Genomic DNA, 122,222 nt, shown 5'->3' on the forward strand with positions numbered 1-122,222 from the left:
TATGTCTATGTGTGGACCCCAGGAAGAATAGTCTTCCCATGGTGAAGACTAATGGGGATCCTTTTTAAATAAATAAAAAAATAAATAAATTCTGCTGCAACAGTCCTGGAAGAGGACGGTCTGAAACCACATTGCTTGTCGAGGTTTGTCATATTCATGGGCAAATGTGCAAGTGGGGGCAAAGTGTTGGAAAGAACAATGTTTGGCTTTAGTTATGAATCTGCTTTGAGCTCTATTGTCCCAATACTGGAACTTATGTAAAACTTTTTAAAGTACAATATAGAAAGCCTTCCTCAAGGACACATGCTTATCAAAGAATAAGGTCAGTATAAAATGTATGAATAACGTATTATGACCAATGATGGACCATAAAACTGAAGCAGCTGCTATTAATAGCAAATGTAACAACTTTTGCCCTACTGCTATAAATAGTGCATCTGCATTTAGCACCTTGCTGGAAAATAAGCATCTGTTTTTGTTAGATATCACGATAATGGACTGTATTTTACTACCTAGACAACATATCACATGGACTTATCTGAAGGTTAAAGACAGCTCACCGATGGTGTTACACACCTGGTTGGAACCGGTGTCACTGAGGACCACGTTGCAAATTTGTTTTACATAGACATTAGCTTGGCCTATTTTCAAAGGATGAAACAACTTCCTTAAGTATTGTCGACATGTCCGGGATGTTCTTTTGTCAAAATACTGCAAGGATGCAGAATAAAAGCTCCCTTTTCCACCATGTCTCCACACCCCAGTTCACAGCAGCCGGTTTATTAGCTGGAGAGCGACACTTTACTCCGAACTGTGTTGCAGTTTTGTGCTACCCATTTCAGCATTGTAACGCACATCTCATGATGCAAAATAAAAGGAATAAACGGTGGGGAGGCTGGATAAACCTCCTCACATCTGTGTCTCTGATCATGTCACTAACGTGAAATTTGAACGGCTAATTCTACCAAAGTGGTAGGATTGTGTCACATTAGGGCTGGGCGATATATCGAGATTTTAATATATATCGATATATTTTCAAACGCGATATTGTACCAGACAGTATCGTTTATATCGATTTAAAAAAAAATATATATTCTTTTTTTATGATTTTGATATAGCTTATGTTGTGACAAATTGAGTTGAATGTTTTATTTGAGATTTGCACAAATGTTTTATTTGCACAACTGTCAACCTCAGTGGAAAAGTCTGCCTGTTACTGTCTACATTGTATTAATTGCACAATGTATTTTAATTTAATTGTCATGCAGGAAAGGGATATTTGTTTTATTTTATTCAAGAAGCATTTTTATTCTAAATATGCAGGCAGTTTATTTTTATTTCATTTGTTTTATACATTTTGATATTGTGCAGACCTCTGTTAATAAATGTACCTGTGTGACATTTGGCACGAGGCTTTGTATTAAAACTGACTGTTTTTTTAAGGGTTTGCCTCAGAAAAAAATGAATCTAACAGAGATGCTATGCTATAATGCTTTGGGGGAAACCCCAATTATGGCACAGAAAAATTATCGAGATATATATCGAGTATCGCCATTTAGCTAGAAAATATCGAGATATGACTTTTGGTCCATATTGCCCAGCCCTATGTCACATCCAAGTTTTTTTGTTGTTTATCTCTTCTGACACCCAAATACATGCTCTCAAGAACTCATTTCATTTTTTTAAATCCATATAATAGCCCAGGATAAAAGCAGGTAATTCTGATGTTATGAGTGACAGGTCTTTTGAGCACATTGAGTCCATGCTCATAATGTGAAATGTGCTTTATAAATAAATTTGACTTGACTTGACTTTTGATCTGATCAGCTTTTCAACTTCAGCATCAACAGACTGATTTCACTTATTTTGTTAAAAAAGACCCACTTCTAATATTTGTGTGGTGATTAAAATCTATCACTGTAATGTCAGCATCCAATTCTGCCTTTGAATTAAAAATATTTTCAACACTGTGGCCATTTAGCGCCAAGGAATCAAATCAATCAAGTCATAAAATAAGTCACAACAAATTCAACAGACTGAGACCATGAAATGACAACATCAAGAGCACTGTCTTTTTGTTTATTGCACAAATCATACATATTTCCAACTGAACTGATAGAATGCAGTATTAGGTGGTGCTGGGGAAAAAAACTTCCTCAAAAGCCTTATTATGTATACAAGATGCAAATAGCCAAAAATAGCCATTGGGAAAATCTTGACAGAACTGCCCCAAATTATGGATCGAGGTCTTCAAATGAAACATTTTTCTTTTGTGAAAAAGAAAAAGAATCAAAACTTCAGTACTTGAAATTAACAGCAGTTTCTAATCATCACAGAGGGATGGCAAGAAAAGGAGAGAAAAAAAAGAAAGAAATTGACATGTCAATTTTTTCTTCATTGGATTTTAAAAGTACTTTGTCCTCTTACAGTATAGAATATAAACCTCTGCATCAATACCAATCAAATGTAATAAGTCTTTTTTTGAAGTTGAACAGCATTTGCTAATTTTTTTTCATTTTTTTTTTTTACTGTTTTAATAGATATTTATATATGTACATACAAATTCAACTAACTACAGTTCTCATAGAAAATGAGAAAAGCTGGACTTTATCGCTCTCACACAACAAATCACTGGCAAGCATACTGACCCCGCCACTCCCTCATCCTCGTCTCCGGGCCAACGTTAAAGCGCACGCAGCGCTGCTGCGGCAGCTGCGCCGCGGCAGCTGCGCCGCAGCAGCTGCGCCGCTGCCAACACCTGACCTGGCTCAAGTGTTTGAACAATGTTATTCATTAAAGATCTGTTTGCTTTGTTGTCAAGAGTTGGATGGGCACGCCGCCAGCAGGCGGGTCAGCACAAAAATGTGCAAGAAAAAGAGGGCAGTTAAACTTCCTTAAGTTTACAGCCGGTTGCTGTGAAATGGCTTGGGTTTGTAGGGATTAGACATGACTTGGTGTCGAATCGTTCTGCAGGTGCTGCCGGGGAAACCACGAGAGTCATTTCTCCTCGTCTCCAGACTCGCAACAAGAAAACAAGTGAATATTCAAAAATGTACTTCCTTAAAAAAGGAAGCACATCAACAAGTGCAACCTGACATGACCCCAGTCTTGTTGGACTCAGCGTTTCAGCTGGGATTGATCCAGATACAGCATCTACCTCAATCTTCAGGTTCATTGAGTATTTCTTGTGGAAGAAAAGAGAAAAAAAAAAAGGTTTCTGAATAGAAAGATGGTGAGAATGAGAAAAGAAGGATAGGAAACTACCTCCCAACAGTCAAGAAATGCTCAAGTACAAAATATTTCCTCCCCAACTCAAAAAAAGAGAGAAAACACTGTCCATTTTTCTACAAAACCTCAGCTCTCCTCCCCAAACATCACAAAGGGTACACATTTTTGTCTGTGTCTCAAACTTAAGCATCCCTGAATCAAAGTGCACTCAGCAGTGATGGGGAGGGTTGGGAGCATGTGGAGCAAGTGTAATCCGTTCAGAAGTCCTCTTGGATCGATCAAATGTGCGAAGGAAATTAGAAAAAAAACGGTAGAGTGACACCGAGCCAAAGCGGTGAGGGACACTGACCAAATCTTAAAGGGACTCACATTTACGGGAAGGTTCGGGGGTATGAGCCTACGCCCCGGTTCTGCCTGCCGAACCACCGCTTCATCTGCAGAGAGCTTGAGAGCGAGAGGGCTGGATTCTGTGCTGGTGAAGTAAAGCTTTCTACAGGCTGCCATACACACAGTGCATCTTCCTGGGTCTATGCAGAGCATAGCAACAACGTATGGACAACCAGGCACCTCCAAGTGTGTTACAGGGATGTAAACTCTCACTAAATCTCTGTATACTATTCTCACAAAAAAAATAAGTCAGGATACTGGAAGTGTCACGGTCTGCAGTTGCCATTTGCGCACTCATAACTGCTGGGAAAACCAGGTGTTAAGCATCTCTGTCACTGTCAACACAGTATGTTTAAGTAAATGTGTGTGCTGATCTGTATGTGTCTGTGTGTGTACAAAAATAGTATGTGGATCGTCAGTATTTGAGTGTTGCCAGTGTGTCAATAGTGCTTGCCTATGTGCATCAATTCAAGGGCAATAAAGAGTGTATAGATGTCTATGAATGCGTGTAAGTATGTATGTGTGGCTCAAGATGACATGCATTGGACGTGGTCCGGACCTCCTTCCTCTTCATCTGAGGAATCTGGAGAGCTCCAGGACTCATCTGTGTCTGCATCTGCCGCCTCGCGGCGAGACTGGAAGGAAATGGAGCAAAATGTAAGAACGACATCATTGTGGGACGTTTTTGAGATGTATTTTTAGATCTTACTCTCATTAATTTATTTTTAAGTATTACACCTTCACATGTCCATATGCAAACAGTTTGACTGCATCACAGCTAACAGTTGTGTTTCTGTATTTCCTGACACATCTACAAAAGTATAACAATTAATTTAGGGCTGTGTGATTAATCGATTTTAAATCTAAATAGGATTTATTAATCAAGACGATGTTAAAAAAAGGAAAATCGGAAAATCGATTTTCCTTTTTTGCAGCTGGCTGCATTACAGACAGAGCTCGTCTAGTCATCTTTGTTTGGTCAAGAAAATTGTAAATGTTGTCACTTTACTAAACTCAAGGAGGATTTACAGTATCTTTCAATTGCACTTCATTCCCAATAGGGAAATTTGTTTGCTATTTTTCTTTAAAAATGAAGATAAAATATTTGAAAAAATTTATTCCATTGTCTTTTGTAGTTTTACCAAAAAAAATCGAAAATCGGGTTTTCAGAGAGAAAAAAAAAAAATCAGGTTTTTATTTTTGTCCAAAATCGCCCAGCCCTAAATGAATTATAATTGTACACATAATCATAAAAGGGGTGCGTGTATGTTACAAGAGAATATCTAAATGCAATCCAAAAGAAACTGGATTTGCAAAGTCTCTGTAAAGAGAACTGAGTGAGATTGTTAGCTCTTACGGAAGATAAACAACTTCCTTAATATGACATTTCCTCATAAGCACATGGTCTTCAGGTAGAGTGGGCTGCTAGAGGAATTGCAACAATCGGAAGATACTTTAAGACATTTATTTGAGCTAACACTTAATAAGCCCCACCTGTAGCACAATCCTCTCGTTTTCTGGACGTGTCTCCTTATAACTGTCAGTCAGTACTTTTATAGAATAGAATAGAAGACTTTATTGATCTCCCAGAGGAGAAATTCAATCGTGCAGCAGCCAAACACACACACGCTCAACGGTTTATACAAAAACAATTAAAATAGAAATAACCAATAAATAGCTAAATAATAATAAAAAGAGCAATATAAAATGTAGAAAAATGAGCAATGTACAAGAGAAAAAAAAATAGTAAACACAAAAAAACGGATAATATTTACATGTGCAAAAATAGGTGAGGTATTTAGCGGGCAAAGGTTATTGCACTTTCAAAGAGACAGGTTATTGCACTCGGGTGGCTACAGTTGCTTATTATAGAGTCTGATGGCTGTGGGGATGAAGGACCTGCGGTTCCTTCTTTCCTTCTTCCTTCTTATTTTAGTTCTCCTGGGTGCAGAGCTACTCCAGAGGTGCCAAAGATTTCCACCCAGAACACTGGTGCAAATTAGTATAATATGGTCAATTTATTGTTGGAGCTTAAATCTAAATGCCCTTCTGACCAATGAAAAAAGAATAGAAAAAAACATTTTAAGAAACGGCTCCTTTGACCTTTCAAACTCAAATCATCTAAGTACTCACTCTTGGGGATCTTCTGTTCCTCATGTGTCTCATCAGGAACCAGAGCAGCTGGGTGTCGTACTGGTCACCATGGCGAACGCTGTCCTCATCCCGCTCTCGCTTGTTTTTCTTCATCACCTTGAGAAAAACAACAAATGGTTTGTTCCAGGTATAAAAGTGGAAAAAAATTGAAAAAAAAAATAAAAAAATTCCGAACAACAGTGTGATCTTTAAAGCCCCAAATCACCTCCAGTTCAGTTTTAGTGCTAAGATGATGATAAAAATTGTCTTTTATCAACAAGAGAAATTGGGGCCAAGTTTATCTTTTGGAGGATTCACTCATGGCAGTCGGTCCTCCTTTATCTGTGAATTACTGCTGGCCTCTCCTGCTCTCCTGGTTTTTCAGAGGCGTTCAGCAGTAGTGCTGGTCGACAGCTCTCCCGAGTCACGTAAATCTGAAAACACTTCACTTTACCATGCGGAGACTGACCGTTGCCCTTGCAGGCAAGTCTTTGCAGTCAAAAACATGAGCAGCTCGGGGGTCATGTTCATGTTCTGGGTCTCTGGAAAGCGCCTAGAGACAACTTCTGTTGTAATAGACGCTATATAGATAAAATTGAATTGAAATTGAAGCAGGTCTGAGCGTGGCTGAAGCCCCGACTGCCCCAATATGAGTCAAAAATGGCAACTAAAACAACACCTTTATATGCTAATGGTAACCAGTAGTCGTCGACTTTGTCTAAGTGCGCATGTGTATAAAATGACCATAAAATGTTTGTTTGCACACGCCGTTGACAGCAAGGCTGCTGTAGGTCATGCAGAAGTGAAAGAGGAAAAGTCAGGCTGCTCTAATGACACTGAAATTTAGTCACGACTGTTGAACTAACGGCAGCTGTACTGCGTTGTTTAAGAAGAATCAGGAAAACTGGAGGATGTATCTGCAGCTCACTGATATGCAAACAAACGGTGGGGTTGATGCGACGCGTGGGGGTGAAGAGGAATAATATATGATTAAAAGAAGCTTGCATAGTTGTTTCAGATATCCAATACAATATTTAAACTTCAGTTCAGACAAAGAAGTCAGAACAAAAACACCTACGCTCATGCTGCAATATCATATGGATTACCGGTATGTTGTCTGTAAGATTAAAGGCGACCTATTATGGCATCTAATACCTATTTTAAACAGGCCTTGAATGTCTTAAAAACAAGCTTTTGATTATTTTTGCTAAATAAATTAGAAATTCAGCCTCTAAACCATGTCTTTATCTTCCCATTCTCTAACCTCATTATCTATGCAGGATTCTGAGTGGGCGGGGCTATGATAATGAGGCACTGTGCTGATTGGCTGCCTGAATGACGCAATACACCGCTACGAAAAAATGGCGGAAAATGGCAGAATTTGGTTGCTTTCCTCCTTCTCTGACTTGGCAGGCTGAGGGGAGACCACTTTATATATGTTAAAGCAAGAGAAAACGTGTTTTTCATAATAGGGCCCCTTTAAATTTATTTATTTAAAAAAAAAAAAGGAGAAATACCTCTTTCAGGCCCTTGAGTCCTGTGGGGGTTTCGGCGGTGGGGGCCCACAGTTTGATATCGTGGTCCAGCCCACTAGTGGCCATGCCTGGCAGGTGAGGGTGTGGCTCCAGACAGTTCACCTGAGGTGGTCATGGGCAATAAAAGAAGGCATCTTTATGAAAATGAACAGCACACCAAAGTTTATCAACATAAATACAATACACAACATTTAATTATTAATGTAAATTTCAATAATGTACATAAGACTGAAAGGGGAAAAAAAATTATTCAAACTGTTACCTCATTTAAAGTAAAATATACTTTGCATTTAACCAATCTGACTCACCACTCCTCCTCTGTCTCCCTCCATGAACTGGACGATGCGAGCGGAGTACTTGTCCCACAGGTAGATGTGTCCACAGTCGCTGCCGCTGACCACAAACTCACTGCTCGGCCCGTAAAAGTTCACCCCCTTTACTGTGAAACCAAGGTGAGGAAGGGGAAGGAGTGAGTGTGAGAGCTCGCCATAAACTCAAGTTCAAAGCGAGGACAGTTAGTCAGTTAAATGTTTGTAAAATTGTTTTTTTTTTCTTTCTGAAAGAAACAAGCAGTCTCTTAAATGAACACTTGCTGCTGTAACGTGGGACTGAATTCAGGACCTGTGGCATTATTGCGGTGTCCCTTATATCTCCGGCGATAGTCGGCCCCGTCGCTGTGGTTGGAGTCAAACAGGTAGATGTCTTCATCGTTGTAAGTGGCCAGGAGCTCTGGATGGGCAGAAAAAGGTTACGCTGGTGTTAACTTTTCCTTCAGTAGCATTAAAGCGAAAATATTTAAAGAGTTTGCAAAAAGGAACTTTACTAGTGGACCCAAATACTCGGATACCTGGATATTCGTTCATAACGTGTGGATTTCAAATTGGATAACTGTTTTTTTTTTGTTTTTTTTTAAGCCTGATTGTTGCCGGTGGCCGTGAACATGTTTTAATTTTAGCTAAACATGATAGTTTCCAGCATGCCAACCCAGAAACCTCAGCTGTGTTGTGCACTTTAAACTGAGCAATGACAAGTTGGTTAACTATAATTTAAAATTTCGATTTATGCTCGATGCATCGTGCTTCTGTTACGCACAAATCAGTTGGTGTCACACACATTAACACCTCGCTTACTTGCATGTTGCTCTTGGTCTCAGATGTAAGGAGTGCTGTGCGTGTGCTCCCTCTTGCTCACTCCGGTGCACGTGGACCTCACACCTGTTCAGTGTGAACCACACTCACTCACTCACCTGTGCGAGGGCTGTGCTGGTTCGGCACGAGGCTCAGAATATTAATCTACAACTGAAGCTCCAGAGCCCATATATTGGTATTTGGTAGGGGTGTAACGATACACTAATCTCACGATACGATACACGATATTGAGGTCACGATAACGATACGATATTATAGCAGTATTTTTTTTAACAACCTTGCATGAGGAACATATGACTAGAAAAATTGTCTTTTATTTGAAAGACACAAAATACAAAACAATGCTGTGCATTTGTCCTATTGTTACAGTTTGTAATGCTTTATAACTATTTAAGTTTTAAAGAGAAAGCCAGGCCAACCATTTTCCACAAACTGAACTAAAAGTAAATGTCAGGTTTGCATTATGCATCTTCAGTTTCATACAAGTAAACATATTTTGCCACAAACTGAATAGTTTCTCTCATGTATGATTTGACTTTTTTCTTTTCCAGAAATTTAACAACTAAAATTAAATAAATAAATAAAAGTAAATAAATACATACAATTTTACATCATAAAACAGATTGATTCATGCTCACCTTATAAGTGTAAGAGGAGATTTATTTTTGTTAAGAAGGTTATTTTGGTAATTCAGGGTTCATTATTTTATAAATATATTCTTTATATTCTGTAAATCAGGGACTATAATTATACTAGCCAGTTTATCTGTAGCGCTTAGTATGTTTTAGATTGGGCGGAGTGATACAGCACTAGATGCTGTGCTGATGTTCTAAAATCCTACACTGTTGAGGGACATTAAAGTACACTGGAGCTCAGAAGAAGTTGTCCCTGTGTTTATCCTACTCACGACCCGAAAAAGGTTTAATTTAATAAGGTAAGGCTTCACTCTACACCAGACTTAAAAGTTCAGAGCTCAAAACCCTAAAAGAGTCCCGTGATCGGGACCGCAAAACGGTACTAGTTTCTTCTGAGCGGAGTAAGATTTTGGTCCGCGCGGTCGCGGTCGGATGCGCGTTACTAGTCAACACCCCTAGTATTTGGGCCAGCCCTAAACCCTACAGAGATGTCATATTCTTAACAAAGATAAATAAACAGTTTTCATGGTTAGTTACTTCACCTGTGCCATCGTGACTGTACACAAGGCAGGTTATGTTGGTTTTAGACTCGCTGGATACCAGATGTGAAGGACAAAACTTTTTCAGTACGCCATTGTTGTCGTTTTCATTAATCTTCCTCTGGTCATAGATCCTGAAGAAAGTTAGAAATCAAAAGAAAAAGTCATGCAAACATCGAACTGCTCATCATCATCATCATATGTATTATGTTCATGGCAATCCATCTACGTGTTTCAGGGGTTAAACAGAAGTCAAGCCACAATTGGGGTCGTACCTTACGTATTGATCTCTCCCGCCAACAGCAAAGTGGTGTGTTTTTGCAGGATTCACAAAAATAGTGTACAGCCCCACTTTTTTATCCCCCTCCTTAATAACTGCAAGTTTGCTGCCGGACACACGTACGGAAACACATAAAAACAAGTATAAGATAGAGAACACAGTCTAAAATGATGACAATGCATGGCAACGAAAGGGAAACCTCACTGGTATAAAGGAACATTGCTAAAGAGGAACTTCATAATATTCCAAATGAGGACCTACATGATGCAATACCAACACCTCTGGCACTGCACACAAAAGCCCAACACGATGAGCCTCAGAAATATTTAGATCAGGGGTGTCAAATGTGCGGCCCGTGGGCCGCATGTGCGGCCCTAGAGAGATTTTCATGCGGCCCGCGAGAAGTTTCCAACGCAAAAAAACGAAATGTTAATTTACTAAAAAGGAAGGCATAAATAATTGCCATGAATCGCAGCATATCCAATAATATATTTCTTCTACAAATCCATCGTTATTCCACAAAGAGAGCAGTTTTCGACATTTTGTTAGTTTTCTAGAATGCATTTGCCGATTTTATTTCTTTGTAGACGGTCGTTTATTTTTATTAACTGACTACTATTATATATTTTCGCAGGAAAAATATCACTGCTAAAAAAGATGATAGAAGATATTTATTCAGATAATTTCAGTTTTGAATACGAGGATAGTGACAAAGTAAAACAGTTAAAAGAGAAGTGCTGACTTTTTTGGCACACTGGCGTAAATATCCGCGCCAATATTTTAAAATAAATACACTTAATTGTACTAGAAAAATCTCTAAATCAAAAAGAAACACTCTTGGATGTAATAAGAAAAATTAGCTTTTAATTAAATTTCCTATTAAAAAGCGAAATATAAAAAAAAACACTTGTTTCTGTTTATCTTTGTAAAATGATATTAAAAGTATCTTACATAATTTGAAAAGAAAAAGAGAAATTTCAAGAAAAGATCCTGAAGAAATATATTTTACATAATTAGAGTGTAAACAAAGTGCATATTTCCTTTAAAATTAACTAAACTGATATTGGATTAGATAACAATAGCAAAAAAAAAAAAGAATTAGAAAAAAAAATGTTCGCACCGTTTTTGTTATTTTGAGCGTGCGGCCCGCGAGAAAAAAAATTGGTCAAATCCGGCCCGCCAAGCAAACTGAGTTTGACACCCCTGATTTAGATAGAGTTTGATTGTTTCTTTTGCTCAGGTGTTGCATATGTCAGTTTTCAAATCGGGATCAATTTATGTGCCACAATTCAAGCTGTACTGCTGACATGCAGTCACTTACTTGGCAGGACGGTCTAAACGCAAGTCAATACCAAACACCACGGCATCTTCTCCAGCTGACAGAAATGAACAAGGTGAATCTGGCTCCAAGGCCAGCTGAAATACAAAGGAACAAACTCTGATAAGAAACTGTACTGTAGTATATCATCATCATCATAAACAGTGTTCCAGTTTGTGGGGGAAATCTGTTCCCCCAACTCTCACCTTGTGTGCTGCTCCCTTATGCTGCGCTACCCGCTTTGTGTTCTTACAGCGCTGCGTGGCGGAGAGCTCGGCCACTCTGATCTGACCGTCCCGAGCACACATGGCCAAGGTGGAGTCCCCGCTGTGGGGCAAGAACTTTGCCTATGTGGACGAAGGGCAGGAAGAAGTTTATGACCATAATTCACTTTGATAAGTTGCTCATTAACATCCATCTCTGCTCATTCTACAGCAACTGTCCAAGTTTTAACATGAAGATGTGATCAATATAAAACAATCACACAAGTAGGCCTGTGTTGAAAAAAATCGATTTTCCGATTCTAAATCGATTCTTATGTCTAAAGATCTTTTTTTTTTCCCCCATCATTTTCGCCAGGTGAACTTTAATCCCAGTATTCGGACACACAGTTTGTCATGACACTTCTGAAAAAGGCCAGGTGCTTCATGGCAATATGTGTGCGTGGTGACAGAATAAATTAGATAAGCTAAAATGATTTTTTAACTGCATGAACTGTTGTAATTTCTTTCTTTTTTGCACTTTAAATGGATATTGAAAGACCTGTTTGAGTTATTTATTTCTTAGTTATTTCACAATAATTATTGTGAAATAATTATTTCACTAGTTATTTTACAGTCATATAATTCAGGCAACAGCTCAAAAAAACATTTTAAATAACACTAAGCCAAATCAATATCGAATCGGATCGAATCGAATCTTGATAAATCGATTCTGAATCTTAAGAATCGGAATCGAATCGATTCTTGACATTTGAATCGATACCCAGCCCTACACACAAGATCGTTAAATTATGGAGTTTTCTTTACTTTCTGTTTATTTCCTTTTATCTTTAAACATTTGGTAATTGTATACATGCGTTTCTTTAGTAAATGCTTTACAAAACTAAAACTTAAAAAAAATAAATAAATAAATGTATGACTTAGAAAATTTTGAAAAACTAATCATGAAGTAACTGATTTATAAAAAGAGTGATGAGTTGCAGCTAGGGCTGGGCGATATATTGAGATTTTAATATATATCGATATATTTTCAAACGCGATATGGTACGAGACAATATCGTTTATATCGATTTAAAAAAAAAAAAAAAAATTTTTTAATGATTTTGATATAGTTTATTTTGTGACAAATTGACTTGAATGTTTTATTTGAGATTTGCACAACTGTCAGCCTCAGTGGAAAAGTCTGCCTTTTACTGTCTACATTGTATTAATTGCACAGTGTATTTTAATTTAATTGTTGCAGGAAAGGGATATTTGTTTTATTTTATTCAAGAAGCAGGCAGTTTATTTTTATCTAATTTGTTTTATACATTTTGATATTGTGCAGATCTCTGTTAATAAAGGAACCTGTGTGACATTTGGCACGACGTTGTATTAAAACTGACTGTTTTTTTAAGGGTTTGCCTCAGAAAAAAATGAAGCTAACAGAGAAGCTATGCTATAATGCTTTGGGGGAAACCCCAATTATGGCACAGAAAAAATATCGATATATATCGAGTATCGCCATTCAGCTAGAAAATATCGAGATATGACTTATGGTCCATATCGCCCAGCCCTAAGTTGCAGCGTTCTCAACGTCCCTCACCTGAAACACGTTGCTCTTGTGTCCGCTGTCGAACTCCAGCTCGGCGCGGCGGATAGCCCAGTTCCAGATCACCACCCGGAGATCGTCGCTGCCCGACGCCAGGCGTGTGCCAGAGGGGTTGAAGTGCAACGTGTTGACGCAGCCTGTGTGTCTCTCCAAGCGGCCCTGGAGCTCCAGCCTCTGCACGAGGCCGCGCGCTCCGCAAACGCGCCTCACAAACTGGATAGACTCCTTGCCGATCTCCCTGGACCGCAGCGAAGGCACGGCCTGCCACACGGGCCCGCGCAGGTCGCGAACCTCGGCCTTTAGCCAGGCCTCCATGGCCTCGTCGTCATCGTCGTCGTCATCGTCGTCGTCGTCATCCTCCTTGTGCCCATCGCCGTCATCTTCCTTGTCGTCATCATCATCATCTGAGCTGGAGGAGTGGTTGCTGCCGCCCAGTCTGTTTCTCTTTCTGGCCGCCCTTTTCCCACCAACTTTCTCCCCGGCCTTCTCTTGCCGTCCTGCCTCTCTCTCCCATTCACCGTCTTCATTCAAATAGTATAGTCCGCTGCCCTCCATGCTGTCTGTGTCTTCGTCCTCCTCTCCCTCTCTGTTTGCCCCGGGCTCTCCTTCCGCGTCGGCCGTCGTTTTGTCTCCAGATGCATCTAAAGTTTCTTTGGGAGCTACAGAAATGGGGATGAGCAGGATATTACGGCACCGCTGTCACATCAGGAATCCAAGAAATGGTGGACCACTGGAATAACAAACTCAGTCAAATGGAAAATACACAAATATTAAAGCTATTATTAACTTTTAACCCAGGTTAGGGTGGAAGAATATTATCGCAATTTAAAAAAAAAAAAAAAAAATGGTAGCATGTTAAACTTTCTTGGATTACAAGCGAAGGTTTACCATCTTGAGAGGAAGACTGTGTCGGCCCTTCTTTGCTTCCAGAGGCATCCCCGTCTTTATGTTGATCTTCTCCAGGCTCCTTTTCATCCGAGCCCCCTGAAAACAAAAACAGATCCATCAGATCCAAGGAGCAAGTCATCTTAAATATTAGGTTATTTCAGAATCAGGTTTATTGGCCAAGTCAGGGAATTTGACTTTGGTTATTTCGCCAACTGTACAGTAAATAGACAAATGACAGCTCTTATTAACATATATACAATTTAAAAAAAAAAAGTGAAAGGTGCAGCAGCATGAGGTAGACAAGGTTATGGAAAGGTGTATTGTTACAGCATATGATTTTGGTTATTATTATTATTATTATTGCACAGTGATTGATCACTCTGAGACTCTATTATTTCCCCAGGATAAAACTTTACCGTTCAGCACCGGGGATTTCCCAGCAGCCTCGGCCATGCCAGCTCCTCAGTCCTGCGTCTCCAGGTACAACCTTTGAGTGTCACACAAAAGAGACAGTGACAGTTTCAACATAAAGTGAGTAAAGGTTATATATAAGCTTAAACCCAGTACTGGAGTTGAGGGGGGATGAGGGGGGATGGCATCCCCCCTGAAATAAAAACGGTCAAAATTATCCCCCGTGTAAAACTGCCATCCCCCCTTTCCATCCCTTATGTCATTTCATCAATGAATGTGGTTTTACTGCTATTTCAACATTTAGAGTCATCACAAGAAAAATAACTTATTTGACAATTTTCACCTGTTTCAAGTAAATTTTCACTTGAAATAAGTAGAAAAATCTACCAGAGTGGGACAAGATTTATCTTCTCATTACAAGCAAAAAAAATCTTGTTCCACTGGCAGATTTTTCTACTTATTTTAAGTGAAAATCTACTTGAAACAGGTGAAAATTGTTGTTTTTTCCAGTGATGAGTCTTGTTTTAAAAGGTGACCTATTATGAAAAACACGTTTTTTCTTGTTTTAACATATATAAAGTGGTCTCCCCTCACCCTGCCAGCACAGGGGAGACAAAATACCATGAAATTCTGCAGGGTCTGCTCCCCCCCCTGACAGAGTCCCTCAGTGTCACGTGACCTTTTTTTGAGCCATTCTGAATCTGCGCCTATGGTGACGTCACCATAGGCGCTCATTTCCATAGGTTCAGCCTCCGCTGCTGAAACCACGCCCACAACCAGCTCTCTCCGCTGCTGGAGCGGTCCTTCCTTCAGCCAGTCGGACGCGGCGCCGCAGCGCCGCGGATCCAGGTTAAATCATCCAGGTTCCCGGGTGATTTGGGAGCTGGGTCCTCGGGGGTCTATCCCAGGCTGGACCAGCTTCACCCTACGAGATTTTCAGGCAAATCTGTCGGTTTGATCCCCGGTAACGGGCGATGCGCCGCGGATGCGCTCCGGAGCGGATCTGTGCGCCCGCCGTGGAGTTGCGGCGCCCGTCGCGCAGAATCCGCCGGGCAGATCCGGCTGAAATTCCGCTGGTCGGTCCCCGGGAGTCCCTGCTACCAGTCCAGGCCGGTTCCTGCGGTCCCGGCCGGTGGGAACCGGTCATATTTCCCGGTTAAAGCCGCGGTGATGCGCGCTGATCCAGCAGCGCTGATCCAGCAGCGCTGCTCCCGGGCGCCTGGCTTGGCTCCGGGGCCAGCATTCAGACTCCGCCGGGCAGATCTGGCTTAAATAGTGCATAAATGTTATTTATATACAACTCATATTTTGTTTTTTTTTTAACAATAAAGTTGCCATTTGTGAAAATTCAGTATTGTATTTATTTACAGGCTCGGGCTGCTCTGGCGGAGCGAGGTTTATTCTCCTCCCCTGCTACACGTCATTCAGGGAGCCAATCAGCACAGAGCCTCATTATCATACCCCCCCCTTCCCTAAAAATGAGGCGCAGAAAAAGAGGTTAGAAGCGGTAAAACTAGTGACAGGGCCCACAGGCTGGATTTATGATTTATGTAGAAAAAACAAGCTTTAGATTGTTTTTAAGACATTCAAGGCCTGTTTAAAATATACATTAAATGCCATAATAGGTCTCCTTTAAGTGTAATAAGACTTTTGTACTAAAATGAGACATTTTAACTAGAAATAGGACAAATATTCTTATTTTGAGTTTTTGCAGTGATCCATTTTACTTATCCTGTGAAGGACAGAGTCATATTGATAAGTTCAGAAAACTGTTTTTTATTGTTGTGTTTTGATGAATTTGATGTAAGCCCAGTGGATATTTAAAGCCTACAGAAGGCTGCATTTAACTGCTGCTATGTCATTCCTGCAGTATTTCTGCAGGTGTTTTGGTCAGTGCTATTATTTGTAATATATTATATTATTTGTAATCAGCACAAATGATCTGTCCCCATATGATAAAATCCACCATCCCCCCTGTTTTCTTTTTACAACTCGAGTACTGCTTATACCCTTGAACAGGTGTTCTGCCAATTTCTGCTACCTGCCGAGAAATGCTACTTTGTGGTTCTGCGCATGCGCACAGTGGATTTTCAAAGTTTGATTGCCACGCCAATCATTTCTTCCACGATGTAAAATTTATAATATGGGATGTTGAGTATTTGATCCTTCAAAATACACGACCCATGACATGAATTGCATTGCATAAAAAGATAAAGAGGAAAAAAGGAGAAAAAAAACTACAATTCTATCGCTTAATTTGATATTCATTCTGATATTCATTCTGTCATTCGCCTTTATTTAAACAGGCAGGTCATAAATAACACATTCTTATTTACAATGACGACCTGGCAAGATACAAGGATCACTTGGAGGGGAAAAGGAAGTGGGGTAGGGAGTAAAACACAGTAAAATTGTAGCTCTACAAAGGTAGAAAACCATTAGGGAGCATTTTTTGGCAAAGGAGCAGAAATTGGCAGAACGCCGGCCGACATCCCGGCACCAGGTCCATCAGCTGTAGAGCTGGGGATCGATTCAAATGTCAAGAATCGATTCGATTCCGATTCTTAAGATTCAGAATCGATTATCACCATTTGATTCAATCCAATTCGATTCGATTCAACATTGATTTGGGTTAGTGTTTCCTGGATTATATGACTGTAAAATAACTATTGAAATAATAATTTCACAATAAATATTCTGAAATAACTAAGAAATAAATAACTCAAATAGGCATTTCAATATCCATTTAAAGTGCAAAAAAAGAAAGAAATTGCAACAGCTCAAGCAGTAAACAAGTTATTTTAGCTTGTCTGATTTATTCTGTCACCAGACACACAGCTGGACATGAAGCACACGACATTTTTCAGGTATTTCATGACAAACCGTGTCCAATAACAGAGAAACCAAACAAGCTATAGTAAATATAGATAATATGAACTTCATTGAACTAATATAACATTTAGAAATTTAAGATGAAATGTCCAGCATTTTCTCTAAAGAAAAGTTAATTTACTTCAGGAGTTTTCAAAACTACTGGGATTAAAGTTCACCAGGCAAAAATGTAATGATGAAAAAAAAAATAATGATAATAATTTTAATAATAAAAAAAAAAAAATCGATCTTTAGACATACAAATCGATTTTTAGGAATTAATATGAGAATCGATTTAGAATCAGAAAATCGATTTTTTCAACACAGGCCTAATCAGCTTATTTGGAGGTGGTAAACTTGAGCAGAGCAGAGCTCTTGTTGATTATTACAGCTGATCAACCTGGTGCCGTCATGTCGGCCGGTGTTCTGCCAATTTCTGCTGCTTTGCCAAAAAAAACGCGGTTGAATTGGTTTGATATTGGATATTGGATATTCAACATTCAAATTCAACACCCATAAAACTTGTGACACATACCACTGATTTTGGTCATGTTGCTTGTGATGTGTTCATGGTCATCTATATATCACAAAACAGTGATTATTAAAAAATCATATTATGGGCCAATTTAATGAGGTTTAATGAATTCAACACCCATACAACTTGTGATACATAACACTGATTGTTTTCAAACCACTTGTGATGTGTTCATGGTCATCTAGACTATATATCACAAGAGAATGATTATTATAAAATCATACTATGGGTTGATTTAATGAGGTTTAATGAATTCAACACCCATAAAACTTTATATATATATGATACATAACACCAATTGTTTTATGGGTGTTGAATTCATTTGGTGTTGAATTCATTAAACCTCATTAAATCATCATTAAACCTCATTAAATCATCATTAAACCTCATTAAATCAGCCCATAATATGATTTTATAATAATTACTATCTTGTGATATATAGTCTAGATGACCATGAACACATCACAAGCAATATGACCAAAATCAGTGGTATGTATCACAAGTTTTATGGGTGTTGAATTCATAATATCCAATATCAAACCAATTCAACCGCGTTTTTTTTGGCAAAGCAGCAGAAATTGTCAGAACACCGGCCGACATCACGGCACCAGGTCGATCAGCTGTTTTATGGGTGTGGAATTCATTAAACCACATTAAATCAGCCCATATATATGATTTTTTAATAAGATTTTTTAATAGTTACTGTTTTTGTGATATACAGTCTAGATGACCATAAACACATCACAAGTGGTTTGACCAAAATCAGTGGTATGTATCACAAGTTTTATGGGTGTTGAATTCATTAAACCACATTAAATCAGCCCATATGATTTTTAAATCAGCCCATATATATGATTTTTTAATAATTACTGTTTTGTGATATATAGTCTAGATGACCATGAACACATCACAAGCAATATGACCAAAATCAGTGGTATGTATCACAAGTTTTATGGGTGTTGAATTCATAATATCCAATATCCAATATCAAACCAATTCAACCGCGGTAGAAAACCATTAGGGAGCATTTTTTGGCAAAGGAGCAGAAATTGTCAGAACACTGGCCGACATCACGGCCCCAGGTCGATCAGCTGTAATAATCAACAAGAGGCTCTGCTTTGCTCTGCTCGAGTTTACCCACCTCCAATTAAGCTTAAACCCCCAGCATGCAATATCATAAACAAGTCCGAGGCCCGAGCACTATCCTGCTTTCTCTGTTGTCTAGTGTTTCCCTTTGCTTTAAAACTACGATCACACATAGAGCTGCAGCTACCTAGCTCACTAAACTAAACTACCAGTGAAACTGGAAGCAGTTTCGTCATGTTTTATGAGCAGGTCGTGGAGCTGCAGGGCTAGCGTTACCTCTCCTCGAAGGCCCGGCGAGGCTTCTCAGTTTAAAGTCCTAATCTTTCCTGCAGACTTGTTTTTGCTGCACCTCCCGGGAGCTAAGTGGCTCCGGTCCGAGTCCTGCGGCGGGAAACGCACGGCATGGGGACGGAGAGCATAAAGACTTTCAGGGAAATAACGGAGTTTAGAGACGGCAGAGCTGCTCACACACGGCTGTCTAGCTCTGTTTATGTTTTGACGCTTCAGCTTCTTTTTGTTGCGGATTCCGTTTCCGGCAGCCGTGCTGGTGTTGTTTTATCAACCGGAAGTGAGAAAATAAAATACATAATGATATTAATGATAATCATTCGACATGGACTTTTTTTTTAACATGTTTTCTTATGCAATGGATGGCTGCAATTGAAATAATGTATATATTAGAATATGTTATTTTATATATAAGTGTAATAATATAATAATAATAATAATAATAATAATAATAATAATAATAATAATAATAATAATAATAATGGAAGTTCGAAAATAATATAAATAATGATATTAATAATAATAATTCGACATTGACTTTTTTTGCAATGGATGGCTGCAACTGAAATATTTTATGTTTTAAAATATTGTATTTTATATATTAGTGCAGTAGTATTATTATTGATACTAATAATAATAACAACAACAACAACAACAATAATAATAATAATAATAATAATAATAATACTAGAATTTCGACAAAAAAATCAATAATGATATTAATAATAATAATTCGACATTGACTATGGATGGCTGCAACTGAAAAATGTGATGTATTAAAATATATTATTTTATATATTAGTGTAATAATAACAACAACAACAACAACAACAACAACAACAACAACAATAATAATAATAATAATAATAATATTACCGGAACTAAAATATTTTATGTATTAAAATATTTTCCATCCATCCATCCATTATCTATACCCGCTTTATCCTTTGCAGGGTCACGGGGTCTGCTGGAGCCTATCCCAGCTATTTTCAGGTGAGAGGCAGGGGTTACACCCTGGACAGGTCACCAGTCCATCGCAGGGCCACATATACACAAACAACCATGCACACTCACACTCACACCTACGGGCAATTTAGAATCATCAATTAACCTAATATGCATGTTTTTGTTATATTTTATAAAATATTTTATTTTATATATTAGTGCAATAATAATAATATTTACATGTTTTCTCATGCAATGTATGGCTGCAACTGAAATATTGTATATATTAAAATATTTTATTTTATATATTAGTGCATAATGATGATGATGATGATGACTTGGATTTATATAGCGCCCTTCAAGGCACCCAGAGCGCTTTACAGAGATCATTATTCATTCATACACATTCTCTCCGGTGGTGGTAAACTACATTTGTAGCCACAGTTGCCCTGGGGCAGACTGACGGAAGCGTGGCTGCCATATCGCGCCTAACGGCCCCTCCGACCACCACCAACATTCATACACATTCATACACATTCACACGGGGCAAGGTGGGTAAGGTGTCTTGCCCAAGGACACTACGACAGCAAACTGGGACAGAGCGGGATAATAATAATAATTAAAGCTGCAAGCAGCGATGAAGGGGCCCTCGCACCCTTGTGTACGTTCAGGCGTGCTGCAGTGGAAGCGCTTGTATGACTTGTATGTAGATGTCTTCAGGCCTGGACACTTAGCGGATGACACCACCCACGACGACTCTCTATATCAAACCATTCAAAAGTTATGGCAGAAAATAGGGATTCTAAAATATCGAGGGGGGCGGGGCTTATTCATGCCAATGAAGGTCAAGTACTTAATACCGAGTCCGATGACACCAACCACGACTGTGTATGTCAAACCATTCAAAAGTTATGGCAGAAAATAGGAACAATCACATATCAACCAATCAGAAGAAGGGGCGGGGGTAATTCATGCCAATGAAGGTGAAGTACTCAATACTGAGTCAGATGACACCACCCACATGTCTTTATCACAACCCGTTCAAAAGTTATGTCAGAAAGTAGGAACAATCAAATATGGACCAATAAGATGAAGGGGGGAGCACACTTTTTGGCATCTATCGTCACTACAGTAATGCTTTTGACTGATAAAAGTAATGCACGTCGTCGCAGGATCGAGACACACATTTTGATGTATAACACACCTGGGTGCACGTTACGGTTCGGGCGAAGAAGCGGCCGAAGAAATGGCATAAATTGCGCCAAAATTACACGATTAATTCAAAATGGCCAACTTCCTGTTCGGTTTCGGCCATGGCGCCATGAGACTTTTCTTTAAGTTGCGACATGATACAGGTGTGTACCGATTTTGGTGCATGTACGTCAAACCGTATTGTGGGGCTTGAGGTACAAAGTTCTCTAGGGGGCGCTGTTGAACCATTAGGCCACGGCCTGGCTTGCGTGCAAAATTTGGTGACTTTTGGGGCACGTTTAGGGGGGCAAAAAGGCCCTCATTTCGTCGGAAAAATAAAAACGAGGAAAAAAAAAAAAAATAATTCCTACAGATACAATATATACAATAGATACTATAATACATTCTGTTATCCTGAATGTTATTGTCGCAAAGTGTTAGTCGTGTTCAATGTGTCCCTTCTTAAATTTCAGCACCTGCCCCTCCAAAGGTCTCTGCACGTCCCTGGTGTCTATCTACAGAAACATGAGTCCCTTACTGAGAAGGAGGCAGGATGGGATCCTAGGACTTCCTTCCTGTGTTTATGTCACAGGCTTAATAGCAGTGTAAGTCTCATACCAGAATGATGTCTCTCCCTCCGCCACTGTTAGATCCCTTCATTCCTCTCCATCTTCTTACTGCTGAAACACAGGCCGCAGCTTCCTAACATACACATCATGTAGATTAGTCACCTTCATATAATCCACATGGAATGCTAGTTTTGAGTGCGGGAAGGAGAGATTAAGCTGTGACACATCCCAATTTTCATGGGACGAAGGGTGAACTCCAGGCAGTGATGAAATATGTGGTTGATCTTACCGACAAGTTTAATAAATCACCGATAGCTGAAGAAAGCAGATCATTTTTAGACCATTTGACTATTTGACCTGAATACTTATGTTTAATTACTTGGATATGAAACTGCCTTGAACTCTGGAAATTCAATTCAATTCAATAATACTTTATTAATCCCTGAAGGGAAATTATATAATGCAGTAACTGTCAGCGACTCTTCAAAGAGTCACTAGGTCCTTATACTGTAGCTGTGGGCAGGAAGGCTTTCATGTAGCGGCCTTTGCTGCAGGGGATCTGAAGAAGCCTCTGACTGAAGACACTCAACTTAACAACAATACGTGACGAGGATGATCAGTGTCGCCCATTATGCTTCTCATTTTATGGTGAATCCTTTGACTTTTTTTCCTCCCTTTTCTGCACAATCTAGAGCCTCCAGAGCAGACCTTAGAACAGAGCCAGATCAGTTTTGTTTTACGTTTCTTAAATCATTGATTCTGCAACCCCAACAGACTCATAGAAGTCATAGAACAACAGAAAATTGAAGTTTCCTCAAGACGTATGGCGCACTCGGTCCCATTTTGGAGACAGCGTGAGTGTTGCATCTGGAGCGGAGTTTGTTGGATCTGGGCAACGATCTGGGTTCTTTGCATGATTTTAAACATAATTTGAACATTCTGCATCCACTTCTGACATTTGACAGTACTTGCTTTTTCATAAATCTTATATATCATTGATATACTTTTATATATAAGGCAATGCTTGGTCTGCTGCCTTCTTACATCTGCTCCTTGATTGTACAGAGAAGTGGTTCTTACTCGTTCCGTTCACAAGACTACCTGTTGCTTTCTGTTCCTTTTGCCCGTACTTAACTGGGTAAAAGAGCCTTTGTTTATTCTGCTCCTTCAGCCTGGAACACATTACAAAATCACTGGAGGCTTTTAAATCTAAATTGAAAATACTTGAGGCCGACTCCATTACATGTACCTATTTTTTTGTGATTTGCTTGCTTTTTTAATTTAATTTTAATTGTATTTTATCTGTTGGTGTTTTATCTGTCATTTGTAACTCTGTGTAACTATGTGTTGTAATTGCTGCTGCCTATTTTGGCCAGGTCTCCCTTGGAAAAGAGGATTTTAATCTCAATGGGATCTTCCTGGTTAAATAAAGATTAAATAAAAAAAAAAGTTAATATTTATTGTTTAATCGTGTCATGCTGCTTTTAATGTTGATGTAAAGCACTTTGCATTGCCTTGTGTTGAATTGTGCTATACAATTAACCCTTTATAGGGCACTCATTGAAATACTTGGAAATGTACAATTTCAACCCTAGAGTGTTATTGGGGGCTACCAGAGTATTTTTCATTATTTCTTTTTTCATTTTTTTTTTAATTCTTGATGCAAATCAAGGTCAAAGAAGTTACCATATATGGTTCCTTGCCCATCGCGAGTAACATTGTATCTAACACTGAAGTTACCATGTCTGGTTACTTGCCCATTGAGGGTGAAATTGTACCCATAAATTGGATATGTATAAAAATACAAAAAACACATACAACATAATATTTATGATACTCTCTTCATAGAGATATTAGAACTTTTCTCCATAAACGGTATAACTTGACTTATAGGGCCTCTCTTTTTCTACATCCATATATTTCGTCCAATCAGTCCAATCACCTCCTTACCCTCTCTCTCCACCAGCAGCCGGCAGGTTGGCCATGCCATTGACCATGCCACAGAACAAGAAGTGAAGAATAGCATTAGAATTAATGGTGGTACTGATATTATGCTATACAAATCTGTGGCAACATCCAATACAACATCCTATATTATCTTACCTTATAATGCGCTATTTGTAAAACGAAAACACCCAAAGTATGACTTACTACATGCACCGGGCATATGTCTACAAAAGGACACTGTCACTTGAACTAGTTTGACCATAAGGGGGTGTATTTGTAAAAAAATACACAAAGTATGGCTTACTAGAGTATCTGGCATATGTCTATAAAAGGTTCCTTAGTCACTTGCACTAGTTTTACCACACAGGGGCGTATGATCATATATGGGGTCACCATTATTCATGTTAACTATTTCATTGATTTCACTAATTCTGCACAAACAACACTTATCTCATCAGTTAGCACCATCATTAAAACACATACTCTGTGAGTGTCATCAACTTAGCATGGTTAGTTTCAGCTTTATGAACTTTTGTGTGGAAGAAGGTAGGAGCAAAAATGTGAAAGTTCCCGCTTCTCCAGGGCACTGCTGATTGGTCAGATGCCATGATGACACTGTCAGTGACAAAGCATGATCTGTGCTGATTGGCAGGATTAACTCACATGACTTCAAGACCTCACTGAGAAGTGTGGGGAAAGTAGTTTTTCATGTCCACGGAAATTACCGTATATGGTAACTCGCCCTATAAAGGGATAAACTTGCCTTGCCTTGCCTTTAATGAAAAAACAAAAGGAGAATAGAAGAATATTAGGGCCATGCAGGAGAAAAAAAATTTGAGAGTGGAAGATTTTTTTTATTGTGCACTTCGAGAAAAAAGTCGAAATGTCGAGATTAATGTTGAAATACAATTTCGAGAAAAAAGTTGAAATTTTGTGAATAAAGTCGAAATTTCGCCTTTTACTTTTTACCGTAGTTTACAAAGATTTGCTGAGCGGATCTACATCGACCTCTGTAGATAGAAATGTCACAGAGGCAGGAAGGGAAAGTTCAGCCAGAGAAGGGGGTTTCTCACCAACCCGCCGCCACCCATGCGAGGGTCTCTGAAAGCTGATTTATGGTCCCGCGTTACACCAACGCAGAGCGTACGCCGTAGGGTACGCGTCGATTTAACGCAGAACCAAAAACCATAATTCAGCCTTTAAGCCGCAGCGGCGCCGCCTCCTCCAGACGAGATGCAGTAGTTCGTGCAGGTGACACGCGGACGGCTCCGGCTCCGGCAGCGCCTGTCAATGCCGCGCTCCACACTTCAAATGAGGACCAACTTTTGATATCTTTCTCCGGGACTGCTGTTTTTACGCGCCGGCATGGAGTACTGGAGGCAGTGCGCGATGTGGCTGATCAGCTGCAACGTTTTACCTGCGACGCACCGCGTGACGGCGGTGGCGGCGCAGGTGTTCGAAATGTTCGAAAAGTCGAAATGTCGAGATTAATGTTGAAATACAATTTCGAGAAAAAAGTCGAAATTTCGTGAATAAAGTCGAAATTTCGCTTTTTACTTTATTCGCAAAAATTTTGACTTTTTTCTCAACATTTTGACTTTTTTCCTCCAAATTACACTTCAACAATATTCTCGACATTTCGAATTTTTTCTCAAAATTGTACTTCAACATTAATCTCGACATTTCGACTTTTTTCTCAACATTTCGACTTTTTCCTCGACATTTCGCCATTTTTCTCGACATTTCGACTTTTTTCTCGAAATTGTAGCCTACTTCAACATTAATCTCGACTTTTCAACTTTTTTCTCGAGATTTCGACTTTTTTCTCGAAATGTCGACTTTTTTCTCGACATTTCGACTTTTTTCTCAAAGTGCACAATAAAAAAAAAAATCTTCCACTCTCAAATATTTTTTCTAGTGCATCATGGCTCTAATACTCTTCCGTAGTTTACAAAGATTTGCTGAGCGGATCTACATCGACCTCTGCAGAAATGTCACAGAGGCAGGAAGGGAAAGTTCAGCCAGAGAAGGGGGTTTCTCACCAACCCGCCGCCACCCATGCGAGGGTCTCTGAAAGCTGATTTATGGTTCCGCGTTACACCAACGCAGAGCGTACGCCGTAGGGTACGCGTCGATTTAACGCGGAACCAAAAACCATAACTCAGCCTTTAAGCCGCAGCGGCGCCTCCTCCTGCAGACGAGATGCAGGAGTTCGTGCAGGCGACACGCGGACGGCTCCGGCTCCGGCAGCGCCTGTCAATGCCGCGCTCCGGTCCACACTTCAAATGAGGACCAACTTTTGATATCTTCCTCCGGGACAGCTGATTTTACGCGCCGGCATGGAGTACTGGAGGCAGTGCGCGATGTGGCTGATCAGCTGCAACGTTTTACCTGCGACGCACCGCGTGACGGCGGCGGCGGCGCAGGTGTTCGACCTGGCGCAGACGCTGCGGGACGGGGTGCTGCTCTGCCAGCTGCTCAACAACCTGAGAGCAGACACCATCAACCTGAAGGAGATCAACCTCCGGCCGCAGATGTCCCAGGTACGACCGGACCATCAGCTGACAGGGCGCTGCTTGGCAGGGAAACTTGTTGGGCTTGGCACTTCTGCAGAGAAATAGTTATCTGAAATTAAAAATGTATGCTGCAAATGCAAAACTGGAGTGATATAGGTCAGGGGCGTCAATTGGGTATGGCAAAGTATGGCAGCCGCCACACCTTTGCTTCAAGGGTTAAATGTAAATGTTTGTTTTTTTAAATACATTTATGGAATAACTACAAATGCAAATAAGAACAACACGATCGATTTCACTAGTTATTATACACTGCAAAAATTCAAAATCTTAACAAGAATATTTGTCTTATTTCTAGTTAAAATGTCTAATTTGTAGTCTCTTTTTTTTTAAAATCTCATTACATTTAAGACAAGACTCAAAAACAACCATTTTCACCTGTTTCAAGTAGATTTTCACTTAAAATAAGTAGAAAAATCTGCCAATGGAACAAGATTGTTTTGCTTGTAATGAGAAGATAAATCTTGTCCCACTGGCAGATTTTTCTACTTATTTCAAGTGAAAATGTACTTGAAACAGGTGAAAATGGTCAAATAACAAGTTATTTTTCTGGTAATGACTCTTGTTTTAAGTGTAATGAGATTTTTTGACTAAAAATTAGACATTTTAACTAGAAATAAGACAAATATTCCTGCAGATTTTGAGTTTTTGCAGTGAGCGAGACTGCATTTGAAAAAGTTCAAATTTTCTTGACCACACCGATAAGCTACATAGCAGACTTCTGTGATGAGTATTTGCTGGACGTGTTGATTGATACTGTAGTTAAGTTCTGTGACTCGTAACCTTGCCATACCTTAGCTTCCACTGAATTGACGCCACTGATATAGGTTAACTATGGCTCAGTCTCAGGCCAATAAACTCAATAATCATATGTTCTGGGGGACTTGGAAGATGACCATCTAATCCAGAAAGCATGTGGGACTGAGCTTGAGCTGCTGTAGTTGGAACACATGAGGCTTTTCTTTTTATTTTACAGTTTTAGTATGTTCTATTTCAGAAAAATTTGTCAAAACATGTTTACGTATAAAAACAATCTTGGATCCACTGTAAAATTCAAACATGCTTTAGGTTTCCAGCTTTTGACAATCTTATGATGACCTTTTCATCTGTCTCACAATAATGTATGTGTGAACCCGAGATTTGAGCGCGTTTTATTGGTTTATACATCGTTCAATCTTCAATTCCACAGTTTGATCTCCTGTATGAGACTCTTGGATGAGTTCCTTAGCCTGCAGACCTCAGTAGCTCTTCTCACTGCCACAGGAGAGCTCTGATAAAATCCCTTCTTTGATCCACCCGTCAGTTAGGATAGGAAACCCGTACAATTTGTGGAGCAGCAGCCTGCAGCCGAGTTGGAAGTCATAAAACACATGTAGTTAGCCTAAAACAACAGAAGAATTGTATTTTCTCTCGCAGTACAGGTCAGTACTTGCCAGGATACTCTTGACAAGTAGGAATGATATGTATATACTGTATTATTAAAACCTGAGTGGTTAATTTCAGGTTAAATGAAATAAAACATTTTTAAAAAGTCATAACATTGATCTTACTGAGACAGATGTATGGCTGGATAAGCTGTTGTGGTTTTTAAAATCAGTCACCTTAAATTTCTTCTATCTCCATCAGAGCAAGACTTCCTGTGCGTCTGTACTACGCTCAGGCTGCATCACCACAGATAACATCTTCTCGTGCTTTCTAAAATGTATGAAAACATTCAGTCAAAGAATCAAGTCATTAGAAATCATGAAAAAAGAGATGTTATGCAAGGAACTCTAATAAATAATTGGGCTACACATGGTTCGTGAAAGAGAAAGGAAGTATTGCCAGAGAAACAAGACAATAAAAATGATCTTGATTTCACAACAAATTAACTATAACCAACAAAACAAGACTCATTTTGTCATGATTTCTTTTTGTGGTTAATAAAAACAGTATATAATGATTATCCTATATGCATACTGTGGTTTCATGGTATTAGATTCTACACTTCCTCATGAAAAGCAGTGGTCTGTATATGTTCTGTCAGTGTTTGGCTTCTGGTCCTTTATCCTTCTGCTAGACAGTAAAAGCCAATCCAGACTGCAACGGGCCAAACAATGGCGTCTGGCCTGCAGCTGTAGGCCATATGACTACGGTCGGGAACGGCATGTGTATCCGTGGGTTCCAGATTTTTAAATGGCATTTTCATTGTTCCCTGCTAACCTATGATGTTGGTAATGGAAGCGAGGGCTTGCAGGGAATGTTCCAGGGCAAGAGTGCAGTGAGCTGTGATGAACACGCACCATGTTGAGTTGAGTTGGGTCTTGGTGCAAATTCAGATCACTGGTGTTGATATTCATAAGTGTGGATCAGTATAACATGTACTACATTTTTTTTTCATCTACTGTTGTTCTCCCATATAACTTTTACCTCATGTCTTTTAACCTCTAAAAACTTGGTTTCATATTTGATATATACCTGTGCACAATCTTCATAATCAAAAAATGTAGAAAAGTTTTATACAATAAATAGAAAAATAAATAAATAAATAAAATAAATAATAAATAAATAAAATGACCATAAAATGTACAATAAAATATGAATTAAAATGTTAAAAATAAATTGGGGGTATTTTTAGTTTTGATATATAATAATACTTTCAAATAAAAAAGTAGGATTTTCTGCATATTATTTCATATGTCAGACTTTAAAGGTATAAAATAATAGTGAGTTCATTTTGAGAGAATCCATACAAATGTTGCTACAGGACTGTCTCAGAAAATTAGAATATTGTGATAAAGTCCTTTATTTTCTGTAATGCAAAAATGTCATACATTCTGGATTCATTACAAATCAACTGAAATATTGCAAGCCTTTTATTATTTTAATATTTCTGATCATGGCTTACAGCTTAAGAAAACTCAAATATCCTATCTCAAAAAATTTGAATATTCTGGGAATCTTAATCTTAAACTGTAAGCCATAATCAGCAATATTAAAATAATAAAAGGCTTGCAATATTTCAGTTGATTTGTAATGAATCCAGAATGTATGACATTTTTGTTTTTTTAATTGCATTACAGAAAATAAAAAACTTTATCACAAAATTCTAATTTTCTGAGACAGTCCTGTACATTATCTCGAGCTCAGACAAGATACTGATTTGTGTCAAAAGTTACAACTTTAAGCTTATAAATGCACAACCTGAAACTGAAAGGAATATGGAAACTGGCGAAACAAACAAAAACAAATCTCTGATAATCCTCTCCAGCTTTTAAAAAGAACGTCACTTGTTAGTCCAGAGGTGATCTGTTTTGTTCTGTCAGGGATGTGAGTAAGAGAGCGTGTAGTCTGAAGTCTGAAGCTGCTGCCGGTGCAAAGCCATCATGCTCATGCACTTCCTCTGCAGACCAAGAGGCCCCCGGGGGCGGTGGAGTGATTGCAGGCGTCTCCACGATGAGCTGCTGTGATAAAAAGTCATTTATTTGTTCACAAGAATCTTCCTTCAGCTCTGTTGTCACATAAACACTGCAGAATTTAGTCACTCCTTAATATGTGCTTCATTAGTGAAGTCAGTTTCAGCTGAATACCATTGAGGGTCTTTTTGTGCAGCACGAGTGAGTGACCTCTTCTTCAAGTCCTAAACCAAAACCAAATGATCACTGTCCATTTCTCAGTTCCCAAAAACGCAAGTCCGGCCGTGTGATCTTGGAAACGGCCTTGGTCGTACTCAGACTTGCGGACTCTCGGACTGCGGTCCTTCCACTGATGTGTGTGGGTTAACAGGAAGTGACACCAACAAAGGATGTAGTTTGGCGGTTTCATTACACATGACTAAACTTTCAGTTTTCACTTTCACTTTGAAGGGATTATAGCTCACGATCACTTTTATATGAGAAACTTCAATTTATCTGTGTTTTCTAGTATAAATGTAGTATAAACTAGAAAATTTCAGGAAATTTTGATATGGGCATGCCCTACTGCCCATTCGTCCCCTCTCGCTGTTTTGGTTTGGGCTGTAGTGTTTGTGTTCGGGGTGGTTTTATGTCAGTTTGAGGTGTTTACGGTTGTATTGCATTCATTCCTGTGCTCCCAATAGTTATTAATGGGACGCGCTTTTTGGCGTCTAGCGTCCCCACGGTAACGCTTTTGACTGAGAAAAGTAATGCCCATCGAGGCACGATGGAAAAAGCCCCATGCGAATGAATGGGGTCATTTGGCATGGATTTTGACATAAAATTTCCTTAAATCACAGCTTCATGAAATTTGAATATGTTAAAGTACACAGCGTGCCGAGTCGGGGAACATTTGTTTGATGTCTCTACGATAATTTGTTGCCTAGCAACAAGCGTCCAAATTCAAATGGAATTTTTTTTTAAATTGAAAGTTAAATATCGCAAAAACCGTAATGATTAGCATGATGAGGTTGTACGGTCCTTTAGGGCCAATCGGGCCGAGTATTTGTAAATTTGAACGATGTCTCTACGATAAAGTTCGGCCGAGCAATAAGCGTCTGAATTTTCGTTTTTTTTTGTTGCTTTTTGGCATCTAGCGTTGCCACGGTAACACTTTTGACTGAGAAAAATAATACCCATCGAGGCATGATGGAGACGCATCCAACGATGTATGCCATGCATGGGTGCACGTTGCGGTTCAGGCCATATTAACGGACGAAAAAAGTGTGCAGAATAATAATAAGAAAAGGGAAACCTTTTCTGGATACTAATATATCGCCTTCATTTTTCAGGTTTTTCCGGCCGTGTTTTATTTTTTGGGTTTTTTTTCTTCCACATCAGAGCGGGGTCATGCTGTACACCCGCTGGTACGCAGTGGGACTTTTGCGACTTTGGCTTGTTAGCAAAATGCTAGCAACATTGCCCTTTGGGCCATTCTGGACGATTGCAATATGGTCATGCCACTACTTGGCATGCCCATAATAAATAAATCAGTGGTTTTGTTGTGCACTCTGCGTTGAGACGCTGTGGACTGTTGCTTACAGCACAAGTTAACCCCAGCGAGGACAGCGGTACCTCAGACCAGGCTTCTTATATTTTCTTAGCTGAGTGCAGCTGGTGCATCATTTTGCCTCAGAGCACCATGACTTGTCTGCAGGTTTAAGGGCAGTCAACCAGCAAATTTCAAAATATATAAAAAAAAAAAAATAGATTACTGGAGTGGTACCAAGTGTATTAATTTTATAATTGATAATAATTGACTTAATCACAGGTTTAAGTACAACCCAAGGGTCTACTCTTATAGGTGATATTTAAGTACATTTGAAGGTTTTTTGGTTTTCTTTTGCCGTGTAATATCCTGCTCGAGTATTATCCAGCTTCTGATCATATTCCTGACATGTGGAGTACATGGGACATGAAGATCCAGTCATTTCCCTGTGGATTGTGTGTCCAGTTTCAGATAAAAGTTCACCGTGGCAGCTCATACTAACCCTAACCTGCTCTGGGACATGATGTGGAAATAAGGAGTCAACACATGTAAAATCGGCATCTCCAGACCAATTCATTATCTCAGTAAAATAAAAGCATCATAGACACTGGGGCATGAGCAAGAAGTTTCTTCTCTTCCATTATCCGTTTGTCCTGGAGGTTTTGCTCTCATTGGGAAGCATCTTTTTGAGACAAATCTCAGCAGACGAGTGCTTTTGGAGCCTAAAGCAGAGAATGATTCATCTAAAGCTCATTCATGTCAGCTTTTAACCCTTTAAAGCCTGACATATAAAATAATGCAGAAAAAGGTCCTATTTGTTTATATTTGAAGTGTGTGACATACAGAAATTGAAAACTCCCAAGATATTGTCTTTAATAGTTTTCTATGTTTTTCAATTTGATCTTTTTGTATTATAAATTATACATTGGGTATTTATTCATTTATTTTTTTATTGAATAAAGCCTTTTTCATTGTTGATTATGGAGGTGGTGCAGAGGTTACAGAAATGCATGTATTAGATATGATACATCCAACATAATAAGATTAAAGTGGAAGTAATATTTAATATATTTTCTGTATTAAAATCACTTGACTTTATGAGTGAAATTGCAAAAGATCCATCCATCTTATAAGATGTTTTAATTAATTAACATTTAGTATGTTTTTGAATGACTTCAGTGTCTTTCTGTTATTTGTTGTGAATAGTTGAGGATTATAGTTTCTTCTTTTTTTGGAAATGTGCAGCTCCAGATCAATAATGATAATTGGTCATCTGATATTGTTTCCTTTCAAGGTTTATTTAAGCCAGATCTTTTAAAGATACAATGCATGTATTGAACCTACAGTAACATTTCAAATGTACTACTTAATGACTGTAACAAAATGCTTTTCATCATTGCTGAATATATGACCTTTATATCCAGAATTGGATTGGAAAAAAAAAAACCACACATAAATGACTCATCTCAAATTTTCCCCTTTGCAGTTCCTGTGTTTGAAGAATATTCGGACATTCCTGAATTGCTGCTGCGATGTGTTTGGAATAAAAAAAAGTGACCTATTTGATGCCTTCGATCTCTTTGATGTTCGAGACTTTGGGAAGGTAATTCACACTCACATGTTCGTGATTTTCTTTTGTCGCAACACCATGAAACCAGTCTGATATCATGTATGCGATAGGATTCTCTTCTTTTTCCACTTATCTGACCTCTCAAGACACAGAAATATATGAAAGTCTGTGGGATGTTGCAGCTTTGCAAATTAATCCTGACAATGTGGCATAACTCTGTCAGAGCCAGACGGTGATGGTGCTTTTGTAGGTTGTCCCTTAAATCACTAGTGCATTTTTGCCCTTATTCTGGATTTTAGTTCCAGTGCTGTGAACTTACACATGAACAGTACTCTGTTTGTGTACTCATGTATGTATCCTCATTGATGCAACTTCTCAGCTCGATACGCAGTTTCAAAATTGAGGTGCATTTGAACTGATGATGATGCGGTGAACACCTGATGATCTGACGTCGGTGTCTGCAACACAAACAGCACTGAGAATCTATTTTTTGCAATCCTGCCTCACCCTGCTCCCAAAGTCTGATCCCAGTTGTTGTTTTTTTAATTAGCAGATTTCCATAAACTTGGGTCAATGTTGTTTTCTGCTCTTAAACGGTGCCCCATGTGTCCTGGACTGGGATCTCTTTTGATCCTTTAATACATTGTTCGGATGCTGAAAAATAGGTCAAACTTGATGATGGAAAACAAGCTTTTCGGTTAATGTTTATCATGGAGAATTGTGCGCAGAATTACATTTTTTTTTATGAATAAAATAATTCCCAGTTCTTAAGGGACTGTTCAAAAACTAATTTATGAAAGTCAAAATAACTTCTGTCCTCACTGAAAATCTGAGGCTTTCATCTCAAAATGTTTACTCATACTAGGGCTGGGCGATATGGACCAAAAGTCATATCTCGATATTTTCTAGCTGAATGGCGATACTCGATATATATCGATATTTTTCCGTGACATAATTGGGGTTTCCCCCAAAGCATTATAGCATAGCATCTCTGTTAGCTTCATTTTTTTTCTGAGGCAAACCCTTAAAAAAACAGTCAGTTTTAATACAAAGCCACGTGCCAAATGTCACACAGGTTCCTTTTATTAACAGAGGTCTGCACAATATCAAAATGTATAAAACAAATGAAATAAAAATAAACTGCCTGCATATATAGAATAAAAATGATTCTTGAATAAAATAAAACAAATATCCCTTTCCTGCATAACAATTAAATTAAAATACACTGTGCAATTAATACAATGTAGACAGTAACAGGCAGACTTTTCCACTGAGGTTGACAGTTGTGCAAATAACAAAACATTTTTGCAAATCTCAAATAAAACATGTAAACAGATATTGCATCTCTTTGAGCAAATCTCAAATAATTACAACAAGTCGACTACTGTACATTTTACAGATTTTGTGCCAGACAAACTAACCTGTCAACACTGTCAGGTTTCAGCAAACAAAGGTACTTTTTTGCCAGCGCGAGGGGTCAGCGTTGATGTACAGTCAATTTGTCACAAAATAAACTATATCGATACGATATTGTCTCGTACCATATCGCGTTAAATGCATAAAAATATATCGATATATATTAAAATCTCGATATATCGCCCAGCCCTGACTCATACATTCAAGTTTATCCCCTTTATTTGTCCGATACGGGAGCAACCTTTGACCCCTGACTCCCACCGGGTGCTGATGCAATCGTGAAGAAGCTGCTCTACACCAGCACCAGTAATTTATGACCATGAGATGGGTCCCGCCAGATTATCATGTGATCTCAAAACCTTCAGGTAAAGCTGTAATCTCACAAATCCAGCTGAACTGGCAGCAATTGCAGGCCCTCCGCTTACCCTGAGGCCATGCTGCAGTGCTTCCTCTTGGTGGGACCCAGGGATTAAGGTCTTTCTGCTGCAGTAAGACCTTACCTTACAAAAAAAAAGGGAAGAAAACATCAGCAAACTGCGTCTGCTATTATTGGACTGGCAAGGATTCTCCAACATCTCAATGCAAGGGATTCCTCTATGAAGACATTAAATCTTAAAGGGGACATATCATGAAAATAATCACTTTGTACAATAGAAAGTGTATCATTGATTGTCTGAAGTAACTACCAAGTCAGAAAAGCAGAGAAATCAAAAATGTCAACCTCATCACTTTGGTTGGGGTCACTTTGGTGTTATAATACATCAAGAAGTGAGCTGTTCATATTTGCTGGGAACTTGTTTCCTTTGTAACCTTTATCTCTACCCAACTTCAACTTCAAATCATTGCTGTGTTTACTCTTTCTTGGAATTTGCGATTGTTTTTTTTCTGCTTGGCTGTCAGCAATGCTAACCAATGACATGGGATGCAACGATTAGTTGACGTCGACAAGATACGATGATAAAAATAGTCGCCAATTAACTCATCGACTCATCGTCGGCAAAAAAAAAGAAGAAAAAAAAAACAGAGTGAGGCATCTGTTGCTGAGAATTGGACATGCGCAATAGCGGTTCAGCCATTTTTGTCGCTGCATGTGTTTTTCAACAGAGTGAGGCGTTTTCTACCTTCCTATCTCTGCTGAGAGTCACACATGTGCAATATAGTACAGCACCTGCTAAACAATATGGCAGCGGCCGATGCAACACCAGGCGACTGGCAGCAAAGTTCATCAAAAGATGTATTTTTGAATGAAGGATCCATCTTTCTTGTCTTTCATTGTTAATTAACACGCTATTTAAACAACCTCATGCAAAATGTAAAAGTTGAGAGCAAAATAAAAGCAATTTAATAATTACGAGATTCATAATCCAATTAGTCGACTAATCTTTTTAATAGTTGATAGTCGTTAGTTGTACCTCACTTCATATAGGCCTTTATCACTCAATGAACCATATCTGGGGACTGTAGTGAACAAACAAAACAATGCTTTGAGCAGCTCTCTCCCTATTTTGAGAGACGCGGCTGCAAGCACTTTTACTGATGTCAGTTATTTTGTGTGCATCTTATCATACAGGTACATCTTAAACAACATACTTTTTGCAAGGTTGTGCATTCTAGGTGACATGATAGTGTGAAAAGTTTGTCGAGAATGTAAAGCCAACAGTTCAGTGAGCTGTGGTCACTCTGTCTCTGCATGTATGAGTGTAAAAGGCATTTGACATTTGGAAACCACGTAAAAGGTTTGACTCTTTTAAGCTTCTGACATCAGGGATGTTGGGCTACCCAGCCACGAGGTGGGAGAGATATTACAGCTTTTGTTCCTGTGGAGGGATATGTTGCAGTTGTGCATCAGTCATCCATATTGCCTGGTCTTACATTTGAATGTTCTCATTTTACTTGGCCTCCTTTCCTTGCTGTGTTGTTGATGGTTTCAGTGTGTAGAATGCAGTGTTACCAGGTCAGTGGTTTTGTTGTGCACTCTGCGTTGAGACGCTGTGGACTGTTGCTTACAGCACAAGTTAACCCCAGCGAGGACAGCGGTACCTCAGACCAGACTTCTTATGTTTCCTTAGCTGAGTGCAGCTGGTGCATCATTTTGCCTCAGAGCACCATGACTTGTCTGCAGGTTTAAGGGCAGTCAAGCAGCAAATTTCAAAATTAGAATATTGTGATAAAGTTCTTTATTTTCTGTAATGCAATTAAAAAAAAACAAAAATATCATACATTCTGGATTCATTACAAATCAACTGAAATATTGCAAGCCTTTTATTATTCTAATATACCTGATTATGGTTTACAGTTTAAGATTAAGATTCCCGGAATATTCAAATTTTTTGAGATAGGATATTTGAGTTTTCTTAAGCTGTAAGCCATAATCAGCAATATTAAAATAATAAAAGGCTTGCAATATTTCAGTTGATTTGATTCTAATTTTCTGAGACAGTCCTGTGTATATATAAAAAAAATTATTGTAATTACTGGAGTGATACCAAGTGTATTAATTTTATAATTGATAATAATTGACTTAAATGTTATTATCATGATTGGATTGTTTGAGTACATACCAAATCTGCTATAAATAATCAATTAATTATCTCTTGAGTTTAGATGTCAGGAGAGACTGTCTCCATGCTATTCAGGAAACAGTTTATCATTAAAGTAAATTCTACCCGATTACAATGTTGAATTCACTTAACTCCAGGGAACAGATCATGGACATGGACACAAGAGTCGGAGAATAACGCAGCGTGCATATTGATCTGTGCACGCATTTCTTCTGCAGACTCCCTTTTCTTTCAGTTCAGTGTTGTGTTCTTAAGAAGCTTCCAGTTAATCTGAGTGCTGATAATCCCACAGGGGAGGTGCCGCCTACAAATATGTACAGTACATCCAAGCTGGGCTGCATAATCTCAGTCATGTTCAGGGTCTGTCCATCAAACAAACAAGCTTCTGGAGGGGGAAAGATTGGTCCGCCTCCTTACTTCCTTCACCATTAGTCATCATAGCAATATGGAAGTCTGCAGGTTCAGCAACTGCGTTGGATGGGTCCCAAGAGCGGCTGTACGGCCGAACAAGAAATGCTCAATCTCTTCTCTGTTTTGCACAAACATCCATGAGGGGACATCTCCAATCTCAGCCAGTCTAATCCACTCGGGGTCAGTTTGTGCCAACTCTGCCCGTAGACTGAGCATTAGTCCACTGAATATCTAATGAGAGCTCTCTAACCTACATTCCTCTGCTGAGTAACTTCAGGCTTTACCGCGGGCAGCCTCTCTCACATCGTGCAGCAGCCTGAAGCTCGGGGAGGTGAAAGAGGCAAAAAGATGTGTTTAGTTTACTTTCTTCAACAGCAGATAAATCAGCCCAAAAAGAAAATATATTTCATGTTTGCTTGTATTTATGAGAGTACTTTTTGTCTTAAATGTCCATCCATCCATCCATCCATCCATCCATCCATCCATCCATCCATCCATCCATCCATCCATCCATCCATCCATCCATCCATCCATCCATCCATCCATCCATCCATCCATCCATCCATCCATCCATCCATCCATCCATCCATCCATCCATCGAGAGTAGAATGGGGGCCTGTGTGTCTGCCAAGATTGAACTGACGAAAAGTAGCTCAAGAGCAGCTAATTAACACAATTTATCTTGCTCATTTGTGTTCCTGCTATCTGTTGGGGTTAAACCATCCAGAACTAATGTCCTCTTTGGTTTTCATATAAAGGCGGTGGTAGTTAGAGTGAGGCTACCCTAACCCTAAACTTTTCCTGCTTCCCAGTTCTGTGCCAAGCAGAGCTAAATGGCTTCTATTGTTGTCTTTTTTTCAAGTGAAATTAAAGCTCCGATAGTTTAGGGGGACTTTGGATATCATTTTTACATAGAAATAGTATTTGATTTTGAAGAAAATGTTGCCAACAGATAAGAATATATATTATTGTTATTCAACACATATTTTATGGTTCTATGTAGCAACTACATACGTAGTGTGGATTGATTTCTTTGTTTTGTGTGATTTTTTTTTTTTTATATATATATATATATATATTTTTTTTCTTTTTTACCTTGTCTGCACACATATTAATGATTGATACCATGACGGTAGAAACCAAAGGCATATATATGTGCATTATTACTATATTTAATATATATACATATATATACGCATACATATGCATACACATACATAAATATACACATACAAACCCAGTGATTTTTTTTTTTTTTTTTTGGGGGGGGGGGCTGGATGGGAGTGGGTGACGACATCCACTGCCAATCCAGGAAGCAGGAACACACGGAGACAGACGTCAAGCACTGGAAATCTGCAACAAAAAAACACAAACAAAACACATATTATTTAATATATATAATAATATATAATATTCTTTTATTTTAAGATACCTCAATTCACTGGGATTCAAGTGAACTCCAATTCAAAAATAAAACAGGTTAATAGTTCAAGGCTTTCTGGAAAATTAAGCAATATTGAACAATAGTTTTAGCCAGAAGTAGGAAAAAAAAGAAAAAAAAAGCCCTATCATGATGTCCATGATCTGTTTCAGTTGAAGATAATGAAAATAAAAATTCATAGGGTATAAATGAAGCTCAATTTTAGCCCCATTATGCTGTATTTGAGTTGTTTATACAAATAAATAAGTAAATGAAAAATAGAAAATAATAATAATATGGAGATAATGAAGTTAAGTGTATGCAGTAAACTTTGCATTAGTTACTGTGTTGATTATGGTTCACAAAGAATTGGAAGCATCCATCCATTTTATATACTTCAAACAAACTTCAAAAGGATCTAAAAATATCAGAATTTACTCCACTGAGTGATTTTAAGTCTAGAGTGAGTGCACTTGAGACAGCATCTCGATTGATTTGTAACTGTTTTAAATGATTTCCATTTTTTGTTTCATTTGATTTTATTTGATTTTAATATTTTAGATCACACCTCCTGTAAATTTTAATATCTGAAATCTTGTGCTGCCTCTTGGCCAGCAGACCCTTGCAAAAGAGATTTTTAATCTCAATGGGTTTCTTTTCCTGGTTAAATAAAGGTTAAAAAAAACAAAACTTTATTAATCCCATGCAGGGTCCCGGGGGTCTACCGGAGCCCACCCAGCCCATCACAGGCGAAAGGCACGGTCCACCCTGGACAGGTCACTCCATCACTGAGCCACATACACTAACAACCATACACACGCTAACTGTGCTTGTACTTAACGTGCAGCTACTGAGGGGAAAGACATCTCCACTTTGACCTGTGATCAGACACATTAAATCATTATGGGTTGTAATGATCTGTCCTTGCTGAGATCCCATCACATACATGCAGTCACATCAGTGAAGCACCTCACCCTCGCAAAACAAAAGACTGTGACTCATTTAAGACTTTCCGTCCTTTTATTTATTTTTTATTCTACCCTGGAATTTAACGTACACTCTGTAAAGAGGCCACAGTAGGCAAGGAGGTTGGACTTAGCTTGTGGCTTCGCATTTTAAGTGGCATGTGGCTTAAAGCAGGTTTCATCAGAGATGCTGGTGTGAGAACAGGACTTTTCAATGTGACCTTGCAGCACTGACACTCATGTGAGTTACATTGCAATCTTGTCACTTTTTTCCATTCTTTCCTCAAAACTGTAAGATTTCACTGCTCCTCAAAACATTTCTGTGCATCGGACTTTGACAGATTCTTTTTTTGGCGTCTACTTCTCATAAAACACAAAGCAGTTAAATATTTGGACTGTTTGAGCATCTCATGCATTACGTAAGAGGCCTTTTGCTTTATAAATGCAAAAATAAAAACTTTTGCAGAAGTTATGCAAAAATGTTTCTGCACTTATAAAACTTCTCTGACATGTAAAAAGACAAGTTTCTCACGAGCACACCTGTGTTCAGCCAAAGCCACAGCACGCATTCACACAGGAAGGTGAGAAAGATCGCAGACTGTCACATAAAACTGAACCGACTGTTTTTTTCAAACCTGTAAGTTTTAATGACGTTCAGAGATAGTCCTCCCCAGAGTAGGTCATAAAATGCTGTTGTCTGCCTGAACGAGCGCCCAGAGCTCTCGGCTTCGTCATCAATCTTCAGAGAAAGTAATATTACTTTCATTAATACTTTCTGCCGAGAGTCATTTCTGTCACTCGTATTGCTTTCTGTTGCATTGCATGAAACTGTTAATCGTGTCAATTCTGTGCAACATTCAGACCTGTTTGTGCATGCACAACTAAAGCCTGGTTCACGTTGGATCAGAACAGCCTGGAAAACCCTGGTGAAACTCGTCTTGAGGGAATAGGGTTCTAAGGTGGACAACTACTCAGTTTTTTTTACTGACGTAGGTAAACCAAATCTGTAGGTGTGAGAAAAAGGTTCATGTGGAAGTTCCGCACATGTCACATCCTTATCCTCGTCCTCACTGTGGCTTCATCCTTCTCGTGATCCCAATCCGGAGGATGGCACATTTCAAATGTCCCTCGTCAGTAACACTGGCTGCCGTTTGGTTGGGAAGTTAATTTGTGGACCCCAGTGGCTGATAACATCTTACGTGTTTCCTGTGAGGCCTTTGGACTTCACAGCAGCTTTCTCACAGCACAAAATTTGTTAAGCCAAAGTAATGTCATCACAAGGAGGTTAGCGGTGGAAATATCAGCAGTTTAGCAGTTTCTACATGTTCATTTGACTGTAAGATTCCTGTCATCTTTTCTCCCGACTGAATCACAGTAATGGCTGTATTTCCAACTGAGTGCTTTTATGCACCTGCACACACTCACGGCACACCACAGCTCCTTTTGCGATGATGTAGCAATATATATTTCATTTTTTATGATTACTTAGATCTTGTTAATGTGCTACTACTGCACATCAACAAAACAGAGTCCTAAGCTTTGTAGTCAGTTTAGTCAACTGGTATTGAAATGATGGACACTGTGTATCACATGTAGCACGTGCATGCATAGGGATGGGCGGTATGGACTAAAAAATGTATCACAATAATTTCTGGCATTGATCCCGATAACGATAAAAATTACAATTAAAAAAAAATACCAATTCAACTCCACCTTTGTAACTATAAATCTATCACCACATTCAGTCTTTGGAGCCCCCAAAACACTGCTCTTAAAGAATAGTAAATGCTACTAAACGTCATCAATTACACAAACACATCATCAACAAGAATCTTTTTCTTCTTTCTTTCTTTCTTTCTTTCTTTCTTTCTTTCTTTCTTTCTTTCTTTCTTTCTTTCTTTCTTTCTTTCTTTCTTTCTTTCTTTCTTTCTTTCTTTCTTTCTTTCTTCTTTCTTTCTTTCTTTCTTTCTTTCTTTCTTTCTTTCTTTCTTTCTTTCTTTCTTTCTTTCTTTCTTTCTTTCTTTCTTTCTTTCTTTCTTTCTTTCTTTCTTTCTTTCTTTCTTTCTTTCTTTCTTTCTTTCTTTCTTTCTTTCTTTCTTTCTTTCTTTCTTTCTTTCTTTCTTTCTTTCTTTCTTTCTTTCTTTCTTTCTTTCTTTCTTTCTTTCTTTCTTTCTTTCTTTCTTTCTTTCTTTCTTTCTTTCTTTCTTTCTTTCTTTCTTTCTTTCACGCACCGTACTCTGCGTGGATTTAATGCAGAAACATAAATCCGGCTTTCCACAAAAAAACGTCATCAACAGGAATTTATCATTTTTATCGTGAGATGACAAATTCTTACCGTGGGGAATTTTTTTGACGGTTTATCGTGGAACGGTAAAAATATCGCCCATTCCTAATGTCCGGTAGTCACAACCTGTGCATGTTGGTCAGTTATTCTTTCAGAAACCTGGACACCTTCTACCTTGTGTTCTCTCTTGTGATAATAAAGTTTCACTGTTGCAGTAATTCCATGTGAAGAGAAAACGTTTCCATCAATGCAGACGAGGTGTCGTCCATCAAAACAGAAATATGGTTTTATCAGTGTAGAACAAAGACAACAAAAGTTAATACTTCCTTTCCTGCTAGTTTTAAATTAATTTAATATAATTGTCTTGCACATTATAATGACAAGCCCCCCCCCCCCCCAAAAAAAAGGGATTTTTTTTTACTAAAGCTGTGGTGGATTGTGTTGACCACTTTTCTCACACATTGTTTTTTTCTTTTTTTCATCTCAAAAGCCCCTTTCACACATGCACCTCTTTATGTTCCTGTCACAACATATCTAACACACACACACACACACACACACACACACACACACACACACACACACCACACACTGAGACAACTAGGCTTAAAGGTAGCATGACCATTTCCTGAAAGCCACTCTTGTTTTTGTTACCGTCTTGTATTTTCTACTTGCATTCAGGATTTTAGTTTGATCTGACGGCACAATGAATCGTAAAAGGAACAAAAGTTTACCAAACAAAAGTTTATGCAGGAAAGAAAAATACCAACAAACACCGCAACAGAAATACAATTATATAATCTCACCAAGGTTTAATTACACAGTGTCGAAAATAACAACAGAAATGTGTAGACGCCCTCCAGTTTAAGTTCACGGCTGCTCCTGCAACCATGAGCCACGCTAGGAGGAGGAAGAAAGGCGTTGTTTTCTTGACCTCCATGCCACGGACTACAGGAGTAAAACCTGTCCTACTAGTTTAAATCCACTTGTGAATGGCTCAGGTCAGAGGTTACCATATACTTACAAGTTTACATACAATAATGTATTTAATAGGTTAGCAGTGTCAGTAGAGTCGTGGCTGTATCCACATTCATAAATTTTTAAGGTGAAACAAGTTACGTTTACACCTGGCATTGACAGTACTCCCTTAAAAATAGAAAACTATTTAACCAACATCCTTTTCCGTTTTGTACACGTATCTGGTCCTAATATATTTAGATGAAAAATGTAAACATTTGAAATTGACGTACGGGCCGACTAATTTCCCATGACTATATCAGGTGACCTCGCCGAAAGATAGTCCTCAGATACGCCCTAATGACGTTCAGAAAATCGTGAAATATGTCTATACATGAAGCGGAAATATGCTTCATGATTTGCTCCTCAGGATCATGCACAACCTTCCCTGAATATCTATTCCTATATTCACAGAGGATAACTCAAAGATGGGGCTTGATGAATTTGGAGACAGGAACAGGGATTGGAATGATTATTGAATAGTTTAGACATATAACTGTTGACGGCCTTCAGTCTCGCTTTATTCATGTTCCACTGTTGGATCCAGTGGCGTCAATTCAGTGGAAGCTAAGGTATGGCAAGGTTACGAGTCACAGAACTTAACTAGAGTATCAATCAACACGTCCAGCAAATACTCATCACAGAAGTCTGCTATGTAGCTTATCTGTGTGGTCAAGAAAATTGGAACTTTTTCAAATGCAGTCTCGCTAACTGCAAAAACTCAAAATCTTACCAGGAATATTTGTCTTATTTCTAGTTAAAATGTCTCATTTTTAGTCAAAAAATCTCATTACACTTAAAACAAGAGTCATCACCAGAAAAATAACTTGTTATTTGACCATTTTCACCTGTTTCAAATAAATTTTCACGTGAAATAAGTAGAAAAATCTGCCAGTGGGACAAGATTTATCTTCTTATTACAAGCAAAAAAATCTTATTCCACTGGCAGATTTTTCCACTTATTTTAAGTGAAAATCTACTTGAAACAGGTGAAAATGGTTGTTTTTGAGTCTTGTCTTAAATCAGCACAATGTAACTTTCAGCTTTTGTTGAGTTTGGCGTCTCCTTTGGACAAAAGCGGTAGTGCTTTACCAGTAGTGTGGAAGGGTTCCTACCATCCACCTCGAAGTTACATAGTGCCAGTGAAGGCGATACAGACCCCTCAGACCATGACAGAGGTGTCATTAAACCTGTTGGAAGTTGATGTACCATCACAATGACTCTGGAAATATTATATTATGGTGGAAAGTTACATAGTGCTGCTTTAACTAGAAATAAGACAAATATTCTTGTTAAGATTGAATTTTTGCAGTGTATAATAACTAGTGAAATCGATCATGTTGTTCTGATTTGCATTTGTAGTTATTCTATATGTATTAAGTAATAGAATAATCAATACAAATAGACACAGACTAATTCCATAAATGTATTTAAAAAACAAACATTTACATTTTCCCTTGAAGCCAAGGTGTGGCGGCTGCCATACCTTTCCATACCCATTTGACGCCCCTGGTTGGAGCAGAGATCTTTCCCTCCTGCTTCTACCAGTTTAGATGTGTGTGAGGGTTTACATGGTTGATTGGCTCTGCTGGTCCGGAGGAACATTCAGGGACAACGGAGTTGAGCCCAAGGTTTGACACGTCTGTTGCAAGTCAATGCATGAAAAATCGACATGCCGTTGTGTTTCTAATCGGTATGTACACATCAACTCAGGAGCACCTTGGAAAACCAACAAGATCCTCCGAGAGGAAGAATCAGATCTCTGGGCCTGAGTCAGTCTGAGCGAAAGCAAGAATGTGTTTCGTGGTTGGATGACGGCATGTTTCAGGCGTTTTTCAGGGAAAAACTAACGTTGGGTTTTACCCGCCAACGATGAGAAAGAAAAGGTCATCTAGGCTGGTATAAAAGGAGTGACTTTCATATGTGTGAAGTATACTGGAATTTTGCAGAAAGATGTGCTCCTATCAAGACAACAGCTATTCCTGGGAGGCCAGTCGTTTATCGCAGCATGGCTTCATAGAGACAGTCAGTGTGCTTGATGATCCTGTAGATTTGCGTCCTGAAGAGGAAGACCGGACGAGGAAGAGCATGAGCTGCTGAAACCTTGCTTTCATCAACAACGGATATAGTTTTCATTTAGAAAACAGCAACAGTTAGTATTCTCAGTCTGAAACCCCCAAAAAAAGAAGTTTAATCACGACAAATGAACAAATTACAGAGAAATGTTTTATGGTATTGTAAGTTTAATAGAGACAGAAGGAATTGAGTTGCTGAGGAAATAAAAACCTCCTTTTGTGATGCAACGCAGTGTTAGTGCGTCCCTGTGAAAACCTCTTTGAACCTCAAAATGAGCAACAGCCCAAAACAGCATTGTGGGATTAAAAAAACAACCCCAGCAACTTTTAAAGTCTCTATTGTAATTACGTTGCCTTTGTATAATTTTGATTAAAAAAAAAGGGGTTTGAATTATTTGCAAATTGTTGCATTTTTTTTCCTCAGCATCTTTTAGTTTTTTTTGGAAACAGAGTTTGCAATTTAATAACTCAAATAAGCCCCCGTGCATTGTCATGAGTTGTTCCATCTATCTTACCCGTTTCTGAGGGGAACTTTGACTGACGTGGGTGTGTTTGTGATTCATTTGGATTCTGTATTGTAATCCATTACATTAGAATTTTTTTTAAATTTATTTTACAGACTTTCAGTCTCTGAGCCACTAATCAAAATAATTTTTGCACATCTTTATTTCCTCACCAGGTCATGGACACCCTCTCCAAGCTCTCCTACACAGCAGTTGCTCAGCAAGCGGGATTCAAGTAAGAATGATACACACACACACACACACACACACACACACACACACACACACACACACACACACACACCCCTCCCTCCCGTCTTCCTGACACTGCACCCACAGCTTCAACCACAAACCACCAACATATTTCCAGTCTTAGGCAGACTTTGACTCAAATACCAGAAATGACAAAAACTGTTTTCTCCAACTTTGAAATGCTTATCTTAAACAATTTGTTTATTCAAAGGATGCAAACAAAGCCTGCTCATCTTGGTTGTGGCATCAGCAGTTATTTATTTAGGTTGCACATTTAATTCTAAAGTTATAATCCCATGATAAACATTATTTGTTTTTGTCTCGGTTAATTCTTGTGTTTTGAAGCCTAACCAGTTAGGGGTATTTTATAGTTTTATTCAGTTTTTTGTTTTATTTTTCAATTTCCTTCCCTGCGTACAGCACTTTGCTTCAGCTATGGTTGTATGAAAGTGCTTTACAAATTAAGTTTGAATGATATGGTTTAAAAAAAAAAAGTATATGTATATACAGGACTGTCTCAGAAAATTAGAATATTGAAAATAAAGTCCTTTATTTTCTGTAATGCAAAAATGTCATACATTCTGGATTCATTACAAATCAACTGAAATATTGCAAGCCTTTTATTATTTTAATATTGCTGATCATGGCTTACAGCTTAAGAAAACTCAAATATCCTATCTAAATTTTTTTTAATATTCTGGGTATCTTAATCTTAAATTGTAAGCCATAATCAGCAATATTAAAATAATAAAAGGCTTGCAATATTTCGGTTGATTTGTAATGAATCCAGAATGTATGACATTTTAGTTTTTTTAATTGCATTACAGAAAATAAAGAACTTTATCTCAATATTCTAATTTTCTGAGACAGTCCTGTATATAAATATGAGAACCACTACAGATGTGATGTTTTCAAATTAACTTCCTTTCTCACTGAATTATAAAACGTTACACACGAAGAGGGTTCATGTTAAAAAGAAACTGAATAAAATGAACTACTAAGTAACTAAAATGGTCATTCAAATAGTTTTGTATAAAATAAATTAATATTGTAAAGGCAAACATCTGATTGAAAAAAAAAACAAAAAAAAAAACGATTCAAATGCACCTTAACCTTTTTTATATTTTTTATATTACTTATATTTCTCATATTTCTTATTGCTTTATATTTCTTATTGTTTGCACAACTGCTATTTGTCTTGCACTGGAGAGGTGATGCTGCTTCAAATCTCACAGTACCCAGGTACACTGACAATAAAGTATTCTGATTCTGATTCTGATTCTGATTCCAAAGTGTGTAGACGTCAAATTTTGAACTTACTCGCCACGCTCCTGTTGTTTACCACTGATGTAAATACGTAAAGAAAAACACAAAAAAGGGATGCCAAACATAATGAAGTAAACTAACAGTTTACTTTAAGCTTAAATACTCTTCAGTACTCTTACAATATTAGAGTGATAAAGGATGTGAAAGAACACAAGAATAACGAACAGACAAGTACTTTTGCTTCAATTTGATATTTGGTTGTTTCTGATACCTGGCTGATGACTTTTACCCCATTTTCATGCTAATAAAGTTCCCTAAAAGGAGTTTTAAACCTTTTGACTTGCTAACATGCTGCCGCCCAGCAGATGGCACACCACACCACCTCCTGATCATTCCCATCATGCAACAGCTTTCCATGGATCCCATTATACATGGGGCCCATGGATGTTCAGACCCAAATGTTTGTCTTGAAGTCTTGAACCTTTTTCCCTCCATTTTCCCTGATTTTTAAGATCAATTAAGCTTGATATTCTCAATACATGTACACACAACAAAACATTTAGTTTCTGTTGAGTGTTTTTAGTCACGGTGCTTTTGCTGTCACTTCCAGGCCATTTCCGACAGAGGAGAGCCTGAAGGACGAGGACATTTACAACAATCTGGAAGACTTGATCGAGTACGTATAAGACCCGTCACTGATGCTGACTAGACATGATTATGGCAGTGAGACGCAGCGCCCGCTCTCTGCTCGTCCTCCATCCTCTCCAGGGGTCTGAACGCCCACGTGTTTGGTAAAAAGGCTCGGCCCCGTTCCACTTTTACCGTCAGAGGACATGAATGAGTAACACTGCAGAGTTCTGGATGTCTGTTATTGATGGTGTGATCGATATAGAGAATAAAATAAACCACAGATTATGATTTCTTTGAATGTGTTATAGTGAGAATGTTCCTGAGGACGAGGATGAGTTGTACGCAGCAGTCTACGGGTTGGAAGACGATTACACGGGGGGAGAGATCTATGAAGACCTCATGAGGAACGAGCAGCATCCCCCACTGGTACCTCAATGAGTCAGAGACACACACACACACACACACACACACACACACACACACACACACACACACACACACACAGGATGGGGCTATCTCTGTTTGGAGGTTGCAGGTCCCCCCCATGCTTGTGTGGGGTTTCCTCTGGGTATTCCGACTTCTTCCCACGCCAGAACCAAAATGCATGTTAGGCTGAGGTTATTCCAAATTGTGAGCTTGCATCCCTGCACACTTTGCCGCCCACAAACACACAAACCAGGTTTCTTTGTCAGAGGGTGACGCTGACACACTGACATCAGTTTTATTTTGCTGCATTTTTCTTTCCAGAAGCAGGCCGAGGTGGACGTCCGGAGCTGCTGCCTCATAGAAATCAAACAGACGGAGGAGAGATACACAGAGACCCTGGAGTCCATTGAGAAGGTACTGAACTTCAACCGCTCTGCAATAGTCACATGCATACAGTCAGTGCTCGAGTTGTAAAAAAAAAATCAGGGGGCATGGTGGATTTTATCATATGGGGACAGATAATTTGTGCTGATTACAAATAATATAATATATTACAAATAATAGCACTGACCAAATCACCTGCAGAAATACTGCAGGAATGACATAGCAGCAGTTAAATGCAGCCTTCTGTAAGCTTTAAATACATCAAATACATCAAAACACAACAATAAAAAACAGTTTTCTGAACTTATCAATATGACTCTGTCCTTCACAGGATAAGTAAAATGGATCACTGCAAAAACTCAAAATAAAAATATTTGTCCTATTTCTAGTTAAAATGTCTCATTTTAGTAAAAAAGTCTTATTACACTTAAAACAAGAGTCATCACTGGAAAAAACAACAATTTTCACCTGTTTCAAGTACATTTTCACTTAAAATAAGTAAAAAAAATCTGCCAGTGGAACAAGATTTTTTTGCTTGTAATGAGAAGATAAATCTTGTCCCACTGGCAGATTTTTCTACTTATTTCAAGTGAAAATTTACTTTACTTTAAATAGGTGAAAATTGTCAAATAAGTTATTTTTCTGGTGTTATTTTTCTGGTGATGACTCTAAATGTTGAAATAGCAGTAAAACCACATTCATTGATGAAATGACATAAGGGATGGAAAGGGGGGATAGAAGTTTTACAGGGGGGATGATTTTGACCGTTTTTATTTCAGGGGGGGATGCCATCCCCCCTCATCCCCCCTCAACTCCAGTACTGCATACAGTATATCTTAGGGGGATTTGAGGGAACTTCCCAATCAGATAATTTGCCACACTGTTATCAAGTAAAGTTTCAGATTGAGTGTCACTGCTTATGCCTCTGACGGCTGATTTTCTTTTCTTCATATCCAAACAATAGATCTTGCTAAAATATTTTGGGTTTTAATTTGATTCTTCCTCCAGTATTTCCTGAATCCACTGAAGAAGTTCTTCTCTGCAGCTGAAATAGACAAAGTTTTCATCAACATTACAGTAAGTCAGTAGTTTTTTTCCTTTAGCCACTTACAACTGAACTGCATCTGTTAGGACAGTGATGGCTTCCTTCTCCCATCGCAGGACCTGGTTAAAGTTCACAAGAGCCTGATGGTTGAGGTGCAGGATTCCATCGCCAACAAAAATGCTCTCAATCTTTACCAGATCTTCATCAACTACAAAGAGAGGTACCACCGAGGTTACTGACACAGTACAATAGAAGCGCTGGTGCCTTTTTTATTTATCAAACTTTCATACTTTAACTTCACATTGAGCAACAACTTTTCAGCTTCACTGATTTATATGATAAGCACCTGTGAGTTCTGATCGAATAAAACTCAGACCGAAACCTTTGCTTGTGTTTCCTGCTCATCGCAGACGTGTCTTATTTAGTTTTTGCAAGATGTTACATCAGTTCTGTAGTGGTATCTCTGACATCTTCCTGGTGATCTCACTTCCTGTCCCTTTAACTTGTAGGCTGCTCATCTATGGCATTTACTGCAGCCGGGTGGAGATAGCCATTGCTGGTTTGGACCGCATCTGCAAAGAGAAAGAGGATGTTCGCCTGAAGCTGGAGGTGACCCTTCTGAAGACACAGTCTTTTTGTAACACCATCGTCCCCTATCCTAAGTTTTTTTTTTTTTTTTTTTTTTTTTTTTTTTAGTTTAGTTTAGTTTATTTCAGTCATAACATCACAAAAAAAAGAATAAAAATGACAACAAGAAAACAAATACACTGTTCAAAGAAAACATTACAAAAAAGTTTCCAATATACAAATAAACAAATAACATCTATACCGAAAAATGTGTAGGCTGAAGCAAAGCTTATTATTTGCCTACCCTCAAAAAGATTAATTAAATTAATGAAATAAAAGCAAGAAGTAAGAGAAAGACTGCCAGTTAAACAAATTGCCTCCATGGGGATAACAAAAATTCCTCAAGAAATAAATAAAAAAAAATTAAAAATAAAGGTGCAGTCTACATGTTACCTTCATCCTTAAAAAATCTAATCAATTCACTAATTAAATAAATACCCAAATCAACATAGCAAGCATCACCACTCATTAATTTGATATAAGGAAATCTTCCTTCTTTTCAATGTTTTTTTAAATAAGGTTAAGGTTCTACATAATTTCAAATCCCTATCCAACTTATTCCATACATCCGCCCAAGTTTTGTTAAAGCCAGTCTACGTAACAGTATTACTTCTGACCACATGGGGGCAGCATGTCACAGGAAAGCTTGTGTATCAGCTACAGGCGTAAGACACAACAAGGTGCATCTCTACTGGGACGAGGTGGTATTAAAAGATGGGCCAGCCCATCCCTACTCTCTCGCTCAGTAGTATCAGTATCAGTCTTCTTTCAATACAGCAGATCTTCATGCCCCATTTGGTCTGACGGGGTGTTGCTACACAGGTGACACACAGCTGTCTTACATATAGGGCAACTCACAGTTAACAACAGTAGTTAAAATTACCATGAAACAAACATGAGAAGTTTCTTTAATTATACAAAGTAGCTAATTTTGATCTAATTGTACTTATTTTCATTTTAGGAGTGCTCCAAAAGGGCCAACAATGGGAAGTTCACATTGAGGGACCTGCTGGTTGTCCCGATGCAGAGAGTCCTGAAGTACCACCTTCTTCTACAGGTAAGGAGCTTTGACCAGAGGTGGGTAGAGGAGCCAAAAATTGTACTCAAGTAAAAGTACTGTTACTTCAGAATAATATGACTCAAGTAGAAGTAAAAAGTAGTCATCCAAATAATTACTTGAGTAAAAGTAAAAAAGTACTAGAAAAAACTACTCAAGTACTGAGTAACTGTTGAATAACGTCTGATTTATTTTTTTTAACACAACCATTCAAACAGGCAAAAGTACAAAATAATCATCTTCAGACAAATTAAATCAATAAAATAAATTAAAATGAATAAAAAATAGCTTAAATTAAAATAATCTTAAAGTAAATTCAAGTACTTTCATACATAATAAAATAAATAAAATAATAACAGAATAAAAAAAAAAATTAAGCACAAGTAGCACAAAATTTCAAGCCTTTGTACTTTTCTTTTTTTAACCAGGCTCCGCAGGCAGAACTAGAACAAACCCATGAACTCATCAACTCTGTGTGTGTGTGTGTGTGTGTGTGTGTGTGTGTTTGAGTCTGTATATGTGACAAAACATGCAAAAACAAACATTTTTCCCAAAGAATCACCCAGTGATGTCATGAGATTGAGGCGTACGCGGATAAAAGGGATAAAAGAAAAGTAACGAGCTCAACGTAGCCTAATGTAGTGGAGTAAGAGTAACAGTTTCTCCTTCACAAATCTACTCAAGTAAAAGTAAAAAGTATAGTGATTCAAAACTACTCCTAAAAGTACAGAATTTCCCAAAAATGACTCAAGTAAATGTAACGGAGTAAATGTAACTCATTACTACCCACCTCTGGGTTTGACTGATGCAAAACACAACACAACATAACACAAGTGTGTCAAGCCTGTTGAATTAGACACTTAAGTGAGTACAAAAATGATTCTTGGTTGCTGCCACACTCCTTGCATCACCTTAACAGCTTCTGTGCACTTATTCTTGTGGAATGTAAACATCAAGTTTCAAACTTGGAAGTTTTGTAAACTTTTTTCAGTTGATTCATCTTTTTGTTTAAGTACGTGGGTGGCCACTAGAGGGCGACATGCTCCAGATATTGGCTCAGCTTTTCCCTCCGTTCCATTGTTTCAACCATCTGCACCGCAACAAATACTGTTTTAATAAGGCGTTGAGAGCAATGACAGCAAATTCTATAACTATTTACTTTATGTCAAATATTCCAAAAGGGGATCTCACTGAAAGATTGAATAATTCAATACTGTCACCTGATTAAATGTACAAGATTTAATGAATCATTGTCGGTCACAAATGTAAACATGTTTTGCAGATTGTTTCTGTGTAATATCATCATCCGTCCTCCAACTCCCTGTAGAAACCCGGCATCACTGCCTACTGATAAACTGTTTGAGTGTCTGGCTTGTATCAATCAGAGGCTGGATTGCAGCTGGCAGGGAAGAAAAAGGCTACGCTTGTGGGTTGTTTCATATATTTTAGTATGTAAAGGTAACGGGGTCCATGATAAATGGTCTCCATCTTGGGAGGTCTTAGCTGCTCCCCGAGGAGAGAGCGTGCGAGGGGGCAAAAGGGGAAGAAAGGGATGAGGAGGATATGAGCTGGATGTGGCTCAGTGGGGAAATACCACTCCACTCGCACACTCACTCAAGGAATAGTTCATACTTTTTATTTTGTAATATAATTTGACAAGTAATCACCTTTTAAGTGGCTCTATTTGCTTTTGAAATTGAACCCATACAGACTGTTGATGTTGCTGTAATGATGATGATGTCATTTTTAGATATAATAAGCAAACACAGCAAATATAATATTGGCAGCCTGTGTGACTAACAAGCAGCATCTGTCTAGACTCTAGATTCAGAACTCACAGGAAAAAAGGGAATCACGGGTTTGTGATATGCCGCATAAGTTCCCTGCATTAATGTGCAACGATATCTGCAGTGAAAGAAGATCTTACATCCATTTTTATTTTATAAAGATTAATTTATTCATTTCTTTTCATTTTTTCATAGTATTGAGTTCAACTCACTGTCTTATTTAACTCTCCTTTTTATACAGTATGCTTAAAAATGTAAAATGACACAAAATTGCAGACCATAAATATACATTTAACAGTATGGGGGCGGGGGGCATTTTCTTTGATCGCTTAAGCAGATCTGTCCACACTATGCATTGCATTTTGAAAAAGAAAAAAATGAAAAAAATAAGATTAATCACAGTTAATCAAAAGCACGGTTCCATAGTGGTCACAATGACACGGCTGCCTGCACTGCAGATATGTCTGCAGACTTTTGCTGACCTTGTGGAAGAATTGGAGCCAGAAATAATCAGTTACTGCTGATTATTTAAAAAAAATAAAAAAAACCTCCCGGCATAAAACTGGTCAACCAATGAATCAGTGCATTACTCGGGTATTGAACTAAACTGTCTTGCTCTAAAACGCCATGTGCTTTAGTGGGGGAAGACATAATTAGATTGTTTAGTTAAAGCAGCGTTGTTACACTGTGAAATTGCTCCATTACAAGTTTGAAACATTTCTCAAGTGATTTTTTTTATTTCTTGTTCATTTAGTTTTATATGATGTAGATTGATTTAACATGAACTGGAAACCCAAAGTTAGTTCTCTTGAATCAGAATAAATGAAGAAGATTATTGTATCTTAAATAAAAAATAGCTTTTTAACATCAGATATTATGCTAAAGGTCCATGTAAAGTGTATTCATTGTCATTTATTTGGCATCCCTCTCTCTGATAGGAACTAGTCAAACACACTCACGATGCTGCGGATAAGAACAACCTGAAGATTGCCCTTGATGCCATGAAAGTGAGTGCATTTCTTATTTAAAGTGTTGTGTAATTCGGTTGTGTCTGTCATTCTGCTATAAACTTTTATTTAATTAAAAAGAAAAAAATCAAACCCATTATGCTTTACTGTTTTACACGATGGACAACAGATTCAAAATACAGAAAATAACCTACAGTAAGAGGAGACTTTTTATTATTTGTGATCAGAGCCTGAATGCTTAGCGCTACCGCTGCTGCTACTAGCATGAATATTAATGTAGATAAAGAGAGATGGGAAAACCGGCTAGCTTGGGTTGATTAAAAGTTAAACCTGTTAAGGGCTTTAATTGGTACCAAGACGATTGTTTTCACCCCTATCAACCCTGAAAATGATACATTTTGCTCTGTCCTCGGGCTACGCCCGTATATGAGCCTAAATGGCTCGTTCTCTCACAACCACTCACAGTAAAAGAAAGAGTGTATTTTTTTGTGGAGTTTTGATCTTGGCTTGGTGACTGTTTTAACTCTTGTGTTGTTACTGCTCAGACTTTCTTGGTTCTCACCATTCTCCCTGGTACCACCTGTACGGCATTCCAAACCGTGTTTGTCATTGTGTGTATAGTTTTGTTTTGGAGACGGCGTACTTTGTACTGCACTTACAATGTTGTATAAAGTATGTCCTACGTATGGGTGTTGCAGTCTTTGTTAGTACGGTAAGTGGTTTGCCTTCGTAAAAACAACTACGCTGTGGCATACCTGTCAAGTCTATCGTTTAGGCCGGGAAACTACCGTATTTTACCCCTTTTTCCTGCCGTCCTCCCGTATTAGTATTTTGCCCACAAATTTCCCATTTTATAATATAATAATTTTTAAACTGCAAACTGAATTGTCACTAACCTCGCGAGAACTGCCACCTGCTGTAGCCTGGGTTGAAATTCTCGCGAGGTTAGTGGCAACAACCGGAGCAAACTCGGAAAAACAAATCAGAGATGGATGGATGTAACGAGAGAGAAGGCATTTCTGCCAAAAAAAGCAAAGACTTTGTGTAAATATCTCTAAAAATGGAAAACCAAATTTACTTTCCTAAAGAGGAGCAGGATGGGGCTCAGTTACCCGTTCTGAAAGATGTGTAACTAAGATTTTAGTGTCTCTCACGGGGGAAGGAGCGATGTCCGTCAGCAGCAACAGAGCTGTGTAATAACCAGTCTTTGAATGACAGAGAGCCACATGTGTGAAAATGACAAATTAAAAGAAAATGTAAATGTTTCACTTGAAAACAATCAATGTTTCTCGTAATTTCTCGTAAATCTGTCTTTAAAATGTAAGATACTGGTCCTCGGTTGGGCTGGTGGGACAGCGGTTGGTTGGTTTTAAATCCAAAACTTGACAAGTATACGCTGTGGAGCACTGGCATAGACTAAAATAACCGGACAAACAGTCTGTGCCGTCACCAGCAGGATTTCTGAGGTGTGGTTTTTTGAAGCGCTTGTTTTCCTTGTACTGTGTGGCGTCATGTAGCGTTTGGGCGTAAAAAACTGGCCTGGGAAGGCGACTGGAACCCCCCCGTGTCAATCAAAGTTACAGTAGCAGTTACCACCGCTGCCACGCCAGAGGAGCTGCGGTGTTGGTAGCGGACATTTATACACCCGAAGTACACCTTGAAATAAATACACCTGACATGGTAAAAAAAAACTAAAAAACCCCAACACCCTCCTCACAATTGCCGTGTACATGAACTTTAGCTATGAAGACCAAAACAATTTTTTGAACCATGTAAATATGTTTATTTTAGTTGGAGCTTTCAGCTCAGTGGATATCGACTCACTTTTGGAGCCAGCCTCCAGAGGCCAGTCAGGGAACTGCAGTTTTTGTTACTTCCTGCTTGGTTTTAAACCCAGACGTGTGATGGTTGGCCGTACGGCTCGAACCTAAGCCGGTCTCATGACACTAGCCCCCACTGGAGTAGTTAGACCGGTCAGTTTCACACTAGAAATGTAGTCTTTACGCTTTCGAAAGTGGCTTCAGGCTTGTATCTTCTTCCTGTATTGCAAGTGCATTTGTCAGGTTACCTGTCATGCCTCCCAGTTGTGCTCTCCTGTCCAACGCCTGCTTATTATTTAGTTTTTTTTTCTTATCCCTGAAAATAAACAATTTATGCCTGTCTGGTTTGCTCCACTTGGGTACACACGCTTCCCTGAAGTGTCCAGCACAAGTTTCATCTTCATAAACTGAATTATTCTGTATAATTTCACTCTGTCCAGATGGACATAACTCAGCAGAATATGTGTTTTTTTATACGTCTGTGTGTTTCCCAGGACCTTGCTCAGTATGTGAACGAAGTGAAGCGAGATAACGAGACTCTGAGGGAGATGGACCAGTACCAGAGGTCCATTGAAAACCTGGTAAACCAAAACATCTTTTTCATCAGGCATCAGCAGCTATTAATGTGAAGAATCTAAGAGTGCAAACTGGCAGGGAGATTTATTATTCCTTTACTTGACCCAGTTTTTCCTACAAATCTTGTAAAGTCTGAGAGACTCGTAAAGTGACGCGCACAAAAATACCCCAAAAACTAGTGGAATACCTCTGGCACTAATGTACCAGGTACATTATTCTGCCTGCTTTAGGAGGACTCGGCACAGATTAACATGAACTAACTTGAATAACTTAATTATGATTTATGTTTTTAGTTATAAAGGTCCCCAAAAAAACACAACATCAGACTTTAGCACTTCACTGCAGGGATTTATCGAGCAGCGTATCGACAGAAAACCAAACAAAGCTGAGAAAATGAAAAGAACAGTAAAGTAAAAATTTGAGTTTACATAGCGTTTATTGAATTTCATGTCATTTTAGATTGTAGTAAGTTAGATTTCTTCTTAATATTTGTTTGATGCTTGCTTCAAATTATTTAGTATATAATACTATATATGTATACGTATTTTATATATAAAAAATAACGTTTTAGTGCCAAACCCCTGTATATTGTACTCCACATTTTAGCAGCAGTATAATTGTGCATTTTAAACCTTGTTGCAACAATCTTCTGCGTGTCTTTGACAGTTATGTAAGAAAGATGCAGGAAGTTTTACCTAAAATACTGAGTAAATTTTTTAAAGCCAAACCAGAGCAATTACTGATGTTAAGATGTAAAATATAAAAGTATCTAAAAGCCGTTTTTGCAGTGATACAGAACTAATCACATCCAAGAACTTACATTTCTTCCTCCGTCAGTTTAGAGGAGAGATAAAAATCGATGTTATTATCTGGAGATCTGATGGATGTGGTTTGCTTGAATAACTGTTTTGTGTTAGGAGAGCCTAAGGGGGATAATAAACGGGTAGGGTTAACATTATTGACAATTCTGGTGGAGTCTTGCATAACATTAACTGTATACTTGAAAGAAACAATCAAGAGAGCAAAGGGATTTCTCCAGACTGCAGAATTCCCAAAGATGCATTTAAAATCCGTGTCAGGTGGTCAGATATCAGTTTTCAAAATGATTCACTGATGGATGATCTCTCATTCCCTTTTCGGGTTATCTTTGCCTTCTTTTACCTGTTAAAATAACCTGTAATTGGACAAGGTTCTAAAAGACTTTTGCTCTTTTATGTTACATTTGCAGAATCAGCCACTTATCAGTTTTGGTCGGCCGAAGGGCGACGGAGAGGTGCGCTTAGTCTCTACGGTGGACAAGAGGAAACAAGACAGGTAGTTCTACTTCACTGATGTTGCCCTATTAATAAAGAAAATAGGGGTTAGATTGTAAAAGCATGTGATAACACATGAAGGTTTACTTAAAACGCATAGATTTTGGTCAGTTAAATCACTTCCTAAATTATTCTGTTCATTTTTGGATTTTATTTGCCTCTTGATTTTGATCATTTTGTCGTTTAATCTGAAGTTGCGTTTCCGGTTTTAATATTTTTCTTATGTGTGTGAAGCACGTTGTAACCCATGTCCCGCATAAAGGTCTATGTCATATTTTTAATAAATCAATTCTCTACTGCATAATGTAATAAAAAGGCTAATAAAACGCTGTCTTATTGCTTTACAGACACATATTTTTATTTGATGTGGCAGCTATTGTCTGCAAGCGAAGAGGAGACAACTATGAGATGAAGGAAATCCTGGATCTGAATTACTTCAAGGTCACCAACAACCCCACGTCTGACAGAGAGGGCAAGAAGGTCAGTTGGACGGGAGAAAAAGATTTCACCTAACATTTTCAAAATTGGCCTCGTATTAGGAATAATACGCAGATCCACCAATTACACAGCAGAAAAAGAAATGGCAGTTGATGACCTGTCAGGGATGCGTTCCCTTTTCTGGAAAAGCCCCGATTTACAAAGCTGTTGAGCTCGTCTCTCCCCAAGCGGTTTATACACGCATCTATCTTTGGTGTGCGTTCTCGGGCTGCGTTGTCGTGGATGGGACCTGTTGATGTTTAGTTGATGGATGCCTGCAGATGGAATCTTCTCACTTCAGTGCTGAGAGCTAATGTGAAAGTGACAGCTCACCAGAATGTGATGTGGTTTTTATGAAGGGACTCTATTATTACTATCATTTACTCTCCTCTGCAGTTGTGCATGTGTGTGTGTATGTGTGTGTGTGTGAGTGTGTGTGTGTGTGTGTGTGTGCGCGCCGTGGCTTGAATAAATAATAAGCAGTGTTATTCTGCTAAAGAGGTTTGTACATGTCTTCACCCTTATTTGTTTATTTTCACCACTCTTTCAGCCTAAAGCTCAATCAATCATACGTAACCTTTATTTACCGTTGCACAAAAGAACATATGTAAGGGACTTCATTTGTAGCTGCGTCTGAGCACAAGGCAATGTTTACACATTATTTTGTGCTTACACCGACACACACACAAACACACACCGCAGGACAGAGATGCTAATGTCAGATGATGAATTTGCGCGGCCCTCCAAGGCTACTCAGCGCTATATATCACTTGCCAGCTAAATGAAACTTTCAGCTTTTGAATGTGGTCCCAGGAAGCAGCGCCCACACAGCCAGCGGTGATGGAGCACCCGCCTGAGCTTGAAAACACTCAGGAATTTGCGGGGCAGGCAGGCCGGTGACGGGTAAATGATGGGCAAATGCAACCGCGTCTCTCATTATTAGCGAGGACAGAACAAGCTCGAACAGATGATGATGGCAAAAGCGGAGCGGTGTGGGAACCGATTCAAAAACGCCCCTTAAATAGACTCACGGGTGACAGATTTAACCTAAGAGGTTCTGCCGTGGAGCTATTTGGTGGCCAGTGGATGATAAACTTTTCTAAGTGCTCACTTAAACGCGTTCCCGGGGAGAGCAGGCGCACCTACATCACTCACCTCCTGTTCCCACGTTTGTCTTAATAGATGCGACTCCTCTCAGACGCAGGTCAACATGTTTGGCAGGGATTTGGCTTAGAAATAAAATTCCTGAACGTATAACTTTAAAAGCAATTTGGTTTCTCAGAGGCAGATTAGCTGCCACTGCCTCTCTGTTTTTACAGCTTAAGTCCTTCAGTGCTCTTTGGGCTGAACTCTAGTTAAACTCCCATTGCAGCTGCTGCTCTGTTGATGTTGACAAAGTCCAGCAGGCGGCATATTTTGGCTGCTCTGTTTAGGCCTCGGCAGCAAACAAGCCAGGGAGAGCTGATGGCAGGATTTATGGCCGTGTGTCAGGAGAGCAGCTTCTTTTGCATCCCAGTTTTTGCCCACCTTGTCATGATTAGGGCTGAAAAAAAGCTTGATGATTGGCGTGGTGGCAACTTTAGGATTGACTCAGAATAATTTGCGTTGGCATGAGTGGCTAAGCATACAGAATTTCTTGTGATTACCATAAATCTGAATATTTCTGATATTAATCCATCTGTTTTTTTATACTCACTCCATCCTGTTGAGGATAATGGGGGAGGGGGGGAGTTGGAGTCTATCCCAGCCATCATAAGATGAAAGGCAGATGTACACCTTGAAAAGGAAGGACACACAGACACAAACCTGGAAAACAACAATGCACAATCTTTTATTATTATTATTTATTCTTAGAGAGAGTTAGAATTTTTTAAGTTATACACAAAATGACTGTCCAGGGGAGGTGGGTGAGCGCTGGGGTCAGAGCCGTCTGGGAGATTTGCGAGGCCCTGTGCGAAATGGCCGGGGGGGGCCCTCGAACCTTTTGGGTTTTTCGGGTCGGATCGGGTGTCTATATGCGCAATTTTAACTCTCCAATTAGCAAAATACTGGATACCTTCCCCTGCCTCATCATCATCTGGGCTTGCCTCGACGCGGGGCCCCACGGCTGCTTGAGACCCGGTCGGATCGGTGATTTTTGTAACAAATTTATCAAACGAGCCTTTCAGAGAGGCATTAAACTCTTCCATTTTCTTTAGTTTTTTTCTTTTTTCATCCCCTGATGGAAATTTCCTGAATCTGTCTCGTTCTCTCCACATTGTGTGACAGTTTGTTCCAACTCCACCCGTCTGGATCAGAGCAGCTTGTGTCTGCGCTTGGTCTGATCAGTTGTATTGAACAACAGACAAGCGCATAATTGCACATATATTTATTGATATGCACAGACTAGTAACATTTAGGTCTGTAATGGAACGTGACTGTTGATATTTATAAGGAAAAAAAAAAAAACGGCCCATAGCGCGAGGCCCCGTCGCACGGTTCGCACACCCCTTGCGGCGGCCCTGGCTGGGCTGATGTGCAACAAGGGCGTAGTGCGTGTGAGAAACCTGGAAAAACAGTTCTCAACATACTGGAGCCTGTCCAGGACTTCCTTGGAAATCCTGAACAAGACTTGGATGAAGTTCTGTGCAACTGGAGATGTCTCTGAGGTGGAAAAAGCAGATTTGGTGATGGATTTGACATGGGACTGAAAGGAAAGGGCAGAGTCCATGATGACACTGAGGTTGAGAACCTCCGGGTCCAAGAATCAGAAGATGGAGCAGCCAACAGCCTTCTGGAGTATGTGGAGCTTTGGTTTTATTCCTGTTTAGTTTGGGTTGCTTAGATGACATTCACGGTTTTAATTTCACCTACCTGGGGATTTTGGGAGGAGCTGGATCGAGGCCTCAGCACTGATGATGATAACAGAGAAATGTTGTGGCCTCGCCAAGATGCCCCCCTTGTGTTGGTCCTACCGATCATGAGTCAGCGCGGGAACTCAGACGGAAAATCGGCATTGCGCCCAGCTGACACACAATACAACTCGCTCTCCGTCAACTGTGACAACTTAACCTTTCCACGCAGAGCTTGTCCTCCCGTTGCTTTGCCTCTGTTTTTACCTCCCGAGGAAGAAGAAGGTTACAAAGAACATTGCCCTGGCTTTCCACCTTGGGGTTATTCACATACAAAACTAGGCTGAATATTGCTTCAACTGTCCTGCCTTGCAAGTGCTGCATGTACGGCTCTTTTGAGGAGAAAAGGAACAAATCTGCAGGTGATGCTGGTGGTCAATCAACGGTAACAGCCATCATAGCCTTTTCATGTCGAGCTAGCAGCTGCACCTGCTCTGTATTACAGAGATAAATTGCCTTACTTTCCTTTTAATATTAGGAAAGGAAGAATCTTACAAATTACCTTGTGGTGTTTTCTAATGGTATTAAAAGAGATGCTTTTAAAAAAAATTGAGACAGATGTTGGATGTCACAGCACACCGTAAATCTGAATGACTCACTGGGTGGGCTCTAAGTGGCTCTAAAGTGCAACAATCAGTGTTCTGTTTTTCAATGTAAGACACAGAAAAATTTTCCCTGGAGCAAACACCGACCCATCTGAAATAATATTTCCAGAATTTTTGAAGGCGTTCTGGGAGATCATGTCTTGCTGTTTACCCCAACATGAACAAGGCAACTTCTAGGAGCTTGTTCAGGCAGACAGTTTATGCTTGCTCTCGTCTCTCTGCTTGGTTTATTTCAGTTACTCCATCTTGTTCATAGGTCTGTTTTAGGGAAAAAACGTACCTGTCTGCTTGTCTCTCAGATGCCTTCTCATATGTCTTGTAGCTTACATTACATCTCTTTTGTACATTACTCAGAATATATCTATGTATGTCTTAGAATTACAGATTAATTATATTGTTTATTGTCTTTTATAATCAGGTACGCTTTTGAAGTCTTCATCATGAGACTTGTGCGGCTAAAAAATATAATTGTCCTTGCATATGTGTAAGCAAAACTTTAATTTCTGTCTTTTTGCTGAAATCCACAGTGGTGCTACGGCTTCTACGTGACGCACCAGCAGGGGCACACGGGCTTTGAACTCTTCTTCAAGACCAGAGAGCTGAAGAAGAAGTGGCTGGATCAGTTTGAAATGGCCATGTGAGTATAAGGAGCCATGAACGCCAAGGTCCCGACGGTTGGACACAAAAAGCGGCCACAGTGGACGTGCGTGCAGTCGTGTTTATTCGGCCCTGTTTGCATGCGTGTGGTGCCCGGGTCCGGGGAGGTGTTGACTCGGCCGTGTGCTCTGTTTGGTCAGGCTTTAGCTGCAGTCAAGCACACACTGCTGACAAAAATACGATAGCACACATGCGCACACCAGCGCCAGGAAGTCAAATATGCTAGAAAGATTCATGCCAAGTGGTGATATATTTTATATATATATATATATATATATATATATATATATATATATATATATATATATATATATATATATATATATATTTTTTAGGGGTGTCAAATTAGCGTGTTCATTGCGATTTATTAATTACAGGCATATTTAGTGCGTTATCCTTTTTAAACGCTTACCGTATTTTCTGGACTATAAGCCGCATATGCATATAAGTCGCATCACTATATCTAGTGAATATAAGCCGCTCTATTTAAAAAAAAAAAAAAAAGATATGCAAGCCACAGATATTTATGTTGTTAGATTAGATATTTACTACATGTACAGAAGGATTTTGAACTGTAAATGATGTACATGTTTGTACCTAAATAGATCCTTTCCTAACAGTGTCTTTTAACACGGCAGCAACTTTGCTGATTAAAACGGGACAGAACCAAGAGAAAATAACCGGTATTTATTTATCTGTTTAAAATCTGCTTCTACCTACTTCTATCTGCTAAAGAAGAAGTAGCGTATTCTTCTTTGCATTTATTTTGTCTTAGTTTTTATTCTAATTCTGGTTAGAGCGCCCCGAGTGGTGGAAGAAAAATTCACAGAATAGCCGCACATTTGTATAAGCTGCACGGTTCAAAACCTATGAAAAAAGTAGCGGCTTATAGTCCAGAAAATACGGTAATCTATTTTTTAATCTCTAACTTTACTTTTTCTGTTTGCAAGCTGCCTTTATTGTGAAATCTGTGTTTGTGCGGCGGGCTTCTTGTGCTTGATTGTTAGGGCAGAAAACAATGGTCAGTCCCATCTTGAAGTGGACATTGGCTGTCCCTGTGTTTGGGCTTGTTTAGCAAAGCTGTGGCTGCGTTTATGTGGTAGCTAAACTTGAGCTGCTTCAGTGGTACACTAAGCAAAGTCCTTTCCACAAAGAACAGACATCACACTACCTTTATCAAAGGTGCCGTCGGGTGTTTTTAGAAATGTAAATTCCTCATTCACTGGTCCAACAACTTTCACATGCTCCTCCATTTTCACTCTTCTTCTCTGCTACTCGACTAACACTACTACTACTTAATAAGTGTTAAAGTTGTTCAGCTAAATTATTTTATTATTTTGTCTTTAAAAAAAAAAGACCCACCAAGAAAGCAATCAGTAAATTAATGATATAAAATCATGTGCTGCAGCCTGGCAGGTTACGTTCCACTTACTTTGCGACAATTGAATAATTTTTCATTACATTTAGATCACAGCGTCAGTGAATTCATGATGAAATGGTAATAGAGCTTAGTTTATTCACCTGTTCACGGTGAAGCAGACGAGATGCCATGTTTGAAATCATGTTAGTGTTGGACAGTGATGCTCGTACAGCTTATCCTCAGCGTGTCTTAACAGTGTGCAGCAGTTGTTATAGATGCAGTTTTTAATCTGTGATTGTGTGGGGGGGGGAAAAATGCTTTCGGAAGAAAGTCGATGCCATTTACATGATTTATACACTTCTTTTAGCACTATGCCCCTGATACTTGCCTAAGACTCAATTTGTAATTTCCAAATTAAAAGGAAAAGAGAGAGATAGGGAGGAAAAAAAACAACAACATTCAGGCTTAAATCTGTTCTGCTGCTAAGAGCCTACAGGGCTTTTTTCCCTCTAAAATAAGCTGTGTGCCTTGGGTAATGACACCAGAAGCAGTAAATTCAGAAAGTGAAAATTGTAGAAGGGGATGTGAGCTCCTGCTGGAGGTACTCACTTATGGTGGCACTCAATTTAAGTGACTTCCAAATAAGAAAAAATAGAAAAACTTTTTTTGTCAGTCAGGTTTGTTCCAACGAGGCTGCTTCTACATGACTGGACTTTAACACGTTGCTGATTTTTCTTATTTTTTCACCTGGTCTTATTTAGACCTTTCTTTACTCATATTCAAGAGCGAGGGAGGGTTGAAAATGCTCTTATTTCAGTGAATCGGAGGAATAAACAGCACCTGTCATCACAACAAAAAACTTTTGAGTGAACTGAAAAACAACTATTTCCACATAAAGTCAATCACCACGTTTTGCCCACGGTCTCTCCTCTTACACCATCGAAGGAGCTTTCTTCTCCTGTGGAAAGCGGCTGAATGGTGAGGCCGAGCTGCTGGAACTTGTTCAGGAGTTCAGACCAAGTATTTGCACAGACAGGTTCTTGACTACAGTAAAAAAACAACAGAAAAACTAAAGGGAAAATTGTGCAAAGAACTTTTAGACATGACCCAGTCTTAAATGAACTAATAGTTGCATTTGGCCGACTGTCTTGTTGGAGAAATACTGATCCCAGGTACGAGCAGAGACTTGGACAGTTGGTTAGTTGTTTTGAAATGCATCAACAGTCAAATATGGATCAAGATTTTTGCTTAGAAACCACAAACTAGTATTTTAGGAGGGGGTAAAATAATGCATATTTTTATATCACATTCCATGGATTTTTTTATATTTAAAAATCCTCCCAAGAGCCAAAAATGAAGATATTTTTTTCTAAAATAAAAAGCAACAAGCACCATTACTTACAAATTTCAGTTTTTAATTACGGCTAATTTCTGTCTGACCTTTTTTTTCTTTTCCTAGATCAAACATCCGACCGGAGAAGGCCAACCACAACTCCCACCAGTTCAAGATGCACACGTTTGAAAGGATCACTTCCTGTAGCTACTGTCACCTTCTGCTCAGGTCAGATTCAGATGTGATGAGGAGATTTCCCCATAATGAAAAAAAAAAAAGCGCACATCTGATAAAGTCCCTGGAAGGTTGAAATAGTGACTTTGTGATGAACTTGAACTGTCATCACACGTTCCAGGAGAGCAAACCGTCATGTGGATGTACCGTGATAGTCCTCCTAGTTAAAAACTCTATTAAACCTTTTTCGCATTGAAAGTTTGAAGGAACACAATGACATTTGTTCTTGAATCCTCTGTGACTTTTCCTCATGCACTTTACGAAAAAAAAAAGTTGAATTTAGTCTTGAAATAAACTGACAAAAACTTAGTGAGGCACAGCTTAAGTAAATATCTACTATACTGCGACGCAGACTATTAACTGTAGCTCGTATACTGTCAGTTTCCTGGTTTGGGAAAGCTGAAGGACATCTCCGGTGTCATTTCACTTATCTTGACAGCGTGACGTCAAGGTCCTTCTGGATGCTGTTGCACATGAAATATGTTCCTTCTATATATCCGCCAGAGTCCTTACAAACACCAGGAAACTGGACCATATTACACACGGTCATGAAACAGCTACACTGGCTTCCAGTGAGTCCAAGGATAGAGTTTAAAATCTTACTGCTGGTCTACAAAGACCTGAATGGTCTTGGACCAAAATACATGCTGGATCTGTTAGTTCCTATGAAGCTCCCAGACCCCTGAGGTTCATCTGGATCTGGTTTGTTGTGGTTCCCAAGAACCAGAACCAAGCAAGGTGAAGCAGCGTTCAGTTATTCTGCTCCTCACCGGTGGAACAAACTTCCTGTAGACCTGAGGTCTGCTCCAACTGTCAGCTCCTTTAAATCAGGCCTAAAAACATTACTGTTTACTGAAGCTAATCTTAAATTAAATACTTACCAGCTGTACTCTTATTTTACCTCTTTTCTTGTCATTTTATTTCATTTTATTTGTGTCTTGCCGCTTTTAATGTTGATGTAAAGCCCTTGTGTTTAATTGTGCTATACCAGGGGTCGGCAACCCAAAATGTTGAAAGAGCCATATTGGACCAAAAACACAAAAAACAAATATGTCTGGAGCCGCAAAAAATGAAAAGTCTTGTATAAGCCTTAGAATGAAGGCAACACATGCTTCATATATCTATATTAGTTATAACTGGGGGAAGATTTTTTTTTCATTATGCACTTCGAGAAAAAAGTTGAAATTTCGAGGAAAAAATCGAAATGTTGAGAAAAAAGTCGAAATTTCGAGGAAAAAAAGTCGAAAGGTCGAGATAAATTTTGAAGTACAATTTCGAGAAAAAAGTCAAAATGTCGAGAAAAAAGCCAAAATGTCGAGGAAATAGTAGAAATTTTGTGAAAAAAGTCGAAATGTCGAGAAAAAGGTCGAAATGTCGAGAGAACAGTCAAAATTTCATGAAAAAAGTCGAAATGTCGAGATTAAAAAGGAAAGGAAAAGGGAAGAAAAAAAGAAGAAAAAGATAAAAAAAGGAAAAAAAGTTAAAAAAAAAAAAAAAAGAAGAAAAAAAGGAAAAAAAAAGGTCAAACATTTTTGATAAAGCTCCAGGAGCCACTAGGGTGGCGCTAAAGAGCCGCATGCGGCTCTAGAGCCGCGGGTTGCCGACCCCTGTGCTATAAAAATAAACTGCCTATATTTCTTTTTGTAGGGGCATCTTTAACCAGGGTTATCTCTGTCAAAAATGTGGCGTTGGGGCTCATAAGGAGTGTCTCGGGCGACTGGGAGTCTGCGGAAGAACAGGTAAGACAGAAACAATCCAGTTCAAGTTTTGTCGAGCGCTTTTCCAGCGATTTAGGACGGCTTATATACTGTGAAGAGGCCCTAGAATTCATATCTGTAGGTTTGAGAACACCTTAACTTCAACGTAGTGGTAAATAATCCATGGCATATGGCCTGCTATTAATTTCTTGTAGTTTAAAGGCCACTTTGATAGAACTTTGATCGCTGGCATCGATTCTCACCGCGGTGTCTGGAGTCGGTGTCACCAGTCTGGCGCTTTAGTTCAGGTACATTACCCTCCCTGAAGTCGCAGACGGCTCGAGCCAGCTCAGGCCTTTGACAAGTTTTCTTAGCAGAAGCTCTTTGGTCTTTATGCATTCAGAGGGGTGATGAGGGGCCAGCAGGGGTTGACAGTTGAGGTTGTATGTCAAGAAGCTTCCACACTCATATCGTATTCCTCTCACTGTGTCCGTTTCTCACCTGCCTGCAGATCCTGTCAAAGCGAGGCCCAGGGTAAGACCTGTACCGTTTCTCTTTTTTCTGACTCAGACACTGAAGCTAACATAATTGGTGAGGCATTGCATTACAGCTGTTCTCCTTTGTATGTGCACTCGTATCCGCAGACGCGATACTTTTGCAATAGACACGAAACAGGCTTCTGTGATTTTAAGGAAAAGAAAGAATGTAGCACGGTGCTAGATCGGATGAGTATGATGGGCTAGTTCTGCAGTAATTGAAACCAAATTTCCAGAGCCGCGGTTTCCCTCACATAGGGAATGGAAAAGGCATTAAAATGTACGCTTTGTTTTCTTAAAACCAGTCCAGGAGCATGACTGTAAAAACACACTTAGTTGAAACAGGATTATCGTGCATTGTACGTTAATGAGGTGTGACGAATGGTATTATGGTATTAAAGGCTGGGATCATTATTTTATGTGCAAGGGAATGTCATTACCTTTCATGTCACATGGTCTCTTTCATAAAGCCAACTGAAAGCCATCTAGCCATGTGTTTTCTTGGAAATTTCAACAGAGATCTACGGAGCCTGTAAGTAACTTCGTGGCCACGTTAAAGTTAATCGAGAGCACATTATGTGTCATCGTGAGCACAATTTATTAAAGCGTGGGTACGATTAACAAAGCGTGCGCACATTTTGGAAAATTGTGCGCACAATATATAATAAAATCATGAATACGATTTACTTACCCTTGATCAAAATTTAATAAACGTGCGCACGTTATATTCAATCGTGCTGTAATGCGTCCCTTATCAGCCATAAGGGCATTAAGATCCTTTAAACATGGATCTCCTAAGAATTTACCATGGGTTAGGCATGGCGCAAAAAGAAATGCTGGCAACTCTAGCCACCCAACATGGTATAGTGATCAGTCTAGCCACTTTAAAAAGAATGCTTAGAGCAAGTAATCTCCGCCGTCGGAATTATGATGATCTAGGTCTCATCATTGATTTGATTTTGGGCCAACTCCAAGGCCCAGGAAGCCGCTCAACTGACGCTCCTCCCAACGAGCTCTGACCAACCGCCACACGCATGCGCACACTCACAACTCCCGTGCTTACCCCGCCCCTACCTGCTCTCTACCCACACATTAAATGTATTAAATCGTGTTCATGATTTAATAACTCGTGAGCACGTTATATTAACACGTGCGCACAATTTAATTACGAGTTAATAGAACGTGCACACGAGTTAATAGAACGTGCACACGAGTTAATAGAACGTGCACATGAGTTGATAAAACGTGCACACGAGTTAATTAAATGTGCTCACGTTTTATTAAATCGCGCGAACGAGTTAATACAACGTGCGCTCGATTCTGTCAACATTAAAAATATATTGCATGATCCTTCACAGGCTCCGTAGAGATCTACTGGTAGATCCAGTTGTTTGGGTGTCGCTGCTGCAGCTCCCAGTATAGAATCCTGATTGGCCAGAAGTTTTGATCACTTCGTTTGATGACAGATTCTCTAGCACCTAAATGTATTCACATGTGTTACAATGATAGATCATCAGGATAAATGTATGCAATCCTTTCCTCACTTTGTAAAAAAGTAATGAATAAAGGCATCGATTCTAGTGTGATGATGAATATGAAGATTATGATGATAAATGATGCAAATGTTTAGCTTATTCTGCCTCTGGACAGCAATTGTGCTCAATACTAATGGACATGGAGGACTAAAGCAGTTTGCACCAATGTTTCTGGGCATTAAGCGTAAACTGCCGAACTGCAGCGGCATGACTGAATAAGTTTGTGTCCCTGATCTTTTGGTTGCAGCATGTCTACTATGACTGCACTATAATCATAGCTAGTTCTGTGTAATCATGGTTCGATTGTGAAGACTGGTGAGTTGACCAGCTGTAACCAAATAACATTCACGGAATATGGGCACGAATATGGAAATGAGATCTTCTCCCAAACCAAAAGATTACCGTCTTTAGCTTTTAAAGTAGTTTGACCGAACATTTAAAGAGTATAACAGCCCAAAGAGATTATATGACTCACTTTTTAGGTCACCCTGATCTTGCACAGGAACTCAGAACCTCTATTTCTATATTTACTAATCACTCTCTCTTTTTCTCTTTCTCTTTCTCCCTTTTTTCTTTACTCCTCTATTATTTTCTCCTCTTTGTGTTTTTCCCCAACTCTCTTTCTTTCTTCATCCTCAGGAAAATACAATGCCACCAGACCCAGGTCAGTATGGTTTTGGACAGTTGGCCTCTTTTGCGAACCTGAAAAGGCTTTATTTCATCTCATTGCTGCAGAAAAACACGGCTGCAGACAGAAAAAATGGTCAATAAACTCAGTCAGACAAAAATTTTCTTTTAAATCTCCTTTTCATCCTATCAGGGTTAACCCAAATCCTCTAGTGAAACTCTGACCCAGAGTAAGATTTGGAGCAGATAGTTGGAGTCTCAACGCTAATCTTTAGATTTTTTTTCTGTCGCAGTCGTTACGTTGATGTAAAAAAACTTTAAATGTTTTTTTTATTAAAAATGTGTTGACTTGCTCCTGATCACACACAGAAGAGGGACTTGGTGACAATTGTCCCTTTGACAAATATATTTGATCTGACTGCCCATTGGATAATAGGATGCTGGGGGAACTTCTGACCAGTAGACGGAAAAGCTTCTTTTCTCAGCGCGTGCAGCGATGCCTAAACCCTAGACGGCATTGAGATGAATTGGAGTGGGTGGAATCATTATGAGAGCCACGCCGGAGAAATGCTGGCAGAAAAGCACTTCCAGCAGTCTGTGCCTCAGCCTCAACCGCTGAGCTTTGTGCCTTTTGTGATAAATCAATTTCCATAAGGGGTTTATGAGAAAGACAGCCGTGCTTATTGTTCTTATTAAAAACATGAATGTGAGATATTCCATTCATCTGAGCTCACGGTCGGCTAATAGTTTCCCCGGGCTGGTTTGAAGGGGAGCCGTAGCTGGAGGGGTGATCTGTCTGAGGGAGGCTGGATGTACGAGTCAGGGGAGAGTAAGTGGCTGTGTCTTTAAAGTTGGCAGGGGTGTTTAGTCTTAGCCTCAGCGCCGTGCTTGTGGCTCTATGTGCCTGCCATGCGGAGGGAAAGACTGCGCCTTCACCGCTCAGAAATCAAAGAGACGGATTTGTTCCGATAGTGCAATTGCTGCTTTTAGGTTGGCGTCATCTCATCGGGTTAGATCTCGATCAGACAAGACTGTCTGCTCGTGCACATTTAGGCAGTACTCGAGTTGAGGGGGGATGAGGGGGGATGGCATCCCCCCCTGAAATAAAAATGGTCAAAATCATCCCCCCTGTAAAACTGCCATCCCCCCTTTCCATCCCTTATGTCATTTCATCAATGAATGTGGTTTTACTGCTATTTCAACCTTTAGAGTCATCACCAGAAAAATAACACCAGAAAAATAACTTATTTGACAATTTTCACCTGTTTCAAGTAAATTTTCACTTGAAATAAGTAGGAAAATCTGCCAGTGGGACAAGATTTATCTTCGCATTAAAAACAAAACAATCTTGGTCCACTGGCAGATTTTTCTACTTATTTCAAGTGAAAATCTACTTGAAACAGGTGAAAATTGTTGTTTTTTCCAGTGATGAGTCTTGTTTTAAGTGTAATGAGAGTTTCTTACTAAAATGAGACATTTTAACTAGAAATAGGACAAATATTCTTGTTAAGATTTTGAGTTTTTGCAGTGATCCATGTTACTTATCCTGTGAAGGACAGAGTCATATTGATAAGTTCAGAAAACAGTTTTTTATTGTTGTGTTTTGATGTATTTGATGTAAGCCCAGTGGATATTTAAAGCTTACAGAAGGCTGCATTTAACTGCTGCTATGTCATTCCTGCAGTATTTCTGCAGCTGTTTTGGTCAGTGCTATTATTTGTAATATATGATATTATTTGTAATCAGCACCAATTATCTGTCCCCATATGATAAAATCCATCATCCCCCCTGATTCTTTTTTACAACTCGAGTACTGCATTTAGGTGTGTGTTAATGTCAGTTAAGATGAAACAGAAGGACAATGGCCGGGTTTCCCAGATCAGTTAAGTAGTTCTTAACAGCGAAAGACTTCTTTCAAACCTTCTTAAGGAGCTTGTGAAAGAAAATCGCGTTTCCCAGAGTCGCTCTTAGCTTAAGTATCTCTTTCATTAAGAAGGAAATGAAAGATGCTGCTGACCCAGTCTTTACAACCATCTTAGTGAACAAAGACTCACAGATCCAGCCGCGTCAGGCAAAACAATATTACACCAAGCAATGAGATATTAAAACAATGCACCCCGCACAAGTTTTGATCTATTTTATACTTTAGATTTATATTGTTTAGCATTTATTGGTGACAGCAAAGGGGGGAAAAAAAAGAAAAATAAGGAATAACAAGTGTGTTCCTGTATATGCTTTATGCATTACGCACAAATAAAACGATCATCATGAATATCATTTATTTGATGATTTGGCTGCTATACAGCATGTTCTCGCTGCAAATCAACCGCGTCACCGTGCGCGAAGCAGAACTGTTTTTATGAACGCATTCGTGCGTCAGCACTTCATCCCCTGGACGTGTGTCGGACCGGGCTGTCCAGGCAGCCGGGACACCGATCCTCCTGCGCCGCGCCCGAGCGCATCTATGTGATGACAGGGAAGCAGCAGCTGATCAACGGGATCCTTTGATGAATCGTTCATTACAGTCTCAAATATAATCAATGGTGTCGGTTTATATTAAAGAATCTTTTTGCCCAGAAGAAAAAAGAGCGAAGACAACGACCCATAACTATTTTCTTCTCTTGAAAAAACCCACCTGCCGACTCGCGCTGTATACAGCGCGAGTCGGGATGCCGCATCATTCAGAAGAGGAGGAATACGTGCGAGGCGGGGATGATCTCTGCAATCTGAAGCCCTCTATAATTGTAAAAAGAATTTCACTTATCACGGGTTCTTTTTGGAACATAACCCCTGCGAAAAACCAGGGATTGCTGTAATTCCACGTTGCGATTTGCGAAACTCGCCTTCTCTTGGCTCATGTTTTTGAATGCACACACACGCCCACCCCGTTTCCTCCCGGTTTCTGCGTGTGGGGAAAAAAAGCCTCACTGTAGCCAGAAATAACGGAGTAACGCACCGTTTGGATGAAAAAGGGTCATTGAATTATATTTATCATCTTAATTTTTTATTATAACGCACAGGCAGCAGTGAATTAGTGCGTTAGGCAGCAGTGCTGCGTGTGAAAATGCGCTGATAGTGATCGGTGATCGATTTGCCTGGCATCGATTCATTTGGTTTCAGAACCGGACAGCTGCTCCAAAGAGCGTCTGAAAGAGCGAAACTAAAGAACGGTGTTAAGAAGTCATCTGGGAAACACCCGTATCTTAGGGTTCTCTCTTAGTTCAAACCTTCTTTGAACCTCTCTTAAATCCTTAAGAGAGGTTGGATCTGGGAAACCCGGCCAATAACAATAAGAGAATTTTCTTTGTGAATGTGAGTAGTTTGAAAAGAAAAATTTGAAGGACTCGTTTTCGTGTTAGTCGACATACAGGTTTTGACGATTAGTAATTTAATAAGGGAATACAATAATTTGACAATTTTATCTTACATTTATTTAAAAATAGCCTGGAGACTACACATTGAAAAGTTATGTAATGGTTAAAGAAGGTCATAAATAAAATTAAATAATAAAAAGATTTACCACTATGTAAAAGACTGATTTAGAAAAAAGTTAAACATTTTACAGTCTTCCCAAGAAATCTTTGCTTTCAGGGTTCTGGACAAGCAGTGGTGAATCTCCATGATCTCTAGATGATTCATGCATGAGCTCAGAAAGACTGACGACCTTTAAGTCAGTCAGCAAAGGTCTTTGACTGTCCCACAAATGTATTATGTAATGGAAAAAAAAGGAAGTTACAAAATATGCAGGAACACCAACACCTTGTTTGGGCCGGGCTTCTTTAAGACAGACTGAGGATAAAGCAGGATGCAGAGCTGCTGTGAAATGGCAGTTTGTAATCTCACAAATCCAGTTGAAGAGGCAGCGCTTGGAAGGGCTCCGCTTTTGAAACAAACCTGGTAAAACCTGAAGATGGAACACAATTGGTAAAAAATTGGATAATGGCAGCCCCGCATTCTGGAACTCAATCTTAAAGCCCTTTCAAAGTTTGTGATTTAAGAAAAAAAATCAGCAGATAGTTGGAGTGTTCAGATTACACAACTTGTGTCAGTCATTTTGCATTTCAATTCAATTCCATTTTATTCAGCTTCATTTATATAGGGTTAAATCATGACATTTGTCATTGCAAGGCACTTCAACAATCTGGTTTAACTTGTTCCAAAGTAATCAAATTGATACAAAGTCAATAAAACAACAACATTTAATTATTGTTTTGCTGACAAAAACCAACACATTGCATCAAAACTTTTCTTTGATACAATCTCCCAACTACGTAAGCACCAGGCGACTGTAGAAAGGAGAAACTCCCATTTAAAAAAACACAGTTGTGGGTTGGGAGGACAGGAAAGAGGAGAGAGCAGCAGTTCACCTGACTGAACGCCAACAGAAAGCCACAAAGTACACCATTTGTACAGCACATTGGTCCCCTGACTGGTCTATAACAGTCAAAACACGTGTAAAACGAGGCGTTACCACCCACAATTATGAGTTGATTATTTGAAAATAGATCAAGGGAGAAAACGGTGCGAATATTAGCACGTGCAGGTAGTTGAAGGTGGGCAAAAACTATTTGGTAATGAAAACGTGGCTGCCTACTCTTAGTGCACTATGGATTCATTGTGTTTGTCTCATCTTGCTTCCTGGATTTCCCCCATTTTATATATATGGCATTCCCCTCTTTGTGGTCAACTCACCCGATTCTCTGCTTTCTCATTGGCTTGGCTCAAAAGGAAATCCCCTGAAGCCTCTAGTCAGCCTCTGGCAGTGGCTTGGTGACCTGTGGGCCAGTGTCTGCAGCAAAACTTTGAGTTGTTTAAACATAACAAATAAGGTGCCACGTCCCAACTGCCTGCTGACTTACCACCGATCCGTCAGCGACCGGTGCGACTGGCAAATTCACCTAAAATCATGTCATCTTAAAGTACTAAGACGATAACTGTCCTTAACCTTAACTTGAATTAATTTTAAGAAATCATAGTGATAAAAATGTGTTGTTAAAGAGTGGAGGGAGTATTTATTATCCATCATTTTACATACAGTGGGTGCATCACTTCACATGGCATTACTTTTTAAACATTGGGAAGGTTAAAATTAAAGCTTTTGATAGCTCTTGACAGTGTATATAAAGCAAGAACAATGCCTTTGTTCCAACTCTGATGTCCTTGACCTTTTAATTAGTTGTTTTTGTACAATTTTCTATTAAATATGAAGTAAAAATTGCTGCAGTTTTAGACGGCATGAACATATTCTTCTGAACAATGGAGCTTTAGGTCACCACGAGCTCACAGTAACATTGTGAATTCTGTATTTGAGGGTCAGAGAGCTGGAAAAACAAGACACTTACTGAAGCAAAAAAAAAAGAAGTTGTTTCTGCTGAATTCCAAAGATTTAGTAGTTAGTGAAATAGTTACAGGGTGTATAAATACACTGTGGCATTAGTGCCAGTGCACTAGTTGATTGTTTATTTTGTTCGTTCGTTCGTTCGTTTTTATTTATTTCGATGTATAAAAAAACAAGAAAAAAAGATAAGAGAAACATACAGGTGGGCATTCCACCACATAAAGAAAAAAAAACACATAAAAAAACATATTTCAGTTACATTTCATCATGAGTGATATCTACTCCAGTGGATTTGTAAATGTTTATATGTTTAGAATGGAATTATATCATTAGTGCAACATCCTCAAAAGTATTATCCCCTTATCTCTGATATATGAAATAATATACAGAAAATTTCGATTTTTTTTTTTAAATCTAAAGTGTTTAATAAATTGAAATAAAAAGAAAAAAATCACCCCCAGTTCTGTCTTTAGTAATTTTCTAAAGAATATTTTGTGTACCTCTATTAATACATTATGTAGGCTTCTTTTCTTTTATTTATATCTGGTATATATATATATATATATATATATATATATATATATATATATTTTTTTTTTAGAATTTCTTTAATTGTATGAATCCACATTTGTTTGTATTGTTTTGATTGTGGGGGTGGCACAGAGGTCTCAGAAAGGTATGTATCAAATATGCGGCATCAGGCATCAATGGGTTAACTCTGTTCCCTTTCATAAGACCCTCAAACAAATGCAGTGCATCTTGGTTAAAAATATGTTTCTGTTCCCTGTCTGTCAGGTTTACCCAGGATGGTGGTGGTCAGAGACTATAGCGGCATCCCGAATCCCTCGTGTGGGCTCCCACTAAGCATTCATTCAGGGGATGTCATTGAGTTGATGTTTGCTGACCTGCAGAGTTCCTGGTGGCAGGTGTGTGTCCTTCACTACATTCTTGTTTTATGTCTAAGTAAAAATAAATCATGCGTCAGGGCCCATTCATCAGGGGCAAACAATATCTTGGCATTTCCATTAGGATTTCGTCAAACATTTGTGAGAAAAGGCAACTTTTGCACTCAAAAAAAAAGAGAAAAAAAGAAAAATCACAGATTTATCGCTTGATGGCCAGTCAGCAAAGCTATATATTGAGATAAGGTCAGCCACATTTGGAAATATGTGGAAGATCTATATGCGCTCCTTTGGACCCTGGTTACATTACAGATAGGGTAACTGTCTCTTCGTTCACTCTTTAGATTGAATCACAACCGACTTCAGATGATCTAACCAATTAGCGGCTTCACTTGATTAATTAGGTGCCACAGTTAAACAATAAAGTAATACACACTTCAGCCTCTGGAGAATGTTTTAATGGTGGTGCACAACCTTGTGTTCTGGCATCATTTAGCAACCCTCTCACGACGTCAGCCAGGGTTGAGGGGGTTTGACCTTATCTATATTGGAAAGGATGCACGATTTATCTGGGTTATTCTGGCAGCGTCCCCTTGCTGTTCTTCACTCTGCTTTATGGTAGCATTAAAGCCTCATCTTCCTTCTGGTGCCGCGCCAATCCGACTCCAGTCGTTGCCAGTGGCACAGCTGGTAGTGGGCAGTGAGCCCGGTTTCCCAGGCTCTGTGTTGTGACAGAGCGCAATGTGGTGGGTGAGGAAATGAATGCAAGGGGGCGTCTTGTAAGGAAGTAGAATGCACAACCAGAAAATTGGGTCCCAGACCTGATGGCGTTGCATTGTTGCTGCCAGGGTAACAATGCATGCTGGAAGGGGATAATCAAACATATAATAATAATAATCATAATCATAATAAAAATAGACATTTAGCTAATATGGCCCATCTTCATATTATAAACAGCTGCTGTAAAAGCTATTAGCTTATATAACTGTCATAGTCATAGTTACCCAGAAGTGTTATAGATGATGTTTTAATGAACAGATTCCTACCTTTTTGCCTTGCATGCTGCAACAGTGCACACATGAGTTTAGTTAAAGCATTTCTAAAAGTGCATCATGAAGCAGAAAGCAGTGTATGCTAAAACAACACAGCTGATAAGAAGGGGGAACATCCCCACTAAGCAACGCTGTAAAAGATGACACAATGCAAATAAAAAACAAACTTAATATTTGAACCTGTACGTAGTTTAAGTATGTGAATCGTTTGCTTCTTAATCGTCTTGCTGTTCATCTGCAAACATGTTGAAAAGTTAATTTTACCTCTGTTAATTCAAAAGCCCATATAAGTTCTAATGTGTGATACTTTGAAATATATTATAATAATTAAACTTTTTATTATTTATTTGATGTCATTTTCTTGAGAATGAGAGTTGTTGTGCTTTTATTACCTTTGAACAAGTATCCAGAGACTGGTTGGCCTGTCTGGCACCTTTCATGCTCGACCATATTACTACTGTAGCCCAGAAGTGATTGACCAAATACCAATTTATGGCTGGGCTTTGTAAAGTTATTTTGTGGCCAATGTAGCGGTGGGGTGCTGTGGTTTTTCATTAATTCCAGCTCTGGTGATATGGTGCATCCCATACCCCCAAACATGTTATCAGCTCGCCGATAAATCCGTCAGGCAAGACAGAACATAAGAGAACATTACAAATACCGTATTTTCCGCACTATAAAGTGCACCGCATTATAAGGCGCACTTAATATCTGGTAAAATACCGTACTATAGTGGCTGAGTTACGTATCTACCTGATGGAGCTGCGCTACAGGAAATGCTACAAAATCCTACAGCAAATGCAAAAAAAAAGAAGAAGAAAAGTACCGTATGTCAAACTTTATTAGCAAAATAAAAACCAGCTTTGCTCCGTCTCGTCAAAGTTGCCATTATGTGAGTCAGCGTCGCTGCTGTTGTCTTGAACGTCTGTGACGATTCCTGACGTTTTTAGCGCCATTACTTCGTCGACACCAACTACAGTAGCTACAATCCCCCTGACTACAGTAACAGAAATGACCATAATGATCATATATAAGGCGCACTGCCGGTTTTTGAGAAAATGAAAGGCTTTTAGGTGCGCCTTATAGTGCGGAAAATACGGTAGTCAAATTAGATGTTTTTAGATGTGTTTGGTGTTGTGAGTATTTATTTATGTTCATTTAACCTTTATTTAAGCAGGCCAGAACATTAAGAGCTGCTTATTATTGTTGGCCGGGCAAGTGCCAAAAAAACGAAACCCCACAAATACAATCAGTTATGTTTGATTCTGAACGTTAAGGTTAGGTTAGGTTTCTTCTACCTACCAAAGTTGGAAGTCTGTGTGCTGAGTAGTCTGTGCCGAATACTATATTACATAATGAAGTTTGTCACGGCAAAGCATCTTCCATCTATGCATAGTTGTTTTTAATGATGCTATGCTACATATTAACGACCACTGCCAGACGCATTTGTACTATAGCAAGCACTGTAAGCACTGTAAGCGCAGTCCATGGTATGAAATTAGTATGAAATTACAAAAACAGCCATAGTTTAGATAGTAGTACAATCAGATGTCTAAGAGTGTAGAAGGGCCCTTGTTCGTGCTTTGGGGGCCACAGAACATTTGTCCTACCTCGGTTATGTCAGTAAAGCACTCTTATCTAGAGTCAGAGAGAAAACAGCAACCGTTTATTCTTTGACAGCACGCCCAACTAGCGTTTTGTCAGGCATCATAAGAGTATGTTAGATGTTACATACATGTTTTATGAGTTCCAAAAACAGCATTTATGGAGAGACAGGGTACCTTCCTCCGGCATGGATTTGGGAAATGTAGAACTTGAGATTTTTTATCAGTCACTTAAAAGCTATAAAACATGTTGTAGGGGAGGGGAAAGCTAAAAAAAAAAGCACACATTTTCTTACATAAATCTTTCCATTTTATCACTTAATTTTAATTCGGTTCAATCCAATTAATTTGTATAGTGCCCTCAAGGTACTTTAAACAGAAGGTAAAAAAGTTTGATGCAGTCCAGCTAAACAGAGTCCAATTCATTTTCATTATAATCAAAGTATATTCCTCAGAAATCCTGTTATAATCAAATTCATTCCAGTTCAAATCGATATATAATGCCAGGTCACAAAAGAGCCTAGCTGAGGAACCCATCAGACAGTTGTATTGAATCTGAATAGACTGTAATGCATTTTAATTTTGATTCAGTCCCTTGTTTTGATCATGCAACAGGAAAATGGAGAGGAAAACTCTGTATTAGCAGGAAGAAATGTCCAGTACAACTAAGCCCTCGAAGGGCATGTATCTGCCTTGCCAACAAACACAAAGAGATGAGTCCAGGGATATTTGCTATGAGACAAGAAAGAAATAAAAAGAAGATGAAGAAACACAATTGTTGACAACAGTAAGAGTGGCCTACTGGATACAAACACGGAGAGCAAGAAAAATAGAGTGAGGAAAGTGTCCAGTGCTTTGTGGGAGGTCCCCTGGCATTCTAAGCTTTATCGAAAAGAAAATGATTATGCCTATTATTAAATATATAAAGAGTGTCCTGAATACAAACAAATTCCACAAGAGAGCAGCCTGATAACTCAAGAAACCAAAAGTAAATATTCGCCTGTGAGCCTCTTCACACGGATACAGACTATGAGAAGAGAAGACTTTTAAACCTTATCCTAGATGTCTAAGATTTAAACATTTGTTGTGTGAGAGAGAAATAATTATGTACAATAGACACGTTATTGGTGCTTTTTAGCTCATTAGAAATCCGATTAGTTGTTTCAAACGGTTTTAGTCTATGGGACTTTGTGCCAAAATCATTTCCATTTTCATTTATATGCTTTATGGCATGTTGCTTTTACTTCATTGTTCTGTTTTAAAATGTAAATCAGATACCAAATATACTTTTCTACATAACTTAAAATTATATGGCAGTTCATTTATACTCAAATCACTGGTATATTTTGGCAAAAATGATAATGAAAACACACAAACCTATTTAGACACAGTCACCGATCACAATTACAATTTTATATAATCTCATTATACAGCCTCAAAAGTTTGAGAACCATGTTACGTTGATCCTGGTAATCCACCGCCGGCAGCAACAAGCTGAGAAAAGTTGCATAATCTAGCAAAAGAGCGATAAAGAAGTTTACAATTGTAAAGAATAACATGTCAAAGCTTGGAGTAAAATACTTTGTTTCAACAAGTTTGTTAAGTCTTATAGTGACACCAAAATACAATCTGGCGAGAAACACCGAAATTTAACAAAACTGTGTTTGTTTACAATGGAAACTCCACAGGGTACCTTTAATCTTCAGCATCCCCAGTGGCGCCAGAGGATGGAATTACAGAACATTGAGAATTCATATCCCCTGCTACCCAGAAGGCAATTATCCCCCCATCCCCCAGGCAGAACAATACAATCAATCACTGTAATTTCATTTGATCCTCTGGCTGCTGCCTGTTTATACCAACAGAGTAATAAGTTTAATCTTTATCATACGCTTATCGAAAGCATAACAAATAGAGAAGGGCCCTCAAAAAACCTCTGATGAAATGTTATTACACAGAATGAATCATAGAGATGGGTAAAGATTTGCTCTCCAATCTAGTTACTGCCAGGGCTTGCATGGCCCCAAAAAGCATTTCATAGCATAATAAAGAGGAGTGAGGAGGAAAACATAGAGAAGGCAGGAAGCTGAATGAAGAGCTCCATGTGTCCTCGCCGCTCCTTATCTTCTCCGATTCACTCAATGGACTTCTAATTGACCTAAAACTCAGAATTGGAAACTTAGATGATCTCTGAGCTTAATGCTGTTATTTATTCCTATAACTGTCTGCAAGACGATGTACACGATAGGGAATTAAGGTTCTAAAATACACCCGACTCTTTCAGCGGGAGCATGTCCATCTGAAAAAGTCAGCAAGTGGGTTTGATCAAATTTGCTTATTTAGTTGGGGATAAAAGTTTGCTGAAGGAATTAATGATCTTCATGTAAAGCCCATGGTTGCTCCAGGCATTTTTGCTAAAAAGCAGTTGTGAGTCTTTAGCTCGCACTGTTTGGATATTCAAAGACCAGAATAAGATCCATTATTTAGTGTTAAACGAGGCTGTTGTTTTGATGCGGTACAAATCTAACTGCCGGCAGAGTTTGAACCATAATTAACTTGGGCTGCAAATTAGATGCACCGCTTGTTGTGTGCTAATTGCTAAGGATTTAGTGAAGCGAGAGTGGGAGGGGAAGAGGAAAAAGGAAGAGAAGGGGAGAGGGAGAAGTCTAGTGGCTCCCAGACAAATATAATGCGATTAACAAGCTGTTGCCATTGCAGGGCAGAATTCTGGATACAAGCAAGGTTGGCTTCTTTCCAAGTGACGCTGTGAGGCCTTGCCCATGTGTAAGTACAATGCATTCAGTCGATAATGGTGGATAATGGCAACTGCCGATGTCTTGGCAGAGGGATGCTGTGCTTTAAATTGCAGTTTTTCACCACTAAAAAGTCTTATTTTAGCCATTAGCTGTGGCTTGAATATAATGTAACTGAAGCAAATCTCCACTCCTAGGTCCCAAAACGCGTTGATTACTCTGGCCAACTATGGTAAGTTGTAGAAAAAAAAACAAAAGCAAAAAACAGGAGATTGTGAATAATAGCCACATTTCAGTCATATGCCATATTATTGATTGTATGGAACGTTCTCATCCTCATGTTCAGAATGATTGATTGCAGTGTAAGTGCAGTAGTTGTCCATGGATGGTTCAGGTTTGCAGGGCCTATGGAGCGATACCAGGCTGAGGTGGAGCTTCTGGACCGAGAAAACGGCACCTATCTCATCCGACACAGGAGTAAAGAGTGTTACGAATATGCCATCAGTATAAAGTAAGTGCCATGAGTAATTTCTTTTTTATTAAAGTCTCCCCAACATTTCCCACAAGTAGAATCAACAAAAGACATACAATGACGTTGTTGCAGGCGAGCACCTTTCCTTCTGTGAAGCAAAAAAAAATAGTTAAAGACTAGGGGTGTAACAATATATCGTGCCACGAAATTTCGCGATAGAAAAACATCACAATACGTGTCGTGGAGGTGACAAACTGTATCGCGATATTGGATTATTAATATTAATAGCCTATATTGTGTTTACTAGTAACGTGCAGCGTATTGGTGCCGGCCGCGCCTCGACCCGCGGACCAAAATCTTCTTCCGCTCAGAAGAAACTAGTACCGTTTTGCGGTCCCGATCACGGGACTCTTCGGGGGGTTTTGAGCTCCGAACTTTTACTTATGTAAGGCTGGTGTAGAGTTAAGCCTTACCTTATTAAATTAAACCTTTTTCGGGTCGTGAGTAGGATAAACACGGGGACAACTTCTACTGAGTTCCAGTGTAGTTTAATGTCCCTCAACAGCGTAGGATTTTAGAACATCAACACAGCACCTAGTGCCGTACTGTGGCGTATCACTCCGCCCAATCTAAAACAGACTAATCACTACAGATAAACTGGCTAGTGTCATTATAGTCCCTGATTTACATCAGAATATAAAGAATATATTTATAAAATAATGAACCCTGAATTACCAAAATAACCTTCTTAACAAAATAAATCTCCTCTTACACTACATTTCTGGAAGTCAAATCATACATGAGAGATATATGGCAAAATATTTTTATTTGTATTAAACTGAAGATGCATAATGCAAACCTGACATTTACTTTTGGTTCAGTTTGTGGAATATGGTTGACCTGGCTTTCTCTTTAAAACTTAAAGCATTAAACTTAAACTTAAAACTTAAAGTATTACAAACTGTAACAATAGGGCAAACGCACAGCATTGTTTTGTATTTTGTCTTTCAAATAAAAGACCATTTTTTCCAGTCATATGTTCCTCATGCAAGGTTGTTAAAAAAAATACTGCTATAATATCGTACCGTATCGTGAGATTAGTGTATCGTTACACCCCTATTAAAGACACAAAATGTCCATATACATATTGGAAAACAAAAAGCTCTACATGTTTAAATGCGTGGGCATCCTGTGATATTATTTATACACCGTTACTGAATAATCGACAGTATCTTGTAACTTTAGAGCCCTATCCATCACTCAAAGGGCCTTAATTGGACACGAGAGCATCAGAACTGGATCCAGCGATGAAGCAATGGACCAAAATGGCCTGGTCTGATGAATCCGATCTCCTTCTCCATCATCTGGACAGCCAGACTAGAGTTGGCATCAGATGCCAGGATAGAGAGAATGTGCTCCTGTGAGCAACGCTCTGCCAGGAAACCTTGCATCCTGGCATATATGTGAAATGTTCCTTGGATACATACCTCGTACATTGCAGCTTGCAGTGTTTAAAGGGTTTGCTGTGACTGTCTTGGTGCACAGGGAACAGGGAAATTGACCAAAACCATCAAGTTTAGTTTAAAATAATAATATAATAGCTTAAAATGGATAGTTAAAGTTTAATGGAGTGCCCAACTTTTGTTCAGCATTTATTATGATCTATGAAGGTAATGATCTACAGAAGAAATGGTGCATTGGCCGTGATTGTTACTAGAACACTAATATCCAGTTACTTTTTTTTGTTGTTTGTTTTGTTTTTACAGATAAATCCCTAGAGCTTGCCCTAAATAGGTTTCATTGAAACAAAAAAAAAAAGCAAAAGCTAAAAAAATCCATACAGTAATTGTGACTGCTGATAAAGCTAAGTCATCGGGACATTGATCCTGCTATGCTCCTTACAAATGTTTCGGTTCATTCAGCATGAAACACAGGAGAAGAAAAACACTGAGTCAAGCAAATATTCCTCTAACTTAAGTGAAGGGGCCTTATTTTCCATTTTTAGATCATATTTATCTTAAAGTTTGTCACAGTTTGGTTTAGTATTAATGTGTGTTTGTTGGGTCAGCAAGAAAAGGGAGCAAAAATTGGATTTTCTGTGTCTCAGACATATGTTCAAGGAGCGCTTGATACTCTTGCATCATGCCTTTTAATGCACTTTGACCATTACTCTTTGAAATGCATTTCAAAAGAAAGCTAGAAACACTCTTAAATCTTAGATAGCTCCCGCATCCCCTCGAGGCCCCGATAGATGGCAACTTTATCTGAGAGCTGGGTGGCTCCATGTCCCTCTGCAAATACATCTCTATCAGTTTAACCGGTGAATATCTAACAGGCTACATGAAAGTAAAGAGAGACCAAAAGTATTGAGTCCTCCTGACCTGGCTTGATGCCCGGAGGAGATTATAACGATGGCAGGAGCAATCTGAAACAGTGTTTGGAGGTTAAGACCATTTAGCTAGTGGATCGCCATTTCAGCCATTTAGTTTGGTAGGCTCGCACCATTACTGATTCATAGCTTTGATCTGGAGGGCCAGTTTCTGAACACTCAAATCTTAATTGCCTGTCTCAGTGCTTAAGATCATTATCAGGATGGCTGTTTGAGATAATGCAGTTTCATACTGAGAGCTTTTACTAATCAACTAGAAGTGTCTAATGTCAAACACCACAAGTGGGCACTGTATGTGTATGTGCCTCAGAAGCCTATGGAAGGAAAAATAAGGCTCCCCTCATGAAACGCTCCTCGTCTGTCTGCACATTGACATGACATACATCCACAATGTTTTTTTTCACATTTATAAATAATATATATGGGAATTTGCAATATGATGGCGCTCTCTCATCTGTTAAACTGCACTCGAAGACTGAATATCTGTCAGGTGTTACTTTCACATCACCATATGGGAGACATATATATATATATATATATATATATATATATATATATATATATATATATATGTGTGTGTGTGTCTTGTAGTTGGCTTGACAAGAGACCTACTCTGTACTCTATTTGGAGGGTGCACCGTGGCGTGGTGATTAGTACCGCTGGATTGTGGTTCAGATCACGGCTGGGTTCTTTCTATGCACAGTATGAGGTTTCTCCCCGAGCATGCATGGTTCTCCCCAGGCATTCCAGTCTCCTCCTACAACCCCAAAAACATCCATTTATTGATGGTTGTGAGTTATGCGTTAGGATCAAACAGGTATATATTTCACTATCAAAACTGAACTGATGCAGGAATTGATTTTCTTGATCCAAAAGGGACATTGTTGGAACAATATATACACCCTGTGTGGTGTATGTATCGTGAAGTTTATTTATATTACTACTAGTGGTGGGGGGAAAAATCGATATTGCAATTTATATATTGTTGCGTTTTCTGTTGCAATAAATAATCGATAAACTGATGGCAAATATTGATATTTTAACACACATAATGGATTTACGCGGTTGTCACCACACTATTGTTCATGCACTTATTCGGCTCAAAAGTTTGATATGGGCCAAAGTATACGAAATTAAATAGAAAACATATTAGTTTTTGTTTATTTATTTATTTATTTATTTATTTATTTATTTATTTATAAATTCACTTTCTTTGTACATTGTATAAAGTTTTGGCATTGAATAAATGCATATCTACAAACGTTTTCCTTTTTATGGGTATTTTTCAGTCACTTTTTCAGTATCGTGATATATCGATGAAATTTCTTACAATATATCGAATATCGTAGATATCGTGATATTATTGTTATCGTGGGCCACATATCGCCACAGTATTGAATTGTGAGTTACCCGTATCGTCCCACCCCTAATTACTACTCATATTATTTAAAATTGAATTAAAAGAAGGAAAAAATAATTATGCTTTTTACATTGCACTTTGCTATTAAAGCGCATCCTAATATCTCACACTGTACATGTATGTTTTTTCATTAAGTTGTGACATATTTCCTTCATCCTTTGAAAGTAAAAACAAAAACAGGAATCAAATTGAGATTATTAGGTAAAATATTTAATCATAAGCCTATTCAAAATCACAGATATGAACATTAGCCAGTACTTTGATTAAATCCACCACTCGGGTTGTCTCTTCTTGCTACAGCGTTTCCTTGTCTCTGTGAAAGGATGCTTTGGTGCGGACTTCCTTTCCTATTTGACTGGCAGTAGTTTTTTGACTGGCAGCAGTTTTCCCAGGTAAAAATGTGTCCACTTTAAACTAAATACATGGGTCTGAATATTTACTTCCTTTTGTAGCATAATATCAATCTGTCGCAGTCCTCCAGAGCTTGGTTGAAAAACTTCAAAGTGTGGCTTGACATTTTGTTGCAGCAGACTGGCAAAACACACACACAAGCTACAGTACTTAAACTGTTCTCAATACCTAATATTTTCATCCATTTTCTATACGCGCTTTATCCTTTTGTAGGGTCACGGGGGTCTGCTGGAGCCTATCCCAGCTCATTTCAGGCGAGAGGCAGGTTCACCCTGGACAGGTCGCCAGTCCATCACAGGGCCACATAGATACAACTAGACACACTCACACTCACACCTACAGGCAATTTAGAATCACCAATTAACCTACTATGCATGTTTTTGGACTGCGGGAGGAAGCCTGAGTAACCGGAGGGAACCTACGCAAGCACGGGGAGAACATGCAAACTCCACACAGAAAGACTCCCACCGGGTCAGGGAGTCGAACCAGGAACCTTCTTGCTGTGAGGCAATAGTGCTAACCACTAAGCCACCGTGCTGCCGATAATATTTTCAGATATTTGTAATTAATGTATGCCTGTCAAACACTGTCAAATGCATTCTCCTTAATTTTGCAAGCTTCTCACAACATTTAGAATGATTTATTGGAAGTTTGGACCACTGTGAGACGTTTTCATTAGTATGTCGTAGGGATGGGCGGTATGGACTAAAATATTTATCACGATAATTTCTGGCATTTATCCCGATAACGATAAAAATGACGATAAAAAAAATACCAATTCAACTCCATCTTTTTAATTATAAATCTATCACCACATTCAGTCTTTGGAGCCCCCAAATCACTGCTCTAAAAGAATACTACATGCTACTAAACTACACCAATTATTACACCACTCTGGTGGAGACCTCAGCAGCAGCTGTTATATATATATATATATATATATATATATATATATATATATATATATATATATATATATATAATGTAAAATATATAATAAATTACTTGTATAGCCATCCTTTGCACTCAGTTTTTTTGCAGACTCTGCATATAAAAGGTGATGTTTGCTCCTCGTCACTCTTTTTAAATCCAAACCAGTTCCAGATAATGAAGCTGGAGCCTCGTTTAACAACGAGCTCCTCGCTCTCAGATCCGCCTTCCGCCATGTTTGTTCAGGTTGATTTATGGTTCTGCGTTAAATCAACGCAGAGCCTACACCATAGGCTCTGCGTCGATTTAACGCAGAACCATAAATCAGGCTTTACAAAATAATGCAATCAATGGGAATTTATCGTTTTTACCGCGAGATGACAAATTCTTACCGTGGGGAATTTCTTTGACGGTATATCGTGAACTGTAAAATATCACTCATTCCTAGTATGTAGCAAAGACAAAGCTATGGCCGAACTCTGCGGCAGGCAGGCGGACTCAGGTGTAGGTTTCATGAACAAGACAATACTACACATGATGGTAGAGAGACACAGGGTAACAGATGACGAGACACATGAGGTTAATGAGGAGGACACAGGTGCAGACTATGATAAACGACTGGGGAATCCTGGGAAATGTAGTCCAGGCCAGTGATCAGTTTAGTGGGGAAGCTGACCCCGGTGGAAGAGGAGGAGGAGGAGCAGGCATGACAGCGGTGGCCAATCCATGTGTGAAAATTATACCTCATGTTGCCTGGACCGTTAGGGAACAAAAAATGATTGATGGAAAAACATGGTTATTCCATATTTTTAGCTATACGCTACCACTGAAGCAACTGTAAGTCATTATACTTCTCCCTCGGGCTTTCATGGTAGAGTCTAGGTATGACAGGTGCATCACTTCATCTTTCCCTCTTGCTCCTATATCGTTGTGTAACTTGGGAAATCTATAGTCTCACACCATACAACATGACCTTTGTAATTGCTTCAGAGCCAGTTCTTTATGCTCCTTAGAAAACTGAAGACGTATTTTTATTTAGGCTCGCTCACAAATGAGCTTCTTAAACCTCTATATTGTAAAAACAGGCCCTCTAGAAATAAGCGTAATATTCCACAAACGTAGTTGAAGATTGTCTTATATTAACAAAAATATCTTTGCCAGTGGGGTAAGAAACATTTTTGTTGATTGTTTTAAATTTTCTTGAAACAAGGCTTTTTTAAAAATGTTGTTTTGAAAATCCATCAGTTTTCTTTACGTTCTCGGTGTTGAAATGTTCTTACTTTCACTGTTAAACATTGTCATGAGTTTCGCTGTTCATGTCCTTCGATTAGATTTCATTTAATTTTCATTTTTCATTTTATTCTTTATTTCATTCAAAATAAAATAAAACAATTCAATACAAATACAAATGTTCGTAAATTGTGAATGAAAAGGGAGCAGAAAGAAGAAGAATCTTATCTGATCTGCCCCTTTTTCCAAGAAATAACTTTACAAATAACATAAATAAAAAAAAAAAAACAACAACTAAGTGAAATAAAAAACTAAAAACTAAATAAAATTACCGCCATCTATGGGTATGTCAATCAAACTTAAACTAACATTATATTTATTTAACATACAGGCTTTAATTGTTCTGTTGAATGTAATGTTTGATTTGGATTCTTTGTTTTCTTTGTTCAGATTGTTCCATAAACTGATTCCTTTCACAGAAACACAACATTCCATCAATTTAGTCCTGAATCTTGTTTTTTTTTTTAAATCTCTGTTCCTTTTAAGTTATACTTGCTTTCTCTTTTTTCAAGTCTTTTCTGAATGTTGATTGGTAAAGTTTTTTTATGAGCTTTAAACATAATTTGCAGAATACTATAGTCTACTAGTTCATGAAATTTCAACAATTTTAACTGAAGAAATAATGGATTTGTTGGATCTCTATATCGTTTTCTACTGATTATTCTTATTTCATCCAACCTTTAAGTGACCTCTGATCGCGATTTTCAAGATTTAATTTTTCCGACCCCATTTCTTCCACAAAAAAGATGGTCCACAGTTATCTCTCCAGGACTGAATAATGAACCGGGCCGTTCGTAGCCCAGTTTTTGTAGTTTCAGCTCCTTATCATTTTTTCACATCTACACATCGTTCAATAAATGAGAAGCAATTCACTGACTCAGTTTGAGTTTAATAACTTTTTGCCAGCATGCTAAATATGCGTAATTTATGAGTGTTGTCTGAGAGCGATAGACACAATCCCATAACACTGGTATTTTTACATGATAGCAACATTTGTAATTGCGTTGGCTTGTACTCTATTGAGCTGTTTGCTTTCTTACAAAGGTTGCAAAATTGTGTTAATTAGCTTCCCTGCTAGGACGACTTCAAATATCTGCTGTGACAACAACTTAGTGCTCATTGAAGTGAAACTTGAAGTGAAAAAATCAGTTGTAGACTTGGTACTAGTATGAATTTTATGGTAGTGAAAGAATACATCTCAAGTTGATTTTCTCAACCATTCACAACAATTAAAGAAAAAAACTCTTTAAAACTGCTTTAAGAGATGAGAACAAAATCCCCCCAAAAATCCAAGAATGTGCTCATACACAGCTTCAATTGATTGCAGAAGGTGAATCTGGTGAAGCCTATTGTTATTAACTGTGATGGTTGAGTTGGAACTGATTTGCACAGCAGAGACAACCAGAGGTGTTCTTGTCGAACAAAGTTGCTTGTCTCAGCAGGAAAAATCAAGTTATCGGCTCAGACAGACCTCCGCGCTAGTTCTCTCCAGCCTGGTTTGATGTGGAGGCATGTATAGTTGATTAACAGCCCATGTCTTATTAATCCTCCACAGGTTCAACGATAAAGTCAAGCACATTAAGATTCTGACCAAGGATGGAGGCTTTTATATTGCTGAGAGTCGACTTTTCAAGACTGTGCTGGTAAAGGATTAACACAGATTTTTCTCTCTCTTTCTCTCTCTCTCTCTTACTGAGTGTTGTAGTATAAATGAATGTAATCGCTTTGGCATTACTTTTGCAGCCACTAGGCCTCATTGTATTCCAGCACCAGTGGAACATGAGCAGCGGGAGTCAGCCTGATTCCTGTACTTATACTAATTGGCAGTTAGAGGAATAAACTAAATTCTTACCAAACTAGGACTGTCATCTAGGGTTGCCACCCATCCCGTAAAATACAGAATTGTCCTTTATTTGAGGAAAAAAATGTTGCGTCTCGTATTGAACTAATACGGGACGCGATTTGTCCCGTATTTTCATTAACGCCCCATACACACGTCTGTCACACACACGTCAACACTAAATATGTGAAAACGTCATTCGTAGTAAATTTAACTAAAGGTGAAACAAATATATTATTTCCCCACTACATTTAAAGTGAGATATTTCAAGCCTTTATTTGTTGTGATTTTGGTGATTATGGCTCACAGTTTATGAAAACCCCAAATAAAAAAATAAATTGGAGATTATTTTATGAAATCAATAAACAATTCCATCATCAAAATTATAACAAATAAAGGTTTAACATATCTTGCTTTGCTATGTAATAAGACTAGGTAATATATTAGTTTCACCTTTTAAGTTGAATTATTGAAATAAATTAACTTTTACACCATATTCTAGTTGAATTATTGAAATAAATTAACTTTTACACCATATTCTAGTTGAATTATTGAAATAAGTTAACTTTTACACCATATTCTAGTTGAATTATTGAAATAAATTAACTTTTACACCATATTCTAGTTGAATTATTGAAATAAATTAACTTTTACACCATATTCTAGTTGAATTATTGAAATAAGTTAACTTTTACACCATATTCTAGTTGAATTATTGAAATAAATTAACTTTTACACCATATTCTTCACCTGTATCTATATTCTACATCTATACAGTCATGTAAGTTCAATGCTATTAAAGCATTTTAAACTTTAAATCAAAGCATTCTGTTTTTTCATATAAATTAAACACATTTTTATTCAGTTTAGAAGTTTTGGGGCTTTTTTTTTTGGCTCCTGCGCTGCTGAAATCGGGGCGTCCCTTATTTCTATTTCTGAAAGGTGGCAACCCTACCGTCGTCCCAGCTAGGCTCCTCTGATGTCTTTGCATCGATTTTTACACATTTGTAGATAATGCAGTTGAGTTCTCCCCTGGCTTGCAGGTGTTACGACGATGTTTACGACGATGTTTTGTCCTCCTCTGTTCTTCCACACAGGAGCTGGTGGACTACTACAAACAGCACTCGTTGAAGGAAGGTTTCAGCAGTCTGGACACCACGCTGCAGGTTCCCTACCGGCCTCTGTCCAACGGAAACCTGCCCAGGGCCATTCCCAGTGATGGTAGTGGTGAGTCTGCGTTACAGACGCCCACATCTCTTCCCTGACATTAGAACTGGAAAACATTCAGAGACATTTTTTCAGCTGTTTCAAAGTTTTTGTAGTTTTTGTCGCAAAATACTTTTTTTTAATGTATTTATCTTTAATTCATTAGTTAACTAATATATTTTTGTTCACGCCCCACATTGTAAAACCGTGCAGACAAGCAGGAAATCATTTTCAGGTGTTAAATGGCTGTTTAATCAGAGAGTGCATGTTTAAAGGAGCATGAGGCAGGATTGAGGCAGCCGGATTTATGAAAAAAATTTGTATACGTTTTAAGTTTTCTAGTAATAATGTCAGATGAAGCGTTCCAAACCAAAAAGAATGAGCCCTCTAGTATATCTCTCCATTGCCTTGAACAGGCTGTGTGCTGCAAAATGTGATGCAATTCTGGGCCCGAATTTCCCGCGCTGTCCTGTGGATGTGACGTCACATGACGCTGCATGCACGTTCTCCCCGTTCTCCCGTGCCGGCTTCGCTGTTGGCTGCAGTACCCCCAACGGCCGTCGTGGTGAAGGGTGGCGCTAGAGAGTCTCATTTCTTAAAAGGAGCCTCAAGCTCCTTTAAAGTTATAAATACCTCATATTAACATATGCTTTATTGTTAGCCATCTTCATTACGTCAAGATGGCTCAAAGGAAATAGATGTATCTTTTTTATGTTTATATTTATCTTTATACCTCCTAAAGAACTAAAACTTACTCAGAGTGTTAAGTGCTGTAACAATGAGAAGGAATAACACCAGATGACCTGCAGCAGGTTCCCATGGATATATGACTCACTTAGTATGTACAGAAGATAAGTAAGAAGTACATAATATTTATTTATAACCTAAACTGTGTCGGACTATGAATCAGGAATCAAACAGAGCTGCACGTAGTGTAATTTAATGCTAGTTAAAAGAATAATACAAATTAACTTCACACAAAGATGGTGTCAAAGATTTTTGCTGTTTTTTTATTTTTTTATTAAAGGGACCTGATGCTTAATCACTTAATTACACACCAATGAAGGTCTGTGACATTATTCGCTGCTGTCTAATATATGAGAGGATTCAGCGTGGCTTTTCATGGCATTTTCATGCGCTCGCTGCTGAATTCCTGAAGTACTGGATGGTAAAGCATTAATTATTGGCCATGAAAGCTTAAAAGCTCCTCTCTCAGCATAGCCCATCAAGCATTGACAAGCAAAAATAAAAAAAGATCGTATTTACATTCAAAACATCCGCTCACTGCATCTTCTCTTGCCCTCTGAGACAGACGCAGTTTTCATTTACTCTGGGAGCATGTGAAGGATAACTGGGAAGGCGGTTTGAAGAAGGAGGAGATTAGAAGAAGTGGCAAGTTAAAAAACAGACAGTCTTAGCAGCAAAATGTGGATAGAATGAAATAGACGAGGGCAAGAAGCAGAGATAGAGGCTTGAGGAAGGAGGAGAGTTCAGCAAGAAGAAGCACTGAGCTCCTCCCTCATCTTGCTGATCCAATTCTATTGTAATTGTAATATATTTATGCTAGCTTTATGCTATTTTTTTGTAAATATTATCAATTTTTTTTTAGGTTTACTATTTTTTTCTCTCTTGTACATACTCTTTTTCTACTTTTTATATTGCTCTTTTTATTATTTAACTATTTATTGGTTATTTCTATTTTAAATTTTTTGTATAAAGCGTGTGTGTGTTTTGGCTGCTGCACGACTGAATTTCTCCTCTTGGAGATCAATAAAGTCTTCTATTCTATTCTAGCTTTCTCTTTAGATGAAGGTATTTCCTTAAGCATTTCCGTACTGTATATTGATTAGTGTAAATGGCTTTAAAAAGCGAGATAATTATCAGTAGATGAGGAGTATGTGTGAAAAGAAAATATGGAAAGTGGGAAAACTAAAAAAGGAGCTCAGCGGGTTTGGCAGGGAGTTCCCCAGTTAGGGCTGAGCGCCTGAGGCGAGCACCAGGAGTCAGCAACTTCAGGACGTCACACTCTGAACTCTACTCAGCTCCGAGATGGCTTCACAATTTTCCTGACAGAACATGACATTTCACTTGCGCTGGCTGTAAAAAAAAAAAAAGAAAAGGAAAAGGAAAAAAAGTGACAGTCGCCCGCTGACACACACCTCGGGGAATACCTCTGCTCCCACTGAGGGCCTGTGACTTCTTGTACAAAAGTGGAATAATTTTTCAAATATGATGCGATCTAAAAGAGCAGGAAGCGGCTGGGGGTAAACTGTCTCAACTTAAAAAGAAACATACGCGTAAACACCCAGCAGCCGAGATGAGCAGATGAACGCTGGAACAAAGTCAAAGCTAGGCTTTTGTGCCTGCTCCCATGTAAAATTCTCCTGCATCCACATCCTTCTGCCTCCTTTTGCAGCGTTGGTCTCCCAGCACATCAGACTTCAAAGCAGCTCTGTAAGAAGTGCTTTTGTATATTTCTGCCATTCACCGCGCTACCTCCTCTCATGCAGCCTTGACAGACCCACCATTGCCTCAGTGCATCCTGGGATAGATTATTATTGCTTAAAGTCGTCCACCCCCATAGACAGATTTAGTGTGGGCACTGTATGGTAAACAGCCTCTGTGGAAAGATAGATGTCATGCAAAAAGCAAAAGGAAATGTTTGAATCTTAAAACAGAGCCAGCATGGCGAAGAATACACAATGCTGGGTTGAGCAAACAGTCACAAGTTGCAGAAACTGCTGAAATTCCATCAAAACTTTGGAGTAATGTGCTCGGGAAAGCCTTAGCAAGCATCTTTAATTAAGTCTAGATGGGTGCTTTTCATCATGTGTGAATGTGTTGGCTAGGAAATGATTGGCAATTCTGTGATCTTTTAATGTCTGTCAGGAAAATTATCCAGGGATTATTGGTATTGATCTTCCTGAGGTATAAAGGTCTGTGTTCTCATGGTTGCTATGATGATGGAGGTGTTGTGAGGCCCCAAATGCCAGGGAGGCAGGAGCGAAAAACAAAGTCCTTTTAATAAAAGTCTTGTTACAGCAGGATATCCCATGAAACAAAAACAATCATTTAGAGGGATGACAAGAGCCCAACAGGAAAGCACAACAAATTGCATGATAGGGAGCACAACAAACGGACTAGCAGGGGAGCAGGGGAGGCAAGACTGTATACGCAATCACCCGAAGGCAACTGGGACAGAGCAAAACAAATCAATTTACGCACAAGGGAAAACATTACCAAAATAAAACAGGAAATCAACCTAAACACAAAAGAGGAATTCAAAAGTAGAAGAAGAACAGATAACCAAGATTAAATCTTAATAAAACAAGAGAATGGACTGGATTGAATGGACTATACCAACGGTAATGATTATGGATACAGATGAAAATCTCTGTGCATATAGTAGGTTCTGAAAATAGTAAAGGAATATAAAACTGGTATGTCTGATTAAAATTATACAGCAATAAAGTCTACTAGTATTTTAACTGTAGAGTGTTCATAGTAGGGCTGGGCGATATGGACCAAAAGTCATATCTCGATATTTTCTAGCTGAATGGCGATACTCGATATATATCGATATTTTTTCTGTGCCATAATTGGGGTTTCCCCCAAAGCATTATAGCATAGCATCTCTGTTAGCTTCATTTTTTTCTAAGGCAAACCCTTAAAAAAACAGTCGGTTTTAATACAAAGCCTCGTGCCAAATGTCACACAGGTTCCTTTATTAACAGAGGTCTGCACAATATCAAAATGTATAAAACAAATGAAATAAAAATAAACTGCTTGCATATATAGAATAAAAATGCTTCTTGAATAAAATAAAACAAATATCCCTTTCCTGCAAAACAATTACATTAAAATACACTGTGCAATTAATACAATGTAGACAGTAACAGGCAGACTTTTCCACTGAGGTTGACAGTTGTGCAAATAACAAAACATTTGTGCAAATCTCAAATAAAACATTCAAGTCAATTTGTCACAAAATAAGCTATATCAAAATCATAAAAAAAAAAATCGATATAAACGATATTGTCTCGTACCATATCGCGTTTGAAAATATATCGATATATATTAAAATCTTGATATATCGCCCAGCCCTAGTTCATAGAGTGTTCACCTGGCTTCATGACCAGTTTGAAGGACAGAGATGGCATGGAAAAGTAATACAAGATCTTGCTGACATGGTCAGTTGTTTGTATATGACAGATACACATGTGTTTGTTTAACCTCTTCCTGAAAGCATGTAAATATTTGGGTCGGACACTGAGCACATAATAGCCTCCGTCTGCATGGGAACGAGAAGAAGGCGATGGCGTGGAAGCATGTTGTTGTGTTTTCTCAGTGTGCACCTCTGATGACTCACACTGGATTTCACGTGGGAGCATCAGTGTTTTAGGCCGCACAGTTCAGGATCCTGGATGTCTTCTTGTCACGGCATCACGCTCTGGTCATGAATACGCTCTCCAACATGCTGCTATGGCTGACCTAGTCTCAAGATGATGATCTTGCTAATGCCAATAAATATGCAGTGTGATGTGGGATGAGTTGTGGAAGCCTCACTGTGTAGCTAAATGGATGACGGAGAACATTTTTATTTTCTACTATAAACATGATTAATGTTCTCTCATCTATTCCTGTTGGCCTTTAGTTTCAGCTGAAATGTACATCTGGTAAATACTGTCATTATTTTGCTGTTTTTTTTTATGTACCTTCATTTTATGTTGTTTTATATTTGAGAGCAAAGCCCTTTGGTCAACATTGGACATTTTTAAATGTGCTATAAAATTTAAAGACTTGGTTAATTAATACATAAAAAGATATTTTTTAAGTATGCGATTAGTACTTATAGTTGTAAATAAGTGGGAGATGCAGTGGTCAAATAAAATAAAAATCAGCTGGGCTATTTATTGTATCTATAATAATTGAACATTTCATTGTGATTATTAAGAGGACTTTAGTTCCAGCTTTAGCAATCTTAACTTCTGCCGATCTTTCTTTGAACTTTGAGACATTCATACACCAAAACGTAAGGAAACCCCAAATATCGAGATTCGGCATAAGTGCTGAAAGTATGAAAAGCTATAGTGAAGAAGAAAAAACTATGGTAATAACGATGAAAGATGAAAATATTTGAAATGTTGATAAGTGAAAGACGAAATGACAAATCAAACCCTGAAATGACGAAACGAAACTGTGCTACGTGAAATTGTCATAGTTGGACTGTTTAGTCCTCCTCTCTCAGTTCTGGGATTCATTTAGTCTTTCTTGTCTGACTTTGACGATTCCTGTGTTCTGTCTCCCCTATCCTCTCACACACTCTCCTTCTATCAAGCTCACATTTACTTTCTTATGTCCTCTCTGCTTCCACCACGGCCTGAATCCACCCTCCCCCCACACTTGCCGGGCTTCTCTTTAGTTCCTCCTGGTGGTTGCGGCTTTGTTCCTCCCTCCTCTTCGCCTTTCTGGTCAGGTACTGGTGCAGCTTTTCTACTCTCTTTGTTTCTCTCTTGCTTTATGCCCATATTTCTAGGCTGCAGAAGACAAACTTTCTTGTTTTTTTTTGTCACCTCTGTTAACAAATGTCTGCTTGTATGCCATTTTACACAGATCAATGTGAATTGGTGTTAAACCGTTTCACATAAGCATGTTGTTAGACAGAAATGGTTCACTTTCTTCCCTCTTGGAAAATATAACTGCATAAGAGTGGAGCTGAAAAGCCACAATTGCTGGCGTTTCCATTTTACAAAATCCAACAATTACACTAATAATTCAGCTACTGAAAAAGTGGATGTGTGTTTTTTTTGCTTAATTGACTGTGACAAATGTATTGCACAATAGTAAATTAGTGTTAATGTTCAATAAAAGTGTTAAAGACCAGCAACTGTGGCAACCACCTTGAAAAAATAAAGCCCTCAGGCAAGAAATGGGGAGTTTTTTGATTGCCCCCACCCCCAGTTTCCTTCTACCAGAATGGTGCAATGGGGGATCTAATACGATTATTTTCAGTTTTGTTTTTTTTTCTGTGTATTTTTGTGCTTGATAACATCCCGTATGTGTGTATTTGTGTGGCTGAGCATTTGTCTTGGTGTGATGTGCCTCTGTATAAGTCAGGAAATGCATCACTTTCAACAAGCATATCTGCATAGTGGTGTCATCTGCATCATAGATAAAGTAGACAAATATTAGCACACCAGTGTTCACATGTGATATGAGTCCTGACCTGCATGTGTGGGAATAATCTTGCATACCCTGATGCATTTGCTTGAGTTGAGTTCAAAATTAACTTTTAATAAGTACAACACGTGACCGTGATAAACCTTGACCTCTCATCTTCACTACTGTGTACCAGGCCCAAACAAGCCGGGGTGTGGAATGTATCTCCTTTCATAGTGAACCTGGCCTTTTCTCTCATTTCTTTTTATTTGATTCTACTCTTACTATACAGTGAGTGAGGTCCACAAGTCAAGGTTATTTGCTCCCTCATCATCCATGCAAGATTGCTATAGTTACTGTACTTCACTCTGGATAATGCCCATGAGAAATGCACGTCACACCAAAGAACCCTTGCACAAGCAAAGAAGTGTTATAATACTGCAGTCATATAAAACCAAGATCAATAAACCAGCTATACTGTAGTTGAGCTGAGGTTGCTCATTCCTCTTTTTTTTAAATCTTCTTTAACAGTAAATACGCCTGTAAGGGAGTGCATGGTTTGATTAGAATCCAAATCCCTTTTTTTACAGGATGAACTCTGTCCACTCAGTCCAAGATGTGTCACAAACACTTGTCCATATCACCCCAAAACTTCTAAGAGTCGTTGTCAGAATATGTGAAATGTTGTCAATAGCTCTCCCGATAAGACTCTCTCTCTCTCTTTCTCTCTGTCTCAGTCTTTTCTCCTAGAGTGGTGGGTATTGCGGTGGCACGCTATGACTTCAGCTCCAGAGACACCCGGGAGCTCTCTCTGCTGCAGGGAGACATTATCAAGATCTACACCAAGATGTCTAATGGATGGTGGAAGGGGGAGGTCGACGGCAGGGTACTTTTACAACTACATTTTCCATTCTGCTCCTCGCAGCTTAAGTGGTTTTGATTTACACTCTTCGTGAGAATTAAGACCTGTGTTTACCTGTATTGCACAAATATTTCTAGGGGTCAGAATGAGTATGGGTTTAGCAATTATGGCCCATTTGGCAGAGATGAAAGCAGGTAAAAGAGAGGAGAGAGCAGGCAACACGGGACAGAAATGTCATACTTGGCTATTTACTAAACGAGTGAAAATAGTATTGTATGTAAATGTTTTAGCTATTTAGTATAACCAAGCAGTATCTTCCTGGGGTGAAAAAGCTCACAGCAAAAATAAACATATTTACAGGTACAGACGATGGTTTTGGATGTGTTTTGTGTTCTTGCCTGTCATCTACAGGACTGTCTCAGAAAATTAGAATATTGTGATTTTCTGTAATGCAATTACAGAAACAAAAATGTCCTACAATCTGGATTCATTACAAATCAACTGAAATATTGCAAGCCTTTTATTATTTTAATATTGCTGATCATGGCTTACAGCTTAAGAAAACTCAAATATCCTATCTCAAAAAATTTGAATATTCTGGGAATCTTAATCTTAAACTGTAAGCCACTGTAAGCCAACTGTAAGTCAGCAATATTAAAATAATAAAAGGCTTGCAATATTTCAGTTGATTTGTAATGAATCCAGAATGTATGACATTTTTGTTTTTTTAATTGCATTACAGAAAATAAAGAACTTTATCACAATATTCTAATTGTCTGAGACAGTCCTGTAGGGGCTGCAGAAATCCAAGGCTGTTAAAGCTAAATGACATCTCAATAATTTAGTCCATATCTTGGTCATGTTCTGGGTCTCTGGAAAGCGCCTAGAGACAACTTCTGTTGAAATAGACGCTATATAAATAAAATTGAATTGAGTTGAATTGAATCTTATATCCACTTTATGGCTGTTACCCATGTGTGTAGCAATTACTGCAAAAAAATATTGAAATTTAAAGGAATTCGAGTATATTCTACCCAAGAAAACAGCTTCAGCTCTGCCATGAAGGTGTGTTTCCATGCAACAATACTTTTATGACTTCTGAGAAAATCGAATCAGGCCATATCTGTGCAGATTTATAAAATATCATAAAAGGACATGTCTCATATTTGTGCCATTCAGTGCTGCTATACAGTACTCGAGTTGTAAAAAAAGAAATCAGGGGGGATGGTGGATTTTATCATATGGGGACAGATCATTTGTCCTGATTACAAATAATATAATATATTACAAATAATAGCACTGACCAAAGCACCTGCAGAAATACTGCAGGAATGACATAGCAGCAGTTAAATGCAGCCTTCTGTAAGCTTTAAATACCCTTTAAATACCACTCTGAACTTATCAATATGCCTCTGTCCTTCACAGGATAAGTAAAATGGATCACTGCAAAAACTCAAAATCTTAACAAGAATATTTGTCCTATTTCTAGTTAAAATGTCTCATTTTAGTAAAATAATCTCATTACACTTAAAACAAGACTCCTCACTGGAAAAAACAACAATTTTCAACTGTTTCAAGTAGATTTTCACTTAAAATAAGTAGAAAAATCTGCATGTGGAACAAGATTTTATTGCTTGTAATGAGAAGATAAATCTTGTCCCACTGGCAGATTTTTCCTATTTATTTCAAGTGAAAATGTACTTGAAACAGGTGAAAATAAGTTATTTTTCTGGTGTTATTTTTCTGGTGATGACTCTAAATGTTGAAATAGCAGTAAAACCACATTCATTGATGAAATGACATATGGGATGGAAAGGAGGGATGGCAGTTTTACAGGGGGGATGATTTTGACAGTTTTCATTTCAGGGGGGATGCCATCTCCCCTCATCCCCCCTCAACTCCAGTACTGGCTGTTACCCATGTGTGTAGCAATTACTGCAACAAAATATTGAGAATTTAAGGAATTTGAGTATATTCTACCCAAGAAAACAGCTTCAGCTGGTGTGTGTCAGGTGTGTTTCCATGCAACAATACTTTTATGACTTCTGAGAAAATCTAATCAGGCCATATCTGTGCAGATTTATAAAATATCATAAAAATACATGTCTTATATTTGTGCCATTGAGTGCTGCTATATAATTAGTTTGTTTTGCTGCTTCTCAGGTGGGCTGGTTTCCCGCTACCTACGTGGACGAAGAAGACTGACTGCTTGGCGAATAATATCCATTCAGTATCGATTCAAAGGTAATAACCTCTGATGCAGGCCACATCGCTCTGCCACTCTCTGTACCCTCAGTCAAACCTTCTTGACAGAACTCAGAGACGCAGTCACGAGCGGAGGAGGCATCAGCTCCCTTAAATTAATCTAAAAAGAAAGGAAAAAAAGAGATTTCCCTGCCCTCTCTCACAGACTCTCACATGAAGGGGCAGGTGTCAAATCCGAGATTTCATGAGTGTCGTGCCACATCTTGCCCTTCTGCGGCTCCGTCTGCCCCTGAGGGCCCACCGGAAAAAGGAGCGTGTGCTGCACCTTGATAGCCCTCCCTTCCTCTGTTCCCGCTCACCTTCTCTTATTATTGATGACTCCATTGGCTGGTGTAAGACTTTCTCCAATGTCATCCTATTTCGACACCAGGAAGGCTCCGTCACCCAGCTGGAGCGCTGAATCCTCTGACAGTGCACCACTCAGGTGCTCCATCAATATGAAATGCAGACGCTGAGAAGCTTTGACTGTGGCTGGAACGCTGAAGCCCCGACGGCTGCTCAGACATTTGTGTACAGCTTTTTTTTTTTATTGTTTTTTGTTGTATTTTTTTTACCACTGGAAAACCTTCATTTATTAAAAACCTCAAACCTCCTCAGGAAAAGGATTGGAAGTTTTCAGTTTAAAATCTGTCAATTACGTGTCCTTGACATTCAGTGTTAATAACAGTTAGAGCTTGAAGTGGTTCCTTAAAGCAGTGGTTCTCAAACTTTTTTCAGTGATGTACCCCCTTTTACAGCAGTTACAGTGCTGTGCCATCAATGTCTGATTTATTAAACCTTAACTAAACATTGCATGTAGAAACAAATAAGAAAAACAGAAAACAATGAATATACATAAATAACTAAAAATGTATTCACAAAAAAAATCATTAATTTAATTATAAATAAATCATATTTTCTTTACAAATTGATAACTTAATAATAAATAAAGATTTTCTCACACAAAATAATCAGCAACTTTGCTTCTTTTGGGTTCAAACAATGAAAATTGCAAGTTTTCATCACATAAAATTGAATTGTTGCATTGAACTTTTTTTTTAAGGATACTAAAATTGAATACGGAATATAAAATTCAGTGTATGAATGTGCATTTATATTTTATTTTACTTTTTATAATATAATTATTTCTCAAGACTTATTTATTATTATTAGGCTTACTGCTTTTTAAAAATATATATTCTTATAAATCTCACGTACCCCCTGGAGTACCTCCACGTACCCCCAGGGGTACGCGTACCCCCATTTGAGAACCACTGCCTTAAAGGAACTTATTCTGAGTTAAAACGACCCTAGGTCTGTTAGATGTAAGTGTAAACTTTTGTCAGAGACCAAAACAACGTGAATGACAGTGGTTTTGAGTGAGAACGGAGTACGCATTCGTAGAAAAATGGCAGTGAACGTTAACACTTAGGGGCAGTTGACCTATGTCAAATCACATTTCTATTCCAAGTTTCTGACAAGAGTCAGAAATGCCATTCCCCTCAAGTGACTGTGGATATGATCCCTACAGACAAATCAGAGGGATTTAAACTTTCCGAGTCTCCAGAAAGTGCGTGAAAATAATGTTACAGCCACCTCATTGTAAGTCCAGACAAGTCGACTATTGACGTTTACCACAACCTTTATTTTCTTGCATCAGATCTGTTTTATTCTTTTTAACTTATGTCTGTCTTGAATTCTGCTTTTAAACTCTTTAACTTTTTAATGCATTTTTTTTTTAATGCTCTGTTAAGCACTTTGAAATGTCTTGCACATGAAATGTGCAAAACAAATAAACTTGCCGCGCCTTACTACTGTCAATAGATGCAAAATACAAAGCGTTTATCACTTTTGTTTTTAATTCCTGCCTTTTTTGTCTTGAATATCTTGGTACTGAATCGGTTCTCTGGAAGCAGGAAGTCCTGAACTCTTTTTGTGTCTTCAGATTTATAACAAGGTTGCAACAGCTGGAAGGAGATGTCTGGACAAGAAGTCCTTATTTTATTTTGATGTAGGTTGATTGCTCCAAGTGCCAATGGCCATTTTGCCGCAAACTTCTCTTCCATTCTCAGTCAAAAAACACTTTATTTCACTTTGTTTTGGTCCATGACAAAAGTTTTCTCTTCACTATCAATCAAATAGAATTGTTTTAACTTTTTTCCACAGTTCTTTGTGAAAAGAACGGACATCTGGAGACAAACAGTCGGTCAAATGCTGTAATCTACCACTTCTGAAGCTATGCCTTCAAATTTGAATACCATTTCTTTGGTTAATTGGGTAAGAGTTTAAATGGTCCACTTTTATGTAGTGTCTTTTTTTTAAAGAGGCTGTTTCTTAGTCCCGTGGGGCAGATGATAGACTGTTTGTACTCCAGCTGGAAAATCTCCAGCCCCCGCAAGTGTCGGTGTCCTTGGGCAAGACTGAACTCCCACATGCTCAGTGGTGTTTGGTCATAAAGACGAAAGGCCTCCAACACGTACTGTATGTATTACAAACTAAAAGTATGTATTATGAGTTTAGATGGTGAAGTGCTTGAATCCAGAAAAAGATGCTTTGTGGGTCTGAACCTTTTACCACTCATTTACTCACTTACACACACACAGAAACACACAAACACACCCTGCCATTATGAGGTGCTTCTTTTCATTGGGAGCAACTTGAACTTTAATGTCTTACCCAAGGACATTTGGACGCATTGAGGGACAATCACTGGCAGCACCTGGGACCATATGTTGCTGGGAAAAAAAAAGAATCTGCTTAACCAGCAACGATATCATGTGATATCTTGAGAATTGTGCATTGATCAAATGGAAAATATATGCACAGAAAGAATCAAAGAGAAAGTGAAGCAAAGACAGCTCAAGTGTGTGTGCAGTGTGTGTAGTGTGTAATTAGGGGTATAGATGTATACCTCTCTGAGCTCCTTTCTAGTTTTCACTGAGGAAACCAGAAAGCCCTTTTTGCATTTCACAGATTTTATGTTTACCTCAACTCTTTTTAGTTTCAGAATGAGTGACTCAAGGGTGATGTAACAGCGGTTCACTGTAGAGCAAGGTAGCACCAGGGTGTCGAGCGCTGCCGTTTCCCTTTAAACTTGAACACCCCGCTAACCATGTGTGTAACATCAATATTTAATAAAAAGAATATCCTTTCTAATGTACTTCTGGAATTACATGGGTTGTTTTTGTCCACTTCAGACAAATGTTACATTGGGAATGACAAAAGCCCCACAGTTTCATCACAAATCTCAAACGACTGTGGAGGCGTGGTAGAGAACCGGCAGTGCCCAAAAAAATGCAGAAACAAACAGAACCGTGAAAGGAGACACCCGAAACCAATTATAATGTAGCGATACATAGGCATTGCAAAGTCTTTGTTTTCTTTCTAAATGTATCTCACTTAAATTGGAAACCAGTCACGAGCCCCATTCCTCTTGTACAAAAATGCGATTTACAACATAAAATCCTCAGTGGTTAATTTTGAGACACAAACTCTACATTTACAAAAGCCCCGGTAATTTTATCTGCAGCTCTCAGGAGATTGTGACCCTGCTACAATTTACGATCTTCAAGTATTCATTTCTTTCAGATCCCTTTTATGAAACACGCTTCAATCCCCCTTTTGGGCTGATCCTTTGATCCAAACCACATTAGTGATGGTTTAACTTCAGTAAAAGAATATGATTCACATGCTTTCCTGTTTTTCCTCCCCCAACTCACCACATTAAAATGTTGCTAGTTTCTAGAAAAAAAACGATAGAAATTTGATCTGGTTAACTGAAAACATCATATGTTGATTAATCATGACATCTTATTTGTGGGGAACTAACCTTATATTATTGTATGCAGGTAATTTTGTCAAACATTTTTAATTTGATTTTCTTTTTCTTGTGTTTGATTTCTCTTCTACATGTTACACCTTACTTTATTAGTCGACTAATAGTATAAAATCAAATTTCATCACTACTACACTACGATTGAAGTAAACATTCCTCCTCAGATGTTCCTGGATTTTGGCTTTTTTGGATTTAGGCTATTTTGTAATAGATATATTTAAAACAAGACCAAGATACGACAAGCATTTTTGGAAAGGAATCATGCGTATATGCATGATTATAGTATTGTTGGTTAAACACTGACTGGTATATTTTATTGCAACTCTTGCATGCATCATCTAAAAAAAAAGGGTAAATGGCTTACACTTATATAGCACTTTCCAGCTGTACTACAGCCCCAAAGCACTTTAACCTGTAGATATCCACACACGCACACATTCACGGCGCTGGCCTGACTACCGGGAGCAACTGGGGATTCAGTGCCTTGCCCAAGGACACTTTTGTGGACACAGGAGGAACTAGGACTCAAACCACTGACCTTCAGGTTCATGGGCGAACGCTCTACCAACTGAGCCACCTACAAAAAACACTTCAGTCATAAATTGTAAGGTTGTAAAGCTTTAAAATAAATGGGGCAATGCATGTTACAATTAGCTCTGACCTTGCTGATCTAGAGCAAAATTGTGGTTTGAAAAACTAATTATCTGTTTCTTTATCTTGTGTCTTGTTTTCATGGTTGTGATGATCAAATTAGTATTTAGGGATTCTACATGACCTCTCACAGGTAAGTTTCAACATTTGTTGTGTTACTTGCATACTTTACCGGTTCTCTCCAGAGTTTTATTCAAGTTTGATGTCTTTGTAAAGAGTGTACATAATTTCCAAACCCTTAGATTTGTAAACCTTGTCAGCCTTGGTTGTAGGACATGTTGCATATGTTTTTACCAGCGACCCAGTTACATCCCACACTCTACAGGTCTCAGTTAGCATAATCAATGTTAAAGTTCAGGACAGTTCAGTCACAACAAAACGGCACATGTAAAGACTGTTTGGAAGGCCTACGTAGTGAAATGATCGATTTTCTCGGAAGACTCATTTTTGGGTTTTAGAAGTCCTTTCTCAACGAGCTACAAGACATATGGAATAAGGTCCTGTGGTTGGTCTGGACCAGGGGTCGGCAACCCAAAATGTTGAAAGAGCCATTTTGGACCAAAAACACAAAAAACAAATATATGTCCGGAGCCGCAAAAAATGAAAAGTCTTGTATCAGCCTTAGAATGAAGGCAAGCGGGGGAAGATGTTATTTTTCATTATGCACTTCAAGGAAAAAGTCGAAATGTCGAGAAAAAAGTCAAAATTTCGAGAAAAAAGACGAAATGTCAAGAAAAAAGTTGAAATGTTGAGAAAAAAGTCGAAATGTTGAGGAAATAGTCATAATTTCGTGAAAAAAGTCAAAATGTTCAGAAAAAAGTCGAAAATGTCGAGAAAAAAGTTGAAATGTCGAGACTAAAAAGGAAAGGAAAAAGGAAGAAAAAAACAGGAAAAAAGAAGAGAAAAAAAGGAGAAAAAAGAAGGAAAAAAGGAAAAAAAAGAAGAAAAAAAGGAAATAAAAGGTCAAACATTTTTGTAAAAGCTCCAGGAGCCACTAGGGCGGCGCTAAAGAAAAAAAATGCGGCTCTAGAGCCGCGGGTTGCCGACCCCTGGTCTGGACAATACCAACCACATTTGGCAAAAACCAAATAAAACAACTTAGGACAAATACATTTCACAAGCACGGTGAGGGAGGGATAATAATTAGGGGTTGCTTTGAAGACACAGGATTTCAATTTGGAGTCATTGAATCTGTTATGAACTCCTCATTAAACCAAAGCACTTTCGAGTGAAACAAGAGAACATCCGTCCAACAGAAAGTTTAGCTGAAATTCATTCATACATGACAATAATCCAAAACACACCTGTAAACAAACAGGTTAAAAAAAGAGAGAATAGAATTAAGGTGTTGCAATGACCAGACCTAAAACTGAAACATGTAAGAGAGCCTTGAATAAACAACTTCAGTTAAATGAATCAACACTCCAAATAAGTCCAGATAGATATTCCTCCACAATGATGTAAGATACTGATAATGTTTTTGATAGAACTATTACTTAAAAGTATTGCTGTTAAAGTAGTATTATGAGGTATTGAATCATGAGGTGTACCTACTATTTCACACTCTGCTTCTGTATGTAGGCTTAGTTTTAGTCAAATAAATAATATGTAATGTAATATGTTGTGTTGTTCTTCATCTGAAGTTGTATTTACAACTGCAGTATTATTATAAAGCAGAAAGTCTCACGGGCCTTCCTTCCACAGCTCTACAGCCTCTCTAATGACCAAACTCTGCTCTGCTGCACTAACAATAAAACTTCTTTCACAAAAGGGCAGAAACAATGGCAACCCTGATACTCTTCCTCTCCTTAATCTGCCTGTTCCTGTCTTAGCCAAAGAGATGAAAGGCATCAACAGAGGAGCTGGGCAGCCGCCAGAGAGAGCGAGAGAGAGAAAGAGGAATTTGTGTACAAGGTTACACAGAGTAGATGAAAGAACATGGAAAAAGACAAAAAGATGTATGAGGGTACGGTTCTGAGGGGGGGAGGGGTGAAAGACAGCCAAGGGAGAGAGAGGGCGTTGTGTGTCATCTTCATGATCTTCATAATTCCAGTGTTTGACAGTTATCCCATCTGTATCTTTGTACTGGGGTTAAATGGAGATTTAGCAAAAACTGAAGCTGCTTTAGATACTCCCAGCCCGTCTCAGAGGACTGGACTCTTCAGGAGATTTTATCCATCAGATTTATTTTCAGCTTCTGACTTGTGAGTGACCATCATCCTCTGTACAAACTCATAAAACGACAGTTACTATGTTTTTCCATATTCACGTGAATTGCACAAAAAGCCATCTTGCAATGCTAAAATCTGGATAATACGCCTAAGACAAATATGAGGACTTGAGGACATATAATTCAAGATTATTGAACATGATTTCCCCAAATAACTTCAAGAATCATTTGGGATTCTTTAATGGTAGGGTTTCTAAACTAGAATCTGAGCATGATCATTATAACAGCCAGGACAGTTCTAAGTATGTTAAGATTATGACTTCATCAGAACAGATGTAATCTTTAATACATTCTGAACAACTGCTGCAAGTAATTCACAAGTATAGCAGTGATTAAAATGCGTATCTGAGGGCACCTTGAAGTGGGGCTCAAGCACTTTGACCATATGCTTAAATTTGTTGTTTTCTGAAATGATTATGCTGACCAAAAATTCAACATACATCAGATTTTACATTATGGCCACCGGCAGGTCCTCCTTGTTGTGAAATGGGTTTGCTTTTTTTATGGTATAAGCAGAGGTGTCAAAAGTATTCACATTCATTACTCAGGTAGAAGTATAGATACTAGAGTTTAAAAATACTCCTGTAGAAGTTGAAGTATCAACTCAAGTTTTTTACTCAAGTAAAAGTATAAAAGTACTGGTTTCAAAACTACTTAAAGTATAAAAGTAAAAGTAATGTAAGGGGGAAAAAAGCCATTAAGGACAAAAGCCATTGAAAATGAATGCATCTTAGTATAATGCAAATATATTAAAGAACCATATATGTGTACTATTGAGCAAGTATTGTAATGGTGCAAAAAGTCAAACTTCAGAGGCATGTTATCATTTATCCTAACCTTTATTGGAATGTACATCCAAGTTTAGTTGCAGGAATCTGAGGGAACGGATGTAAGAACAAAACTGGACAAGAACATCTGAAACAACCACAACCAAATTCACTCTATCCGGATGGAGCAATTTAACTGGATAGTGAAGGAAATGAAATAGAGTAACGAGGCTGTTTTTAAAATGTAAGGAGTAAAAAGTAGAGATAATTGCGTGAAAATGTAATGAGTAAAAGTAAAAAGTTGTCTGAAAAATAATTACTCCAGTGAAGTATAGATAACCAAAATTTCTACTTAAAGGAGCTTGAGGCTCCTTTTAAGAAATGAGACTCTCTAGCGCCACCCTTCACCACGACGGCCGTTGGGGGTACTGCAGCCAACAGTGAAGCCGGCACGGGAGAACGGGGAGAACGCACATGCAGCGTCATGTGACGTCACATCCGCAGCCCAGCGCGGGAAATTCGGGACCGAATTGCAGCACATTTTGCAGCACACAGCCTGTTCAAGGCAACGGAGAGATACACTAGAGAGCTCATTCTTTTGGGTTTGGAACGCTTCATCTGACATTATTACTAGAAAACTTAAAATGTATACGGATTTTTTTCATAAATCTTGCCACAATCCGGCCTCAAGCTCCTTTAAGTAAGGTAACGAAGTATTTGTACTTTGTTACTTGACACGTCTGGGTATAAGGTGCTAAAAAGTGTGTCCACACTATCTAAATGTACATATGCAAGCTCATTCAAAGTTGTGATAGACACACCCCACACAGGACCAGGGCTAAGTGGAGTCGCATCTCTCTACATCTCTTTAAAAAAATGCTGCTAGAGGCACTTATACATTGTTGAAAAGGAAGCTGTTGGTATTTCAGTGATATTTGGACCGAAGCCTGTCACGAAAGTTTTCCCACACAATACTTAGGCAGCCTGCCCGGGTATATAAACATACATCCTAATATATTTAGCAACCCACTCACATATTTTTAGTTTACCCTCCAAAATAGCGACCTGCACTACAGAGGTGCATGCATCACAAAAGTCTAATGCTCTTGCTTCTCTCATTCTCGCGCTAACAAAATTGGCTCTTTCCTTCTTAATACACACACACTGGATCAATACCTGAGCAAGCACACATTGAACCTATTTTAGCTTCTTCTTCTCTGTCCAACTAGATTTTGTCCGGGACTTTTAAGCAGCTTTTACCCAAAAGGAAAATAGAACAGTTTTTATAAATGAAATGAAGTGAAATTGTTTTTGTGTGTAAATAACAATGAACTAATATCTGTAAAAAGGTGGTGGAGAATGTTGGAACTTATCCCTCCTTCTCCATCCTTGCCTGGATAGTGTTGCTGTCTCCATGAGGACTCTATCAGCGCTACCAGCAATTAAGATCCCACAGATCAAAGCAGTGTAAATGAGATAATCCTCAGAGAACCCCTGCCCTCTCTTTCTCCGTCTCCCTCTTTCTTTCCCTCTCTGTCTATCCCTCACCCTCGTTACTTCCTCTTGACTCATGGCGCCATGTTCTGACTCACTTTGATGCTTGCCAGCAGTGGGTCTTCAAAAAGTAAAATGGTGAGTAAATGTGCAATAATGGGTTACACTCTCGTCTGCTTAATGCCAATTTGCACAGGCTGGGGAGCATTTTTTCAAAGGTCTTAAGATGTAACTGGTAACCATGAATCAGTAGCCATTTCATCTTATACCCACATAAAGTGCAATTAAGTTTAAAAAATGGGCTCGCAAAGACTCTTTCAGCAGGCAAAAGTTAAATAAAGTGGTTGGTGTATTAATATTTCTAGGCCGGTATGAAAACATATGGTGCAACAGGCCCCTTGTGGGGGGGTTGTGAGATGGAACCAGCAATGGCATGAGAGCAAGTGACAGCTTTGAGGTCAGTAGTTGTTCACGGGAGCGTGACGCTGCTAGCGGCTTAGCAGGTCGGTCATTATCATAGAAAAGGCAGAGCATCTGCCTGTGACTCCCGGGGACAGGTTTAACAAGGCGGTGCTGCTTGTCATGGAGGCCTCTTTGGCAGGGCCCGTCTCTCACCCTCCCGCTCCGTCTATCTTCTACCGTCCTTACCTCAGCTCTGCCAAACAACATGTTTACCGCTGCCATTTTCCATCAGGGATCCATTGTCTCGCGGCAGCCTTGTGCGACAAACCTTCTGTTGCCATTCTTTAATTTTAACTCTAACTTCACACTAGATGTAGTAGTTACTATATGCCATTGAAAATAATATTTATGTCACGGTCATCAAACACACAAAACAATCTTCTGGAAGTAGAAATACAGAGCAGATTGCAGTCATGTATCCAAAAAAAACCTGTAAACAAACTCTACAGGTAAGCTAGCTACCAGGACTTGTTTTCAAGTTAGAATATTAGTTTCAATTTCATCTGGGCTAAGATAGGCTCTGGCAGGCCCCTGTGAGCCTGCAAAGGATTAAATGGGTATAGATCGGGGGTCGGCAACCCGCGGCTCTAGAGCCACATGCGGCTCTTTAGCGCAGCCCTAGTGGCTCCCTGGAGCTTTTTCATAAATGTTTGACCTTTTTTTCCTTTTTTTCTTCTTTTTTTATTTTTTTTTCCTTTTTTTCTTCTTTCTTTCTTTTTTTCCTTTTTTTCTTCTTTTTTCTTTTTTTCAATTTTTTTCTCTTTTTTTCTCTTTTTTCTTTTTCTTCTTCTTTTTTTAATTCCGTTTTCCTTTCCTTTTTAATCTCAACATTTCAACTTTTTTCCTCAAAATTTGGACTTTTTTCTCGAAATTTTGACTCTCGACATTTCGACTTTTTTCTCAACATTTCAACTTTTTTCACGAAATTTTGACTATTTCCTCGACATTTCAACTTTATTTTCAAAATTTCGACTTTTTTCTCGACATTTCGACTTTTTTCTCAAAGTGCAAAATGAAAAAAAAAAATCTTCCCCCAGTTATAATTAATATAGAAACATGTAGCATGTGTTGCCTTCATTCTAAGGCTTATACAAGACTTTTCATTTTTTGCGGCTCCAGACATATTTGTTTTTTGTGTTTTTGGTCCAATATGGCTCTTTCAACATTTTGGGTTGCCGACCCCTTGTATAGATGGATGGATGGAAGGATGGAATTTAATTTGAGGGAATATTTTCTTACTTTTAGGATGCTATGTCCAGTTCATGAAGTCTACCCGTAGACCAATGAAGTTTGGTTGAAGTTTTCAGTCATGTAACTTCCCCATGGACCTCAACCCAGAAGTAAGATGGTTGGTGCTTGGGTTTACCATCCCTCCTGTCATCAAAATGGTAAACCAATTGTCTGTGTATCACTTCATGTTACGAAGTCACACATCAACAATGATGAAGCTATACCTCTCACATCTATGACACTACGTGACTACGACACTTGGGAACCTAATGACCTAAGAGAAATCAGAGTGAAAGTGTCAAATAAGTGACTTAACTTTCATGTATAGCTAAGAAAGTGACAAAAGTTCCTTTTGCCTTCTGACATCAGTAAAATCTTAGCTATCTTCCACAGGAACTACTTCAGGTCTGCCAAACAGGGATGTTCATGATTACTGTTGTTGCTTTTTTTAAATCTGGGAATCTTTGTTTCATGGCAGCCTTTTCTGACAAAGGCTTCTGACTTCCCTCATATATTCTCCCCCTATAACCTCATTCTCTTTGTCTCCTTTATTTTTTGCCCCTCGTCTGGCTCTACTCTCTTTCCTAACACCTCTGTCAGTCTGTCTTCTAGTGTGTGTTTGATGCTTCTCTTTCTGCTTCTTTGTACGCATTGTTTGGGGATTTTGTACTGACATCACCCATGCTTTTCCTTTCCCTAGTCCTTGGATTAATCATCAGTACTGCTCTGTGACAAAAGTAGAAAAAATACACTGCAGTCTAACATGGTGCATGGTCCAGCTTAGTTGGCAGCTACTGTATTACAATTACAATTTACATCTGCAAACATTACAGTATGTAATGTTTTGCATAGATAACTGTATTTTACAAGCAGGTACTATGTTTTGATGGGTGCTCAAGTAATAGGCTATATATTTTTAATTCAACTGATGCAAACCTTTTGAAAACAGTATAACCAAATTGCACAATGAATTTGAACGACAATAAAATGTAATGGAATAAAAAACGGGTGTCTTACCAAAGATCTCTCTACATTTTGTATTAAATGCATATTTGATATAATCAAATACCTGATGCATAATTTGTGATCACCCTCAGCCTTTTATTGACAACTTGCACCAATAGCAGCTTCCATGTAATGTTCACACTAAGAAATAGGATCCTCAATCAAATAAAGTCCATGGCCCTCTTCTCCCCCTGGCAAGAAAATCTGTGAAGTACAGTTTTATATTTCCATTTCAGAATACTTTGTGTAAAGAAAAGTCAACTCTGCCAGTGATCAGTTTATAAAGACTAAGTGAGCGTGATCATTTTTTCCAGTGTTTTAAAAGTATCCAGGCCCCACTAACAAAGCAGATTACAAACCCTGCAGGCCGCCAAATTGACTAAATGTCAGCCCCCAACAGAAAAATATTGTGGCGGGGTGGAGAGGTTGATGGGACACACGCACCTGTGTCCCATCCGCCTGAGTGGCGCGCTCTCCACCCTGCCTGCCTTATAAGGCGGAGCTGGTCGGGGGAGCGGGGTTCGGAGAAGGTGTGTGAAGGTGCTTGGGCACGTGTGTGTTGGAGAAAACAAAAATGAAATAAAAAGGGTTCTGCACGAAACTCCGTGTCTCTCCATCCTGTCGGTCGGGCCCCCGTAGCACTCGCCCTGCTACACTGGCGCCCAACGTGGGGCCCGATGGGAGGAGAGGCATGGAGCGGGCCCTGGATGCGCTCGCCCAGGCCATGGCAGACCTGGCCGCCCTGCGCCCGGACCAGGGCGGGCATCAGCTCGCTGTGCTGGCGGCTTTGATGCCCGTGGAGCGACCTATCCCTGCGCCACGCCGGAGGGTCGCCGCAGCAGCACGGTAGGAGCTGGCGGCGCCGCAGCTGGGAGGCCGGGAGGCAGAAGCTGCGGGCCGCCAAGCGACGGCTCCCGAGACGGCGGGACTGACGTAGCGGCCCACCCCGGCTCCACGCCTGAGGTTCGCCGCGGCAGCGCTGGCGGCGCTGCAGCCGACCGGCCGTGAGGCAGTAGCTGCAGGCTGCCAGGCGACGGCTCCTGGGACGGAGTCCGCGGCGGAGACGGAGGCGGAGGGGGGTGACGGAGGCGCAGCCGCGAGCGACGGCGGGTCCCGCGGAGACGGGGCCGGACCAGCGGCCAGAGCAGGGCGTCAAGGAGGAGGCGGTCCTGGAGGCGGACCGGCAGCCCGCGCAGGGCTGCGGCACGGAGGAGGAGGCGGTCCTGGACGCACCAGCTCCAGAACGGGGCTGCGCCATGGAGGAGGCGGTCCCGGAGGCGGACCAGCAGCTGGCGCGGGGCCGCGTCACGGAGGAGGTGGTCCTGGACGCAGCGTGTGGTCCGAAGCCTTCCACAGCGGTTGGGCCAACGCCGGGGACGACCCCCCCGACCGGTCCGCTGGTCAGCCCGGCGCCGAGGGCGGCCTCCCGACCAGGAAGGCCCGGGGGGTTCCGGGCTTCCTCTCCCGCGCCGAGGGGGCGGGGGGGGGGGGTAGGCTCGGCCGGACGGACCCCGGCGCGAGATTGGCGTTGGGGGTGTGTGGCGGGGTGGAGAGGTTGATGGGACACACGCACCTGTGTCCCATCCGCCTGAGTGGCGCGCTCTCCACCCTGCCTGCCTTATAAGACGGAGCTGGTCGGAGAAGCGGGGGTTCGGAGAAGGTGTGTGAAGGTGCTTGGGCACGTGTGTGTTGGAGAAAACTGAAATAAAAAGGGTTCTGCACGAAACTCCGTGTCTCTCCATCCTGTCGGTCGGAACCCGTGGCACGCACACTGCTACAAATATGTTTTAAAGTGGCCAAAAATAAGCTAAAAACACTCAAGCTGCATAATAAAATTGCTACAAAGAACTTCCAAAACGCCATAGACTGGACCCGAGTACAAAAATCATTAAACATCCAAATTTATGAACCTGTTAGATTGTGGTACATATTTATTCCTCAATGTTGGAGCTGAGTCACCAAAGTTTGAGTTGGAGTCCAGTATTGAGTCCCCAGTGCTCGAGTCCATTTCAACTCGAGACCTTTGAGAAAAACAAATTTAGTAAAAGTCAAGTCCAATCCAAATGACTCAGCTGTCAATTTTTCGAACACATACACAGTTTAAATTCACTCACTCACTCACTCATCTTCTTCCGCTTGTCCGTTCCCGGGTCGCGGGGGCAGCAGCCTCAGCAGGGATGCCCAGACTTCCTTCACCCCAGACACTTCCTCCAGCTCTTCCGGGGGGAGTCCGAGGCGTTCCCAGGCCAGCCGAGAGACATAGTCTCTCCAGCGTGTCCTGAGTCTTCCCTGGGGTCTCCTCCCGGTGGGACATGCCTGCTGTGGGTGGATACTGCCTTTTGAGGAACAGCGGTGAGGGAAACTTTGGCAGGTACAGATGCCCAAGCCACCTCAGCTGACTCCTCTCAATGTGAAGGAGCAGCGGCTCGACTCCTAGCTCCTCCCGGGTGACCGAACTCCTCACCCTATCTCTAAGGGAGCGTCCAGCCACCCTGCGGAGGAAACTCATCTCGGCCGCTTGTATCCGCGATCTTGTCCTTTCGGTCACTACCCAAAGTTCATGACCATAGGTGAGGGTAGGTGCGTAGATTGACCGGTAAATCGAGAGCTTCGCCTTTCGACTCAGCTCCCTCTTCACCACGACGGTCCGGTACATCGACCACATAACTGCGGACGCTGCACCGATCCGTCTCACGCTCCATCGTTCCCTCACTCGTGAACAAGATCCCGAGATACTTGAACTCCTCCACCTGAGGCAGGACTTCTCCACCCACCTGGAGAAGGCATGCCACCCTTTCCCGATGGAGAACCGTGGCTTCGGATTTGGAGGTGCTGATTCTCATCCCTGCTGCGTCGCGCTCTGCCTCAAACCGCCCCAGCACATGCTGAAGGTCCCGGTCCGATGAAGCCAACAGGACAACATCATCCGCAAAAAGCAGAGATGAAAGCCTGTGGGTCCCAAACCGGAACCCCTCCGGCCCCTGGCTGCGCCTAGAAATCCTGTCCATAAAAATTATGAACAGGACCGGTGACAAAGGGCAGCCCTGCCGGAGTCCAACATGCACCGGGAACAAGTCTGATCTACTGCCGGCAATGCGAACCAAACTCCTGCTTCGATCATACAGAGACCGGACAGCCCTTAGTAGAGGGCCCCGGACTCCATACTCACTCAGCACCCCCCACAGAATGGCACGAGGGACACGGTCAAATGCCTTTCTCCAGATCCACAAAACACATGTAGACTGGTTGGGCCCTGCGGAGGGTGTAGAGTTGGTCCAGTGTTCCACGACCGGGACAGTTTAAATTAACAACCTCAATTACATGTTTGTTGCCCAGTGCTTAGCAAACTTGTGAAATGAATTGAATTTCATAAATGAACAGTTAAAATAGTTTTTACTGACAAAATAAGCTGCTAACATTATTACAGCGTCAGCAGCATTTCTATTGTTCTCTGGTATTTGGCATAGTTGCTTCACAGTGGGAAGATTCCTGGTTTCACTCCTAGATGGAAAACTTCATAGAGTTCCAGCTACCTTGTCACAGTTTTTGGGTTTATGTTCCTGTTTAGTTTGAAAGTTTGTGTCCTTGTCGGTTAGTTTTGTCTTGACTTCCCTTGTTCCCCATCTGCCCTGATTGTTTGCACCTGTGTCTCGTCAAGTCCTCTGTGTATATATTGTCTTGTCTTTCCACTGCTCCCTGCTGGTCTGTACTGTTCTCACTATCATATTTCTTGTCATGGTTAGTTCTGCTTTTTTGTCAAGTTTGGGCTTTTTTTTTTTTCATCATGTTTCAATCATGTTTATTGGAACTCCTGGATATGGATCCTACACACTCCAATCGTGACATGCTTTCTTTTACTTCTACACAAAAACATTTGTTAAAGCAAAATGGACAATCCTAAGTACATTTTCTCCTGGTACTTAATGTATGACATGAACTGATGGCATGTGGAAATGGCATCTGGCATGAAATTTATCATAATGTATATAGGATATTATGCCAAATCATTAACCCCTTTTACATTGCTGAATACTCCATGTGTATTACTCCAATTGAGCTTGTTGCCTGTCCTTTTTACATGAACAAACACGGGGCTGTGTGTCGAGCTGGCCTCATCAATAACCTGCTTCAGAGGGTACTGCTAATTGTGGGTCAGGTCGGATGTAAACAGAATGGTCAGATCTGGGTGGGATTTTATTGATAAGATGAGGATGCCTGCAAGCTCCTCATCCTCACTTTATCCTTTATAACCTTTGACATATTCAACAGGATAAAAATGTTAAAAGAAACTATGTTTTTTCAGTCATAAATGTTCAAGTTATTATCCAGTAACTATAACAGAAATAGCATAGAATCCCTCACAGGTGGAAAAGGGAGGATGGACAGTTTTCTTCAGTGTAGAAACTCAAGAACCCAATCTGAATGGTATCTTGTATTTATTTTTGGAAAGTTTTGCTGTGATGCATGAGTACTTTTTTTCAACTCTGTACTGGGGACTTGAAGTGTCGATTCCAACTGGGGCTGATTTGCACTTTTATTGTGGCAATGAAGGCCAGAAGTGCTGGATTTGGCACTGAGGAGAGCTGTGATCATGTGTGACACTGAACAGGATTACCATCTGTAGCCGGAGAGCCGATTGATGTCCTAGCTTGTATTGAAATGAGGGGACATCAGATTGGTTTGTGGATGTTATTATATACACTGTTGCCCATGAAGGAATAAAACATTTTTTATATATTATTATACTATAATGAGTGTTAATAAAATGAGAAAGGTTTCTGAAAACAAAATTATTCCAACTTTATGGGCAGCATTATATATGGTAACAAGATTCTCCAAAAATTGAGATTTTAAATATCTTTCGTTTTTATTGTTGTAGTAGATGAGAATAGAGTAGGAATATGCCTCAACTGTCGAGTCTGGTTCAAGAGAAAAGGGGAAATAATTCAAATCATATTCGAGCAGAGACAGCTTAGCTATGCCTTTGTTCCATCTATTGATTCTCGTGTACTTGGGCTCAATGTGCCAAACCAGCCACCAGCTGTCCTTGCAATGTCAGAGATGTGAATGGCAGTTTGATAATGCCACATATGGCATGCTGCTCCAACTCTCCGTAAGTGTCATTTTGAAAGTGTTGTCTCACAAATGGAGCTGATGAATTTTCTAAAACTGGAACAGAAATGTCAAATAGAATGGGTTGAAAGTCCTATATGGGTATAAAGCTGGGATGTTTTTTTATTCTTCAGGCTTTTTATATATGTATATATAGGTGTGTGTGTGTGTGTGTGTGTGTGTGTGTGTGTGTGTGTGTGTGTGTGTGTGTTTTATACACACACAATATGTGTGTATATGTTTAGATCAAAAATAAATGTCAGTTACAACTTTTTGTATACAAGCCTACATTAGAATGAAAACCAATTGATAGAACTGGAAGAGTAAATCTAAGATCATTTGCATAGCAAGATCTTATTTGTGTTGAGAACCTGAATACAGCAGTTTGAAAAAGATCAGCTGATAAAGAAAAGTCTCTGTATAAAAGATTGTATAAAGCCAGTTTGAAAAATGCCTCAAAGTTTGTCATCCAACTGGATGTTGCTAGGCATCAGCTTCAAAATATATCTGTCTCCCACAATATATGCTCCTGTTCCAAAAGGTGTCAATTCATGCCAATAAGTAAAAAAATAAGCAGGTCCTTCTGGTGTCCGTTGTGAAATTCACTCTTTAAGATCAGAGATCCTGTTTAAAATAACTCCACAGATTGGTTAGCTCACAGGCCTAAATGCACACATTTGTAGTACAGAACCACAAAGCTCGCTTAATGTAAAAGAGCTTTTGTCATGTACATTACATTTTCTCAGCACCTATGCTGCTCTAACAGAACATCAAATCATTTTGCCTTCAAATATGAAGTGTAATGAGATCTTTGTCAATCTCTGGGCTGCAGTATTCTTTCCATATTATTCATCCATCTATCAGTGTCAGCTGCTCCATTTGACTGAATGATGAAGGAAAGGTGTGTGTCATCAATGCTTGTACCAAAGCACCAAGCTTTATGGTCATTATTTAATGTCATGCACATTCGAGCATACTGGGTTGGTTTATTATATTATGTTTTATAACAATATTTCAATAGCAAAACTGAAACTCAGACTGCAGAAGTTTGGCAGGACCCTTAAAAGTCTATATTGACAGGAATTGAAATGCTTCAGGTGTCAAACAATAAATAATCTTTTCTTGTCAGCAGCTGCGTTTTCATCATACCTAAAAATGCACAGTGGACACAAGTGGAATTGTAAAAAAAATTACTTGGTTTTTCTGGCAATGAAAACTTTTCATTGACAAGTCACAATGTACCAAAAACATTTTTTTTGTGTAGGAAGTGGCTCACTGGGGCATGATGTAACAGCAGCAGCAAGAGGTGTTATTGTGTCATGTAACCAAGGGGAAACATTTCGTTTTTGGAGTTGAATTAAATATGGACGTAAGAAAGTTACAGTTCTCTGAATGCCAACTAGTGGTTGGCTCCAAAAGCAAGTCAATCTCCAAGATCCTTCTCATACCGAGAGCTGAGCTCCCGGTGCGACGCCATGATCTGGCCCAGCTTGCTCTGTAACCGGTCCTGCTCCACCTGGGAGCTTCGCTGCAGGGAGTCTCTCTCCTGTAGCATCTCCTGACGGAGAGAGTCCAGCTCAGACCTTTGCTCGCTCAGGAGCCGTCCATCCTCTGAAACTTTGTCCTTCTGCGATTTCTTCTCCGATTCCAGGTGTTGCTGAAGTTTCTCCATCTGCTGCTTCGCTGCAAGGACATCGCTTTCTGACTGGACTTCAGTTCTTCTTGGAGAGTTTTGTTTCTCTCTTTCTCCATCTGAAGTTTTTTGGACAAATGTCCGTCCTGTACTTTCTCCTGCTTCATTGGTCCTCGTTTGCACCGGCTGGTGCGCGTTTCCTTCAGGGACCTGTGTTTCTCCAGCTGGAGCCTCATTTCTTCCAGCTCCTTGGACAGTAGCAGAATCCTGGACTCTGCGTCAGAGCTTTGGGTCTGCTGTAGTCCGAGCAGACGATTCACTCTCCCGAATTTCTCTCCAGTTCTCCGTACTCCATCATGTACAAATCCATTGATTGAGCGGCCATTTTTAGTTTGTGGGAAAAGTTCTTTTTACTTTGAAAATGGAGGAGCGTGTGAAAGTTGTCGGTCCAGTGAATGGGGAATTTACTTTTCTAAAATGCCCCGACGAAACCATTGGTAAAGGCAGATTGATATGTGTTCTTTGTGGAAAGGACTTTGCTCGCCACGACGCAGCTCAAGTTTAACCACATAAACGCAAAGCACCGGGTCACGAGCGAAGCCACAGCTAACATTAGCAGCAAAGATGTTAGCAATTTATCAAGCCACAAGCTCTTCATCAAACTAGACTGGAGGACACCGCGCGCATGCGCACGTCTGCTATCGACAGGATGGCGAATGTTCTTTTCAGGTGGATTTAAATGGCTAGGACTGCATCTGTTCAAGTCTGTTAAAAAATAAATAAAACAATTTATAAAGCCACTTTTTTTGTTGTTTTTATATATCGATGTTTTGATCTGCCACCATTATATAATACATTTAAAGGAAAACACCTCAAGTTGAGAGCTTTTCTTAGCAATTTTTAGGTGAGAATAAAAAAGAGATTTATTACATTAATTAATTACAGATCTTAATTAATTAATCGCTCAATTCTTTGAATCGCTTGACAGCACTAGTAAATAGCAGTCTTTCGTTCGTGCGCCTGTGAACCACACTTGTTGGTCCATTAAAATCTTCAGACAAAGTATTCAGTCAGTCCCATTATACATCTTAGGTGCACATCGACATCCATACGGGCAAATGAGATGCAACTTCCTCCCTACATGTGTACAGTATTTATACCAATTTGATTAGTTTTTGCTCACAGAGCAGACACACTGGCACAAATTCTTTCTTTTTTTCAGGTAAATTAAATTTAATTTCATATTTTTAAGCTGGATATAGTGTATTCATAACCTTGAGAGGATTGCACTCCCTGGGGTTTATGCTCCGTAACTGATTTGCTTACATATGGGTTGAGTGAGAATGAGAACTCCAGTAAGCCTGCTTGTGTTATAGCACTTCCAGCATATGGACAGAATCTGAAAGTTCGGTGGATTTGCAGCAATCTGTGAATTCCTTTTGCAGAAGAAAAAAATAGTTAATTTTGGACAAGAGGCTCTTATTTTTAACAGCTAACTAGAAACCAGGGCAAGTTAATTAGCATTCCTAGTTAAAGCCAATATTTAAGAGAAGCCTGCTCAAATTGTTTGCACAATAGTCAGTATTTGTTCAATACATGGAGAGATGTTTCAAAGGAATGTGTAACTTTTTCTTCAAATGGAAGCTGGCATTTGCAAAGAAACTTTTTTGAAGAAACAATCTGACAAGCAAAATAAATAAATAAAAACTTTGTTTCCTGGCAGCAGGCAGCCCTCACTCTAACAGTGCTGCAGCTCAAAGAACAAGAAGGTCTCTGAAAATTGCAGCTCTCCACAAGGAGCAGGCTCTCATCATTTGTTTTGTTACCGTGACAGTTGAAGCATAGTCGCTGACAGGGTCAGGGACAACTTTTAGGAGCGGGAGTCGTGAGAAAAATAAGAGCCTATAGCTGCTAACTTAAGTTCTGAGTAATAAATATACATAAAGACATCTGAAATAAATTGGACATGGGTTACCTTCATATCCCTTAAATTTAAAATAATTGCAGTGAGAAATAAGACCCAGTCCTTCCATCAATCTTTTTTTTACCATAATGATAATTCATATTTAAAAATGTATGAAAAACAAAGGAATAGCCTAATGCAAAAAATCTTTTCTTAATTACTTTTTAAAAAACTATGGCTCCTGTTTACGTAACATTGTGCTGGTGCCCTCAGTGCTGTTACTGACAGTAGCAGGACATAAGTACTGCTTCTGTCTTAAATCCCCCCCTGACAGCCCCTCCTGGGCCTCAGACAAGAAGCTGCTGGTAGTGAGGAGCAAAACTGGCCAACAAATTCTGGTCCTGTCTTTGAGCTTTAAATTTGACCCCTGAGACAACAACAACAAAAAAGCCTTGTGCATCACTTATAAAGTTTTAGCTGTCAAATAACCACTGGGGGAAGAGAAACAAGACTGCATTGCACTGCTTGAAGGCAACAGGCATTTAAAGAACAGTTTCACCACTAAATTCTGATCCATCATCAGAATGAATTTTGATGATGGATCCCATTATTATTTAATTATTTCCTTTTACGTAACCTACAGGACTGTCTCAGAAAATTAGAATATTGTGATAAAGTCCTTTATTTTCTGTAATGCAAAAATGTCATACATTCTGGATTCATTACAAATCAACTGAAATATTGCAAGCCTTTTATTATATTAATATTGCTGATCATGGCTTACAGCTTAAGAAAACTCAAATATCCTATCTCAAAAAATTAGAATATTCTGGGAATCTTATCTTAAACTGTAAGCCAAAATCAGAAATATTAAAATAATAAAAGGCTTGCAATATTTCAGTTGATTTGTAATGAATCCAGAATGTATGACATTTTTGTTTTTTTATTTGCATTACAGAAAATAAAGGACTTTATCACAATATTCTAATTTTCTGAGACAGTCCTGTATATGTGAATTTTTTTTTTTTCCTATTCAGTGCAGGATTCCTGATAGTGTGTGTATGTACCCAGCCGTGTGACGTGAACAAGAACAGACATGACAGAAGTCATACACCTTCGTCTATGTGCTGCAAGAATGAGCACAACAGTGTGATTTACCTTCATGTGTATGTTAAAGATTCTAAGCCCATGAATAAAGTCTAGGAATTATTAAAGAGCCATCAATGAGAATGAAGTCTTATGTTTTGGATCAGTACTTTTCTTTAAGACATTTAAGACGGTTGGACAAGTATTTTATGTCTGCAAAGATGTTTCAATGTCCAGTAGTTTTTGCTTTTCCTCTGCACATTTATGCAGGGACATGGTTGCATTTCACAGCAGACATGCTTAATCTTTTTCTCCTTAAATCTTTCTTACCGGTATATAAAGCTTTGAGGTTTTTTTTTCATATTTAAAGCTGGG

General features: G+C 39.1%; 2 protein-coding genes across 6 annotated transcripts; one reads left to right on the top strand and one right to left on the bottom strand.

Moving 5' to 3' along the window:
* Positions 1-2,047: 2,047 nt before the first annotated feature.
* Positions 2,048-19,314, bottom strand: dcaf8 (DDB1 and CUL4 associated factor 8). The gene is made up of 13 exons (XM_061731739.1): positions 19,083-19,314; positions 14,320-14,390; positions 13,904-13,999; positions 13,010-13,674; positions 11,410-11,550; positions 11,207-11,301; positions 9,881-9,991; positions 9,609-9,739; positions 7,905-8,012; positions 7,592-7,722; positions 7,266-7,385; positions 5,749-5,865; positions 2,048-4,250 (listed from the first exon to the last, which is right to left on the bottom strand). Exons 2-13 carry the CDS (start codon positions 14,354-14,356, stop codon positions 4,143-4,145), a joined length of 1,860 nt encoding a protein of 619 aa, XP_061587723.1. The 5' UTR covers positions 14,357-14,390; positions 19,083-19,314; the 3' UTR covers positions 2,048-4,142.
* A 6,643-nt stretch (positions 19,315-25,957) lies between these two features.
* On the top strand, positions 25,958-101,314 carry LOC133452440 (guanine nucleotide exchange factor VAV3-like). 5 transcript variants are annotated; one of them, XM_061731745.1, is made up of 29 exons: positions 25,958-26,289; positions 32,729-32,845; positions 45,641-45,699; positions 47,593-47,658; positions 47,921-48,038; positions 48,360-48,452; positions 49,431-49,499; positions 49,584-49,687; positions 49,977-50,076; positions 51,056-51,151; positions 53,877-53,945; positions 56,221-56,307; positions 57,531-57,616; positions 57,963-58,095; positions 62,116-62,225; positions 65,065-65,166; positions 66,820-66,911; positions 67,381-67,403; positions 69,580-69,604; positions 75,701-75,831; positions 81,182-81,247; positions 81,414-81,448; positions 81,611-81,727; positions 89,684-89,771; positions 91,066-91,195; positions 96,597-96,650; positions 98,071-98,219; positions 100,359-100,439; positions 100,831-101,314. In XM_061731745.1, exons 1-28 carry the CDS (start codon positions 26,086-26,088, stop codon positions 100,398-100,400), a joined length of 2,565 nt encoding a protein of 854 aa, XP_061587729.1. In that variant the 5' UTR covers positions 25,958-26,085; the 3' UTR covers positions 100,401-100,439; positions 100,831-101,314. The 5 variants fall into 5 exon arrangements, with proteins under 5 accessions (XP_061587729.1, XP_061587728.1, XP_061587730.1 ...); XM_061731744.1 differs by having other exon boundaries at positions 100,359-101,314; XM_061731746.1 differs by having other exon boundaries at positions 48,363-48,452; positions 100,359-101,314.
* The last annotated feature ends 20,908 nt before the right edge of the window (positions 101,315-122,222 follow it).

This window comes from Cololabis saira, chromosome 10 (genome assembly GCF_033807715.1).
Source record: "Cololabis saira isolate AMF1-May2022 chromosome 10, fColSai1.1, whole genome shotgun sequence".
In the NCBI taxonomy this organism is placed as follows: domain Eukaryota; kingdom Metazoa; phylum Chordata; class Actinopteri; order Beloniformes; family Belonidae; genus Cololabis; species Cololabis saira.

Bases quoted from the DNA above. Each gene is read 5' to 3' on its own strand.
- dcaf8 (XM_061731739.1), bottom strand. From the start codon at position 14,356: ATGGCCGAGGCTGCTGGGAAATCCCCGGTGCTGAACG. The intron at 13,675-13,903 runs GTAAACCTTCGC...CCATTTCTGTAG, and splicing joins ACAGTCTTCCTCTCAAGATG to CTCCCAAAGAAACTTTAGAT. The intron at 7,386-7,591 runs GTGAGTCAGATT...TGACCACCTCAG, and splicing joins AGGGAGACAGAGGAGGAGTG to GTGAACTGTCTGGAGCCACA.
- LOC133452440 (XM_061731744.1), top strand. From the start codon at position 26,086: ATGGAGTACTGGAGGCAGTGCGCGATGTGGCTGATCAGCTGCAACGTT. The intron at 53,946-56,220 runs GTGAGTGCATTT...TGTGTTTCCCAG, and splicing joins TTGCCCTTGATGCCATGAAA to GACCTTGCTCAGTATGTGAA. The intron at 89,772-91,065 runs GTAAAGGATTAA...TCTTCCACACAG, and splicing joins GACTTTTCAAGACTGTGCTG to GAGCTGGTGGACTACTACAA.